This window comes from Carcharhinus amblyrhynchos, unplaced genomic scaffold (assembly GCF_965287045.1).
Source record: "Carcharhinus amblyrhynchos unplaced genomic scaffold, sCarAmb.v2.hapA scaffold_45, whole genome shotgun sequence".
Classification (NCBI taxonomy): domain Eukaryota; kingdom Metazoa; phylum Chordata; class Chondrichthyes; order Carcharhiniformes; family Carcharhinidae; genus Carcharhinus; species Carcharhinus amblyrhynchos.
The window spans coordinates 2,763,184-2,869,596 of NW_027649786.1; the positions used below are offsets into that span (position 1 = coordinate 2,763,184).

A 106,413-nucleotide genomic window follows, 5' to 3' on the forward strand; every position below is an offset into this window, starting at 1 on the left:
GTGTAACAGTTCTGTGAGACCAGCAAAATAAATCGCAGTAGGGTCATAGCTCGATTATTGAAATTGCGGCAATCGCTTTCTCAATTTAAATCAATCATCCAGGGTAATTTATCATGTAGTGTACAAAATGGCACGCAGAAGGCCTGTTAATAACCTGCGCCCTTGATTGCCTCCCTCTGCGTTCTGCCTGTTCAATGATCGACACCCACGTTACTTGCATCGCTTCACAAAGGATGTGTTAAAGTCTAATCCCCTCCCCTCCCCCCTCCTCTGCTGGGGTAATGACTTCACCATTGCCTGCTCAGATTAGCCTGTATCCCATAATACTGCAGCCTGGTTTGTATCCAAGTGCTGATCTCATCGCTGGCACTGTGTTCACAGAAATGCAATTTAACAGGGCCACTCATCTCTACGGTAGACGAGAGGTTATCTTTTAAATATGATTTTAAGTGCTGGCCTGCTAAAATCAGCAGCAGTTTAATACCGTACCTGTATAACCCCCCACTTACGTGCTGCGTTCAATATACTGAAACATCCACGAGCATTTCCCCTGGCTTTCCAGCTGAGTTTGACATAAGGAGCTACCAGAGCAGGTGATCAGAAACAGATGGGTCAGTTTTAAATAGCGTCTTAAAGGAGGAACAGGAGCCAGAGAGATGGATCGTTCCATTTCACAATTCAGACAGGAAACGTTTGGGCGTTTGATTTGATTCGATTTATTGTTGTCACATGTACTGGGATTCAGTGTAAAATATTTCCTCCAGTGCACTGTGCAGACAAAAGGTTGTGGGTTTCCTCCACATGCTTCTTCCCACACTCCAAAGATGTGCAGGTTAGGGTGGATTGGCCATGCTAAATTGTCTCTTAGCGTCCAAAGATGTGCAGGTTAGGGTGGATTGGCCATGTTAAATTGTCCCTTAGTGTCCAAAGATGTGTAGGTTAGGGTGGATTGGCCATGCTAAATTGTCTCTTAGTGTCCAAAAATGTGCAGATTAGGTAGATTGGCCATGCTAAATTGCCCCTTAGTGTCCAAAGATGTGCAGGTTAGGGTGGATTGGCCGTGCTAAATTGCCCCTTAGTGTCCAAAGATGTGTAGGTTAGGGTGGATTGGCCATGCTAAATTGTCCCTTAGTGTCCAAAGATGTGTAGGTTAGGGTGGATTGGCCGTGCTAAATTGCCCCTTAGTGTCCAAAGATGTGCAGGTTAGGGTGGATTGGCCATGCTAAATTGCCTCTTAGTGTCCAAAGATGTGTAGGTTAGGGTGGATTGGCCGTGCTAAATTGTCCCTTAGTGTCCAAAGATGTGCAGGTTAGGGTGGATTGGCCATGCTAAATTGCCTCTTAGTGTCCAAAGATGTGCAGGTTAGGGTGGATTGGCCGTGCTAAATTGTCCCTTAGTGTCCAAAGATGTGTAGGTTAGGGTGGATTGGCCATGCTAAATTGTCCCTTAGTGTCCAAAGATGTGTAGGTTAGGGTGGATTGGCCATGCTAAATTGTCCCTTAGTGTCCAAAGATGTGTAGGTTAGGGTGGATTGGCCATGCTAAATTGTCCCTTAGTGTCCAAAGATGTGTAGGTTAGGGTGGATTGGCCATGCTAAATTGTCCCTTAGTGTCCAAAGATGTGTAGGTTAGGGTGGATTGGCCATAATGGGTTATTTGGGGGGACAGCAAATCTTAAAATCCCTAAAGTATAGAAAGAGGCCATTCAGCCCATCGCGTCTGTACCCATCACAATCCCACTCAGGCCCTATTCCTGTCACCCCACGCATTTGCCCTGCTAAATTTAGCACATATCCAGCGCATCTTTGGAGTGGGGGGTGGGGGAAACCGGAGCACCCGGAGGAAACCCGCTCCGACACGGGGGGAATGTGCACAGGCTTCTATGGAAGCGAAACAATCTCCATTCTGCGCCCACCCCTGGACCCGCAGGATCTCCTCGAGGGCAGTTAGGGGTGGGCAGTCAGGGGTGCCGGCCTTGCCCACGTCCCGTGGTACAGTTCGCCAAGTGATTTAAAGGAATATGTTGCCCTTTTAACGGAGGGGGCCACCCACAGCCAGACCAACATCACTCCTTCGCCCAGGCTCCGTTCCAAAGACAGCAAGTGCCACAGAACACACAGAATTCACAGCGGGTCACATCTCCTTCTCTCTCCTCATCCATCTGTGCCTCTCCCAGCAAATTCCTCCACTTTCTCCTCTCTGTGTTAGCCAGGCATCTATTTCCCACCCCACCCCCATCCCTCTGTTCCCCAGCCCGTCCCCCACCTCTCTGTTCCCCAGCACAATGGGTTTGTACGGGTTGATTCAGAAGCCGGGTGGGGGGGTGTCGGTGTGGGAGGAGGGACCCACGCTGCCTTTTTCCTGCTTAAAAACCAGGAAGGGGGATTCGACGGAGCGAGTGAAAAGAATTTGCACTGAGTGGTGGCAGAGCTGGTAAGCGGAGAGGGGGTGGGGAGGGGGGGGGTATCGCAGGTTTATCGCGCTCGAAAGAACATGGAGAGGGTTTGGGGGTGGGGAGGGGGAAGGAGGAGGATCTTTTGCTTCACAGCCAGTGGCTGCGATCGCGAGCGCGCTTCCTGCACAGCACGATCCCACGCCGCGCGCCTCACGGTCGGCAAAGTGGGCGTCGTCGTCACGTCGGAGCCGCAGCCGCTAATCGGACACAGCAAGATCCCACACTCGGGGCCCCTGCGGCGGTCGCCCGCGATTCTTTTTTTCTCTCGCGCGGGGCAGCACGGCGGTTCGTACTGCTACCTCGCGGCGCCAGGGACCTGGGTTCAATTCCGTGTGACGGCTGCCGACATGGAGTTTCTCCGCCCCCCCCCCCCTCCCCCCCCCGCGTCTGCGCGGGTTTCCTCCCACAGTTCGGAGATGTGCGGGTTAGGCCGTGCTAAATTGCCCCTAGTATCGGGGGTTGGGGGGGGGGGATTAGCAGGGTAAATGTGTCGGGTTACGGGAATAGGGCCTGGGTGGGGTTGCGGTTGGTGCAGACTCGATGGGCCGAATGGCCTCCTTCGGCTCTGCAGGGACTCTATCCCAGGCCCAGTCAGAACGCTCACAGCTGGCAAAGGAATCATTCTCGTAATGTCACAACGGCACTTTCTACTCGGGCACAGCAAGATCCCACAATCAGCACTGCAGTAACCACCCGTGGAAGCGATTGTAGCGAGGCAGCAGGGTGGCGCAGTGGCTAGCGCTGCTGCCTCATCGGCGCCGGGGACCCAGGTTCAATTCCAGCCTCGGGTCACTATCCGTGCGCACGTTCTCCCCATGTCGGCGTGGGTTTTCTCCGGGCGCTCCGGTTCTCTCCCACAGTCAAAAGGTGTGCGGGTTATGTTGATTGGCCGTGCTAAATTAGCTCCAGGAGATTAGCAGGAATGTGGCTCAGGACCTCACAAAATTTCAGCAGGTTTACAATGAAGAGAACATTTAAGAGCAGATACCAGAAAAGAAAAAGGACAATTTTGTCAGCATTTTGTATATATATTAATATATCTTAAAATTATTTTAAAAATTACATTTAAGTATTGTTTCCAGGGTATACTATAATCCCCAAGAGAGCTCAGGCCAGCCAAATGATAAATATGTCATCAGTAAATGCATTCATTTGAAAATAATTTGTATTTTTCACCTTGCTTTTGAATAATTAAAAGGCATAATTATGTTTTCAATGTTTTTGTCCTGTTTTGGACCTTTGTCAGACCTTTTGGTGTAACTTTTTCACAAGAGGCCTCCAAGTTTTATATAGCTTAGGGCCTCAGCAAGTCTAAATCCAGCAGGGTAAATGTGTAGAGTTACAGGAATAGGGCCTGGGCTAGGATTGTGGTCGGTGCAGACTCGATGGGCTGAGTGGCTTCCTTCTGCACCATAAGGATTCTATGAGATTGGTAGAAGGATGAATGTTAGCAAGTGTGAGGTTATCCACTTTGGTAGAACAAATAGTAGGAGGGATTATTATTTAAAGGGCGAAAAGCTGCAGTATGCTACAGTGTAGAGGGACCTGGGTGTCCTTGTGCATGAGTCGCAAAAACCCAGCTTGCAGGTGCAGCAGGTGGTCAGGAAGGCCAATGGGATGCTGGCCTTCATAGCGAGGGGGATTGAATATAAAAGCAGGGAGATCTTGCTGCAACTGTACAGGGCACTGGTGAGGCCGCAGCTGGAGTACTGTGTGCAGTTTTGGGTGCCGCACTTGCGCAAGGATATTTTGGCCTTGGAGGGAGCCCAGAGGAGGTTCACTAGGCTAATACCAGAGATGAGGGGGTTGGACTATGAAGAGAGACTAAATAGACTGGGTCTGTACTCGTTGGAGTTTAGAAGGATGAGGGGGGATCTTCTAGAGACGTATAAGATAATGAAGGGGATGGATAGGGTAGAGGTAGAGAGATTCTTCCCGCTGAGAAAGGACAGCAGGACTAGAGGGCACAGCCTCAAGATAAGGGGGGGCAGTTTAGATCGGATTTGAGGAGGAACTTCTTCACTCAAAGGATGGTGAATCTCTGGAATTCTCTGCCCGTTGAAGTGGTGGAGGCTGCCTCGCTAAATATATTTAAGTCACGGGTAGGTAGATTTCTGATAGACAAGGGGGATTAAGAGTTATGGGGAGAGGGCGGGAATGTGGAACTGAGTTACGACAGATCAGCCATGATCTTATTGAATGGCGGGGCAGGCTCGAAGGGCTAGATGGCCTACTCCTGCTCCTATTTCTGATGTTCTTATGAGTATTTCTCGGACGTTTGAACTTAGGAGCAGTAGACAGCCCAGCCAGCTCCGCCACTTGGGGAGATCACAGCTAATCTAATCGTAGTCTCAACTCCATTTTCCTGTCTGTGCCCCTCCAATCCCCAAAACCCCTTGTTGATCCAAAAAAACCTGTCTAACTCAGCTCTGAGTTCGATATTCAGTGAGCCGCAGCCTCCACTACCCTCTGGGGCGGAGAACTGCACACACTAACCACCCTCTGAGAAAAAATATTCTCCTCGCCATCTAAAAATGGAGACCCCTCATATTTAAACTCTCCTCCCTCCCCCCACAGTTCCACAGTACTTTGCCTTTCCCCTAGTCCCTCACAAAAAGAAACGTTTCCCCCATCAAATCCCCTCAAGATCTCCCGCGTTTCAATAAGAAATCACAGATTTTCCTTCTCAACTCAAATAACTACAGGTCGACCTCTTGAATCTTTCTTCGCAAAATTAATTCCTTTATCCCGGGGGCGGACTGAGCGGAACAAGAACAGAAAATGCTGGAAAATCTCAGCAGGTCTGACGGCATCGGTGGGAGAGAGAATAGAGCCAACGTTCTGAGTCTGGGTGACCCTTCACCAGAGCGCATGGGAGCCCTGATGCAGGGTCATTCACACTCAAAACTATTCCCTCCCCACAGATGCCGTCAGACCTGCTGAGATTTTCCAGCATTTTTCTCTTTTCGTTTCAGGTTCCAGCATCCCCAGTGCTTAATAAATCGATACATTGATATCCAACTGATACATGTCCTTTTTTTCAAATAAGGAGACCAAAACTGTACACAATATTTCCAGGCGCAGTCTCACCAAGGCCCTGTGTGTAAAACTTATGTACATTTGCATTCCATTCCCCTCGCAATAAATGACATTTGCCTTCCTAACCTGTTCCTGAAAATTAATATTTTGTGATTAACCTACCAGGTTAACACCAGAGAGATGTCCCTTTATCTCGTCTGGAGTACCACTGGTTGGCCAGTCCTCTGGGGATCCATGACCGCAATTCCCGACCTCACCCGGGGCAAGGATTCTGTCATCCCATTCCGTGGTAGAAAGTCTGACAACACCAGACTTTTTACTGTGTTTACCCCAGTCCAACGCCGACACCTCCACATCATCCCATTCTGCTGCAGTGAATGGAGATTTGTATTCCTGGAGCAGCTGTTACAACCTCAGGACACCCCTGAGCACTTCACAACCAACGAAGTACATTCGAGGTGCAGTCACCGGCGTAACGTAGGAAACTCAGCAGCCGATTTACGCACAGCAAGATCCCAACAAACGGTGAGAATGACGAACCACCTGTTCGGAGACAAGAGCATTTGGCGGTGTGTGTGTGTGTGTGTGGGGAACTAGTTGTACAGCTCTTTCAAAGAGCAGGTACGGACAGGCATGATGGGATGAATGGCCTCTTCCTGTGCTGAATAATTTTGCGAGCCCAGCCCAGGGAGTCAAACCTGAGGCCCTTCCCAGGAGGAATGGCTATCGTACTGTGTAGTAACGGTTATGAAAAGAAAGAATTAATCACGCTTTGGGGAAAGGATGGACCTAAGAACACAAAATAATGGCACAGATTCCTTCTGTTTCCCCCCAGTATGAACTGCCTTTTATACTCTTACAATGAACCACTAATCTTTCCCCAAGCTGCCAATATAATTACTGGCTTAAAGCCTGCTGCATAATTCCAACAGTGGCGCAGTGGGTAATCCCCCCCCCCCAAACTGCCACCTCTGAGCCAGAAGCTTTGGGTTCTACCCCAGGATTTGCCCAGGCCAGGGGAGATGCACTCAAAAGGTGGCCAGAAATTTGAGTATCAATCTGTAAATTCCTTCCAACTTGCCCATGCCAGGCGGTAAAGGTGAGAGAGGGGTGGCTCCTGGGCAGTCATGCTCGACGTAGCGTGGTGCCCCTCAAGCTATAAGCTTCTGGTAACAGGCTGGCAACCTGTTTCAGGAAAAAAAACCTCACGTCTGCCTTGCCTGAAGAGAAAGTACATGCTTTCAATATTGTATTTGTCACAGCGCCTTTTCCTCCCTTTCCCATTTCATGGAATTTGGAAGAGAACATAAGAAATAGGAGCAGGAGTCGGCCATCTAGCCCTTCAAGCCTGCCCCACCATTCAATAAGATCATGGCTGATCTGAAGTGGATCAGTTCCACTTTCCCGCTTTCTCTCCTTAATTCCCCTGTCTATCAAAAACCTATCTACCCGTGACTTAAAATATATTCAGCGAGGTAGCCTCCACCACTTCAACGGGCAGAGAATTCCAGAGATTCACCACCCTTTGAGTGAAGAAGTTCCTCCTCAACTCCGATCGAAACTGCGCCCCCCTTATCTTGAGGCTGTGCCCTCTAGTCCTGCTATCCTTTCTAAGCGGGAAGAATCTCTCTACCTCTACCCTACCCATCCCCTTCATTATCTTGTACGTCTCTATAAAATCCCCCCTCATCCTTCTAAACTCCAACGAGTACAGACCCAGTCTATTTAATCTCTCTTCATAGTCCAACCCTCTCATCTCCGGTATCAGCCTAGTGAACCTCCTCTGCACTCCCTCCAAGGCCAAAATATCCTTGCGCAAGTGCGGCGACCAAAACTGCACACAGTACTCTAACTTATATTAGATAAGAATAATGAAGTAATGGAGGGTTAAGTGGGGTCAAATGCAAATTGGCAATGATCTAATTAAGTGGGGGAACAGTTTGATTTGATTTGATTTATTATTGTCACATCTATTAGCATATAGTGCAAAGTATTGTTTCTTGTGCACTATGCAGAGAAAACATAGAACGCTACAGCACAAACAGGCCCTTTGGCCCACAAGTTGTGCCGATCACATCCATACCTACCAAGCCATAGAACTATCTGTAACTCCCAATCCCATTAGATCCCATATACTCATCCAGAAGTCTTTTAAAAGACCCCAGCGAGTTCGCCTTTACACGGCAGCCGATTCCACTCACTCACCACCCTCTGAGTGAAAAACTTACCCCTAACATCTCCTCTGTACCTGCTCCCCAGCACCTTAAACCTGCGTCCTCTCGTAGTGACCATTTCAGCCCTGGGAAATAGCCTCCGAGAATCCACCCTGTCTATTACTCTCAAAGCCCATCCTTTGAAAAGAGTATTGTAGTGTTATAGGAGTGATGCAGAGAGTCAGCACTTACTTGAAGGGCACTGCGACCATTCCTGTACTTGCTAAGGCTTGCTGTTATAGAATGAGGTCTTTAGCCAAACCCTGATTCCAGCTGCAACATACTGTACATTCGTTTGAAACTTCACCTCTCTGCCCCCAGCTTCCTCTTTCTACATCTGCTCGTGAATACCGATAACCTCTGCACATCCGACCTGACTTCTGCTTCTCTGAGCTTCATGTGGTCAGGCCCTATAACATATCACCATCTGTGTGCCTCAGTCTGCAGCACCCATCACTCAGATTGTACTGTATAAATGTCTCTGTCCCACTGCTCTGATGAGGATACGCTCTGCAGTTCCAGCAACCTAAAATAGAACAGGGAAATTAATAATTAAACACAAAGCTGCAGAATTAGGTGATTTTCAATCCCCCAAAAGGAAGGAAATGTAGGTCATTTATTTTATTTCTTTTTACAACCACCATTCTTGAAGTAGGAAATGTACAATATCACATTTTTATCTACCAGACTAAGGTTCAAAACTTTCAGTGTATAATTAAAGTCTTATTATTCTATCCTTGCTGGGATTTCCATTGTGCTGGATTTGCACCCAGCCTCCGAAACACATTGTAACATTATCTCCTTTCATAACGACATCAGCTTAACATGGAGAGACACAGAACCAGGAATAGTCCATTCAGCCCCTCAAGACTGTTCAGGGTGGTCAAGAGCCTCAGGCATTTTAGCTTTCCAGATCACCAACAACCTGTCCTGGTTCCCCCCTCAACGCCAACACTATCGTTAAGAAAGCCCCACCAACGCCTTTACTTTCTCAGAAGATTAAGGAAATTTGGCATGTCCGCTACGACTCTCACCAACTTTTACAGATGCCCCATAGAAAGCATTCTTTCTGGTTGTATCACAGCTCGGTCTGGGCTCCTGCTCTGCCCAAGACCACAAGGAACCACAAAAGGGTGGTGAATGTAGCCCAATCCATCACGCAAACCAGCCTCCCATCCATTGACTCTGTCTACACTTCCCACTGCCTCGGGAAAAGCAGCCAGTAAAATTAAGGACCCCACACACCCCAGACATTCTCTCTTCCACCTTCTTTTATCGGAAAAATGATACAAAAATCTGAGGTCACGTACCGACCGACTCAAGAACAGCTTCTTCCCTGCTGCCATCAGACTTTTGAATGGACCTACCCCACATTAAGCTGATCTTTCTCTACACCCTCGCTATGACTGTAACACCACCTTCTGCACCCTCTCCTTTCCTTCTCTATGTATGTATACCTGATAGAGGTTTATAAAATGTCGAGAGGAATAGATAGGGTGGATTCTCGGAGGCTATTTCCCAGGGCTGAAATGGTCGCTACGAGAGGACACAGGTTTAAGGTGCTGGGGAGCAGGTACAGAGGAGGTGTCAGGGGTAAGTTTTTCACTCAGAGGGTGGTGAGCGAGTGGAATCGGCTGCCGTCGGTGGTGGTAGAGGTGAACTCACTGGGGTCTTTTTAAAGACTTCTGGATGAGTATATGGGATCTAATGGAATTGGGAGTTACAGATAGTTCTATGGCTTGGTTGATATGGATGTGATTGGCGCAACTTGTGGGCCGAAGGGCCTGTTTGTGCTGTAGTGTTCTCTGTTCTATGGGCATCGCTGGCTAGACCAACATTTATTGCCCATCTCTAATTGCCCCTTGAGAAGATGGTAGTGAGCTGCGTTCTTGAACTCACAGAACTCACTCCATGTGGTATAGGTACATCCAGTTAGAAGTCTCACAACACCAGGTTAAAGTCCAACAGGTTTATTTGGTAGTAAACGCCACCAGCTTTTGGGGCTCTTGCCCTTTCGTAGGGTGAGTGGGGAGTTCTGATCACAAACAGGGCATATATAGACACACACTGAGTTTACAGAACACTGATTAGAATGCGAATCTTTACAGCTAATCAAGTCTTAAAGGTTCACCCTTATCGGTACACCCAAGGTGCTGTTACAATCAGAATAGTTTGATTGAATGGCAGAGAAGGATCAAGGGGCTGAGTGGCCTAGTCCTGGTCTGAATTTGTATGTTAATATATATGGAACTGTGTTTATACTGGCTGGACCACTATTTGTTACCCATGATGGGGCAATTAAGGGTCAACCATATTGGTGTGGGTCCAGAGTCACAAGTAGGCCAGATAAAGGTGGCAGATTTCCTTCTCTAAAGATCAGTAATGAACCAGACGGGTTTTGACAACATTCATGGTCATTGTTAGACTTTTAATTCCAGAGTTTTATTGAATTCAAATTTCACCATCTGCCATGGTGGGATTCGAACCCACAGCATCACCCTGGGTCTGCTGGATTATTAATCCAGTGACAATACCACGAGGCCACTGGCTCCCCAGTGACGTTGCTGAGGGTCAACACGTAGATGAGAATTAAGAAGGGGCCCAGGATAAGTCCAGAGATAATGGAGCCAGTGCAGCAACCAGTGCAAGTGGCTCTAGATCGATAAGAATGGAGCCCCAGGGAACCCAGGCCAGTGAAGTCCCAGCAGGTACGGTGATGATGGTGGGACGTTGCAAACAGTTTGAGAAAGCTTACATTCATGTGGCACTTTTCAGCACTCACAGAGCTTTACAGCCAATGACACACTTGCAAAGTGGAGTTCCTGCCACATTATAGGGATCACAGAGACAATTTATGCAGCTATCTGCCCAAACTGCAGTGATCAGGTAACCTTTCGTTTGTTTGTGATATTGATTGAGGGAGAAATATTGGCCAAGATGCCAGGGAGAACTCTTGGAAACAGTGCCTTGGAGTCTTTCACATCACTGGCAGATGAGGGCACAATTTGACATGCCATCTCCAACGTGGTATATCCGACAGTGTGGCACTGCCTCAGTATTGCTCTGTAAAGTATGGGTGCTGATTTCTGTGCCTGAGAGGGGATAGTTACAGCAATAATCAAAGAATGGCACCCAATCTTTGCACCCAATGGCAGAGGAGGTTCACCAGGCTGATACCGGAGATGAGGGGGTTGGACTATGAAGAGAGACTAAATAGACTGGGTCTGTACTTATTGGAGTTTAGAAGGATGAGGGGGGATCTTTTAGAGACGTGTAAGATAATGAAAGGGATGGATAGGGTAGAGGTAGAGAGATTCTTCCCGCTTAGAAAGGATAGCAGGACTAGAGGGCACAGCCTCAAGATAAAGGGGGGGCAGTTTAGAACGGAGTTGAGGAGGAACTTCTTCACTCAAAGGGTGGTGAATCTCTGGAATTCTCTGCCCGTTGAAGTGATGGAGGCTACCTCGCTAAATATATTTAAGTCACGGGTGGGTAGGTTTCTGATAGACAGGGGAATTAAGGGTTATGGGGAGAAAGCGGGAAAGTGGAACTGATCCACTTCAGATCAGCCATGATCTTATTGAATGGCAGGGCAGGCTCGAAGGGCTAGATGGCCTACTCCTGCTCCTATTTCTTATGTTCTTAGTGTTTTGCATTGGGCACTTGTTCTGTCCACTGAGTTCCAGTCTCTCCCTCCAACTGGTCAAAGCCCCATCTGAAAGGACTCCAACTCCCAGTCTCTTCCTGGACTCTTGCTGGTTAATTACTGCAACACTCTGCAGCCAATGGATGGCCGGCTGCTGGCACACGTGCTCACAAAGGACCAATAGGAAGGGGCAGCCAGTGGTGGGGGCACCACCCCTCTTTATAAGCTTTGTTGCGAGTGGGTTTTTGCAGTGGGTGCAGTTACACTGTAACCAGGCAGCGAGCTTGTAGCAATAATCCTCCCTTCTTCTACACACATATCCCCTGTACTAAAGTAAAAATGAGGGAGATCGTGCATGTCCAGGCTGGCCAGTGTGGCAATCAGATCGGTGCCAAGGTAAGCATCATCCAGTTAGTTACAATCTCGAACTCCCTGAGCCTTAAACAGGGTGGAAATGTGCCTCGCAGCCGCTTCATGCTCAGACGGAACGTGGGGGGGGGAACTAATTTTAAGCAGTGGATTTGTTAAAGGTTAATTTGATCGTCTCCATGCGGATGAGTGGGGAAATGAGGCAGGAATTGTAAATGATCTCGGTGAGACATGTACAGCCCACATGTAGGTGGGGAGGGATTAGAGATAAATCTGTTCAACAAAGCGATTGAAGATATATTTTCATTCATTTTAATAAAATGCAATTTAGCATTTTCACAATTTAGTACACGTGAGTGGTTATTTTTTCTTAAATTTTGAAAGCCTATTTTATATTTTCAAAGCCTTTTTTTCAGCCTATTTTATTTTCAGAGTCTATTTTGTTTTGTATTTTCAAAGCCTATTTTTTCAGCCTATTTTATTTTCAAAGTCTATTTTATTTATATTTTCAAAGCTTATTTTTCAGCCTATTTTATTTTGAGTCTATTTTATTTATATTTTCAAAGCCTATTTTTTTCAGCCTATTTTATTTTCAAAGCCTATTTTATTTATATTTTGAAAGCCTATATTTATATTTTGAAAGCCTATATTTATATTTTGAAAGCCTATATTTATATTTTGAAAGCCTATTTCATTTATCCTGACGAGGTGTTGGCTGAGTAAGGATGTTTTTGTGTGTGTGTGTGTTTGGTAGCGGCTGTGCAGAAACGATTCCCAAACCAAAATGTTACTAGTTTAAAACAAAACCCTGTGCGATTACAAAATGTCACTTCGAGAACATTTGCGAGTTCCCGCAGGCTCTTTACTGAGATGTAAGGAGGGAGGATGCAACTATATATGTACATTTTTATATATATTAAAAAAAAATCTCAAATAAAAAGTGGTGCATTTGCAGTTTCTATTTGGACTGGTTTTTGACTGGGAGAAAAATTGATCCTTTCTGGGTGAGGGTGGCAGTTTCTCTGTTAATTTCCAGGGGAATTTTAAGTGGTGATTCACACCGATTTTTACATGACCCGTTGAGTATTTTTTTGGGGGGGGAAGGATTGTAATTTCTTTGTGTTAATTTCCAGGGAAATTGATACTTTAATTGGTGATTCACACCGATTTCTACATGACCCCGTTGAGTATTTTTTTGGGGGGGGGGATGTAATTTCTTCGTGTTAATTTCCAGGGAAATTGAGCCCAGGGGATTTATTTGTGAATCAGTTTCCTTTTTGTTAGAAGGAGATGGGATGGTTTGCTCTCCTGGATAATGGCAATCCCTGGATTGATTTTTCCTCTCTTTTTAAGCACCATTCCAGGGTGTTGATTTAAGGATTGTAATTCTGTGGGTAACTACCATACACTCAATGAGAGGGAAGTACCCATCCGTTACAAGAGGCGCCAAAAAGCAAGTCACCAGTAGGGGGGAGGAGGAAATGTGGCGCCAAACGGCTCTTTTTAATTTTGAATTTAAATTTTGAAGAGTTAGATTTTCCCCCCACGCCCTCTGACTCCTACCAGGTATGGAGTGAGACTGATTCCCATTGAGATCCCAGGCACATTGTAACCATCTGTATTCTGTTAATGCTTATTACTGAGAGGTTTTTTAGTGCTTGCAATTGCAACATTTGCAGATGGATTAAAAGCAGCTCTGGAGAAAGTGTGAATGTTGCTAAATTTCCATGCTATCCGAGAGTCAGCTTGCCCCATGGAGAGAATGCGCTGCAGGCATTTCTATTCCAGTCCAGGATTTGGGGGCATTATTTCCCATTGCTGTTCACACTGACCTCATTCCAATTATAGCCATCATCCTCCCACTGCAGCGCTCAGGTTTAATATTCTCAGCTCCCAGGGACGTGATGTGGAGATGCTGGTGTTGGACTGGGGTAAACGCTGTAAGAAGTCTGACAACACCAGGTTTAAGTCCAACTGATTTTTTTTATTTGATAGTGAACCCACAAGCTTTTGAGGTTGCCCTCTTTGTCAGGTGAACGGCACTTACTATCCAGGGACAGGCAGAGCAAGGTTTCTCGCTCACGAGACCATTTGGCCCCTTGCGTTGCTGCTTTGAGATCTGGAGTGCAGAGAGCGTATTCCAGAAATCACCAACACCTAGCACTTTTCTTAAATTAACCCTCCAATGCAGAAAGGTTTTGCTAAATATTCCAACTGAAAAACCAAGGAAATCAACAATTGTTTAAATCTGTTTGCAGCATATATTGGCCCTTTACAAAGTGAGAATCCCCCCCCACATTGAATGAGATTATTTTAATGTAAAATCAAATAATACTGGATAAACTCAGCAGATCTGGCAGCTTTTTTGGGAAAGAAATACAGATAATATTTCAGCTCTGGCGAAGGAACTCGAAACATTAGCTCTATTCCGTCTCCTCCAATGCTGTCAGACCTGCTGCAATTTTTTTTTCCAGCATTTTCTGTTTTTGTTTAAGGTATTGACTCTGAGGGATTAATATACCATTAGTGCGTCAGAATGATTGCCTGTAGGTACGGAATGAAATGTGCGTTTATACGGCTAATGCCATTATTCTAGGAGGTCCATCCACACGGGTCACTGGGTTTGTGTTGACTGGTCAGTTTATTGTGTGTGAATTAACAGTGCTACTTTATTTCCCTAGGGAAGCCCCTTTCTGTACTGTGTGTATTGGTATTCTGGAGAGAGTTGTACCTGGGTGGCAGGGTGGGTGTGTCACTATCTGGAGTGTCCATGCCTTTCAGTAGTACACACTGCTCCTTGGCTCATTTTTTCTCTCTCTCCTCCCAGCCCCCAAGCCGATGCAATCGATTGGGTTTCTTCAAAACAAATTCTTGTTTTATGTGAGTTAAATTAACTTCCTTGTGATCTTGCCACTTACAAGAGAGCTATATCTAATTTTTTTTTTGAAATCTAGTAACATTTTGGCCTCAACTACTTTCTGTGGGAGTGAATTCCACACATTCCCCACCCTCTGGGTGAAGACATTTCTCCACACCTCAGTCCTAATCTTTATCCTGGAGCTACAACTCCCAGTTCTGGACTCCATCACCACTGGGAACATTCTTCCTGAATCTGCCCTGTTGGAATTTTATACGTTTCTGAGATCCCCTCTCACTCTTCTAAACTCCAGTGAATATAATCTTAGTCTCTCCTCATAAGACAGACCTGCCATCCCAGGAATCAGCCTGGTAAACCTTCACTGCGCTCCCTCTGTAGGCTGTACACAGGTTTGTAAAAAGGTGCTGGTGAACCATGTTGGACCAAAGTGTTGGCGTAGTCCATCTGGACACGTGTATTTGGAGCAAGATATGCGAACCGTTCAAGCATGTATCCCTCATGTGCAAGGTACACCCTCTGAAGGGAACTGAGCTATCATACAGAGACATACTTCAAAGGGTGATCTAACAAATGATCAGCTTTAGTGTCAACTGGGGGCAAGTGAATAATGTTCATTGTTAAAATTCACCACAAATTATCTTTAGTCCTGTTGTGGGTGAGGCTTATGTTGGGGGGCACGGATTCATTCACCAGAAGGTGATGTGTAATGGCACTTCTACCCAAGCCAAGCTTTTGGGGAAATGTGTATTAAATATTTCAAGTTCTCTAAATCACAGGAGTCTTTATTTGGACCCAGGCACAAAGTTGATGTGCAGTAGCTTTTGGTGTAGCAGGGGTTTTGGTAAGTAATAAACCAGTACTTAACCAGGCCATAGTTTACAAGCCAACCACAGTTTTTATCACAATTATTATGATCGATTCCCCCCATTCACAGTTAAATCAATAGACCGTGAACACGATAGCTATATCCTGAACTACAATGAGCAAAGTTAAGGCTTGCAAATGATTTGGATTTTAAACTGCTACAATTAAAGGTATGCAAACAGGCTAGTTATCATCTCAATATATATTCAATGTGTGACATTGTTTTACACCTAACCTATCAATGCAAACAGCTAACATACCACCAGTTAATGCTTTGTTTACCAAAAGCCATGCGGATACTTAAAATTCATTGTACAAAGGGAGGTATTACAAAAACCCACATCTTTTACACTAAGATGAGCAGGTTTTGAGGCAGCAATTGTCCTTTGGAATAGAATCACCCTGGCCTTGCTGTTGCCCAGAGTCCATGAGGGTTTGCCACTCTGGCTAATGCTTTCCGTGTTTGATGAACCAGCAACGTTTTGCAAAGCAGTGATTTTTCACTAATTAGCCACAAACATCCCTAAAGCATTCTGAGCAGTTTCAGAACATTTGCAAAGGTTTCTCCTTGCGCTTAATTATCAATTTTTAAACTTTTTTTGTATAGTTTGGAGGGGAGATGGGAGTTCCTTAACCGAAAAACCATTGCTGTATGGTTTGATGTAGAAATAATTACCAAGTTTGCAATACTCAGTGAATTTTGTGTTAGAGCTATCGGTGCAGAGGTGGGCCACTCGGCTCATGAAGTCTGTTCAGTGGGATCATGACCTATCTGATGTCGTGATCCTCACCTTCATAATCCCACTTTTAGCTCCAGAATCCTCGATTTCCTGACTGATTAAAAATCTGCCTATCTCAGCCTTAGAATCCTATGTCTCAATAAGATTACCTCATTCTCAACTCCAATGAGTATAGGCTCCCATAAGAGAGTCCCTCCACACTGGGATGAAGGTGTTGGGTGCCTTCCAGTGGTCTAGCTAATGGTGAAATGAGTCCGGTTGGAGCTTTTCTGCTCTGTAGGATTAGTGACTCAAGGGTTGGCTTTGGAATGTTTTGTGGTCAAAATGTCACAGTTTGGGCACCGTGGCCTCTTCGAACTCTGTGGCCCTGATGGGGGGGTTGGATAAAAACATAACCACTGCTTCATTCCTCTGGCAAGCATTCCAATAAATGAGTCCTAACTGACTGTGTGTTTGTGGTTGATGTGAACTGTGGTGACTGAGCTGGCCATTTGGGCCTCCAGCAGAGAAAATTCATTATGTTGAACTGCATCTCACCCACATGGTGCAACCAGATGATGACAAGAGTGTGCCAGACCGTCCCATACTAAATCTCATCACTATCAGACAATGATGCTTGTAAACAGGATTGGTTGCAAATATTAGTCCCTTTTTGATTGTGGGTGAATAGTTTGGTTTTTTTTCTATCATCCCAATATTCCTACAGCCATTCTGCTCTGATTAATGCTACAGATGCTATCTGCCATTACTTTAGCGATATTTAGCTATGTCCTAGACTTAGCCAGAGTGGTATTCTCTTAGTCAACGGAGACACCAGATGCAGGCATTGGGCTGTCACATTTTTTTTGACTCAAAGGACCATCTGATTTAAGTATTTCTCCCAAGTTTGTATCTTCACTTCTGCCCCTTTTCCTTGTCTGGAGGTGGTGAAGGCTCCAGGTTGCTCTACGGGTCTTGCTTCTAGTCCAAGAACGTCGTCCTGTTGGAACACTGCTCTAGCTGGCTTGTTAAGTCAGAATAATTCTAGATTTAAGCTCATGGTGAACAAACTCCTACCGAACAGCAAGGCCTCGCGCTGATATCCATTCTTGGCTGTGTTGCCTGCTCCCATGATAATACAAGTGACCCTGATGTCCTTGGACTAACAAGTGGAAACATCCAGGGCTTGTGTATAGCTACCAGACCATACATTGGGAAGCTTGAGACTGGATCTGGGCTGGATTTGGAAATTTTAAAGATCTTGCCTCCTACAATGTACTTTTAATAAAATAAAAATGTGGGAATAAGGAACAAAATGTTTTATTCCAATTGTTACCCAGGTTGCCAGTCTTGTAGAAACCCTACAGTGCAGAGAGTCTGTGCCAGCAACAATCCCACCCCAGGCCCTATCCCCAGAGCCCCATACATTTACCCTGCTAATCTCTAACCTGGGGCACTAATTTTGCATTGCCATTTCTCCCACACTCCAAAAGAGTGTGGGAGAAAACTGGAACAACCAGAGGAAAGACACGGAGAATGTGCAAACTCCACACCCCACCACACACACACCCAAGTCAGGAATTGAACCCAGGTCCCTGGAGATGAGGCTGCAGTGCTAACCACTGTACCACCCTGTTTGCCTATTCCTTCTGGATTTTGGCAGGCCAGGTGATCTGGTACCTGATTTGCTTTCTGATGGGGAGGGAGTGACTGCTTTTTTGTGTGTGCGTGTACTCAGTGGAGTTTGGATTTCAGCTCGGCTTTCTAATGCGGGTGAACCTTCGTATGAGGTGCCTGCTTTTGGCAAGATACTGGTTTTTGCATCTGAAAGTGCCTTCTGAAGAGTGATGGGTGGGAGTGACGGTCGAGCAAAACGTAACTTGGGCTCGTGAATAAGGATAGTAGGGTGAGGAGGTGGGAGGGTATCCCTAGAGATACAGCAAACGGAGACCATTTGACCTGTCGAGTCTGCACCCAATCTTGCAAAGAGAATCTTGGCCAGGCCCACCCTCTGCCCCATCCCTGTAACTGTGCATATTTACCCCACTAATTCCCTTAACCTACACATTCCTTTGGACACTAAGGGGCAATTTAACTTGGACGGTGCATCTTATTTGTGGAAATAGGTGTCGACTGGGTTAAGCCTAGACACACTATCCATCTTGTAGCCTGTAAAGATTCAGCGTTGAAGCTTGTTAAAGGTATAAATAGTTGGTTTGCAGCCAGCGAGCGAATACCGGACTAGGGGAGAACAAAGGCAGGTTGCCTCACTTATTTCTCCTTTGTTCAGTCCCGTCCTTTGTGCTTCAAGCCAAGGCCTCTCTTTTTTTTTAAAAGCTATTCCTTATTCTAATGTGCAATTTGAGTCAAGGCGCTGATCTGAGCGGTTTAAATCCCTCCAGGGATAAGATGGTGTAACAGAAAGGAGTCTTTTGTCTTGACGGGAGCTCCTTTCTCTCGGTGGTTTTTTTTTCCCCCTTTCTCTGATTTTTTTTGCTGGTTTTTCTTGTGCGGGACTGGAGCTCCCGAGTAAGCAGCAGACTGGATTTTGCCCCAGTTTCTTTGTTCTCCAGCCTCCTGCAGGGAGGGGGTGGGGAGCTCTCCTCTTGGGCGGGGCCCCTGGGCTAAAGCTTGCTGCAAATGTGCCCCCCCCCTCCTTCTGCTCATGCCCCCCCCACCTGCAAGAACTAGCTGCAGAATATTAAACCAGTGTGTTCTGGAGAATTTGCCAGTGTGTTGGAGGAATGGTTGATTTGATAGCACTCTGTGGTTACTACTCAGCGCTTAGCTAGACAGCGTCCAAAGGGAAAAAACCATGCAAAATTGACCCATTTATTAAGTGTCTTTTTTTTTAGAATACCTGCAATGATTCCAAGGCCAGTGTTTAAAATAAATGATGCAGTTAATACTACTTTTGGCTTTCAAATAGATCTTTCAGACTGGATTTCTCCCTGATATATAAATTTGATCGCTAGCGTTTTAGTGTAATCCAGTGCCAGACCCTTTATATGTTCTCTCGTTCAGTCAGTTCTGTATTGTTCCCCTCCCTCAGTTACTTAATCCTTTAGGTTTAATATAAATCTACCAGGCTCCTGCATTGGAATCTTTTTTATTTCGATTGACCACCCCACAAGAGATTGGCGGAGTGAGCCCTGGTTTCTTACTGGTGTTGTGGGGGGGGGACACAGGGGGAGATGTGCCTTCAGAAAGCAGTTCTGTTAAAGGATTTCTCTCCTCCGCCCAGGCATGGCGGGAGGCTCAGTCTAGACTCGGAGCTGGGAGGAGACAAAATGGGATGGCGATTGCAATCTGAATGAACTATCACACGACGGTTCTCCCTTTTAAATGGAAAATGTTTAGGAGGAATTGGAATTAGAATTTATTTTGTTGATTGAGAAGGGGGGGAGCTGTGGTTCTTGGACTCTTTTTTTTGTCATGTAAAATCCTCTTTGTTGCTGTGAGCTGGACAGAATGGGAGGTGATTTGTGAGGATTTATTTGTTTGTACGCCAAAGAAAAACTCCCAAAGTACCAGCATTGCGATCTTCTAGAATGACTCAAAACAATGGACTATTAATAAATCTCTTGCTGTTCCTGCCTTTGTACAGGCAGGGAATGTGCAGTTGTCACTGAAAAGCAGCCTATATGAATCTGTTCTTGAATATCCCCTTCCTTGTTAGCCGGTCAGCCTTTCTTTCTTGCCTTGCATTTCCCCCCCGCTTTGCCAGTTTAGTTTGCTTCTGAGCTGGATCCCAGTGTTGGATATTCCCAGACCATCACAATGCAGTGTCTCGCCAGCTATGATGGTGCCCGCCTCTGTCTGTCGGAGTTGGACCTGTGCCTGCTGCTTTACTACAAGCAGGGAACTATCTGCTCCCTCGCTGGTTTAAGTCCCAGATTAAGTCAGAATGTGGCAGCTAGTCAGACTGCCGTGCTTTTCATTGTTACTCTGCCATCTTTTTTGTTTGTTTGAGATTCATAATCGATAGTGTAGTGATTCAAACAAGCAGCTCACTATCACCAGTAGCTCTGAAAGGAATAAACGATAGCTTGGCAAGGGATGCCCATACCCTATGTCCCATTTTAACCTTGTTCCTGCCCCACTGGCCTGCAGTGACCTTTTTGTTAACGCTTGCTGGAAAAATGCCACGTTCTCCCAGTGTCTGTGTGGGTTCCTCCGGTTCATCCCATCCTCGCCAACTTGCGGAGAAATGTTTTGAATCATTTTCTATCTTTTTAAAAAAAGACTGAGCTTTCACATCTCCTTTCAACTTTCCCTCTTTTACCTATCTCTGGTACTTGTGTTGCTTGGACTTTTGGGGAGGAGAGTGTAAGGTTTATTTATTAATAAATTTAGCATACCCCCAAACCAGGAGCTGATAATGTGGAACTTGAACCTCTACAGGAGTGTTTTCTTTGTTCTTTTATGGGTTTTCTGGCCATATCTGTTGCCTCTCTGTGTGTGGCTCTTATGGTTATTCCAGAGTGCTGTCAACCACATTGTGGCTCTGGACTCACACTTACCGAATCAAGTAAGGGAAACAGATTCCTAGAACACTACAGCACAAACAGACCCTTCGGCCCACAAGTTGCGCCGATCATATCCATACCTGCCAAGCCATAGAACTATCTGTAACTCCCAATCCCATTAGATCCCATATACTCATCCAGAAGTCTTTTAAAAGACCCCAGCGAGTTCCCCTCTACACGGCAGCCGATTCTACTCACTCACCACCCTCTGAGTGAAAAACTTACCCCTAACATCTCCTCTGTACTTGCTCCCCAGCACCTTAAACCTGTGTCCTCTCGTAGCGACCATTTCAGCCCTGGGAAATAGCCTCCGAGAATCCACCCTATCTATTCCTCTCAACATTTTATAAACCTCTATCAGGTCGCCTCTCAACCTTCGTCTCTCCAGGGAGAAGAGTCCCAGCTCCCTCAACCTATCTTCATAAGGCATGTCTCCCAATCCAGGCAACATCCTTGTAAATCTCCTCTGCACCCTCTCAATAGCTTCCACATCCTTCCTGTAGTGAGGCGACCAGAACTGCGCACAGTACTCCAAATGGGGTCTGACAAGGGTCTTATAAAGTTGCAGCATTACCTCCCGACTCCTAAACTCAATCCCTCGATTCAAGAACATGAGTGAACCCAACTGGGTTTTTCCAACAACCTCTGGCAGTGCCATGCTCACCATTTCTGAGGCTAGCTTTACAGTCCAGATTTTATTAGCTGTGTTTAAATCCCACCAGCTGCCATGGTGGGATTTGAACCTGTCCCCCCAGAGCATCAGCCTGGCCTTCTGGATTACTAGTCCAGCACCGTACCACTGTCTCCCTGTTGAGGCAAACAGCAGGACTAGATTTCAGGGGCAGCTGGATCGGTGCAGGAGCGGGAAAGGAATGACATTATGGGATGTCGATAGGATGGGGTCACATCTCTGTCTTTATGGTAGTAATGTTGCTTGTCAAAGGGTATCTGCATCATAGAACATTCCAGCGCAGTACAGGCCCTTCGGCCCTCTGCGCCAACCAGTGGAACCAATCTAATGACCCTCTAACCTAAACTATTCCAATGTTATCCATATGCCTATCCACTGACCATTTGAACACCCTTAAAGTTGGCGAGTCCACAACTGCTGCAGGCAGGGCATTCCACACCCTTACTACCCTCTGAGTAAAGAGCCTACCTCTGACATCCATCCTATAATTATCACCCTTAATTTAAAGCTATGTCCCCTCGTGTTAGCCATCACCATCCGAGGTAAAAGGCTCTCACTGTCCACCCTGTCCAATCCTTTGATCATCTTGTATGCCTCAATCAGGTCACCTCTTAACCTTCTCTCTAATGAAAACAACCTCAAGTCCCTCAGCCTTTCCTCATAAGACCTTCCCACCATACCAGGCAACATCCTGGTAAACCTCCTCTGCACCCTTTCCAATGCCTCCACATCTTTCTTATAATGAGGCGACCAGCACTGTACGCAATACTCCAAGTGCGGCTGCACCAGAATTTTGTACAGTTGTAACACGACCTCACGGCTCCGAAATTCAATCCCTCTACCGATAAAAGCGTCAGTGTGGGAAATATATTAAAGAAGTGTGTACTCAACAGTTGTACCCAGCATTCTGTTCCTGACCAAAGCAGAGTACTGTGGGTGCTGGAAACCAAAACTAAGCACATTAGATCACAGTTCCCAGTGTTTGTCTTTCCACTGATGCTGCCAGATCTGTTTCTGCGTTCTTCTGTTCTTTATTATAATGTTCCTAGCGCTGTTTACTGCCACTACTTTTTCTGGGTCAAAGTCAAACTCGAAGCTGATCTTGCAGACTGTCTTTTTCCCCTGTATGAAAACCACATGGAAAAATGCAGTGTTTTATATTCCCATTATCGTGGCTCAGGAGGTTACTTAGGCATCCACTGGGATTTGAGATGAAATCTGATTTATGTGTTTGTTTATTTCAAACCAAATCTCAGTTGCCGTCTTGCAGGAAAATTAATTTTTTTCTTAAAGAAATGTCTGCAGTCATAGTCTTGTAATAGTTTTGTGTTTTGAGTCTGGACACTAGCAAATTTTGATTAGTTTTCGTGTTGTAAAACTGAACTTGTCAGTTACATCGTTTCGGTAAGGGAGAGAAGCAGAGGAAACTGGCTGGGTACAATTCAGTCATCCTTTAATTTTGACCTTGATCTGTCTTGCTTTACAAAATATAAAAACTGTGGCTACCAGAGGCTGGGAATCCTGCAGCAAGTAACTGGTCTCTTGGATGGCAAAAGGCTGTCCAGCTCAGGATTGTAATGGAATACTCAAATAGAATGTGGACACAGACACACAGACAGACACACACAACCAAGGCTGCTAAACAGTTGCTTGAGTGAAAACAGGATGTGCTGAAGAGGGTAGGAGGTAGATGGAATAGGAGGAATTTGTGTTGATAACAGCACCCTAAGGTCCCAGTGCTCTGTTTCTGTGCTGCGTGACAAAATCTTCCGTCATTACCCATGCATATTACAGACTTGAGAGAGGGAACTGTATTTGGGTTCCAAACTTGCTGGATCTCCTGCCCTAAATATCTGTATTTCCCTGGGTTATATCCTACCCTGTATATATCTGTATGTATTTCCCTGGGTTATATCCTATCCTGTATATCTGTATGTATTTCCCTGGGTTATATTCTACCTTGTATGTCTATGTATTTCTCTGGGCTATACCCTGCCCTTTGTATTTGTATTATATATTTCTCTGGGTTATATTCTACCCTGTATATACCTGTGTATATTTCCCTGGGTTATATCCTACCCTGTATATACCTGTGTATTTTCCTGGGTTATATCCTGCCCTGTATATATCTGTGTGTATTTCCCTGGGTTATATTCTACCCTGGATATATCTGTGTGTATTTCCCTGGGTTATATCCTGCCCTGGATATATCTGTATGTATTTCCCGGGTTATATCCTGCCCTGTATATATCTGTGTGTATTTCCCTGGGTTATATTCTGCCCTGTATATACCTGTGTGTATTTCCCTGGGTTATATCCTGCCCTGTATATATCTGTATGTATTTCCCTGGGTTATATCCTGCCCTGTACATACCTGTGTGTATTTCCCTGGGTTATATCCTGCCCTGTATATATCTGTATGTATTTCTTTGGGTTATATTCTGCCCTGTATATATCTGTGTGTATTTCCCGGGTTATATCCTGCCCTGTATATATCTGTGTGTATTTCCCTGGGCTATATCCTGCCCTGTATATATCTGTCTGTATTTCCCTGGGCTATATCCTGCCCTGTATATATCTGTGTGTATTTCCCTGGGCTATTCTAACTCGAGCCTCCGGTTTTCTTTGCAGTTCTGGGAAGTAATCAGTGACGAACACGGCATTGACCCCACTGGTACCTACCACGGCGACAGTGACCTCCAGCTCGACCGCATTAATGTTTACTACAATGAGGCATCAGGTACTGGCTTGCCCTGTGCGCTGGGAGTGGGGGGGGGGGGGGCTCTGCCTTGGGAGAGGGTGGGGGTTGAGTTTTTCACCCTGGTGCTGCGTCTTTTCCTCCCCTGGGAGATTCCCTGTGGTGGATACACCCTGATGTAACTCCCTCCTGTGGGTGAATGCGGTTCGGTCTGATTGTTCTGTTTGGTGTAGAACTGGGTGACGGTTGCTGTTCACCCTCCTGTATTGGGGAGTGTACCTTAGCTGAGAATTGTGGAGGTAGAGCTGAATCTGCAATGCTGGGGGGGTTGCCAGCTGTAAATGCCCTGACGATCTTTCTCCAGTGACGTGGAGGTTGATTCCTGGAGGCTCCCAGCCCCTGCTGGGGGGGGGCATTGACAATCCTGAAATGATGGGGTATCAGTTACGAGGTAAATCTCCTTAGTGATGTGCTCACATCACAAGAGCTGCACAAAATGTAACCACTTCAAACAGCGGCGTAACATTAGCCGTTTTCCAATCTTCTAGCACTTCCCCAGAGTCCAGCAAATTTTGATAAATAATTACTAAGGCATCCACTATCACCTCTGCCATTTCTTTCAGAACCCTGGGGTGCATTCCATCCGGTCCTGGGGACTTGTCCACCTTCAGTCCTGCTCGTCTATCAAGCACTACCTCTCTAGTGACTGTAATCGCATTCAGGCCCTCAACTCCTACCATCCTTCTATCTTTAATATCTGGCAAACTATTTGTGTCCTCCTCCCTGAAGACCGAGGCAAAAAACTAATTTAAAGCCTTAGCCATTTCCTTATCGCCCACTGCTAAATCCCCCCTCTCATCCTCCAAGGGTCCAACATTCACTCTAGCCATGGGAATTAAGGGTTATGGGGAGAGGGTGGGAAAGTGGAACTAATCCACTCCAGATCAGCCACGATCTTATTGAATGGCAGGGCAGGCTCGAGGGGCTAGATGGCCTACTCCTGCTCCTATTTCTGACGTTCTTTGAGGGTGGGCTGGGAGCTGGTGTTGGAACTACAAATGGTAATGTTTCCCAATGATTTGGTTGCAGTGGGATCTCTCATTCCCTTGTAAAACGCTTGGCTAAATACTGGCGTGTGATCTCCATAATTAGTAGAAAGAAAGGACTAAATAGTTGTGGAGGGTGGTAGCCCTGTCGGAGTCTCTGTCCTGGTGGGAGTGTCTGGCTGGATGACTGGGAGGGAAGGTGGGGTGATTTATTTTGTGTCTGTGCAGATAGTTCTACTGTACACGGTCGTGACCCGCTCTTCTGGGTTGAAAAGTGACGTGGGGACGCTCTGCTGGGGTATTTACATTCTATCCTCTTTCTCCTCCCCTCCCAGGAGGGAAGTATGTCCCCCGTGCCATCCTGGTGGACTTGGAGCCCGGCACGATGGACTCGGTGCGTTCAGGACCATTTGGACAGATCTTTAGACCAGATAACTTTGTGTTTGGTAAGTAAAGACTCATCGAGGTCTATCCTTTTTTGTTTGGGGTTTTTTTTTAATGCTTGGAGATCATTCTCTAGTCTGGGCGTTCCGGGGACCTGTAAACGGGTCCGCTCTGAGATTGTTGATCTCAAAATATTATTGAGGCCAGGGAGAGGAGTCCGACTATCGCCAGGAAACTCCATTGTGCCTTCTCCTGGTCCAGAGATTTGAGCGTAAAGTTCTAGGTGGGTTCTGCAGAGCCGTACCAAAGGAGTACCGTGCTGGCTTTCAGGTTGGTGAAATAGTGGGTGTAAAAACCTCAGGAAGGACTATTACTTACGTGGCGAAAAACTGCAGCAGGCGACGGTGCAGAGGGATCTGGGGGTCCTTGTGCATGAGTCGCAAAAACCCAGCCTGCAGGTGCAGCAGGTGGTCAGGAAGGCGAATGGGATGCTGGCCTTCATAGCGAGGGGGATTGAATATAAAAGTAGGGAGGTCTTGCTGCAGCTGTATAGGGCATTGGTGAGGCCGCAGCTGGAGTACTGTGTGCAGTTTTGGGCGCCGCACTTACGCAAGGATATTTTGGCCTTGGAGGGAGTGCAGAGGAGGTTTACTAGGCTGATTCCGGAGTTGAGGGGGTTGAGCTATGAGGAGAGGCTGAATAAACTAGGCTTGTACTCGTTAGAGTTTAGAAGATGAGGGGAGATCTCATTGAGACGTATAAGATGATGAATGGGATGGATAGGATAGAGGTGGAGAGACTCTTCCCGCTCAAAGGACAGTAGGACTAGGGGGCACAGTCTCGAGATAAAGCGCGGGCGGTTTAGAACGGAGTTGAGGAGGAACTTCTTCACTCAAAGGGTGGTGAATCTCTGGAATTCTCTGCCCGTTGAAGTGGTGGAGGCTGCCTCGCTAAATATTTTTAAGACGCGGGTTGATAGGTGATTAAGGGTTATGGGGAGAGGGCGGGAATGTGGAACTGAGACACGACAGATCAGCCATGATCTTATTGAATGGCGGGGCAGGCTCGAAGGGCTAGATGGCCTACTCCTGCTCCTATTTCTTATGTCCTTATGTATTTGGAACAATGATCTCTTGGGAAGGGGAAATTGTCTTCATTCTTAAACCAAAGTTTTGCGATCCAACGAGTCTCTCAGATGGGTCAGAGTGTCACCTCTTTCTCGATGAGTTATAGATCCGAACTTTTCCCTGCCTGATGCTGGAACATCTCAGGTTGGTCCGTGTGGATGGTGCGGAGTGCCCCCAGACGTCTCGGCTTGCCTTATCTAACCGCGCCTTTTTTGGCTGTTCTTGTTTTCTAGGCCAGAGCGGGGCGGGCAACAACTGGGCCAAGGGCCACTACACGGAGGGCGCTGAGCTGGTGGACTCGGTGCTGGACGTGGTTCGGAAGGAGGCGGAGAGCTGCGACTGCCTCCAGGGCTTCCAGCTCACCCACTCGCTGGGCGGGGGCACGGGCTCGGGCATGGGCACCCTCCTCATCAGCAAGATCCGCGAGGAGTACCCCGACCGCATCATGAACACCTTCAGCGTGGTGCCCTCGCCCAAGGTGTCCGACACGGTGGTGGAGCCCTACAACGCCACCCTCTCGGTCCACCAGCTGGTGGAGAACACGGACGAGACCTACTGCATCGACAACGAGGCCCTGTACGACATCTGCTTCCGCACCCTCAAGCTCACCACCCCCACCTACGGCGACCTCAACCACCTGGTCTCCGCCACCATGAGCGGGGTGACCACCTGCCTCCGCTTCCCCGGGCAGCTCAATGCCGACCTGCGCAAGTTGGCCGTCAACATGGTCCCCTTCCCCCGCCTCCATTTCTTCATGCCAGGCTTTGCCCCCCTCACCAGCCGTGGCAGCCAGCAGTACCGGGCCCTCACCGTCCCCGAGCTGACCCAGCAGGTGTTTGACGCCAAGAACATGATGGCGGCCTGCGACCCGCGCCACGGGCGCTACCTAACGGTGGCCGCCGTCTTCCGGGGCCGCATGTCCATGAAGGAGGTGGACGAGCAGATGCTCAATGTCCAGAACAAGAACAGCAGCTACTTCGTGGAGTGGATCCCCAACAACGTCAAGACGGCCGTCTGCGACATCCCGCCCCGGGGCCTCAAGATGGCCGTCACCTTCATCGGCAACAGCACCGCCATCCAGGAGCTCTTCAAGCGCATCTCGGAGCAGTTCACCGCCATGTTCCGCCGCAAGGCCTTCCTCCACTGGTACACCGGCGAGGGCATGGACGAGATGGAGTTCACCGAGGCCGAGAGCAACATGAACGACCTGGTCTCCGAGTACCAGCAGTACCAGGACGCCACGGCAGAGGAAGAGGGAGAGTTCGAAGAAGAGATCGAACAAGACGAGGCCTGAGAGAGCAAGTTAACCGGCCCTCCCCGAGTGTACATAAAACATGGTTTCTTAAAAGAAAAAAAAGTCAACAGTCAAGGTTTGCAGCCTTCCACGGGTTAAAATCTTGTGCGGGAATCGTATTTTGTGCCGTCGACTTCATTCGCCACCCAGCGAGGAAAGTCCTGAAGCTTAGAGCCACAATCCTAACTTGGAATGAATCATCCCCCCCCTCCTTCAACGTTGCATGTTTAAATCCAAAATGGTTGTGCGAGTGCTTTGTTTTAAATTTTGGGGTTTTATTTCATATTTTGCGTAGTTAGTCAGCAGACTCGGTTGAGCACAGGGCAAGGGAATTATCTGGGTGGGTGGGTGGTCTCAGAATGGGTGGGTGGTCTCAGAATGGGTGGGTGACACCCAGGGGGGGTTGAAGTGTTGGATATCTAGAATTCTACCAGCCTGGCCATCTGATTTCACGCTCCATTGAATCTTTCCATCAATTTTTCGAACCCCAATCCAACGCTACAAGACCCCTCTGCCAAGCTAAAGTAGCTTTTTTTCCTCTTTTTGTTTAAACTTGTCTCTGAGCCTTGTATTCATCACATTTCCGCCCCCCCATGACTCTCAGCTGCCTCCCCCATCAGTGCCACGAAGCTATTAGAGCCAAGTTCTTTATTCATGTTGGCAACATGCCCTGAATCCACTTGGAAGCCAATTCCGTGCGAGTGAGTAGCGATTGCGAGCACCCCGAATCCCAGGCTACTTGCTGCCAACTCAAAAGGCTCTCCTCCGATTTCAAAATCCCTGTGTTTTTCCCCCACTCCTCCTCCTTCATCTCGCTTGCCCAGAGGAGGTGTGGTTCGCCTTGGCGTGGAAGTGATCCCGTTTCTCCGTTGCCAACTTGCCTGGGAGCTGGTGAGATTCCTGAACCTGTGACGCTGTAAATTTTGTCTTGTAGTTTTTAAGTGTCTGGTTTTTTTTTGAAACTCGTACCTGGAATCTAAGCTGTCTTGAGTTTGAGAGTTGACCCAAGTGTCGCTCAGTCTCTCCCCCCTCCCCATTTTTCCATCTGTAATCCTTCATCATGCCTCCTTTCTGTCTTACCCAGCTGTCAGGAGTGGCGACGTTCCTCGCTAGTTGATGATTCTGGCCGTTTTTAAGAGCTGAGGGGTGAAGTGAGTTAGTGGGGGGACAAACTGTTTTTTTTTATTCTGTTGAGCTGGAATCCCCTGCCATCCTGCGAAGGATTTGTGGTGGAGAATTTTTTTAACTGGAAGCGTTTGCCCGTTTCCGCGTTGCTTGCTCAGTACTTTTCAGTCTTGCATTTTCCTTTTCCTCTCGTACTTCTCTACGTTTTGATGTTGTGTCGTTGTTGTTTAAATCATACCTTTTTTTTTCTCTTTTTTTTTCATATTGAAAAGTATAGAGCCAGCCTGTTTCTTAACTGACCGAATAAAACAATTTTTTTTGCGATGATCTTGTCTTTTGTTTTCTTGTGTGAAGCTGTTTGCGCGCTGAGACTCATTTTCAAACTAAACGCCAGAAAATTGTGACTCAAGAGTTATCAGCTGCTGAGTTTTAAAAGCTCAGTTTATCGTACAAGAAACCTCCTTTTTCCCATCTCATAGAAACCCTGCAGTGCAGAGAGAGGCCCTACCCTTATATTATACCCACTAACCTACACATCCCTGGACACTAAGGGACAATTTCTTAGCATGACCAATCAACCTAACCCGCACATCTTTGGACTGTGGGAGGAAACTGGAGCACCTGGAGGAAACCCACGCAGACACGAGGAGAATGTGCAAACTCCACACACTGACCCAAGCCAGGAATCGAACCCAAGCCCCTGGAGCTGTGAAACAACAGTGCTAACCACTGTGCTACCGTGCCGCCCATCTGCACTGTCCTGTTTTAAGACTCCAGCCTGAACAAGCTTTATGGGCAACAGCTCAGTCATAGGACAACACTTCACACTCAAGCAAGCTGAATTATTGGTGAATTATGTCTTAACTATCATGGAATGGGTGATATGGTGGCAGAGCGGTTAGCAATGCTGCCTCAGCAGCAGGTGTCAGTGTTCGATTCCAGACTCGGATATGTCTGCGTGGAGTTTGCACATTCTCCCCGTGTCTGTGTGGGTTTTCTCCGAGTACTTCCACAGTCCGAAGATGTGTGGGTTAGGTGGATTGGCCGTGCTAAATTGTTCCTTAGTGTTCAAAAAATGTGCAGGTTAGGGAGATTAGTGGGGTAAATATTTTGGGGTTAGGGGAATGGGTAAGTTGCCCTTTGAGAGACTCAAACTAGTGCGGAACTCGAGCCTCCCAATTTGGATAGACTTTCAGTGCTATTGTTATGGTCCTGGCCAAGTTAAGACTGCATTTGGTTTCTATTCCATTTTGTAAGGAAGAGGCATAGAGCAAGATTACGGTTGAAATAGGAATGGTGGCAGCCCCAAGCTTTCCCAATCTATCCATGTTTCAAGTTTCTCATCCCTTCAACCATTCCCACATCCCTCCTAAAACACCAGGATTCTACACGATAAATCCAGCAGAAGCCGACGCTTATTTCCCTGGATTGATCTTGTGTAATCCAGTTTTTGCTGAGATTCACACTGAGAGCAGGCAGTGTCATGGTGACATTGTCACTGGACTACTAATCCCAGGGAATGATTTGGGGACCTGGGTTTGAATCCAAGATGAAATATGCAAGTAAAAAGTCTTAACGATGACCATAACTTGTAAAAATCCATCTGTGTCACTATCCTTCAGGAAAAGGAAATAATTGTTTCTTTTAAATGAAACATTCTCACAATGGCTGTGGGTGAAATGCTTAAGAAATCAAACACCAAGGGACTTGGGAGTCCTTGTTCAAGATTCTCTTAAGGTTCAGTGGGCAGTTAGGAAGGCAAATGCAATGTTAGCATTCCTGTTGATAGGTCTAGAATAGCAGAGATGTACTTCTGAGGCTGTATAAGGTTCTGGTCAGACCCCATTGGGAACATTGTGAGCAGTTTTGGGCCCTGTATGTAAGGAAGGATGTGCTGGCCTTGGAAAGGGTCCAGAGGAGGTTCAAAAGAATGATTCCTGGAATGAAGAGCTTGTCGTAAGAGGGATGGTTGAGGACTCTGGGTCTGTACTCGTTGGAGTTTAGAAGGATGGGGGGGGGGATCTTATTGAAACTTACAGGATACTGCCAGGCCCAGATAGAGTGGACATGGAGAGGATGTTTCCAACAATAGGAAAAACTAGAACTAGAGAGGGCACAATCTTAGGATTGTGGTGATCATTTAAGACGGAGATGAGGAGGAATTTCTTCAGCCAGAGAGTGGGGAATCTGGAACTCTTTGCCGCTGTGGAGGCCAGGTCACTGAGTGTCTTTAAGACAGAGATAGATCGGTTCTTGATTAATAAGGGGATCGAGGGTTACGGGGGAAAAGGCAGGGGAATGGGGCATGAGAATAATATCGGCAATGATGGAGCAGACTTGATGGGCGGAGTGGCCTCATTCTGCTCCTATGTCTTATGGTAAAAATGAGAGTTTACCCATTTTTTGAGAGAATGTGCTGAAAATTTCCTCAGTGGTAAGAAAGTGTAGATGTAGGGGTCCCTGTCCATTAGTTACTGAAGGCCAGCACACAGGTACGGCACCTTCATAGGAAAGGTAATGGAATGTTAGCCTTTATCGCAAGAGGATTTGAGTACAGGAATAGCATATAGGAGCTTGGGTCGGCCACACCTATAGGACTGAGTGCAGTTTTGCTCACCTTATCTCTGAAAGCGTGTTGTTGCCATAGAGAGAATTCAATGACGGTTCCTCAGGTTTGTTCTGGGGGTGGTGGGACTGTCTTATGAAGAGCGATTGGCCAAACTGAACCTGTATTCTCCAGAGTTTCGAAGGTGAACTCATTAAAACTGCTAAATACTCAAAGAAATAGATAGGATAGAAACAGGAATTCTACTGTCCTGCCTGCCATGGAATTGGAGTGGGCGAGGGGTGGACAACGGAAATGTCCATTGACCCTGTGTGGGTTGAGCAAGGCGGTAAATCTCACCCAAGGTGCATAGAACATAGAAAAACTACAGCACAATCAGGCCCTTCGGCCCACAAGTTGCGCCGATCATATCCCTACTACCAGGCCTATCTATAACCCTCAATCCCATTAAATCCCACATACTCATCCAGAAGTCTCTCAAAAGGCTCTATCGAGATCGAGTTCGTCTCCACCACCACCCTCTGAGTGAGGAGAGGAGATGGGGAGAGATTTCTTTACACTGAGGGCTGTGAATCTTTGGAATTCTCTACCCCAGAGGTTCAGACACTGAGTACGCTTAAAGCAGAGATTGATAGATTTTCTAATCGACAATAATGGAAGGAGTTACATGGAGAGTGTAGGACAGAAACCATGATCGTACTGAATGCTGGAGCAGGCTTGATAGTGCGTAGAAACCCTACAGTGCACCAAAGAGGCCATTTGGCCCATCAGGTCTGCACTGACCACAATCCCACCCAGGCCCTTAGGAAAACCTGTCGGAACTGAGCTGAGGAGGAATTTCTTCACCCAGAGGGTGGGCAATGTGTGGAATTCACTCCCTCCGAAAGTAGCTGAGGCCAAAACAGTGTCTGATATCAAGAATTAGATTTCAATCTTGGGCTTAAAGGGATTGAGGGGGGAGATCAGGATATTGAATTTGATGATCACCATGAACGGGGGAGCAGACTCTGGTTTCTTTGACACACAATGCCCGAAACGACGTGGATCTGTATGAAAGCAGAACGAGCTTCAGCCAGGAATGCGGTTCAATGCGGACAGGTTGCTATGGCAACTCTGCTGAGGCCTACTTAGCAGGCAGCCCGATGGAACAGAATGAGATAATGTAGGGAGACCCAATCTCTATCGTCAACCGTAATTCCAAATTCACCCAGACTAATAGGATCCACGTGGGAGGCTTAAACCCACGACAGTGAAGAGAAATAACGCCATTAGTAGCTGCCCTGGGAATCCTGGGAAAAGTGAGTCAATGTTACCCGACCCCCGAGGGTGCTGACGGAGGAGAAAGATCCCAGGCCTCTCCCCATCACAACCCAGGCAGGAAGGCAAGGGCGGCCCCACTGACAGGGGTGGCTCGTGGCCGGGTATTGGAGTCAGACATCGCGGAGAAGGGTGGGATCGGGAACGCCAGGGATAAACCTCAGGCAAATCGGAGTTCCAATATAGCCAGCCGATCGGTTTATCTACACGGTGTTGGCGAGGTGCCTACACGATTACCGTGTTTTCTTAATACACGTAGATTTGCACAGCCAATGAGGCCATTCAGCCCACATGTATGCTCCATACTATCCTCCGCCCAACCCTCCACATCTCCCCAACTAACCCATTCCTTTCTTACTCAGGTGTTTAACTAATATTGCCTTTGACTCAACTAAGACTCCTTTGGGCACAGAGGAGGCCGTTCGGTCCATCGAGCCTATGCTGGCTCAATCGAGTAGCTTGCAGTTATATTACTTATCCGCACCATCGAGCCTGCCCCGCCCTTCGTCCCATCGAGCCTGCCCCGCCATTCGGCCCATCGATCCTGCTCTCCCATTCAATGAGATTGTGACTGATCCGATGTGACAATCCAGAACTCCCACCTTATCCCCAAACCCCTCGATTCCCTTACTGATCAACAATCTGTCTGTCTCAGCCTTGAACACACTCAGTGACCCAGCCTTTCTGCTGGAAAGAATTCCACAGATTCCCTCCCCTCTCAGAGAAGAAACTCCTCCTCGGCTCTGTCTTCAATGGGCCACCCCCTCCCTTACTCTGAGATGCTGCCCTCTGCTCCCAGACTCACGGGGAAACAGCCTCTCAGCATCGACCCTGTCAAACCCCCCTGAGAGTCCGATACGTCTCAATAAGGTCGCCTCTCATTCTTCTAAACTCCAATGAGTACAGACCCATCAACCTCTCCTCATAAAGAAACTCCCTCCCTATCCGGGATCGATCGAGTGAACGTTCTTTGGACTGCCTCCAATGCCAGGGTATCTTTCCTTGGGTAAAGGGATGAAAACTGTTCACATTATTCCTGGTAATTAGTGCCTTGTATATTTATAGTCCATTCCCTTTGTAATAAAGGCCAACGTACCATTTGCCTTCCTTATCCTCTGCTGAATTTGTAGGTTAACCTTTTGAGATTTATTCATTCGGACCCCCAAATCCCTCTGCAGCTTGTCCCCATTTAAATAATATTCAGCTCCTTTATTCTTCCGATCAAAGTGCTGAATTTCACATTTTCCCAGATTATATTTCACCTGCCAACTCCCTCCGCCTGTCTATAACCTCTCTGCAGACTGAGCAACTGTGAATACAGGTGGATCGGAGCCTGCCTGGGGAGAGGGCCAACCCTTGAGAGCGCCGAACCTTCCCTGTGGATTCTTTGTGTCACCCTGACCCACTTGCCTTTGCACCGATCTCTGTGCCATCTGCAACCTTGGCAAGCGGTACATTCAGTTCCCTCGTCCAACTCACGTCCAGCACGTCAGCTGTGACGATTTCTTGCCCCCGTTGGAAAGGTGCTCAAAGAAGGAACACGATGCCAACGTAAGAAGTCCAGAGAGTCAACAGCATCTCCCGATCACAACACCAGGTTAGAATCTAACAGGTTTATTTGGCTTTTGGAGCGCTATCCCTTCATCAGGTGAGAACCTTCACCAGTTAGAGACTAGATCAGAAACAAACCTTATTTAAGAACACACTTAGAATACAACAAAAAGAATTAATATAACTTTTACCAATTTAAATACTTAAACATGACTCACAATTTTTATTAGCTATCCATCTGTATAATTCCAGTTTATATCTCCGTAAACCAACAACCAAAAGTAGATATGCTCATGTGAATGTTCCAGCCTTTGGACAGATATAGAGAGTCACCTGCCTTCTGACTCCCAAACAGCAACTTCCAGAGAAAGGTCGACCTCCAAAGCAGCAGAACTTGAGAGGACGAGACCTTCTTTCTGGCAAATCCCAGTCTCCAAATCCAGGAATGGAAAGAGCCAGACAGAGAGCAATCTTTTCTCTCTGCAGATCCTGAACACCAACTGAGCTGATTTTCTCTCTGTGAGCCAAGCCAGTCACATGGCCAGACCTGTCAATCGGTTTAACCAGGCTCTGCTCTGTAAAAACCTTCAGGGGAAAACGCTAAAATAAGACCTCTGCATTAGTCCAGATTAAAACAAACATTTCGGCAATTGAGGTCAATTATGCTGCTGCAGTAACAACATGGGCTGCTGGGTACAGATAAAGCAGTAAAGTCCCGATATCCGTGACCTCCACATTTACCCTCGCTAAAGCTATTATAAACAGGATCACCCATTGTACCAGCTATTGGTCGCTTACCCACCTTTAAGAACATTTAAGAAATTTAAAGTGTATTTATCAGTGCCACAAGTGGGCTTACATTTAGCATGGCAAATGCACCTATCCAGCACATCTTTCGGACTGTGGGAGGAAACAGGAGCAACCGGAGGAAACCCACGCAGACACGAGGGGAACGGGGACACTCCGCTCAGACAGTGACCCAAGCTGAGGGAAACTGGGTCGCTGTAAGGTGGCAGTGCTAACCATCGTGCCCCCTTTTCCTGAGAAGGCAGCAGCCATGACAGAGCCTTGACGTGTTATGTGATGATACTGTGCCTTTAAGAAATGTATTTGTGTCATGTTTCTTGTGCAGGATTTTAGCAGTCAGTCCTATTATCCCAGCTTGGGTCACTGTCTGAGCGGAGTCTGCCCGTTCCCCACGTGTCTGCGTGGGTTTCCTCCGGTTACTCCAGGTTCCTCCCACAGTCCGAAAGGTGTGCTGGATAGGTGCATTTGCCCACTTGTGGCACTGATAAATAAACTTTAAATTTAAAGGTGGGTAAGTGACCAATAGCTGGTACGATGGGTGATTCTGTTTATAATAGCTTTGGCGAGGGTAAATGTGGAGGTCACGGATATCGGGACTTTACAGCACTGCTATTTGGCCTTTCATACATGGGCTGTCTCAAAGAAAGAGCTAAATACTCACTTAATACCATCCCAGCGATTCAGGAAGCCTTCGGTTTCTCACGATGAACTCAGTGCTGCAAACATCCAGGGAACAACGTTCTTTTTTCAAAGAATAAATTTGAATCTTTTCTGATTTCATTCATTTGCGATCTTTACAAGCGCCCTGGTGTCACAATCCTCGATTTCGCAAGCTTTGCCTCGAAAATTTAAACTCAGCAACATGTGAAAATAATTAGTTAAAATGGGAGTGCGGTGGGAGATAAAATTGTCACTCTGTAGGTTTCACTTACACTCAACACCCACTTGGTTGTGTTACATGGACGGTGCCAATCTTAAAATATGCAGAATTGGGATTTTTGGTATATTTTTGAAGGTGGTTGCAAAACATCTTGATAAAAATACACCACCTTCTCCAAGGACGTTTTAAAAAAATTCGTATTTCGCTGGTATATTTCCAGAATTGAATTCTGCAGCAATTATTCTGCCCACGTATTTCTCAGCTTTGGAAAATCGCAAACTGCAAATATAACTTAAGAAAAAGCCTGTGCTGTTAAAATGCAAGCCACAGTCAGAGCAGCGACGTCATTTGGAGTAGGTTTGGGGTTGTCACAGTGGTTAGCACTGCTGCCTCACGCACCAGGAATCTGGCTTTAATTCCTGGTTTGGGTCACTGCCTGTGCAGAGTTTGCATGTTCTCTCCGTGTCTGTGTGGGTTTCCTCCCCCAGTACGAAGGACTGTTAGATGCATTGGCAGTGCTAAATTCTCCCTCCGTGTACCTGAACAGGCATCAGAGTAGGGGATTTTCACAGTAGCTTCATTGCAGTGTTAATGTGAGCCTACTCGTGACACTAACAAATAAACTCTAAAACTTAAAGATTTCATCTGCCGTGGTGGGATTCGAACCCAGGTCCTCAGATGTTGTTGTGGGTCTCTGGGTCACTAGTCCAAAATGCTCAGACACTGCACATGCCAAAGTAAATGGCAGATGTGACCAAAGCAGGTTCCACGGATTTCTCAACGATTCATGAGCCATGCAGTTTCACTGAAAAGTCTATCTCCCTCATGAGGATTTCCGATTTCTACATTTAAAAAAATTTGTCTTGAAAATCTCTCCAAATGTCACTGCTCCTCAGATGGCTTCAACAGTGATCCGCCTCCAGGGTTTCAAACTTGCCTTTCATGTTTCCTTTCCTATGGATCTCTGCCCGCACATTCTGAGCACACTTTGGCTGTGCCAAGCAGAACACCACTGCTTCAGAACCTTTATCCATACACCCCGCAGTACGAAATCACCGATGTTGCAATGTTGTCTCAGACTATCAGGGCTTCCTCGAGCCTACTTACATCTGCTCCCTGCAGCTCTCTCTCGTTGCTTCAGAGCCTATTGTTCTGCTCCTTTCAAACTGATTTAACAGGTTGTTTCTGATCTCTGTCCTTGTCCCTTGAGTAGGAGGGACTGTCTTCTGAGACCTCTTTCTGTCCCATTTCCTTTTTTTGGGACCTTTTTCTTGGCTTGGAACATTCTCCCTTTTATCCCTCCTTGCACCCATCTTCCTGGGACACTTACTCCGCAAAGGTGCCACTCTGCAGCTTACAGTTTCACTTCTGTTTCACTTTCCTTCTTCCTTTCCTTTGGCGTACATACACAGGGCCAGTTCCTTGCCTGAAGGTGTAAAAATGAATGAACTGTGCATGTGCCACTCCAAAGATGTGCGGGATGTGCTAAATTGACCCTAGCATCAGGAGATTAGTAGAGTGAATATGTGAGGTTACGGGGATAGGATCTGGGTGGATTGTGGTTGGTACAGATGGGCTGAATGGCCTCCTTCTACACTGTAAGGAATCTATCATTTCCCATAAGACAACTTACCATCTGAAAATCGATGAATGTTAAAAGGTTTGAACTGTATGTGCTGAGCCAGCTGAGAGCTGGTGTTCCTGAACATTGACCCTGATTTAAACTCATGGTAGGTTTTCTTATGGGTGCTGAGATTAGGATCCATAGAATCACAGACTCCTACACTGCAGAGGGAGGCCACTTGGCCCATCAAGTCTACACTGACTCTTCAACAAAGCATCTTACCCAGGTCATATCCCTATCTCCATAACACCAGATATTTATCCTGTGAATTGTCTAATCTACACATCTTGGGATGCTAAGGTGCAATTTAGCACGGCCAATCCACCCTAACCTACACATCTTTGGACACTAAGGGGCAATTTAGCATGGCCAATCCACCCTAACCTGCACATCTTTGGACACTAAGGGACAATTTAGCACGGCCAATCCACCCTAACCTGCACATCTTTGGACACTAAGGGACAATTTAGCATGGCCAATCCACCTAACCTGCACATCTTTGGACACTAAGGGACAATTTAGCATGGCCAATCCACCTAACCTACACATCTTTGGACACTAAGAGACAATTTAGCATGGCCAATCCACCCTAACCTACACACCTTTGGACACTAATCTGATCACCCTATTATAGAAAGGATATTATTAAACTGGAATGAGTGCAGAGAAGATTTACTAGGATGCTACCGGAACTTGATTGATTGAGTGATAAGGAAAGGCTGGATAGACTGGGACTTTTTTCTCTGGTGTGTAGGAGGCTGAGGGGTGATCTTATAGAGGTCTATAAAATAATGAGGGACACAGACAAGGTCGATAGACAATATCTTTTCCCAAAGATAGGAGAGTCTAAAACTAGGGGGCATAGGTTTAAGGTGAGAGGGGAGAGATACAAAAGTGTCCAGAGAGGCAATTTTTTCACACAGAGGGTGGTGAGTGTCTGGAACAAGCTGCCAGAGGTAGTAGTAGAGGCGGATACAATTTTCTCTTTTAAAAAGCATTTAGATAGTTACATGTGTAAGATGGGTATAGAGGGATATGGGCCAAATGCGGGCAATTGGGATTAGCTTAGGGGTTTTAAAATAACGGCAGCGTGGACAAGTTGGGCCAAAGGGCCTGTTTCCATGCTGTAAATCTCTCTGACTTTATGACTAAGAGACAATTTAGCATGGCCAATCCAACTAACCTGTACATATCTGGAATGTGGGAGGAAATCAGAGCACCCAGAGGAAACCTACATAGACATGGGGACAACGTGCAAACTCCACACAGACAGTAGTGAACCTGGGTCTCTGACACTGTGAGGCAGCAGTGCTAACCACTGTGCCACTCTTGGCTTGCCAGCTACGGTTAATTGTATTTCCAAAGGCTTCACCTCATGACTTGACTCCCACTCTCCATCACACCCATCCTTGTGATGTATGGCCTTCCTGTGCCAATTGGCTAACAGAAAGGTTTGTTACCCCAACTGGCTGACACTCAACTGTTTGCCAAATGGTCTTTTAGCGTGAACATCCGGCAAAGAGAAATGATCAAAGAAAGTGATGTAAAATAAAATGATTTTTGTTTATAGTCCCTATGATCATTCACCAGAGCTTGAGTGGAGCTGAGAACTGGAGATTGATCAAGGATTTTCATTATGTTTGGGCAGTGATTTCAATATTTGTTTTTATCAGTTATTTAAATGCTGTTTATTTTGAGAGATGATTAAATTTTTGGGGTTTGTTTTAAGGAATGACTTACATGCTGTTCTTTTTGAGTGTGGTATAAATGTCAGTGGGGGAGCATTTCGGTGATAGTGATCATAACCTGGTAAGATTTACGGTGGTTATGGTAAAGGACAAAGATAGATTAGAAATAAAGGTTCTGAATTGAAGCTGTCAACCATTTCTACTTCGTCCCCGTTGATGTAGACAGGTTCTCCGCTACGCTTCTTGAAATCGAAGAGAATTTCCTTCATTTTGTTGACATTGCGGGAGAAATTATTGTCATTGCACTAGCTCACCAGAATCTCTAAATACAGGGGGCTCAAACCAATGGATGTTCTAGAGGAGTATAGAAAGTGCAGGAAGCACTTAAAAAAGAGTGAAAAAAGGGAGCATGAAAAAACACAGACTGGCAAAGTAAGGGAAAATCCCAATATGTTTTGTAAGTATATAAAGGGCAAGAGAGTGAGCACGGAAAGAGTAGGCTCCATTTGGGTCCAAAGTACAGAGCTGGAAGGCATAGGTGAGGCGTATTTTGCTTCTGTTGTTCACTATGGAGAGGGACAAAGGGCTAATTCTGCTCCTATATCTTATGGTATTGAAAGTAGGAGGAGTACTCTGATACAATTGAGCAGATTAGCATTGAGAAGGAGTTGGTGAGAACAGTGTTAGTTGGCTTAAAAGTGGATAAATCCCCAAATCCAGACAAGATGTATCCTAAGCTGCTGTGGGAGGCAAGTGACGAGGCTCTAATGTACATTTGCAAATCCTCTCTGGCCACAGGAGAGATGCCAGAGGATTGGAGGATAGCTCATGTGGTATCCCAATATTCAAGGGAAGTAGGGAGTAACCAGGTGATTAGAGCCAATTAGTCTAAATTTAGCAGTAGGGGAATTACATAAGAACATAAGAAATAGGAGCAGGAGTAGGCCATCTAGCCCTTCGAGCCTGCCCCGCCATTCAATAAGATCATGGCTGATCTGTCGTGGCTCAGTTCCACTTTCCCGCCCTCTCCCCATAACCCTTAATCCCTTCTCTTATCAAAAACCCATCAACCCGCTTCTTAAAAATATTTAGCGAGGCAGCCTCCACCACTTCAACGGGCAGAGAATTCCAGAGATTCACCACCCTTTGAGTGAAGAAGTTCCTCCTCAACTCCGTTCTAAACCGCCTCCCCTTTATCTTGAGGCTGTGCCCCCTAGTCCTACTGTCTTTTTTGAGCGGGAAGAGTCTCTCCACCTCTATCCTATCCATCCCATTCATCATCTTATACGTCTCAATGAGATCTCCCCTCATTCTTCTAAACTCTAACGAGTACAAGCCTAGTTTATTCAGCCTCTCCTCATAGCTCAATCCCCTCAACTCCGGTATCAGCCTAGTAAACCTCCTCTGCACTCCCTCCAGGGCCAAAATATCCTTGCGCAGGTGCGGCGCCCAAAACTGCACACAGTACTCCAGCTGCGGCCTCACCAATGCCCTATACAGCTGCAGCAAGACCTCCCTACTTTTATATTCAATCCCCCTCGCTATGAAGGCCAGCATCCCATTCGCCTTCCTGACCACCTGCTGCACCTGCAAGCTGGGTTTTTGCGACTCATGCACAAGGACCCCGAGGTCCCTCTGCACCGTCGCCTGCTGCAGTTTTTCGCCACGTAAGTAATAGTCCTTCCTACCATTCTTCCTACCAAAGTGGACCACCTCACACTTGCCAACATTAAATTATTGGAAAAAATTCTGAGAAGCAGAATTAATCTCCACTTCGGGATGCAAGGATTGATCAGGAATAATCAGCAGGGTGATCATGGCCAGTGAAGGCAGCAGAACAGATGGGTAAGAAAGTATATGGCCTTACTTAGCCAAGGGAGGTTATGATGGAGCAGTACAAAACACATATTAGGCCACAGTTAGAATGCTGTGTGCAGTTCTGGTCACCTCACTATGGAAATCATAGAATCCCTACAATGCAAGAGACCATCCGGCCTATTGAGTCTGCACTGACAACAATCCCAAACAGGCCCCATGCACATAACCCCATGTATTTACCCTGATAAGTCCCCTTTCACTAAGGGGCAATTTAGCATGGCCAATCCACTTAACCAGCACATCTTTGGATGGTGGAAGGAAACCGGAGCACCCGCAGGAAACCCACACAGATACAGGGAAAATGTGCAAACTGCACACAGACAGTGACTCGAGGCTGGAATCCAACCCGGCTCCCTGGTGCTGTGAGGCAGCAGAATGTGATTGCACTGGAAAGCACACGTTTAATAACCCTCACAACATTTAAGAAGCATTTAGATGAGAACTGGAAACGCTGCAGAATACGGGCTAAGTGCTGTGATATGGGATAGATTAGCTGGCTGTGAGAGGGCTAGCACAGACACGATGGGCTGCATGGTCTCTGTATTGCTGACTGCACTGGGTTCATTGAGTCCATTAGAATCTGACCTTTCACTCTGGTTCCATTGTGACGTTTGCATCAGACCAGGCCCCGCCCACAGAAACCAGTGGCCAATCAGGAATGGCGTGGCAGCGCTGACGTCACCGGGTCCGGGCCTGCAGCTTCAGGCTTCAGCGCCAGAGGTAGAGATCGGGAGGCTCGGCCCGGCTCCCGAGACAGGCCGGTGAGAGCGGGAGGCCCGGCCCGGCTCCCGAGACAGGCCGGTGAGAGCGGGAGGCCCGGCCCGGGAGACAGCCTGGTGAAGAGAACAGGGACAGGGGCGGAGCTCAGCATCGCCTCAATCCCGGTACTGGGAGACCCCCCCCCCCCCACCATCCAACACCAACCCCCTCCCCCCCACCATCCAACACCAACCCCCTCCCCCCCACCATCCAACACCAACCCCCTCCCCCCCCACCATCCAACACCAACCCCCCTCCCCCCCCCACCATCCAACACCAACCCCCTCCCCCCCCCACCATCCAACACCAACCCCCCTCCCCCCCCACCATCCAACACCAGCCCCCCCCACCATCCAACATCAACCCCCTCCCCCCCCACCATCCAACACCAACCCCCTCCCCCCCCCACCATCCAACACCAACCCCCTCCCCCCCCACCATCCAACACCAACCCCCTCCCCCCCACCATCCAACACCAACCCCCTCCCCCCCACCATCCAACACCAACCCCCTCCCCCCCCACCATCCAACACCAACCCCCTCCCCCCCCCACCATCCAACACCAACCCCCTCCCCCCCACCATCCAACACCAACCCCCTCCCCCCCACCATCCAACACCAACCCCCTCCCCCCCACCGTCCAACACCAACCCCCTCCCCCCCACCGTCCAACACCAACCCCCTCCCCCCCCACCGTCCAACACCAACCCCCTCCCCCCACCATCCAACACCAACCCCCTCCCCCCCCACCATCCAACACCAACCCCCTCCCCCCCCACCATCCAACACCAACCCCCTCCCCCCCCACCATCCAACACCAACCCCCTCCCCCCCCACCATCCAACACCACCCCTCCCCCCCACCATCCAACACCAACCCCCTCCCCCCCCACCATCCAACACCAACCCCCTCCCCCCCACCACCCAACACCAACCCCCCCCCCCACCATCCAACACCAACCCCCTCCCCCCACCATCCAACACCAACCCCTCCCCCCCCCCACCATCCAACACCACCCCCTCACCCCCCCACCATCCAACACCAACCCCTCCCCCCCCCCCACCATCCAACACCAACCCCCTCCCCCCCCACCATCCAACACCAACCCCCTCCCCCCCCCACCATCCAACACCAACCCCCTCCCCCCCCCACCATCCAACACCAACCCCCCTCCCCCCCCCACCATCCAACACCAACCCCCTCCCCCCCCACCATCCAACACCAACCCCCTCCCCCCCCCACCATCCAACACCAACCCCCTCCCCCCCCCACCATCCAACACCAACCCCCTCCCCCCCCCCACCATCCAACACCAACCCCCTCCCCCCCCACCATCCAACACCAACCCCCTCCCCCCCCTCCATCCAACACCAACCCCCTCCCCCCCCCCACCATCCAACACCAACCCCCTCCCCCCCCTCCATCCAACACCAACCCCTCCCCCCCCCACCATCCAACACCAACCCCCTCCCCCCCCCCCCCAACCATCCAACCCAACCCCCTCCCCCCCCCCCACCATTCAACACCACCCCCTCAACACCAACCCCTCCCCCCCCCCCACCATCCAACACCAACCCCCTCCCCCCCCCCCACCATCCAACACCAACCCCCTCCCCCCCCCCCACCATCCAACACCAACCCCCTCCCCCCCCACCATCCAACACCAACCCCCTCCCCCCCCCCCACCATTCAACACCAACCCCCTCCCTCCAACACCAACCCCCCTCCCCCCCCAACACCAACCCCCCCCCCACCATCCAACACCAACCCCCTCCCCCACCCCCACCATCCAACACCAACCCCCTCCCCCACCATCCAACACCAACCCCCTCCCCCACCATCCAACACCAACCCCCTCCCCCCACCATTCAACACCAACCCCCCCCCCCCCACCATCCAACACCAACGCCCCCCCCCCACCATCCAACACCACCCCCCCCCCCCCCCATCCAACACCACCTCCATCCAAACTGCATCCACCAATTCCCATTTGGTATTGGAGGAAGAATTCATGATCCTGTGGGGAGGTGTTGATGGGATGTGATGACGCTCCGGTCTCCTTTTCCCAATTGTTCAATGTCTCCTCTCACACCGTTTTCCATTTTCTTTCAGTGCTGTCAGACCAAACCACACGATGAGTTCCTCGAGTGACGAAGGCAGCCGAACACCTACGGTATTTCCCTCATTCTCATGATCATGATGTGCTGAACATGATGCCAAATTAAATTAACCCCTTCTGCCTGCCCTTGGTCCATATCCCTTGCATATTCACGTGCTTATTTAAAAGCCCCTTAAGTGCCCCTATTCTATCTGCCTGCACCAGACTTGGCAGCACGTTCCAGAGACCTACCACTCCGTGTAAAAATGTTGCCCCTCATATTTCCTTCGAACTGTTCTCCTTGTCTTAAGTGCATACCCCCTAGAATTAGACATTTGACCTCTGGGGAAAAAGATTTTGACTGTTAACCCTATCTCACAATTTTATAGATTTCTGTCAAGTCTCCCCTCAGCCTCCAACACTCCAGGAGGAAACAATCCTAGTTTGTCCAGCCTCTCCTTATAGTTCATACCCTCTAACCCAGGCAGTATCCTGGTGAACCTCTTCTGCACCCCTCCCAAGAGCCTTCACATCCTTCCTGCAATGTGGTGACCAGAATTGAAATGCAGATCAGCCATGGGTTTAATTGAAGCATCAGGCTGAATAAACTCCCCTTGTTCCTGTTAAGATAGAGCTGCGGAGGTCAGGAGCATTGACCCTGGGGTTAGCCCAACAGAGTGTTTGATTGGAAGTTGCAGGCATGCTGCAGGATCAGGGAAAGGCTGGGATTAGGATTGGTCTCAAAATCTTGTTGGAAATGTTGGACCAAATGCTTCCCTTTTGCCTTGTGGTATAACTGTTTCATATTTTTAGTGTTTTACCTCCCTGAGGTCGCACTGACAGCCAGTCTTGCTCGGGCTTCCTAATTTATTCCAGGTAGTGCTTTGCCTCATTGCAAAGGGCACATGTCTACGAGGGGCTAGTGGTATTTGGAGCTCCATAAATGTCACTCACTCCTGATGAGGGAATGATTTGTTACTGTATCTGATTTAATTTGTTAATACCAGCACTGTGGCTTATTCTTTTAAAACCCTTGAGTAACAAAGCAGCTTTCTTTTTAAAAAAAAAATCACTGTATCGTCCTCCTCCAGTCACATAGTCATTTACTGCACAGAAGGAGGCCATTCGGCCCATTGGATCCATGCCAGTTCCCTGTGGAGTGATGCAGTCCTAGTGGTAGTAATATCACTGCATTGCCTCGATCAAATCAAAGCTCAAGAAAGGGTTCTTCTCTGGATGCGATGGTATGTTTTCCACCTCCGTCTCAGTGGAAATTCTGATCTGCCAGTGTCAGCTGATGGAGGCCAGTGATGGCCTGAATGGCCTAATTCTGTTTCTATATCTAATGAACTTGCGATAATGTCTATAGCAGCTTAGCACCAACTTGTCCGTCAGTTCCGAGGGAGTATTCTGTGATCCCGCAGTCCTGTGCTTATTGCCCAGGTCCCACGGGACTTGCCAATTAAATGTCTGAAGAGCAATCTGCTGCCATAGCCCTCGCTTATTCCCTTCTGCTCTGCGTTCAGCTCCAGTGTGAGGCATAGCGACTGGGAATTAACAGCCAAACCCTGCCGTTATATGGGGCGGTCCCAAGCTTCTTAATGCATGTGTGTGTTTATTTAAAAATAAAAGTAGCATTGGAAAAGCGAGAATCGCGCCATGCAAAACCACCTCAAAAGCAGCCTGACTTTCAGCTAACGTTAATTATTTCCAGTAATTTATGCAACTGGGGCCATTTTAAAATTTGTTAGGGTTGAGTTAAATTGGGCTGTTTTAATTGGGTGTGCTGTCTGCAGTTGTATTGTAAATTATGTTAGTAGGGCAGCACAGTGGTTAGCACTGTTGCCTCATGGTGCCAGGGACCTGAGTTCGATTCTGGCCTCAGGTCGCTGTCTGTGTGAAGTTTGCATGTTCTCCCCATGTTTGCATGGGTTTCCTGTGGGAGCTCCAAATTCCTGTCACAGCCCAAAGATGTGCGGGTTTTGCTAAATTGACCCTAATGTCGGGGGGATTAGTAAATATGTGGGGTTACGGGAATAGGGCTTGGGTGGGATTGTGGTCAGTGTAGGATAATGGGCCTAATGGCCTCTTTCTGCACTGTAGGGATTCCTTGAAATTTATTTCTGAGTGGAGTGCACCGTTAGCAGTGGTTATGTCTGAGGTGGGCTGCTAGTACTCGCTCTTGACTTGCTCCTCGGGGGAGTTATTGAGGGGCTGCTGGCTCAAAGAGCCATGCTCCTCCGAGGGTCAGGACTTGGCCGAAGAAATAAAATCAGAAATTGATGGGGAAACGCAGCATCTGTGGAGGGAGAAACTGAGTTAATGCTTTGAGTCTGTAGAACTCTTTGGAAGAAAGTCTGGATGCTGGGGAGGATCCCTGGTAACAGGGATAATAAAGGTGCAACCCTAACTCAACTCTTACTGGTTGAATCTGATGTCATCTTCAAACTCTCTTTGTGAATTATACTTCAAATTCCTGGCCAATTCTTAAGTCTTTGCAAACATGATTTATATTTCTTTGGAAGGATCTCACAGACTCACACAGTTTAATGGCCCGAGATCTATAATGTTGCAGCGAAATCTGTAAGCTGAGCCACCGCAACCAGATTCCTGCTGAGTAACGAGTAATCCTTCTCTTCTGCAGCCCCAAGACGCGAGTGGCCCCAGGAAGGATGGGAACGCTCTACAAAGGAATGTAAAGCCAGGTATGAGATGATCCTTGGTGGTGGGAAATCTACGAGTCACTAGCTTGGCAGGGAAAGGGGGAGGGCAGTAAACAGAACTGAGCTGCAAGGGTGAGTTAAACAGTGGTTGACAGCTGGCAGTGACAGTAGTTAGTGTCACCAGTGGTGCGTGGAGAGAGGGGAAATTTCCGTGCTAAGGGAGGGAGTGGGGTGTTTGGTAAACCTCATCTTCTGTGCTTGCTGTTATTAGCCCTCATTTGAAAGCACAATTTATCAATTGAAATACATTTCCTTTTAAAATTCCTTAGTTTATATTGTTTTAACAGTTAAGTTCTTCCCACAGTAAATATAAATGTTGCCACAGCCTCAGAGGACCATAGGGGTCCCCTTTGAGAGAGAGCTGACTGCTTGTGATTTAACCCGATGCCACCACACCTCAGGTGAGGGACAAGCTTGTGAGAGGGGCTTCTAAATATCCACTGCTACGGGAATTGAACCCACGCTGTTGGTGCCACTCCGCATCATGAGGCAGCCAACTGAGTGAATTGACCCTCAGGATATCAATATAGTGATGTATCATTTCCATCTTTGGGAAGATGATTTGTTTTTGCTGTTTAATTTCTTTTTGATTTTTGCTGATCCCACGTTCTTCGAGATGGCTCCTTCAGCCAGGTGCAGGAACTTGGCAGGACAGGTTGTACTCCTTTGGCTCACCTAATAGCCTCCAATCCAGGCAACATCCTGGTAAATCTTTTCTGTAATCTCTCCAAAGCCTCCACATCCTTCTGGTCATGTGGCATTCAGAATTGAACACTATATTCCAAGCTTAATGATTCTGTAAATAGGGGAAGGTGGGGGAAGTTGTACCCACGCACTTGTTATAAGTCATTGGATGAATATACAGCCGGGTGTGGTATTGTTAAGTCATATAAGCAATGGGAAGGTTCTAAAGTTGATTGCTGGGTTTGATCCTCAGATGGTTAAGACTAGCTAAATACTATAGTTGGCATCAACTATAGGGTGGCACAGTAGCACAGTGGTTAGCACTGCTGCTTCACAGCTTCAGGGCCCTGGGTTTGATCCCTGGCTCGGATCACTGTGGAGTTTGCACATTCTCCTCGTGTCTGCGTGGGTTTCCTCCGGTTTCCTCCCACAGTCCAGAGATGTGCAGCTTAGGTTGATTGGCCGCGTTAAGAAATTGCCCCTTAGTGTCCAGGGATGCTTAGGTTAGAGGGATTAGTGGGTCAATATGTAGGGATATGGGGGTAGGGCCTGGGTGGGATTGTGGACGGTGTACACTGGATGGGCCGAAGGGCCTCTTTCTGCACTGTAGGGTTCTATGATTCTATGAAAAACATTCTTGGATTAGTGAGGGGTGTTGGGAGGGTCGGAGGGGGAGGAAATCACCTTCTGCCATTCACCACATTGCGTATTAGACAAGGGCAAGTTTTGAATAGCAATTCTTTCTTGATAGTCAAATCACTTGTACTGAGTTGACTGGACTTGTGCATCCAGACCAGGACTTGCAGTGGGGTATGGATCGGTCAGGCTATCTCTGAGTGAGTTAGCTTTCAGGTGAGGGGCTATGAAAATTAAATCATTGTGGGTCCCCATGGGGCGACCAGGTGGCACAGTAGTTATCACTGCTGCCTCACAGCGCCAGGTTCAATTCCAGCCTCGGGTGACTGTCTACGTGGAGTTTGCACATTCTCCCCATGTCTGTGTGGGTTTCCTCTGGGTGCTCTGGTTTCCTCCCACAATCCAAAGATGTGCAGGTTAGGTTGTTAGCCATGCTAAATTGACTCTTCATATCGGGGATTAGTGGGTTTACGGGACTGGGGCCTGAGTGGGATGTGGTCAGTACAGACTCGATGGGCTGAATGGCTGCTTCCTGTACTGTAGGGATTCTATGACATCCTTGGCTGTACAGCACCCTTTGTATCTGGAAGACATTCTGAAAGCACTCAACAGCCCGTGATCCACATGTCTGCAAAATGGCACCTCTATCCGTGCGGTATTGTATCGGAATACCAGCCTTGGCTTTACACTCCCAGTTCCCAGAGTGGTAAGGGGGCCCACTGCTGTTGACTCAGGAGTTTTCTACCAGTTTAGCTGTGGCCCTAGCAATGTTTCTATGCCTCAACTCTGCTCAAGAGGTCTAACTTTGTATCACAGTCATATTTTCTGCCATTAGAAGTCACTGTTGGTCAGGCACTATGGTTTCAGTGCTTTTGTTTTCTCTTCGTAGAATCCCTACAGTGCAGGAGGAGACCATTTGGCCCATTGAGTCTGCACCTACCACAAACCCACCCAGGCCCTTTTCTCGTTACCCCATACATTTACCCTGCTAATCCCCCTGACACATGGGTCAGTTTAGCATGGCCAATCCATGGTGTCACTGGCAAGCTGTGGAGATGCTGGCGTTGGACTGGGGTAAACACAGTAAGTCGTCTCACAGTACCGGGTTAAAGTCCAACAGGTTTCCAACAAACTTGGTGTTGTGAGACCTCCTACTGTGTCACTGGTTTGGCCAGCATTCCTAATGACCTTGAACCGGGTGCCCAAGCCAGTTGAGAGTCAACCACATTGCTGTGGTGCTGGAGTCACATGTGGGGCCAGACCAGGTAAAGATGGCAGATTTCCTTCCCTAAAAGGGCAGTGATGAACCTGATGGGTTTTTCCTGACAATCAATGGTAATTTCATGGTCGTTACTGAGACAAATTTTGAATTCTAGCTTTTATTAACAGAACCTCAATTTCAACAGACCCTGATGATGGGCACTGGGTCCCTGCTCAGTGACATTCCCACAGGTTACTATGGGAGGGGGAACTGTTCAGGATTGCCACCACTGAGCCATACCCTGTAGGGAGTGGGTGTAAAATCGGAGGCAGGTTTGTCTGGGTTGTTGGTCAGTGCTCACTTTGCGATACTCTGGGATACAGTGGCCATTTTATTTCAGAGGGCAGTGAGCTTGTAGTAATTGAATGCTAACTTTTGCCAAGGTTTTGGAGGGTCAGTGTCTTGGGGAACCAGGGAAATGTTGGAATTCAGGAGTCAGCTGCTTTTTGCAATGAGAAATGTCAGGTAAATGTTTTAGCTTGGACTGTTGTAAGAACTGATGTAAAGCTACAATATTAACCTATTGCCCCACAAGTCAGCTGTGTATTTCTAGTCTTTTCCATCCACCTGTGATTGCCAACATATACAACTTTTCACCACTTTGTATAAAGTAATTCACGTTTCTTTCTGCTTCTTTCTTTCGGAATCAGATTACTTCGTTCGATTTGCCTTGTCTGGGGCTGAGAATCATTATCCGACCTGTCAGGTAGGAAGTTATAAATCCTGCGTTGCGACACTAGCTCTGCTTCTGCTCCAAACTGGCCTGGGCTGCCTGTACTGAATATGATTAAATTGTAAGCGTGAATGAACCAGCGGAGCACAGGACTGGAATGCTGCTGCTGCAGATTTATGCATTGAATTGCGTAAGGTTCAGGACACAGAGAGACCACTCGGCTCACTGTGTCTGTGCCATCCGGGAATCGAGCCACTCAGCCAAACCTTCTCCAGCATTTGTTCCCTCGGCTTGCTGTGGGGTACGCCACCTGAGGTGCATTTCCAGCCACTTTTGAAACGAGTTGCGTGTGAGCAAGAGTAAGCCGTTCGGCCCCTCGAGCCTGCTCTGTCATTTAATAAGTTCCTGGCTGATGTGATTGCAGCCACAAATCTCGCATCCTGCCTGGTAACTATCGCATTTCACTCCCCCCCCCCCCCCCCCCCGTCTATCCACCTCTGTCTTAAAAATATTCAAAGACTTCTCTTCCTCAAACAGGGTTGGAAGCAATTTCGCCGAATTGTGGGATCCCTACAATGCAGAAGGAGGCCATTCGGCCCCTCCAGCCTGCACCGATGACAATTCCACCCAAGCCCTATCCCCGTAACTCCATTTTCCCTGCTAATCCCCCTGACACTAAAAGGTAATTTATTATGGCCAATCAACTTGACCCACACATCTTTGGACTGTGGGAGGAAACCGTGTAGACTCCACATGCTAACCCAAGCTGGGAATTGAACCTGGGTCACTGGCTCTGTGAGGCCAGTGATGCTGCCAAAGATTCCCAACCATCTGAGTGGCAAAAATTCTCCATCTGTTTTCCATTGGTGACCCTTTACTTTTAAAGTGATCTCCCTCCTCAAGAGGAAATGTTGTCTCCACATCCATCCTCTGAGGGTGAGGGTTTCTGCCCTGTGCAGTTGATGTTCTGAAGATCTCTTGCTCTTTGTTGCTTCGACTGGAGCTGAAATTAGGGCACTTTGGCCAGAGGGTTTTGGGGAGAAATTGGAAAGTCACAGCAGGCTGTCTGGCTAGAGGTTCATCATCTGTGTCAGTGTGGCTTACAGCCAGCCAGTCATTGCTGCCAGTTGTGATAGATCAGCAACCGGTGAAGGGAGAGTGTTGGAATGGCAGGATCCTCCGCAATGGTTGTTACTCAGTGTTCTGGACATTGTAAAGCTACAGTCTCCAGGACGTAGCTCTGTGACCAGGCTAGTGAGCTACAGATATACTGACTGGTCTCTGACAAGAGGTTCTTGATGCTGATTATATCAAAAGGAAAGCAAGTGTGCACTGAGTGAACAGAATAGTGGTGGGTTGTGAATTTGACTGTGGCCAGCACCGGCCAGGCCAGTATCTTCCCATCCAGGTCACTCACCATCCTAACTGGGAAATATAATGCCATTCCTTCACTATTGCTGGGTCAAAATCCTGGAGCTTCTTCCTGAACAGCATTGTGGCTGTACCTACAGCAGTTCAAGGAGGCACCTCACCACCATCTTCTCCAGGGGCAGTTAAGGATGGGCAATAAATGCTGGTCTAGCCAGCAACAACACATCCTCTGAAATACCACCATCACTGCACCCACTTCTTTCCAACCGTGGCTAACATCCAGTGTATTTTTGCACAGTGGTTAGCACTGCTGCCTCACAGCGCAGGAACCCGGGTTCCAATCCCGGCTTGGGTCACTTTCTGTGACGAGTTTGCACGTTCTCCCCCTGTCTGTGTGGGTTTTCTCCGGTTCCCTCCCACAGTCCCGCTGGTTAGGGTGCATCGGCCGTGCTAAATTCTTCCTCAGTGTACCCGAACAGGTGCCGGAGTGTGGCGACTAGGGGATTTTCACAGTAACCTCATTGCAGCGTTAATGGAAATCTCCTTGTGACACTAATAAATAAACTAAAACTACTGGTCTAGCCAGCAACGGCCACATCAGAAAAAATATATTCTTAAACATGGTAACCTGACACTGCCTCACACTAAGGCCTGTAACGACTCACCACCCCAAGAAAATTAAAGGTTACTTGGACACTAATTCATAGAATCCGTACAGTGCAGAAAGAAGCCATATAGCCCATCGAGCCTACATTGACAACAATCCCACCCCAGTCCTGTCTCCATAACCCATCACACATTTACCCTGCTGCTGCTACTCCGACGCTAAGGGACAATTTAGCACGGCCAACCCACCTAACCTGCACACCTTTGCACTGTGGGAGGAAACCGGAGCACCCAGAGGAAACCCACGCAGACATGGAGAGAACATGCAAACTCCACACTGACTGCAACCCAAGGTCGGAATTGAAGCCGGGTCCCTGGCGCTGAGGGAGCAGTGCTAACCACGGTGCCACCGGGCCAAGTAATTGCTTAAGGAATCGTAGCCTTGCGTGTTGGTGAAAGGAAAGATGGTGTCAAATGCGTGAAATATAAATTTCTGTCTCCACAGATGAAAAATGCCAGGGGAAAGAAGACGACTGACTGTAACCCATGGGGAGAAAGCAAACTCCAGCTGGGTGGCTGTATGGATGAGTACAGCCCAAAGAATGGGAAAGTTCTCAGGAATAAATACAACAACAAGAAGGGTGGAGTGCAGAGTTTTCAGAGAAGAGAGTTCACCTTCAGTGTGTGTGGGGACCCGGATAATATACAGTACGTGTTCACTGCGGATCCCAGTGACACCTTGCTGCAGGCCCTCAGTACGTCCTGCGACTTTGAGGAGAAGGTGAAGAGTGACAACACCATCCTTGCCTACGGTGAGGGCCCTCTGAAGGGTTTGGTGAACCTGGATATCCTCTGCTGCTACCTACCGCAGCACTCCCACTTCCGGCTGCTGTTCCAGCGCAGCCAGACCCGTGGTGAAGGGGGTGGCGGTGAGCGACTGCTCCCTCCCGAGTACCCACGCAACAAGAGCCACGTTCTCTTTTATGTGGAGCCCAGTGGCCGGCTGGCGGGCAACGCGGCCCAGCGCATCGTGCTCGCTGACCGGATAGCCCAGGGGCAGACCAAGCTCTGCATCCTGGGCTTCGAGGGCGAAACCATCCGGGAGGCGCTGGCCAACGACGGGCGCTTTGATGCCAAGATTGAGGATGACTCCCACAAGTTGCTGGAGAAGGTGGACCCGCCCAGGAAGATCCAGTTCAACAACGGGGTGGATGGGTTGCATGGCCGCAGCTTCCAGATCGAGATGAGTGTTCCCAGGAAGAAGGCAGGCGAAGATGGCAGGAGCCCCAAGCCCCGAGCCAGTAAATCTGCAGAGTCGGCCGTACCCATGTCCAGGAAGGACCCGGACGGGAAGGTGTACGAGGCTGGCCGCAGCCTGCTGCCCAAGTGGCACCAGGAGGGTCGCCGGGCCTCTGTGTCTAAATTCAAGCAGTCAGTTTCCCGGAATGCAGAGCTGGCCAAAGTATCGGAGAGGCAGTACCTGAACCGGCTCCACCAGGAGGCCCTATCTGTGCCAGCCAGGGCTTTCCGCTGCATCTCTGACCGCCTGTCCAGTGTGGGCTGCATCACCTGGAAGTCTTTGAGTGGCCAGGGCAGTGGCACCTGCTTTGTGCTGCGGGACCGCTATGTGCTCACCTGCTACCACGTGGTGGAGATGATCGTCGAGAGCACGGCCGCCTTCAGCAGCTGGCCTGCCCTCATCCGCGACTGCGCCGAGGTCTTCTTTGACTTTGAGGAGGAGGGTCAGAGGGGTCAGCCGCTGAGGCTAACGGCCTGGCTGGAGATCTACGACCAGGCACTCGACTACGCCGTCCTGGAGCTGGAGAGCTCGCCCGGAGTGCTGGGGCTGATGGAGTGCTGTGCCAACCCGCCAAGAATGGGAAGCCTATACATTGTCGGACACCCTGAAGCAGACAAGAAGAAAATTTGCCCTTGCTCGGTTGTGACTGGTGATGAGAATGCAACTGGCAACGAGAATGCAACTGGCAACGCAGCGCAACTTCTGGAAGGCTTGAGATCCACAACTGCCAGGGAAGACACTGAGGATTACACACATGATACGGTCTTGATCGCGAGTCAAGCTTTCAATAGACTGAAATATTCCAACGCAATCACGTACAAAACGGAATTCTACTACGGTGCGGCGGGGTCGCCCATATTTGACTCGGAGGGGTCCCTGGTTGCGTTGCACTGCGGCGGTGAGACCTACAAGAAGAATAAAGACCCCGAGAAGTTCTACATTGAACTGGGAAGACCCATCACGCTTATCGTCCATGATATGATTAGCAAGAGTGATGGTGCCACAACGGAAAAGACAAAACAAATAATCATGGCGCTGCAAAACACTCTGAAGTGAGATGCACCCGGCCAGAGGACAGGATCGAAGAAATGACGCTGTGAAGATGATAAAGAAAGGAAGTGGGAAGGGGCTGCATACTGGCCAGGAAAGGTACACCAACCGAATGGAAAAGGTACAGATGAATCTTTGTTTTATTTTTGAAAGGGGCCTGGCTGAAGAACTAACCCATTGATCCCGTAGTTTGCTCAGAATGCAGAGATGTGGCCAGCGGCCATGAGCTTGCATATATTTTCTGGGGGGCACTGTTTGGGTTATTGAGAAATATGCAGTAACTTCAGTGAGGTCAAACTGGACATCTACCCAAGGCTGAAAACTGAAAACATTTCAGCGTTCTGTTTGTGTGGGGGGGAAGGGGGAGATTGTGGAGTTATGGGGTGGAATGTGTAATGGATGACTTTTTAAAAATTATTATTTACAAGGCTTTGCACAAACTGTGGGGGCCTCACTATTCCAAGTATTAGGCTGGAGTTAGGCTGATAGAAGAGGACATCTTTGACTTAGTTCAACAGCGTCTTACTTATTTACCCAAAATCAGTGCAGAGCAGCCTCTGCAAGTCTGTAATCCTCGTTTCTGTAACAACATCCACTCCCGTCCTCAGCCAAGCAGCCGACCGTTTGAAAGCCCAGGTGGGTGGGTGTGTTCGTGGGGACCAGCTATTGCAGCTTTCCTTTCCTGACCAGTTTTCTGACATTGGCAATTGGGAACGAGGGTCCTGGCTTCACTTATTTCCTCCCTAGCTTGGGCGCTCCGGCTGGTTTTAGCCCGATGTTCCTAATCGGCTCAGAGACTCGGGGTCCCAGCTGTAGCCTTTGACCCATGTGACATGCTGAGCTATCAGCTGGAGAGCTCAGATTTTCTTCTTTGCACACCAGTAAACAAAAATTTAAATTTAAATAGCATTTGGCAGGTTCTGGACTAAATGTGAGATTGTGTCAGCAAGTGATTTCCAGATTTCCGAGATTGCTCAGTACACACCATCACGGCCAATTTCGAAAGCCCAGGCTTAACAAGTTTGTACTGTCCTTTCAAATGCCTTCTCGCTGATTGTCAAGATTTAAACCAGCGGTGCCCTTTCTAAAAGTTTTTTTTGGCTGCATTGGAGGGGTGATCAAACCAAATCAGACAACTCGAACACTGTAATTGTAAAGCTTTCAGTTTCGGCAGCTGGTTGGAAACATTGGCTTTCTTATTTGGGGTTCCCCTACTCTAACCTCAAAGGACTAGTGTTTTCACTGTGCCAGGGAAGATTAGCACTGCTGGAGCAGACTGGCATTTCCAGAAGCAACTTGGCCAGTGACTGAGCAAAATACAGAAGACAATAGGACGGATTTGCTTGTGTGTCTGCTGAGGTCCTTATACACGATCTTTTGAAAGGAGAATTGGCAGGTTGCAGAGCTGAGTTCTGACACAGCTCTGAAAATGGTTAGGGAGTCTTGCCCACTCACCCACCTCCATCTCCCTTTTGCAAGCTGTCCCCATTTTGATACAGTCTTATTTGTGCTGTATCTGCTGCAGTGAAACATTTTCCAGCTGGGTTTGTGCAGAACAAGAAAGATTTAAAGACAAAATGGTACCACATTTCAATGCCATTGTATCTCTGTATTTTTCTCTCTTGTGCGTTTGCTAAACTCTCTAAACGGGACTGCTGTCCTGCTTGTCACTATAATTTACCTGTAGATGTGCAAGGAAGATTTTCCATTGTGCAGAAGTGTAAACATTTATTCTACGATTTATTAACAGGTTATGGAAAAAACAACCTGCACCATTTTTGTTTGTTTGTTTGTTCGTTCATTCACACTCTGTATTGCTGCTGTTTCACTGCCTGCTTGTGCTCCACGATTTTATCAAACCCGGTTTAAAACTATTCCGATTGAAGCAACTGACCTGGTTTTGTTTCGATTAAAAGGATCCTGCTAGTTCTCGGCTTGCCCCTTGCTTGTGCGGCAGCTGGAGTTCGGTGAGCTGTGTGACCAGTATTCTCCCACACCCGCATGTATGGACCTGTTAACCGCAATCAATGGAACACAATTAAGAGTAGGGAGACTACGCGCCCTTTCTCTCTCTCTCTCTCTATCTCTCTCACCCCAAACCACCACCATCAACTATAGGTGATGTAGCAACTCCACTACAGGTTTTTTACTTGAATCAACCAAGTATAAGAGGTCAAATTCTTAGCCTGCTCTGACCTGTGCCACATTGGTTGGTATGTTTATCAAGAACCCATTGACTTTTTTCTTTTTGTTTCTGGGGTGCTCCAGTATCTAACCAGCAAGATCACAAAAAAAGGTAGCTTCTTCCTGCAAATTGGAACATACAGAATTAGCGCAGACTGACTCATTATTAATGCGGGGGTTGGAATATTTCCTCAAACAGTAAATAGAATACTCACTAAAGCCCTTGGCCGCTTTCCAGAGTGGATATTATTCATGTGTTGTTTTATGATGGCAGACAGATGAGCTGTCTGTGCACATCCCATCCCCCTTGTGTGGCTTTGACACAAGTAAGTTTCAGTATGGAAGGAGTTGGGGCAGTTGTATAGTGGTCACTGCATGAAAATTTGGTTAGTTTCAAATTAATTTTCCTCCTCCTATCCTAGGGACCCATTGCAGCACTGCTCCTGTTACTGTGGTAAGTCAGAGGCTGGTGGAACCCAGTCTCAGGTTCAGAGAATGAAGTCTTTTTGTTTCTGGACCAGGTGACTGACATAGGGAGTGACAAATATTGAAAAATATATGAAATGGCTAAAATTCCATATTTTCTTTACGTAAAAGGAATGGAATAAAACCTCCCATACTTTATAAACATTACAGCTCAAACGGTGCTTGCTGAGATTTCTTTAGTACTAGTATTTCGATTTGTTACAAGTATTCATGGATATTCCATAATTCTGCTCCTAAAAGTATACACGTTGGTCACAATAAAAGTATTTCCTGGTTAAAGTTACTCTTGTCTTTTTTTTTTCCTTGAAGCAACTAGTTAAACGTGGATTATATGTTGTGGTAGAGGAACTTGCACATTAGTCATGAACGTCAAACAATGCTGTAATACAAGGAGAAGCAGTAGCTCATTTTTTTTATTCATTTGTAGGACATGGCTGTCATAGAGGTTTACAGCATGGAAACAGGCCCTTTGGCCCAACTTGTCCATGCCACCCTTTTTAAACCCCTAATCTAATCCCAGTTGCCTGCATTTGACTCATATTCCTCTATACCTATCTTATCCATGTAACTATCTAAGATAAAATTGAACCCACCTCCACTACTACCTCTGGCAGCTTGTTCCAGATGCTCACCACCTTCTATGTGAAAAATCTGCCCCCCTGGACAATTTTGTATCTCTCCCCTCTCATCTTAAACCTATGCCCTCTAGCTTTAGACTCCCCTACCTTTGGGAAAAGATATTGACCATCTAGCTGAGCTGTGCCCCTCATTATTTTATAGACCTCTATAACATCTCCCTCAGCCTTCTACGCTCCAGAGGAAAAAGTCTCAGTCTATCCAGCCTCTCCTTATAACTCAAGTTCCGGTGGCAACCTAATAAGTTTCTTCTGCAATCTTTCTAGTTTAATAATATCATTTCTATAATAGGGTGACCGGAACTGTACACAGTATTCTGAGTGTGGCCTTACCAATGTCTTGTACAACTTCAACAAGACGTCCCAACTCCTGTATTCAATATTCTGACCAATGAAACCAAGCATGCCGAATGCCACCTCCTTAAGGAGTGATTAACAGGTACCTCTCGATCTGTTTGTTCTGTAACTCTCCCCAGTGCCCTAGCATTAACTGAGTAAGTCTTGCCCTGGTTCAGTCTACCAAAATGCATCACCTCGCATTTGTCTAAATTAAACTCCATCTGCCATTCGTCAGCCCGCTGGCCCAATTGATCAAGATCCCGTTGCAATTGGAGATAACTATCTTCACTGTCCACTATGCCACTAATCTTGGTTGTCATCTACAAGCTTACTAACCATTGCCTTCTATATTTGCATCCGAATCATTAATATAAATGATAAATGACAATGGACTCAGCACTGATCCCTGAGGCAAAGGTTAAAAAAACAACCCCCTACAACCACTCGCTGGCTGGCCAGCATTTAGTGCCCATCCCTAGGTGCTCTTGTTTGGAGGGCAATTGAGAGTCAACCACAATGCTGTGCCTCTGGAGTCACATGTAGGTCAGACAAGGACGGTAGATTTCCATTCCTAAAGGACATTTGTGAACCAGATGTGTTTTTCTGCCAACTGACTATAGGTTAATGGTTATCAGACTAGATATTTTTATTGAATTCAACTTCTGTCATTTGCAGTGGTGGGATTCAAACCTGGGTGCCCTGAGCCACAGCGATGACCACGGGCATAGGAAGTAGGAGTGGATTAGGCCATTCAGCCCCTCCAGCCTGCTCTGCCCCTTCAGTAAGATCATGGCAGATTATTTCAACGCTATTTTCCTGCATCATCCCCTTGGAAATATATTGAATTTTTGTCTCAGATGTGCTTGTTTAATGAGTCTCTGTAGCCCTCTGGTGGAGTGAATTCCAAAGATTTGCTTACCACCCTAATAGAAGAAATTCCTCACCTCAGTCCTAATTTGCCTATCTTCCTGATTCTAGACCCCCTGTAGCCTTTCTGCCAAAAAAGATTGGGGAACTATCCTTTCTGCAACTACCCTTTCTGAATTGTGTATCCTTCAATCAACAGTCTAAACTCTAAAGAGTAGAGACTCAATTTTCCCAATCTATGCGGAGAGGACAATCTTGCCAGGCATTAGTCTGGTCAACCTTGGTTGCACTAACTAAATGGCAAGCATATTCTTCCTTAGTTAAGATATAGCAATTAAATATATATTTCAAGAGTAGATATTGACAAGAATGCTGGGAGAACTTCACTGCTTTTGGGTTTGGAAGGTGCTGCCAAAGGAGTCTTGGTGAGTTCCTGCACTGCATCTTGTACATGATAAACACGGCTGTCACTGTGTCAGTGTCGGAGGGAGTTAATGTTTGTGGATGTGGTGCCAATTAAGTGGGGCTGCTTTGTCCTGGATGGTATCAAGCTTCTCCAGTGTTGTTGGAGCTGTAACTGTCCAGGCAAGTGGAGAGCGTTCCATCACACTTCTGACTTGTACCTTGCAAATTATGAAGTCAGGATTTCTAGTCTTGGACCAGCCTGTGCAGTCACAGTATTAAAATCGCTGGTTTGATTCAGTTTCTGGTCAGCATATTTGTGCCTGATGAGCGCGTACCCAAGCAGCTCCTTTTTGGGGAACTCTCTGCTGGAAGATGCTTGTAAGGAGAGTAGAAGAAATGTTACAAAGACACACTCAAGGCCTCCCTTAAGGCGCTTGACATAGACACGACCACCTGGGAAACGCTGGCACAAAACTGCCCTACCTGGCGGTGCCTCATGCACAAGGGCTGTCAAGCTTAAGAAGCAAGGTGCGTTACTGAAGTGCTGCGCAAGCCCAGAGCTATCAGTGCAACAACTACAGTGCCTACACAAGTCTGTCCAATATGTGCTAGGACGTTCCATGCCTGAATTGGCCTGAACAGTCATCTTCAGACACATTGCATCCAGCCTCAAAATGACTAATGGTTGTTGTCCGCATTGACAATGGGACGAACAATAACAGCCTCAATACACATGCTTGATACAAAAAATGTACATCTTTTAGAAAACAATGGCGATTGCAGCAAATGCACCAATTGTTGAGGTGTCTATGGTGGGAAAGGTGTTTGCTGGGCTTGCACTTGGGAAAGTTACCTCCGCCTGTCTGCAGAGTCCAGAGTAACATTATCACGTGATGGTGCTGCCCGGCCCCGCCCCCAGGCTGGGGCCCCGCGCATGCGGAGGCGGCGGAACTGTGTGACAGTTGGAAGCAGCGGGAAAAGAATGTGAGGGAAAGGATACGGTGAAATAAATAAACACTGAGCTCCCGTTATAAAGAGTATCAGGAAAGGGGCAGGGAAGCAAAATATAAAAAATATAAAGCAGCCTGGCCGGTTTGGCGGGAGAGGATCAAATAACTGCGCCATTTCGAATGAACCAATGGGGAGAGGCGATCTCCTGAACTAGGCTGTCGCCCCGCCCTTCCCCGGCTGCGATTGGTCATTCCCTTTGACGGATGGCAGTCTCTACCAATCGCGCTCTGTACTTGGGGGCGGGGCTGATTGATGCGTTCGGGGAACGGGCGGACTGAAGAAGATTGGCGCATGCGCCTAAGGGGAACAGGCCGGGACGTTAGCGCCCGCGGGTAAATTAACGGGCAGGAATAGAGAGCATCAGCGCATGCGCATAAGTGGAACGGGACATTAACGCATGCGCGTAAATTAACGGGCCGAATAGAAACCTCGGCGCATGCGCATAAGGGGGAAATGGGCCTGGACATTGGCGCATGCGCATAACGGGGAACTGGGCCAGGACATCAGCACATGCGCATAATGGGGAACGGGCAGGAATGGGGTCATCAGCGCGTGCGCAGAGGATGAAGGCAGGCGGACAATGACGTCAACGCATGCGTAGTAATGAAACAAATGGGAGGCTTGACCGCGCATGCGGGAGAGGACAGCAAAATGAGGGGGAGGGGCAGAGGAGAAGAAGTGAAGTTTGGGAGAAGTGTGTGTCCGGCCCGGGCTGATAGAGAGTGAGCAGCAGCGTGTTCCTCATGGAGATAGATCCTTCTGAGCTGGGGAGAGTGTGTGTGAATGTCTGAGCTGGGGACAGGCCATGGACCAGACACAGCTGCTGAGCTGGGAGGCTGAGGAGCAGCGAGGAGAGGAAGAGCTGAGAGACTCTGATCGCCAGGCCAGGGGCCGCCTCAGGGTGTTCGCAGGCGGCCAGGGAGCTGAGACTGGTGAGGGAGACAAACCAGCCATTCTCCCACTGGGCAGTGCATTGGGCTGGCCAGGGAAACCCCCTCACCCCCCAATACAACAGTAACAACACCGTGGGTACTGGAAATTCACAATCAAAGCTGGAAAACTGCCCCTAACTGCTTGAAATGCTGTTTATGTTGTCCTATGTTGGATGTTGTTTTTCAGCGTGTCTTCAGTTTTTTAATTTTTGGCGGTATGATGGTTAGCATATCTCACAGTACCAGGGACCTGATTTAAATTCCAGCCTCAGGTGACTGTGTATGGAGTTTGCACGTTCTCCCTATGTCAGTATGGGTTTCCTCCAGGTGCTCCGGTTTCCTCCTGAAGATGTGCAAGTTTGGTGGATTGGCCACAATAAATTGCTCTTTAGTGTCAGGGGAATTAGCTTAAATATGTAGGGTTACGGGGATAGGGCTTGATGGGTTTGTTATTGATCTATAGTTGTGCTCAATGGCCTCCTTCTGCACTGTAGGGATTGTATCATTCTATAAACATTGTGGTGGAAGGATTCACAAGCTGATGGTCAGCCCATTCGAAAAGCTTACAAAAGAAGTACTCTTGAGGTGTTGTCGCTGCTTTCCTGTAGGAGCACGGCAGTCGGTTTGTACACAGCAAGCTCCCACAAGCAGCACTATGGTAATGACCAGATAACCTGTTTCTGTGACTTGAATTGAGGGAATAATATTGTGAAGAACACTGGGGTGAACAGTCCTGCTGTTCAGAATAGCAGCATGGGATCTTCCCTGCCTCATGGAGGAAAGAGATGGGGCCTTGGCTCGTTGTCTCATCTGGGATTTGGCACCTCGAGCAGCGCAGCCCTTGTGTATTGGGACCATTTGGGATTTGGAAGTCCTGATCTTCAGCCCCAAGAGGCAAGAGAATACCCACTGTGCCATAGTCTGTGTGTGGATTGACTGGGTGGGTATTTAACTGGAGGGCTACTGTGACTTGTGGACCATTAACCTAGGATAGCAATAGTAGCCAATTCAGTTGGATGCTTGTGCGTGTAAATGAATCCCTGGTTTTAAAAATAATGCATTTGTTTCCTTTGCCCTTGTAGGTTTTTTGGTGTACGCGGGTGAAAATATCATTGGCAGGCACGAGAGTTGCCACATTCGCATTCCGGCGCAGTCTGTGTCCAAGAAGCACGCGGTGATTGAAATCGATGGGGACGTCCACCTGATCCACGACTGCAACAGCCTCAACAAGACGCGGCGGAGGAACACCATCCTCAAACCCCACGTCCGCTACGCCATCAATGACGGCGACCTATTTCTTTTCGCCGATGTGGCTTGCCAGTATGTGCTGCTGCCACCGGTGCCAGCCGAAGATGGCGACTCCGGTTCGGATACCGGCTCGGAGTCCATGTTTCCCCAGTCGAGGCTGGGCGTTGGCGCTGTGCAGCCGGCCAGCGCCGGGGTCGCTGGCGATGACCTGGACTCGAAAGCAGCCGGCAGCGGATTGGAATCGCCAGAGGATTCACTGGTGCTGTCGCCCACCCAGCCCTTCCGAACCAAATCGGTGATGACCTTTCAGTCTGACACCTACGTGAAGGAGTCTGAGGATGATGACACTCCGTGGAAGGGCACCGGTAAGCAGGCATTCCCTTTCCTTTATGCTTTTCCTTTAGGTGGCAAGCTGGTTAGCACTGCTGCCTCACAGGGCTAGGGACCTGGGTTCAATTACGGCCTTAGATGTGTGGAGTTTGCACGTTCTCCTCGTGTCTGCATGGGTTTCCTCTGGATTCTGGTCAGTGCAGATCCAATGGGCCAAATGACCCAACTTCTGTGTTCTAGGGATTCAAATTGGGTGTGGGAATTGTTGGCCAAGCCCATGTTTGTAGTTCATCCTTAATTGCCCCGACCTGAATGTCTCAGTCAAGCCCGTTGCTGTGGCTCTGGAGTAGGCCAGACCGGGTGGGGATGGCAGATTTCCTTCCCCAAAGGACATTAGTGGACCAGATGGGTTTTTACAACAATGCCCATCGCTGAGAATAATTTTCTAGATTTACTAATTGAATATAGATTTCACGAGCAGTGGGATTTGAACCCAGGCCTCGGCATTATTAGTTTCAGTGACGTTGCCACTCTGCCAAGGTGGGACGTCCCAGCACTTAATTGTCAGCAGAGGGCTCTTTGACATGTAGTCGCTGCTGTGACGTAGGAAGGGCCATGTTTAGTTTGGTCAGAGGCAGCTAAGATATGAGTGAGTAAAATGTACTTTTTTGAGTGATGTTTGTTGAGGATAACTCGAGAAAGACTAGGGCACCGGGAAGTATGCCCCACTCCTCCTTCGTATTTCTTTCATGGAATCTGGGCATCACTGGCAAAGGCAGTGGAATCATAGAATCCTACAGTGCAGAAGGGTGGCACGGTAGCACAGTGGTTAGCACTGCTGCTTCACAGCTCCAGGGGCAGCTTGGGTCACTGTCTGTGTGCAGACTGCACATTCTCCTCATGTCTGCGTGGGTTTCCTCTGGGTGCCCTGGTTTCCTCCCACGGTCCAAAGATGTGCGGGTTAGGTTGATTGGCCGTGCTAAAATTGCCTCTTAGTGTCTTGAGATGCGTAGGTTAGCGAGATTAGTGGGTAAAATATGTAGGGAATTGGGGTAGGGCTTGGGTGGGATTTTGGTCGGTGCAGACTTCAAGGGCCGAATGGCCCCTCTTTCTGCACTGTAGGGAGTCTATGGATCCTAAAGAAGGAGGCCATTTGACCCATTGAGTCTGTACCAAAACAATCCCATTCAGGCCCTATCCCCATAGCCCCCTGCACTTACCTTAGCTAGTCTCTCTGACACTGGGCAATTTAGCATGGCCAATCAACCTAACCAGGACATCATTGGACTGTGGAGAAAACCAGAGCACCCGGAGAAAACCCACGCAGACACGAGGAGAACGTGCAAATTCTTCATAGACAGTGACCCAAGCCGGGAATTGAACCCGATCCCTGGCGCTGTGAGGCAGCAGTGCTAACCACCGTGCCACCAGTGTTTGTTGAGTTAATTGCCCTTTGAACTGGGTGGCTCGCTGTTCCATTTCAGAGGTCATTAGGAATCCACAATGTTGAAATAAGAATCTATGAAACAGGCGAAGGGCCCTACCATATGGCCTGCTGAGTCTGCTCTGCTATTCGGTGTGAGCAAGGCTGATCTTTTGCCGCCTTGCCCTTTCCTGACACCCTGGAAGACCAAAGGCCTGCCTAGCCCAGCCTCGGATATACACAATGATGAGTGTGACAGTCTTCTGATTGCCTGATAAGCCACCAAAGGTTCAGAGAATCCCTGCAGAGCATAAGGGAAGCCATTTGACATCCTGATTCTGCATCAACCACATTCTGTTGCTGTAACCTGTAACCCCACGTATCTCCCCTGTTGGTCTGCCTGACCCTAAGGGAGAATTTAGCATGGCCAATCAACCTAACCCACACATCTTTGGAATGTGGAAGGGAACCAGAGCACACAGAGAATGTGTGTATGAAGTTTGCACAGTAATCAAAGGCCAAAATTGAATCCACGTCTCTGGCACCGTGAGGCAGCTGTGCTAACCACTCTGCCGCCCCTGTTCATCCTCCAATTATGGAGGATAGGATCTGCCAAGCTCTTACTGAATGACAGAGCAGGCCCGATGGGCTGAATGGCCCCCTCCTCCTCTTGTTCTGTTTTACTGATCTCACCCTCCCTGGATTAGTGTTCCAAAGATTCAGAACCCTCTGAGGAGAGAAGATTCTCCTCGTTTCAGTTCTCATTGATGACCTTTACTTGATGTGGAGTTGCCGGCGTTGGACTCGGGTGGGCACAGTAAGAAGTCTCTCAAAACCAGGTTAAAGTGCAACAGGTTTATTTGGTAGCATGAGCTTTCGGAGTGTCGCCCCTTCGTCAGGTGAGTGCTGGATTTGGTTCACCGACATGGCAGATGTCTACACAAACTCAGTTACAAGATAATGGTTGGAAAGCAAGTCTTAACAGGTAATCAAGTCTTTACAGGTATAGACAATGTGAGTGGAGAGAGGGTTAAGCTCAGGTTAAAGAGATGTGTATTGTCTCCAGCCAGGACAGCTAATGAGATGTTGCAAGCCCAGGCAAGTCATGGGGGTTACAGATAGTGTGACATGAACCTAAGATCCCGGTTGAGGCTCTCCTCGTGTGCGGAACTTGGCTATCAGTCTCTGCTCAGCAATTCCGCGTTGTCGTGAAGGCAGCCTTGGAGAACGCTTACCTGAAGATCAGAGTCTGAATGCCCCTGACTGCTGGTGTTCCCTGAAAGGAAGAGAACACTCCTGCCTGGTGATTGTCGAGCAGTGTTCATTCATCCGTTGTCGTAGCGTCTGCATGGTCTCCCCAATGTACCGTGCCTTTCCTGCAGCATATCAGGTAGACAGTAATGGCCGAGTCCCAAGACTATGTACCGTGTACCTGGTGGATGGTGTTCTTACGTGAGGTAATGGCATCTATGTTGATGATCTGGCACGTCTTGCAGAGGTTGCTGTGACAGGGTTGTGTGGTGTTGTGGTTACTGTTCTCCTAAAGGCTGGGTAGTTTGCTGCGTACGATGGCCTGAAGTTGTGCTGTTGTTTGAAGGCAAGTAGTGGGGGTGTGGGGATGGCCCCGATGAGATGTAAGTCTTCATCAATGACATGTTGAGATTCGCATCTTATAATTGAGTTTGTGTCTATACTTGTCCTGTTTGTGAACCAAATCCTGCACTCACCTGAAGAAGGACCTTCTACTTGGAGACAGAGAGCCTCCAAGTCTGGTGTCTCCAGCCAGTGAAAACAGCTTCTCCGTATTGCTCCTGTCAAATCTTCTCAGAATCCTGAGGTCACCTCTTATTCTTCTAAACTCACGAGAGCGTAAGCCTGATTTACGCAGCATCTCGGCACTCGCTGCCTGTTGGCAGGTTTGTAGATGACACACGCACTGTCAGAACTGCTGTCTATCAGATCCTAAACAGACAGGTGGATGTGAAAGATTCCACAGCCACTATTTTTTCTTTCATGATGAGTGTGGCACAGTGGTTAGCACTCCTGCCTTGCGGCGCCAGGGACCTGAGTTCAGTCCCAGCCTTGGGTGTCTGTCTGCGTGGAGTTTGCATTTTCTCCTGTGTCTGCGTAGATTTGCTCCCAAAGATGTGTAGGTTAGGTGGATTGGGCATGCTAAATTGCCCCTTGGTGTCCAAAGATGTGCAGGTTAGTGGGATTTGCTGTGGGAAATGTGTGGGGTTGGGGTGGATGTGGGGTGCTGGACCTGGATAAGATAGTGTGTCAGAGAGTTGGTGCAGACTTGATGGGCTGAATGGCCTGTTCTGCTCTGTAGGGGTTCAGTTAACAGGCGACTTCTCCCCTCTGCCCTGGCCAATGTTTCTCCCCTGTTCAACACAACTTCAAAGTGAGATTATCCGATCACTCGCCTCATTGTGAGTGACCCTCGTTTTTCTGAGCAGGCTGAGTGAGGAATCTTTGCCTGGTTTCCTATCTCTAGGACATGGACATGGCCATGAGAAAATGTTCAAGGTCTCCCGCCTGGTTTTGGGCAGAATAAATCCCCATTGCTCGGTGCTCAGTGTGAGGAGACTGAAACGTGGTGATGAGCCATTGCTTCCATTTTGTATTTTTCAGGATCTTTTGCTTCCCGTGATGGCCGCCAGCAGACCACTTCAGTGCATCAAACTCCCTCAGCCCATGTAGTGCCCGAAAGGTACGATTCCCAATTTCTGTACGGATATATAACATTCTGTGGTTGTTTTGTGTGGGAATGGTACTGTGGAGGGGAGGGGGGGGCGTTGTGGAGTTGAGTGCAGTAGTAGGGATTGGAATGAGGAGTCATAGGGTTATTTAACCAGAAGCTTTGTAAGTATCGAGAAGAGAAACTGCATTTACATAGCACCTTTGGCAGCGCCAGGATATCCCAGGGTGATTAACAGCCAATTAGGTCCCCTTTAAAATGTTGTCCCTTTTGTAGTGCAGGAAACTCAGCCGCCAACCTATGCATAGCTACCTCCCACAAACATAGGGACAAGGGTTGGGAGTAGGCCATTCAGCCCCTCGAGCCTGCTCCGCCATTTTATAATGTTATAAGGTGGAGGTTGAAATCCCACCACCTAATCCCCCCGCACCCCCCTCACTCTGAGAACCGAAACACCCAAAGAGGAGTACCTGGCCTTATAATCTGTAAAACGTGTGTGAGAAGTGGTGTGACCTCCTCTTTAGCAACTCCTAATACTTAAATACATAGAGTCATGAGAGCTGTTAGCTCTGGCAGGTGGCAGTTGCTCTACCCGCTTTGTCCCACTGCCCCCTTCTTTTATACCCGTGATGACGTATCAGTCTTTCCCACGGTAGGATTGGTCCGAGTTTGTCAAAACCATCAGCTTTAAGTTTAATAGGTTCTTGGTATCGAAGTGCCTGATTCATAAGAACATAAGAAATAGGAGCAGGAGTAGGCCATCCAGCCCCTCGAGCCTGCCCTGCCATTCAATAAGATCATGGCTGATCTGTCGCTGCTCAGTTCCACTTTCCCGCTTTCTCCCCATAACCCTTAATCCCCTCTCTTATCAAAAACCCATCAACCCGCATCTTAAAAATATTTAGCGAGGCAGCCTCCACCACTTCAACAGGCAGAGAATTCCAGAGATTCACCACCCTTTGAGTGAAGAAGTTCCTCCTCAACTCCGTTCTAAACCGCCCCCCTTTTATCTTGAGGCTGTGCCCCCTAGTCCTACTGTCTTTTTTGAGCGGGAAGAGTCTCTCCACCTCTATCCTGTCCATCCCATTCATCATCTTATACGTCTCAATGAGATCTCCCCTCATTCTTCTAAATTCTAACGAGTACAAGCCCAGTTTATTCAGCCTCTCCTCATAGCTCAACCCCCTCAACTCTGGTATCAGCCTAGTAAACCTCCTCTGCACTCCCTCCAAGGCCAAAATATCCTTGCGCAGGTGCGGCGCCCAAAACTGCACACAGTACTCCAGCTGCGGCCTCACCAATGCCCTATACAGCTGCAGCAAGACCTCCCTACTTTTATATTCAATCCCCCTCGCTATGAAGGCCAGCATCCCATTCGCCTTCCTGACCACCTGCTGCACCTGCAGGCTGGGTTTTTGCGACTCATGCACAAGGACCCCGAGGTCCCTCTGCACCGTCGCCTGCTGCAGTTTTTCGCCCCGTAAGTAATAGTCCTTCCTACCATTCTTCCTACCAAAGTGGACCACCTCACACTTGCCAACATTAAATTCCATTTGCCATTTCCTGGCCCATTCGCCCAGCCTATCTAGATCCTTCTGCAGACTCTCCACACCCTCCGCACAATTTGCCGTTCCCCCAATCTTGGTGTCATCAGCAAATTTCGACACCCTACACTCGGTTCCCTCCTCCAGATCATCTATATAAATGGTAAAAAGCTGAGGCCCCAGCACCGACCCCTGGGGCACTCCACTAGTCACCATCCGCCAATCCGAATAGCACCCGTTGACCCCAACTCTCTGCCTCCTATTTGACAACCAATCCTCTATCCACGCTAACACCCTACCCCCAACTCCATGTCCCCCGACCTTCTGCAATAACCTCTTGTGAGGTACTTTGTCAAACGCCTTCTGAAAATCTAGAAAGACCACATCCACCGGCTCTCCTCTATCCACCGCCCTAGACACATCCTCATAGAACTCCAGTAAATTTGTCAGACACGACTTCCCTTTAATGAAACCGTGCTGCGTCTGCTCTATCAAGCAATTCCCTTCAAGATGCCTCGCAATTTCCTCCTTCATGACAGATTCTAACATTTTACCTACCACAGACGTTAAACTAACCGGCCTATAATTCCCCGCCTTTTGCCTGGCACCCTTCTTAAACAACGGCATAACATTAGCCGTTTTCCAATCATCCGGCACTTCCCCGGAATCCAGCGACGTCTGGAAAATAACCACCAAGGCATCCACTATCACCTCCGCCATTTCTTTCAGAACCCTCGGATGCATTCCATCCGGTCCTGGGGACTTGTCCACAATCAGCCCCTCCAGTCTGTCGAGCACCGCCTCTCTAGTAACAGTAATGTCATTAAGACCCTCCAGTCCTACCACCTTTCCATCGCTAACACCCGGCAAATTATTCACGTCCTCCTCCGTGAAGACAGAAACAAAAAAGTTATTCAATACCTTAGCCATATCCTCATCCCCTACCACTAGGTCCCCTTTCTCATCCTCTAAAGGACCAACATTCACCCTAGCCAGCCTCTTCAAATTGGGGGTTGGCTCAATTCAAAAGCCTCTTGTTAAAAACTGCTGCTTGGCCTTTCAACACAAATGTTTGGGGCTGTCTATGTACTTGCATTTTAAACGCCTAAGCACAGAAAAAGCACCCCCTTTTAATGGGACCAAGTAATGCTTTCCCCCCTAGTATTTTACAAACACCAACTTCTAACTTCCTACTTCCCCACTCTACAATTGCTTTCCCCAACTTCGCAACAATAAGATCATGACTGATCTGTTATCGTCACCTCCCCATTTCCCCAGCCCCCTTCCTTGCTTACGAAGGATCTATCCGTCCTGCCCTAAAAAATATTTAACTTCTGCTTTTATTGCCTTTTCAGGAAGAGTTCCAAAGACTCGTGACCCTCAGAGAAAGTTTTGCCTCATTTCCATTTTAAATTGGTGACCCCTCATAAAACAGTAATGGGATGAATGACTAGAGATTTCTTTTTAAGAGGCATACCGTATTGGTCAGGGATAAATGTTGGCCAGGCCACTTAGAGATCTCCCCTGTCCTTCAAATCGTGCTGTGGACTGGGGAGGCTGACTTATGGTGAAAGGTTGGGCAGACCAGGCTTGTATCCACTGGAGTTGCGGGAGATAAGGGACAACTTAATGAGAAAAATATCCTGAGGACTCATTGACGGTGAATGTGGGGAGGACATTTCCTCTCGTCAGAATATCTAAAATGAGCTGTCACTGTTTAAAAATAAGGGATTGCCTGTTTAATACAGAGATGAGAAATTCTTTCTCTGAGGGGGGTGAATGTCTGGACTTCTTTCTCAAAAGGCACTGGGAGCTTAATGGGGGTCAGCAGGAATGTCTTAATGCCTAAAGTCTATTTATTAGTGTCACAAGTCGATTTACATTAACACTGCAATGAAGTTACTGTGAAAATCCCCTAATTGCCATACTCCAGCGTCTGCTCTTTCCTAGATGTTAACTTGATGGTGAAAAAAGATAGTTGGATATGGGGAAAGGTGAGGGGGAAGTGTAGAATTAATTAATGCTCTTACAAAGAGCTAGCATGGGCAAGATGGGCTGAATGGTGTTCAGTGCTGTAGAGAGGAGGTTGGACATGTTTTCTAATGACTTCCTTTTTCCAGTGATGATGAAGAGGCTGAATCATCGCGTCCCGATGCCCTGCATTACGACAGTGACACTGACTTGGAAGATAATCTACAGCAGTGTGAGAAACGGGCAGAGCCCAGACCCGAGCACCCAGCCAGTGGCAACTGTGCCACTTCCGAAACAGGGCCTGGTGAGGAGCGGCTCGGTGACAACTCCGGCGATGCCAACACAAACCATTCGAAAGCCGCACAGGGAACGGTCAGTCCGGGGGAGGCACTTGACCGTGACACAGGAAGCGCCCCCTCCCGGGTGTCTGATGGTTTGCCACCAGCTGTCGCTGCTGCTGCTGGCCACCTGCCTCATTTCAGTTGGGACAGCGATAGTGAGGTGGGGCCGGAGGAGAAGGAGCCGGGTATAAAGAGCAGTGGCCCCGCCAAAACGGATTCCAGTCTCACCCAAGGCGCTGACGCCCGAGGCACGGACATCGTGTCTCCAACTCGAAGCTTGATCCATCCAGAGGAGAAGGATAAAAGCAGTAAGACTGATGTCTGTGCAGACAGCCACGCAGCCTCAGAAAGGGGAGCTAAGGAGATGGAAGACAACGTCGATGAGAGAGAGCTTCAGGAGGGCAACAGTGACACAGATATTGATGATGGTGAGTGTATGAACGGTTATGCTGTGGCTTTTAGAAATACCCAGTGAATCCCTACAGGCCATTCAGCCTATCAAGTCTGCACCGACAACAATCCCACCCAGGCCCTATTCCTGTAACCCTATGTATTTACCCTGCTAGTCCCTCTGACACTAAGGGGCAATTTAGCATGGCTAATTCACCTAACCTCCACATTTTTGGGCTGAGAGAGAAAACCGGAGCACCCAGAGGAAACCCATAGATATGTGTGGAGAACGTGTAAACTCCACACAGTCAGTGACTCAAGGCTGGAATTATAGAACATAGAACACTACAGCACAAACAGGCCCTTCGGCCCACGAGTTGCACCGATCACATCAACACCTACCAATCTATAGACCTATCTATAACCCCCAATCCCATTAAATCCCATATACTCATCCAGAAGTCTTTTAAAAGACCCCAGTGAGTTCGCCTCCACCACCACTGACGGCAACCGATTCCATTCACTCACCACCCTCTGAGTGAAAAACTTACCCCTAACATCACTTCTGTACTTGCCTCCCCGCACCTTCAATCTGTGCTCTCTCGTAGCGACCATTTCAACCTGGGGAAATAGCCTCTGAGAATCCACCCTATCTATTCCTCTCAACATTTTATAAACCTCTATCAGGTCGCCTCTCAACCTTCGTCTCTCCAGGGAAAAGAGTCCCAGCTCCCTCAACCTAACTTCATAAGGCATGCCTCCCAGTCCAGGCAACATCCTTGTAAATCTCCTCTGTACCCTTTCAATAGCTTCTATGTCTTTCCTATAGTGAGGCGACCAGAACTGCGCACAGTACTCCAAATGAGGCCTGACAAGGGTCTTATAAAGTTGCAGCATTACCTCCCGATTCCTAAACTCAATCCCTCGGTTAATGAAGGCCAGTACACCATACGCCTTCTTGACCACATCCTCCACCTGCGAGGCCGATTTAAGAGTCCTGTGGACCCGGACCCCAAGATCCTTCTGCTCTTCAACACTATTAAGACTCCTGCCCTTGATAGTGTACTCGTTCATCCCGTTGGTTCTGCCAAAATGGACGACTACACATTTATCCGCGTTGAAGTCCATCTGCCACTTCTCCGCCCAGTCCTGCATCCTATTTATGTCCTGCTGCAACTTTTGACATCCTCCCAGACCATCCACAGCACCACCGACCCAGGTTTCTGACACTGTGAGGCAGCAATGCTAACCACTGTGTCACCAAGCTATCCTTTATTAAATAAACATTCTGTTAATGAGTTACAGAGGTCCCTGGGATGTGGCTGTCAGTGACCAGGTCAGCATTTATTGCCCTTTCCTAATTGCCTTTGAACTGAGTGGCTTGCTATGCTGTTTCAGAGGAATTTGCTATCAATCTGGAGACAGATTTCCTTCCCTAAAGGACCAGATGTGTTTCTCCGACAATCGACAATGGTTTCATGGTTATTATTAAACTTTTAATTCCAGTTTTTTTTATTGAATTCAAATTCCACCATCCGCCATGGTGGGATTCTAACCCGGATCCTCAGAGGATCATTCTGGATCTCTGGGTTCCTAGCCCAGTGACTGTACCGCAATGCGTCCCCATGGTTAAATCTGTTGCGCTGACTATGTTGGTCCAATCTGGATTAGGTTCAGCAAACTTTCTGAATGGGGTCATTTGGTAGGCTGGAGCTTGAGTATTTCTGGAAGAGAGCATTTTGTCAAAGCTTTCCATCTTGCACTCATTAGGACAGTTCGTAAGAATACTAATGCACGGGCAAACAATAAATGTCCACTGTCTGAGAATGTTTACGCTGTAAGAAGTCTGACAACACCAGGTTAAAGTCCAACTGATGTATTTGATAGTAAACTCACAAGCTTTCGAGGTTCCCCTCTTCGTCAGGTGAATAGAGAGTTCTGGCCTCAGACAGAGCATATAAAGCACAGACAGTTTACAGATTACTGATTAGAATGCAAATCTTTACACTTGACCTGCTGTTCAAGTCCTAAAGTGGCCGACAATGTGTGTGGAAGGAGCACTGATCACAGGTTAAAGAGATGTGTATTGTCTCCAGACAGCACAGTGAGTGAGGTTTTGCAAACCCAGGCAAGTCACGGGGGTTACAGATAGTGCAACATGAACCCAAGATCCCTGATGAGGCCGTCCTCATGTGTGCGGAACTTGGCTATCAGTTGGCCGTATAGGCCTTCCTTCCCTCCTCTCTCCACCTCTCACACCAATCATCGGTAAGTGGCACTCACTAAACTGGTACCAGCTGATGATTTTCTTTTACTGTTGGGCAGAGAGTTGCACGCGACGTTGAAAACGGGAGCAAAGCAGAAACTAAAATAATCCTAGTGGCCCCCTCTCCCCTCACACCACCTCAGAAGGAGGGGAGGTTTCTTAGTAATTTGAATCCTGGTTCATGCCTGCAGCGTGGGTAAATAATCTGCTTGCACAATTGGGACACAGAAACTTGTCCATTTACCTCCATCCTGCCCAAGGTTCAGAACGAGCTCTGCGGGCAACGGCTCAGTCGTGGGCTAACGTCTTGCCACTCTGCTAAAGTGTGCCCGCATATTGGTGAATTATGTCTTAAGTGCCATGGAATAGGCAGCAGAGAGGTTAGCGCTGCTGCCTCACAGCGCCTAGGACCTGGGTCCAATTCCGGTCTCGGGTCACTGTCTGTGTGGAGTCTGCACATTCTCACCGTGTCTGCATGGGTTTCCTCCAGGTGCTCTGATTTCCCTTCACTGTCCAAAGATGTGCAGGTTAGGTGGATTGGCCATGCTAAGTTGTCCCTTAGTGTCTCAAGATGTGTAGGTTAGATGGGTTAGCTATGGTACACGTGCAAGGATAGGGCAGGGGGTGAGGGCCTGAGTAAGACACTCTATTGGAGAGAGTTGGTGCAGGCTTGATGGGCTGAATGGCCTCCTGCACTGTAGGGATTCTATGAAACATTCGATTTGAATTTTTTTTTCACACGTCGAACTGCGAAGTATTTTTGTAAACTATGTGTTGGTAAACTAAGAGAATTTCAACAAGGTGTTCTTTGCAATTGATAGTCAGTGATGACAATGGTGGAATTTGAATTCAATAAAAAATATCTGGAATTAAGAATCTACTAATGGCCAAGAAACCATTGTCTTAAAACCCCATCTGGTTCACTAATGTACTGTAGAGAAGGAAATCTGCTGTCCTTACCTGGTCTGGCCTATATGTGAATCCAGAGCCACAGCAATGTGGTTGACTCTCAGCTGCCCTCCAAGGGCAACTAGGGATGGGCAATAAGTACTGGCCCACCAGTGAGGTCCGTGTCCCATGAATGAATTTAAAAAAAAGGGAGGTGGAGGTGACACTGAGGGCCATTGAAAATAAATAGTGTGGATGTATTTAAGGGGAAGCTGCATTCTCACACATGGCAGAGAAAACAGTGGAGAATACGCTGACAGGGTGAGATTGGGAGGGGGCTAGTGTGGGATGTGAACCGATGGGCCGAATGGTCTGGTGAAGTAGATGCAAATTGTTTATCGGGATCTCGGTGATTGACTCTAACAGGAGTGATGCTTTATATCTGAATACAGGTAATGAATTGTACGCTCTGCAGCCAACTCAGTGCTTCGTTTCTGACACCCAGGATGAGAGAGCGGCGGAAGCTGATTACATCCCAGATGGTCAGTGCTTTCCTGGATTTTCCTTTTCTGATTGTTGTGTAGTGTCTGGTTCCACATTGTCACATGTGTTAACATACAGTGAAAAGTATTGTTTCTTGCGCACTGTACAGACAAAACATACCGTTCATAGAGGAGGAAAGGAGAGAGTGCAGAATGTAGTGTTACAGTCATAGCTAGAGTGTAAAGAAAGATCAACTTAATGCGAGGTAGGTCCATTCAAAAGTCTGACAGCAGCAGGGAAGAAGCTGTTCTTGAGTCAGTTGGTACGTGTCCTCAGACTTTTGTACCTTTTTCCCCAACGGAAGATGGTGGAAGAGAGAATGTCTGGGGTGCATGGGGTCTGTAGTTATGCCAGCTGCTTTGCCAAGGCAGCAGGGATTGTAGACAGAGTCAGTGGATGGGAGCCTGGGTTGTGTGTCAGATTGGGCTACATTCATGACCATTTGTAGTTCCTTGTGGTCTTGGACAGAGCAGGAGCCCATACCAAGCTGTGATACAACCAGAAAGAATACTTTCTATGGTGCATCTGTAAAGGTTGGTGAGAGTCGTAGCTAACATGCCAAATTTCCTTAGTCTTCTGACAAAGTAGGGGTGTTGATGGGCTTTGTTAACTATCGTGTTGGCTTGGGGGGACTAGGAGAGGTTGTTGGTGATCAGGACACCTATAAACCTAAAACTCTTGACCCTTTCTACTTCGTCCCCATTGATGTAGACAGGGGCATGTCCTCCTTTATGCTTCCTGAAGTCAATGACAGTCTCCTTCGTTTTATTAACATTGAGGGAGAGATGATTGTTGCTACACCAGTTCACCAGATACTCTATCTCATTCCTGTACCATGTCTCATCATTGTTTGAATCTAACCCACAATGGTGGTGTTGTCAGCAAACTTGAAAATCAAATTGGATGTGACATGTTAACTGCTCTCAGTTGGGTAGTGATGGGAGCTGCTAAAATGGCTCTCAGCACGTGCCGGGGAGGCCTGGTGGAGAACCATCAGCAAGGTCGTTGCAGCTGATTTGCTCCCTTGATTGTGATGCACCCCTTGGCCAAATACCCTATTTGTTATTCCCCATTTGGGTTTAATGGGAGTGAAATGTGAAGGATGCCAAAGCAGGTGGGTCCTCAGCCAGGGCCGAGTCAGAGGGAGGAGGTAATATTGGGAACCAATGGACAAAACTCCCCATTTGGAATCCTGCCCAGTTTCTTGAAAATCAATAATCAGAATTTCCTGTCCTATTCCTGACTGTGTGCAGCTTTGCTAGAATGTGTGAGCGGAGTAATGTTGTGTGTGTTCAGCAGTGATGCCTTACCTGGTCGGCCAGCTTCCACTGTTTCACTCTTAGAGCTGATCCAGGAAGAATCGGTTACTTTATACCTTCGCTCTCCTCTCGCTCCAAAGATGTGCGGGTTAGGTTGATTGGCCATGCTAAATTGCCCCTTAATGTGCAGGGGATTAGCTAGGGTAAATACATGGAGTTATGGGGATAGGGCCTGGATGGGATTATTGTTGGTGTAGGCTCGATGGGCCGAACAGCCTCCCTGTGCACTGTAGGGATTCTGTGATTCTCCCCCCCGCACCTCCCCTCTCTCTCTCTACTACTCTCTACTTTCTCAGAAGACTAAGGAAATTTGGCAAGTCCACTTCAACTCTCACCAACTTTTACAGATGCACCATAGAAAGCATTCTTTCTGGTTGTATCACAGCTTGGTATGGGCTCCTGCTCTGCCCAAGACTGCAAGAAATTACAAAGGGTCGTGAATGTAGCCCAATCCACCACACAAACCAGCCTTCCATTCATTGACTCTGTCTACGCTTTCCGCTGCCTCGACAAAGCAGCCAGCATAATCAAGGACCCCACGCACCCCGGACTTTCTCTCTTTCACCTTCTGTTGGGAACATAAGAACATAAGAACATAAGAAATAGGAGCAGGAGTAGGCCATCTAGCCCTTCGAGCCTGCCCCGCCATTCAATAAGATCATGGCTGATCTGTCGTGGCTCAGTTCCACATTCCCGCCCTCTCCCCATAACCCTTAATCCCCTCTCTTATCAAGAACCCATCAACCCGCTTCTTAAAAATATTTAGCGAGGCAGCCTCCACCACTTCAACGGGCAGAGAATTCCAGAGATTCACCACCCTTTGAGTGAAGAAGTTCCTCCTCAACTCCGTTCTAAACCGCCTCCCCTTTATCTTGAGGCTGTGCCCCCTAGTCCTACTGTCTTTTTTGAGCGGGAAGAGTCTCTCCACCTCTATCCTATCCATCCCATTCATCATCTTATACGTCTCAATGAGATCTCCCCTCATTCTTCTAAACTCTAACGAGTACAAGCCTAGTTTATTCAGCCTCTCCTCATAGCTCAACCCCCTCAACTCCGGTATCAGCCTAGTAAACCTCCTCTGCACTCCCTCCAAGGCCAAAATATCCTTGCGCAGGTGCGGCGCCCAAAACTGCACACAGTACTCCAGCTGCGGCCTCACCAATGCCCTATACAGCTGCAGCAAGACCTCCCTACTTTTATATTCAATCCCCCTCGCTATGAAGGCCAGCATCCCATTCGCCTTCCTGACCACCTGCTGCACCTGCAAGCTGGGTTTTTGCGACTCATGCACAAGGACCCCGAGGTCCCTCTGCACTGTCGCCTGCTGCAGTTTTTCGCCACGTAAGTAATAGTCCTTCCTACCATTCTTCCTACCAAAGTGGACCACCTCACACTTGCCAACATTAAATTCCATTTGCCATTTCCTGGCCCATTCGCCCAGCCTATCTAGATCCTTCTGCAGACTCTCCACACCCTCCGCACAATTTGCCTTTCCCCCAATCTTGGTGTCATCAGCAAATTTCGACACCCTGCACTCGGTTCCCTCCTCCAGATCATCTATATAAATGATGCAAAAGTCTGAGAACATGTAGCAACCGACTCAAGAACAGTTTCTTCCCTGCTGCTATCAGACTTTTGAATGGACCTACCTCCCATTAAGTTGATCTTTCTCTACACCCTCGCTATGACTGTAACACTACATTCTGCACCCTCTCCTTTCCTTCTCCCCATGTAGTCTATGTACGGTACTTTTCATTGTACACCAATACATGTGACAAATCAAATTTTAAAAAAGTCTCCCTCGCGCTCGCTCTCTGTGGCCGTCTCTCTCCCTCGTGCTCGCCCGCTGTCTCTGGCTGTGTCTCGCTCGCTGTCTCTGGCCGTGTCTCGCCCGCATCTTTGCGGAGAAAGCCATGCAGCTGTTCCCATGTCAGTCTCCCAGCTTCAACAAAGACTTTACCTTTTTGCAGGTAAAGGAGACAGTTTCATTGTTTGCTTGCTTTCAGTAACACGCGTGAGCAAAAATGTATCTCAGCTACATTGGTCACTGAAGTTAATAGCTTCAGAAAGAAATATCAAGAGAGGAGGGGCTCAGTTCAAAGTCTTCTGCTGATCAAAACAAGGACCTGAATTTATATAGCACCTGTCAGAACCTCCAAACATCCCATAGCGTTTCGCAGCACTCCCTGCATTGTCTGGAGTGGGACTTGAGGGCAGTGGAGAGTGCTAGCAAGCAGTTTGTACGGAATCACATCCCCTCTCCCCATCACCCTGTTAGGCTCACTAACAGCCGCTGCATCACCTTTACTGAGTTTCCTCCTCTGTGTAACTGAGCTGTTCACACATCAGCAGAAGCAACAAGTGAGGGTGTAAAGACAGTTAAACTGAGAACGACCCAGGTCAGTGAGTGGAAGAAGGCAGAAGTGGAAAACTGAGAATGGAAAGGAGGAAAGTGGTTCAGCTAGTTCTCAGGTTCAGTAATTTCCTTGGCTCTGTGTGTGTGTGGCGTCTCCATCAAGTCTTAGGATCTTTCACTTACACTGCCTCGGATCCGAGGATCAGCAACACCATCATACCTGGGTTGATGGACAGTCACCAGATCCAGCTTGTCCTAATTGTCTTTCTCTGCCAGGCCAACTCCTCTTACTGTCCAGCCTCTCCCTGGATAATCCCAAATTCCTCGATGACCAATAGGCTGGCCCACATACTACTTTTTACCGGACATTTCCCTGCTTACACCCTGTGCCCTGTGAAAGGAGATTTACTCAGTTTGATTTATTATTGTCACATGTATCGGTATACAATGAAAAGTATTGTTTCTTCCACACTATACAGACAAAGCATACCATTCATAGAGTACATAGGGGAGAAGGAAAGGATTGATCTTTTAACAGTGATTGTCACCTTCCCTCCAGCCACCTCCGGTTCCCTGTCCCTCTCCCAGTCCCTTACTCATTCTTGACCTGGTCCCTTATCATTAGTGAAGTTCTTGCCCTGGTTCTCGTTGTCTCCAGTGGATTCCACCTCTCCTTCTACAGCCTGTCCATCCATTCCCTGATCGCTCCATTTCATTCTCCCACTGCTGATTGATATTCCTCTGCAGTCTCTTCCAAAACCCTGAGCTCCTCTCCACCTGTTCTCTTAGCTTCTTTCCTCACCAGTGGCTAGCGCTGCTGCCTCACGGTATCAGAGATGCGGGTTCGATTCTGGCCTCGGGTGACTGTCTGTGTGGAGGCTGCATAGAAACTAGAAGCAGGAGGAGGCCATTCAGCCCCTCGAGCCTGCTCTGCCATTCATTCTGATCGTGGCTGATCATCAAATTCAATATCCTGATTTCCTCTCCTTCTCCCCCATATCCCTTGATCACTTTATCCCCAAGAACTATATCTAATTTCTTCTTGAAATCACACAATGTTTTGGTCTCAACTACTTCCTATGAATTCCACACGTTCACCATCCTCTGGGTGAAGAAATTTCTCCGCACCTCAGTCCTAAAAGGTTTACCCCTTATCCTCAAACTATGACCCGTAGTTCCGGACTCCCCCGCCCCTGGGGGGACATTCTTTTTGAATTTACCCTGTCTAACCCTGTTAGAATTTTAGGAGATCACCTCTCACTGTAGACAATGGGAGAGAAACCTCCAGCACAGACAAGTCAAGAGCAGACAAGTGCTCTGCCTGGTGTTGAGGAGGTTTCACCAGCCAGGCGTGAAACAGCAGACTAAGGGTTTCCCAGTTCCTGAGAGATTTTCAAATGGCTATTGCTGTATCTGTGTAACGACCTTTTGTGATTCATGCACTAGGACTCCCAGATCCCTCTGCATCTCAGAGCTGTGCAATCTTTCACCATTTAGATAATATGCTTCTTTTCACCTGGTAGAATTTAAATCCAATTAATAAAATCCAAAATTGAAAGCTTGTCTCAGTAATGATGACCATGAAACTGTCATCGATTGTTGTAAAAACCCATCTGGTTCACTAATGTCCTTTAGGGAAGGAAATCTTACCCAGTGTGGCCTTTGTGTGACTCCAGACCCACAGCAATGTGGTTGGCTCTTAACTACCCTCTAAAATGGCTGAATAAGAACATAAGAAATAGGAGCAGGAGTAGGCCAACTAGCCCTTCGAGCCTGCCCTGCCATTCAATAAGATCATGGCTGATCTGTCGTGGCTCAGTTCCACATTCCAGCCCTCTCCCCATAACCCTTAATCCCCTCTCTTATCACACTCAGTTCAAGATCAATTAAAGAATTTTATCTTTGCACACATTATATACTCTGCTGGATTTTTGCCCACTCATTTAACCCACCATGTCCTTTTGTAGCCTCCTTATGTCCTCTTCACTGAACTGGATTAGCTGTGATTACTCCTCTGGAATGGTACCTGAACCCACAGCTTTCTGGTTCAGGAATAAGCATGATATCCACTCGTCCATAGCTGGTACCTCCTGAACTTGGAGAGAAAGTTTACGGTGGGCAATGGAATCGCTAACCTCCACTGTACTGGAAGAGTTTCACTTGTGTCGTTCGTAACTGAGGTGACTTGGCCTGTGGACCAAATCTGATCGCACCTAAGGGTAGCACGGTGGCACAGTGGTTAGCACTGCTGTTCTACAGCGCCAGGGACCCGGGTTCAATTCCCGACCTGGGTCACTGTCTGTGTGGAGTCTGCATGTTCTCCCTGTGTCTCCGTGGGTTTCCTCTGGGTGCTCTGATTTCCTCCCATAGTCCAAAAGACGTGCTGGTTAGGGTGCATTGGCCATGCTAATTTCTGCCTTGGTGTACCCGAACAGGCACTGGAGTGTGGCGACTAGGGGATTTTCACAGTGCAGTGTTAATGTAAGCCTACTTGTGGCACTAATAAATAAACTTTAAACCTCTGCTCTGTTCTCCTGTAGGTAAGAATGCGACAGTGGACAACACAGAGGAGGAGGCGACACAGCTCTACATCTCTCAGTCTCCGACATTTGACAAGGACTCTTGTAAAAGTAAGATTCGGTCAAATGGACCCATAGTGAAGCTTATGACTTGGAGCTGGAGCGTGCTATCACTGGGCAGGAATGTGGGTTTGAGGTCACAACCAGATCAACCTGTTTTTATTCTTTTGTGGGACATGGGCGTCACTGGCTGGCCAGCATTTATTGCCCATCCCTTATTGCTGGAGGGCAGTTGAGAGATAACCACATTGCTGTGGCTCTGGAGTTGCATGTGGGCCAGACCGGGTAAGGACAGCAGATTTCCTTCCCTAAAGAGCATTAGAGAACCAGGTTGGTTTTTACAACAATCGACCAATGGCTTCATGGTCATCGGTAGATTAGATGAATTCCTGATTTTTATGGAATTCAAATTCCAGTAGCTGCCGTGGTGGGATTCGAACCCGGGCCCCCAGAACGTTGGCTGAATTTCTGGATGAATGGCTTTTATACCATTAGACCATCGCCTCCTTCCTGTGTTCTTTATTGAATGGTGGAGCAGGATTGAGGGGCTGAATGGCCAACAACATGTACATATGTTTGGAGTGTCAGAACTGGGCCCCGATGCTGATATCTCAGATTACTCACGGAGGGTTTGTGTAGGATCCCAGTCGCGCGGGAATGCAATGAAATGAAGGGACAAAATCTAGTTTCCTTCAGAAACTATAAATGTTTAATTCAGCATCAAATTGGAGACTTAGGAACATAATAGACAAGTGTAATGTAAATGGAAACATCCCTGCACACTGTTTACAACACAGTAACAGGTTTTACATTGAGTACTGTTCAAATCTGGCACCCTCCCTGTTACCCCAGTGCCTTACCCCTCTCTATCTGGGAAATGGTGGTGCAGCGGTATCGCAACTCGCCATTAACCCAGGCTGATGGGGACACGGGTTCAGATCCCACCACAGCAGCTGGTGGAATTTAAATTTGATGAATAAAATCTGGAATTGATAGCTAAGCTCCGTAACGGTGACTGTGAAATTGTCATTAAAAACCCATCTTGTTCACTAATGTCCCCTTTAGGGAGGGAAGTCTGCCATCCTCACCCCGTCTGGTTCTCAAACCCTCCGTCAGTAATCTGAGGTATCTGCATCGGGGCCCAGTTCTGACACTCCAAACACATGAACATGTTGTTGGCCATTCTGCCCCTCAATCCTGCTCCACCATTCAATAAAGAACATGGGAAGGAGGCAATGGTCTAATGGTATAAAAGCCATTCATCCAGAAACTCAGCTAATGTTCTGGGGACCTGGGTTCGAATCCCACCACGGCAGCTAGTGGAATTTGGATTGGAAAAAAATCAGGAAATCTGTCGTCTGATGATATTGAAAGTTGTCTATAACTGCTGAGTGAAGCCTGTAGACTCTGCAAATTTTGGAAGATTCACGCGCCTATTCTGTTTTCCCACAGCTAACGCCACGATAGCGAACAACACGGAGGAAGAGGCCACACAACTCTTCACCTTCCAGTCTCCAACGTTCGGCAAGGACCCTTCTATCAGTAAGATTCAGACATGTGCCCCTGAGCTGTGAGACATTCCCCTGTTGGGACATGTCTTTTGCTCAGGGAGAGTTGTTTGGGTGTGTTTGCAGTGAGGGTTCTGCCCTGCACAGGAATGAAATGAACTGATTGTAGTGCACAATCCACTTGTTCCCTGGGTGTAGGCTTCAGATCGTGGATTCTGTAATTCACACCAAACCAGTGGTTTGAGACAAGTGTCCTGAAGATTGATGCCCGTACTCCTACTGTTCTTCATCTCATCTTGTCAAAATGTCCCTGTATCATTTCACCCTTGAATACATACCAAGCAGGGGTCAAACTTTTTTTTTTACCCGAAGGCCGCATTATGATTTACATGGCCCTGTCTCACTCTCTTGCCGCGTCTACGCTGGCCCGTGCTCGCACCTCCCCTCCCCCCTCCTCCCCGCCCACCTTCCTGTCCAGATCTGAGCTTCGTCTCACGCTGATCCTGTGCTAAGTGTTGCTCGTTAATCATCACTGTTCTTTCTGAGCTCCACTACGCATTTAAGTTAAAATCCAGTTCTCTTTTAGAAAACCACCCCTCCAGGGACGCTCCCTGCTTTGCTTTTGTGTATCTTCCCTAGCCCTCGCTAGCTGGCTGTTACTTCTGGCTATTTGTGCGTTACCTCCCCTGTATCTTTGCCTCATTATCTCCCGTTGGCCATCAGTGGCAGAGCTCTCTGTCTATCCCAGTTTCTTTGGAACCCCCCCAGCCTGAACCCTCTGCAATCTTTCTGCCTCTTGAATTCTCCTTAAGGCTTGCCATTTCTCTCCATGCCCACAGTGTGTTCTACTTTATCACAGTGACAACTCTTCAAAAGTAGCCGTGAAGCCCTTTGGGAATGTTGTGAGGAAGTGAAAAGTGCTGTGTTCATGTAGATTCTTTCTGTTTCTCCATGGTGAGGCACCTTTGACCAGTCCTTGTGTTAAAAAGGTCATAGAGGTTTACAGCATGGAAACAGGTCCTTCAGCCCAACTTGTCCATGCTGCCTTTTTTTTTAAACCCCTAAGCTAAACCCAATTGCCCATATTTGGCCCATATCCCTCTATACCCATCGTACCTATATAACTATCTAAATGCTTTTTAAAAGACAGAATTGTACCTGCCTCGACTGTTACCTCTGGCAGCTTGTTCCAGACACTCACCACCCTCCGTATGAAAAAACTGCCCCTCTGGACACTTTTGTATCTCTCCCCTCTCACCTTAAACCTATGTCCTCTAGCTTTGGACTCCTCTAACTTTGGGAAAAGATATTGACTATCTAGCTGATCTGTGCCCCTCATTATTTTACAGACCTCTATAAGGTCACCCCTCAGCCTCCTACGCTCCAGAGAAAGAAGTCCCAGTCTATCCAGCCTCTCTCATAACTCAATCCATCAAGTCCCGGTAGCATCCTGGTAAATCTTTTCTACACTCTTTCTAGTTTAATAATATCCTTTATATAATAGGGTGACCAGAACTGTACACAGTATTCCAAGTGTGGCCTTACCAATGTCTTGTACAACTTCAACAAGACGTCCCAACTCCTGTATTCAATGTTCTGACCGATGAAACCAAGCATGCCGAATGCCTTCTTCACCACTCTGTCCACCTGTGACTCCACTTTCAAGGAGCTATGAACACGTACCCCTAGATCTCTTTGTTCTGTAACTCTTCCCAACGCCTTACCATTAATTAAGTCCTGCTCTGGTTCATACTACCAAAATGCAACACCTTGCATTTGTCTGCCATTCGTCAGCCCACTGTTGCAATTGGAGATAACTTTCTTCACTGTCCACTATGCCACCAATCTTAGTGTCATCTGCAAACTTACTAACCGTGCCTCCTATATTCTCATCCAAATCATTAACATAAATGACAAATAACAGTGGACCCAACACCGATCCCGGAGGCATAATAAGGTGCCATCATTTTTTTTTTTATTCATTCGTGGGACATGGGTGTCACTGGCGGGCCAGCATTTATTGCGCATCCCTAGTTGCCCGAAGGGCAGTTGAGAGTCAACCACATTGCTGTGGCTCTGGACTCACATGTAGGCCAGACCGGGTAAGGACAGCAGATTTTCCTTCCGTAAAGGATATTAGTGAACCAGATGGGTTTTTCTGACAATGGTTTCATGGTCATCAGTAGATTCTTAATTCCTAATTTTTTTATATTGAATTCACGTTTCACCATCTGCTGTGGTGGGATTCGAACCCTGGTCTCCAGAACATTCGCTGAGTTTCTAGATTAGTAATTTAGCGATAAAGCCATTCGGCCATCACCTCCCCATAGCACATTTTTGGACAGCTGAGCTCCCAAGTTTAACACTGAGCTACAGAGACAGTTTGAAAAGCGAGTGTGCATTTTAGCAGGAAATGATTTGACCCAAAGATTGAGTCTGACATCACACTCCCGCTCTGTTCTTCCGTCAGGTCAAGGTGCGGCCGCGAGCAACACCGAGGAAGAGGCTACACAACCAATCACCTTCCAGTCTCCAATATTCGGCAGAAAAACATTCAAAAGTAAGGTTTTGGTGGATCTGTACTGGTGCTGGAGTTTGTGAGTTTGGGCTAGGGGATGCTTTTCTGTATCTGTGCTCAGATACACGTCTCTCATGTTACTCAGGCAAAAGGCGGGGAATTATAGGCCGGCTAGTTTAACGTCTGTGGTAGGTAAAATGTTAGAATCTGTCATTAAGGAGGAAATTGCGAGGCATCTTGAAGGGAATTGCTTGATAGAGCAGACGCAGCACGGTTTCATTAAAGGGAAGTCGTGTCTGACAAATTTACTGGAGTTCTATGAGGATGTGTCTAGGGCGGTGGATAGAGGAGAGCCAGTGGATGTGGTCTTTCTAGATTTTCAGAAGGCGTTTGACAAGGTACCTCACAAGAGGTTATTGCAGAAGGTCAGGGGACATGGAGTTGGGGGTAGGGTGTTAGCGTGGATAGAGGATTGGTTGTCAAATAGGAGGCAGAGAGTGGGGGTCAACGGGTGCTATTCGGATTGGCGGATGGTGACTAGTGGAGTGCCCCAGGGGTCGGTGCTGGGGCCTCAGCTTTTTACCATTTATATAGATGATCTGGAGGAGGGAACCGAGTGTAGAGTGTCGAAATTTGCTGATGACACCAAGATTGGGGGAATGGCAAATTGTGCGGAGGGTGTGGAGAGTCTGCAGAAGGATCTAGATAGGCTGGGCGAATGGGCCAGGAAATGGCAAATGGAATTTAATGTTGGCAAGTGTGAGGTGGTCCACTTTGGTAGGAAAAATGGTAGGAAGGACTATTACTTACGAGGCGAAAAACTGCAGCAGGCAACGGTGCAGAGGGACCTTGGGGTCCTTGTGCATGAGTCGCAAAAACCCAGCTTGCAGGTGCAGCAGGTGGTCAGGAAGGCGAATGGGATGCTGGCCTTCATAGCGAGGGGGATTGAATATAAAAGTAGGGAGGTCTTGCTGCAGCTGTATAGGGCATTGGTGAGGCCGCAACTGGAGTACTGTGTGCATTTTTGGGCGCCGCACCTGCGCAAAGATATTTTGGCCTTGGAGGGAGTGCAGAGGAGGTTTACTAGGCTGATACCGGAGTTGAGGGGGTTGAGCTATGAGGAGAGGCTGAATAAACTGGGCTTGTACTCGTTAGAGTTTAGAAGAATGAGAGGATATCTCATTGAGACGTATAAGATGATGAATGGGATGGATAGGATAGAGGTGGAAAGACTCTTCCCGCTCAAAAAAGACAATAGGACTAGGGGGCACAGCCTCAAGATAAAAGGGGGGTGGTTTAAAACGGAGTTGAGGAGGAACTTCTTCACTCAAAGGGTGGTGAATCTCTGGAATTCTCTGCCCGTTGAAGTGGTGGAGGCTGCCTCGCTAAATATTTTTAAGACGCGGGTTGATGGGTTTTTGATGAGAGAGGGGATTAAGGGTTATGGGGAGAGGGCGGGAAAGTGGAACTGAGCCACGACAGATCAGCCATGATCTTATTGAATGGCGGGGCAGGCTCGAAGGGCTGGATGGCCTACTCCTGCTCCTATTTCTTATGTTCTTATGTTCTCAGACCTCTGCATATTTCTGTGAGATAGGAATGATTATGGGTCAAAATTCCCCTTTCCCACTCGTGGGCTGGAGAGACCAAGGATTAAGATCTTGCCCAGAAAGCATCTCTGGCAGTTCTGTGATTCTCTGTCTTTGCAACACGATAGATGAATGTGGCGTAAATGGAAATAATCTTGTGGATCCTTAGGCGTTTAGGGTTTATTAGCTCCTGTTGGGTATTTGTGTTGTATCTGCAGAATATCCAACACACTCTCCATGAACCGTGTTGCAGTTCTGTGTCTGGTTCAATCTGAAATCACAGTCCACAAGAGCACGAACAGTAGGAACAGCAGTAAGACATTCAGCCCCTCGAGTCTCCTCTGCCATTTCAATACGTCGTGGCTGATCTGATGTGGCCTTAACCGCGTTCCCCCCCACCCCCGGCCTCTCCACCACAACTCTGCCAATCAAACATTTGTGTGACTCATTATATCCACTGCCCTCAGGGGAAGGGAATTCCACAGACAACCAGCTCCCTGTGAGAAGGAATTCCTCCTCATGGGGTGGCATAGCGGTTAGCATTGCTGCCTCACAGCGTTAAGGACCAGGGTTCGATTCCTGGTTTGGGTCATTGTGTGGAGTTTGCACATTCTCCCCATGTCTGCATGGGTTTATTCTGGGAGCTTCGGTTTCCTCTCAGTCTGGTTAGGGTGCATTGGCTGTGCTAAATTCTCCCTCAGTGTATGTGAACAGGTGATGGAGTGTGGCGACTAGGAGATTTTCACAATAACAGCGGTAATTTAAGCCTACTTGTGACACTAATAAATAAACTTTATCTCCATCTTAAATGGGAGACCCATAATTTTTCAATGGGATCCTACAGTCTGAGACTCCACATTCTTTCCACCTCCATGTTGGTGTCCGCTTTGGATTATAAATTCACATAATTCAACTCTCAGTTGGCAGATACTGCTTGGGCACCATACTGCTGTGGTTTGGCATTGCCTTCTCATAGACTGTTAAGAGTTTTGCAGCACACAGAGAGGCCATTTGGCCTATCGTATCTGTTCTGGCCATCAAGAGTCTATCTATTCCAATCCCATTTTCCAGCACTTAGTCCGTAACCTTGTATGCTATGCCATTCCCATACTCCTGAATGTTGTAAGGATTCCCGCCTCTCCCACCCTATCAGGCAGGGACAAAGCACGTTGGGTGGTGGCCCGTTAAAGAGGGGGAACTGCCCAGAACAAGAACACAGCATAAATGAAACTTCAAACATCAAACTGAAAGGTGATGAAAGAGGCCTCTTTAGTGCTGGTGGAGACCGCATCCTCCCTTTCCAGGGAGCCCTGGCCGTGATTGTTGCCACGGTAGAAGGGTCAACAGGTCAGGTCACCCTCTTGATGGCCAGGACCTGGAGCAGGTTCATAAGGGGGTCCTTCCCCCTGCCTGCACTGGGTGCCCATAGATCAGAAGCATTGGGCTGAAATGCAAACAAAACGGTAACTCTGTACCCCCTCGTCAGGCCTTGGTAGTGCACGGAGGAGTTTGAATGTATATTTGTAAATATATCAGCTTTCGTGGCCACCTCCAAAGGGTGCCCTGATTAAAGCAAAAATAACCTTCCTCCCACTCCATCTTGGAGGTCTTGGGGTCCCTCCCCCACCCTACCAGACACTCATTACTGGCATCTCCCTCTTTCCCCATCATCACCGCCATCTACCTCCCACCCCCACCCCCCTCCAATCATCCATGGCCTCTCCCTATTTCCTCCCTCCCCCTCAGTCATCGCCAGTGTGTGTTCTCCACACCCCCACCCCACCCCTCCCCTGGATCATTGCTAACATTTCCTCCCCATTTCAGTGCACACTTTTTTTTTTAACCCAACCCCCCCACCTCAATCCACACCTTTCACCCACACATACATGAGCCTCCCCTAATGAGGCTTCCAAAAGGATCTGCCCTGGCAGTGCCTGGGCAATGTCTCTCTCTCTCTCTCTCTCTGATGGCGAACGCGGGCTGAAAATCATCCTCAGTGTTTTTTCATTGAACAAACTCCTGTTTGTCTGGTGGCCGGTGACACCTTTTGTTCCAGCTCGAAGCTTGATGGGATTCTTATGCAGCGGTGCCACCAGGAGGCCGTTCAAAGCAACCGTCTTTTTCTCCTCTTCTTGTATTAGTTTGGAAAGAATAAAAGCAAAACAAAGATTTTCATTGGAAAAGCTTTTCCCTCAGCCACCGAATGTCTCAAAACTCCATGTGGGAAAGAGAGGCACATTGCTGAAGGTTTTTCATCCTGCTGTCACCAGGACAAAGACTAGAATACCAAATTTCAAAGGATCGGTTGATACTGCAGGAGAAAAGGGAGCTGATTGGGTGGTCGGCAGGTTGACTCTGCTTGGTCATGGAGAAAGCAGCGGTGGATGTTGTTCTGATCCTGGGAAGTTTGATATTCTTGCATTTGTCCCTGACTGGATGAAGAGCTTTGGAAATGTGTTCCACTTTTCAACCACATGGCTCTTTTTCTGCTGGCACAAACACAATGGGCAGAGTGGTACACACACACAGCTGAGAGAGAAGATTGGGATAGTGCGTCGTCTCTTTACTGCATCGTGCAGTATGTTCCAAACACGGAATATTCTTCGTCAGTATTGATCTCTGCTGAGGAAGCGATCGGAAGATGTGGGGTTGTCCATGGGCTGAGAAGGAGGAGGGGGTTGGTCTGCGGGCTGGGAAGCGGGGGGTGGGGGTTGGTCTGCGGGCTGGGAAGCGGGGGGTGGGGGTTGGTCTGCGGGCTGGGAAGCGGGGGGTGGGGGTTGGTCCGCGGGTTGGGAAGGGGGAGGGGGTGGGGGAGGGGTTTGGCCCATGGGCTGGGAAGGGGGAGGGGGTGGGGGAGGGGGTTGGTCCGCGGGTTGGGAAGGGGGGGGGTGGGGGTTGGTCTGCGGGCTGGGAAGCGGGGGGTGGGGGTTGGTCCGCGGGTTGGGAAGGGGGAGGGGGTGGGGGTTGGTCCGCGGGCTGGGAAGGGAGAAGGAAGGAATTTGTATTTCTCTTGCGCCTCTCTTGCAACTGGAAGCTCTTGCTTTCTGCTGTTTTCAAAGCTACCTTTATTTAATCCAGTGTCTTGGATGTGAAACTCTGACAGGGTTTGTGTTGATTCAGACAGAAGACCCACGTTGTTCTGTTTCACAAGGATTCGAGACATTGGCTGGTTATTGTCTGAGGAAAGCTCAGTCTGTTTCTCGGTGTTAAGTTTCCTGTTTTTGTGCTGAAGGTTTTGGTTTACTGGGTCCCAGGTCTGGGGAGAATAATGATAAAAGCTGATATTCTTCCACACAACACCTTGTGAACTCTCTTCCTTTTCCAGAACCATTTACTTCTGGTTTTGATCACAGGGGTTGACTTGGAAATGCTGTGGGTAAGCAAGAGAACTGGCGCTAACCTGTGTGGAACAGTAATGAGGCACAGGGCAGGCTGGGCTCAATGTCATACTGAGTGAGTTCAAGTCTACACTTTTCATGTAGTGAGCTTCAACTCCTGGTTATGTTTCATTTGGGACACGGGTGTTGCTGGCTGGACAAGCATTTGTTGCCTATTCCTAATGGAACTGAGTGTCTCGCTCAGCTGTTACAGAGGGCAGTAAGGGTCGACCACATTGCTGTGGGTCTGGAGTCACATGTAGGCCAGACTGGGTAAAGACAGCAGATTTCCTTCCCTAAAGGATATTAGTGAACCAGATGGGTTTTTACAACAATTAAAATAGAATCCCTACAGTACAGAAGGAGGCCATTCAGCCCATCGAGTCTGCACCGACCACAATCCCACCCAGACCTTATTCCCATAACCCCACGCATTTACCTAGCTAATCCCCCTGACATTAAGGCTCAATTTTAGCATGGCCTAACCTGCACGTCTTTGGACTGTGGGAGGAAACCGGAGCACCTGGAGGAAACCCACGCAGACATGGGGAGAATGTGCAATCTCCACACAGACTGTCACCCAAGGCCGGAATCGAACCTGGGCCCCTGACACTGTGAGGCAGCAATGCTAACCGCTATGCCACCGTACCGCCCACAGTTCTGGCAGCTCTGTGGCTGTTGGAAGATCAGTACTCTCTCCTCTCTGCGTAGGTTGTCTGGCAGACTCCTGCCGGCCTTTGGTGGTCTGGTCTTGCAGTGTTGGCACCAAGCGATCGGCAGTGGGTGAGGTGGGTGCGGTAGTTTCACGGTCACCATTACTGAGGTCAGCTTTTCCAGATTTAATCAACTGAATTTAAGTTTCTCCTCAGCTGTTGTGGTGAATCCATTTCCCCTGAGTGTTAGCCTGGGCCTCTGGAGGACAGGTCCAGACACATTGTTGCTAGGCCAGTTACTTCTGTGTTCATTCATTGGATGTGTCGCTGGCAAAGCCAACGTTTGATGCCCATCTCTAATTATAGAATCCCCACAATGCAGAAAAAGGCCCATCGAGTATGCACTGTCTCTGACAGAGTATGTTGCCCAAACCCCCTCTCCTGCCCTATCCCTGTAATTTCAAACCCTGCTAATCCCTCTAACCTTTAGAGTGTGGGAGGAAACCAGAGCACCTGGAGGAAACCCATGCAGACACGGGGAGAACGTACAAACTCCAGACACAGTCATCCGGGAATTGAAGTGGGGTCACTGTGAGGCAGCAGTGCTAACCCGTGCCACTGGGGAAGGAAATTGGCTGCCCTTTACCTGGTCTGGCCAACGTGACCCGCAGCAGTGTGGTTGACTCTTAACTACCCTTTAAAATGGCCCAGCCGGCCAGGTTTGGACACCTAAGGGGTAATTTAACATGGCCAATCGCCTAACCTTGACCTTGCCAACCATACCCACATCCTCTTGAGTTTGTAGAAATACTGGTTCTGAATCTATGGAGTAGGAGCCCAGGTGATTGAACTGTGAGACAAGCACCCATTTTCGAAGGGATGACATAGTTACTCTGTTCCTGTGCAGGTAACGGTGCAGCAGTGAATGAGGTGTACACGGCTGGAACCTCCACCCCGAGACCCGTGCCTCAGCAACAGGATTGCCAGGAGGCCAGCGAGGATCAGCCTTCGGAGGTGAATCAGGAAGAGCAGTGGACGGACCAGGAAACCCAGCCCTTCTGCCTCGGGAGGTGGGCCAATGAGTCGGAGTGCGTTGGGGAATCGGGAGCTGAAGATACTGTGGTGATCTCGCCCACTGCTGATCGTCCGGTGCCCACATTGCAAGACCAGCCTGACAGCTCGCCAAAGGCCAGCGGGAGTCTGCCAGGCAACCTTCCCAAAGAAGAGAGGGATACGGATCCTCTGGCAGCGACAGAGCAGCCGGAGACTCCGCAGGTTGGAGAGGGAGGCTGCAGCTGGCAAGTGCGTGAGGGAATCAGCCCCTCGGACGCATCTGAACAGCAGACAGCGGAGGACGGTGAGAAGGTGGTGAACGGAGAGACTTCCGGAGGCACTGTGGGGTCACAGGAAACTGGAGATTCAGCACCTGTGGGTGTAGGGAATGTGTCCGCTCTCGACACACAGGAATGCAGCCACAGTGTAGGGGGAATAGCCAGCCAGCCCGATACAGAGGACCGTAACCAGGATGTAGGGGGCACAGTTAGTCCAGACACACAGGAATGCAGTCAGGGCGTAGGAGGCACAGCTACTCCCGATACGGAGGTCTCTGATCCAGCTCCGGCTCTGATCAGCGATAGGAGACCCAGCGTCACAGAGACAGAGGATGCAGCTATCCCCAGAGACCGAAGCCAGCAGCAGAAGGCGAGATCTGTGGGAGCCAGCGGCGCCCGAGGGCATCAGCACCGAAAAGCCTCGGAGCCGAGCACCGAGGTCACAGACACGCCAGCAGCCAATCCTCGGAGAGGCCGGGGGAAGCCGAAATCCATCTCTGTGTCCACCACGGACGAGGAGCCAGGCCGGGGGCCAGAGGAGGGGGAAAGCCCCCCGGCTCTCCGTATCGGAGGCCGCAGAGCCAAACAGAGATCCGTGGCTGCCCCCAAAAGTCAGGCTAAGGTTGCAGAGGATACTCCCAAAACCAATGGTTCATCAGAGCAGCAGCCAGCGGGCAGAGGTCGGGGCAGGAGGAGATCTGTGGCTGCCCCAGCAGGGCAGGCTGAGAGCGAGGAGGATCTTACCAAGACGGATGGTTCGGCAGAGCAGCGTCCAGTGGGCAGAGGCAGAGCTCGGGGCAGGAGGAGATCTGTGGCTGCCCCAGCAGGACAGGCTGAGAGCGAGGAGGATCTTTCCAAGACGGATGGTTCGGCAGAGCAGCGTCCAGTGGGCAGAGGCAGAGGTCGGGGCAGGAGGAGGTCAGTGGCTGTCCCAGCAGGGCAGGCTGAGAGTGCGGGAGCGGCTCCTGAAATCGATGGTCCATCAGAGCAGAGTCCTGTGGGCAGAAGCCAGGGCAGGAGGAGGACAGTAGCTGCCCCAACAGAACAGACTGAGAGCGCGGGCAAGGCGCCCCAAACCGATGGTTCATCACCACAATGTCCAGCGGGCAGAGGCAAAGGTCGGGGCAGGAGGAGGTCAGTGGCTGCCCCAGCAGGGCAGGACCCGAGTGTGGAAGCGGCTCATAGCGATGGTGCATCACCTCAAGGCCCAGCCGGCAGAGGCAGGAGGAGATCAGTAGCTGCCCCAGCAGGGCAGGACCCGAGTGTGGAAGCGGCCCATAGCGATGGTGCATCACCTCAAGGCCCAGCCGGCAGAGGCAGGAGGAGGTCAGTGGCTGCTCCAGCAGGGCAGGACCCGAGTGTGGAAGAGGCCCATAGCGATGGTGCATCACCTCGAGGCCCAGCCGGCAGAGGCAGGAGGAAGCAGGTCAGTGAGTATTTGCAGCACACACAAGGCCGATTGGTGATGCTGAGACTTATGGGGGGATGCTGGGCAGAGTAAATGGGAAGAAACTGTTCTTGCTCGTAAAAGGATCGAGAATAAGAGGGACAAAGATCTAAAGTTATTCGCATAAGAAGCAAATGTGATGTGAGAGAAACCTATTTCACACAGCGAGTGGTTAGGATCTGGAATGTACTGTCTGAGAGTGTGGTGGAGACAGATTCGCACAGCGAGTGGTTAGGATCTGGAATGTACTGTCTGAGAGTGTGGTGGAGACAGATTCACTCGAGGTTTTGAGGGGGGCATCAGATGATTATTTGAATAGAAACAATGTGCAGGTATATGGGGGGGAGGCAGGGGGATGGCACTAAATCATGATGCTAATTTGGAGAGCTGGTGCAGACATAAAAACATAGAAGACAGGAGCAGCAGGAGGCCATTTGGCCCTTCGAGCCTATTCCACCATTCATTACGATTATGGCTGATTGTCCACCTCAATATCCTCATCCTGCTTCCTCCCATAACCTTTGAACCCATTCGTCCCCAAGTGCTATATCCAGTCACCTCTTCAATACATTCAGTGTTTTGGCATCAACTACTTCCTGTGGGAATGAATTCCACAGGCTCACCACTCTTTGGTGAAGAAATATTTCCTCACCTCTGTCTGAAATGGTCTACCCCGACTGTGACCCCTGGTTCTGGACTCCCCCACCATTGGGAACATCCTCCCTGCATCTACCCTGTCTAGTTCTGTTAGAATTTTATAATTTTCTGAGATTCCCCCTCATTTGTCTGAATTCCAGCGAAAACAATCCTAACCTAAATCAATCTCTCCTCATCCATCAGTCCCACCATCCCCGGAATCAGCCTGGTAAACCTTCACTGCACTCCCTCGAGAGCAAGAACATCCTTCCTCAGAAAAGGAGACCAAAACTGCACACAGTACTCTGTGTAGCCTCACCAAGGCCCTGTATAATTGCAACACATCCCTGCTCCTGTACTCGAAACCTCTCGCAATGAAGACCAACATACCATTCGCCACCTTGAGGAGATTAAGGGTTATGGGGAGAGGGCGGGAATGTGGAACTGAGCAGCGACAGATCATCCATGATCTTATTGAATGGCGGGGCAGGCTCGAAGGGCCAGATGGCCTACTCCTGCTCCTATTTCTTATGTTCTTATGTTCTTTACTGCCTGCTGTACCTCCATGTTCACCTTCAGTGACTGGTGCACAAGGACACCCAGGTCCCTCTGCACACTCCCCTCTCCCAATTTACAGCCATTCAGGTTTTGTGTTTCTGCTTCCAAAGTGAATAACCTCACGTTTATCCAAATTATACTGCATCTGCCATTGATTTGCCCATGATGGCCTCCTTCTGCACCAAACAATTCTGTGGTTCAGCAATGTTCCTGCTCCACTTGACAGCCCAGCGCTTCTTCCTTACTTGATCTATCCGTGTATCCTTCTATTCCTTCCCCCTTGAATACATCCAAACTTCTCGTCTCAACCATTCCTCGTTGGAGCAAGATCTACATTCTTACCAGTGTCTGCCTATAGAAGTTTTTGTTGTATTTATTTGATTTATTAGTGCCTGTCTTACCTTTTCATTATAGCTACAGATCTTCATTTAAACCACAGTGGAAACATCTCCTTTATATCTACCCTCTTAACGATTTCCTTCCCTAAAGGGCATTAGTGAACCAGATGGGTTTTTCTGACAATCAAACAATCTTTGTCCACTCACTACCCTACGTCCCTCTGCTGCCTCCTGCCTCTTGATAAGGCACCCTCCAACCCATCTCTTAGCTCCCATGATTCCATCTAAGTCATTGCTGTAGATCGTAAAGAGTGGAAGCCCCAGCACTGATCCCTCGACACTCCATGAGTTCCAGCCCACCCACAAATGATCCATTTCTCCCTCATCACTGCTTCCTGTTAAGTTGCCTCAAGTTATTTTCTTTAACCTCTTGACCTCACTTTCTCCCCGTTAAGTAAGGCACTCCTGTGAAGCTCTCCCTCTGGTCACTGATTCTCAGTGTTTGATCATTTCTGGCCTGAGGCTCCGAGAGTCATCCAGTGCAGAGAAGGCCCTTCGCCCCATCAAGTCTGCACCGACACAGCGCACCACTTAGTTAATCGTGTGGTCTGCCCCTTGTGGGTGATGATGTGGAGATGCCGGCGTTGGCCTGGGGTAAACACAGTAAGAAGTCTTACTACACCAGGTTAAAGTCCAACAGATTTATTTGAAAGTTAATGCACAAGCTTTTGGAAACGCTGTTCCTTCGCCACACACCTGATAAAGGAACAGCGTTTCCAAAAGCTTGTGGGTTTTCTATCAAATAAACTTATTAGACTTTGACCTGGTGTTGTGAGACTTGACCTTGTGGGTGATGCCATCTCACTGGAAAAGCACAAGAAGGGCAGAGAAAACCGTGATGACCATCTGACATCTTTACCTTTCAAAGTAAACTTGTTAACACGCTCGCTTCCCTCCCTCTCCCTGCTTCTTAGGAACGTTCACAGGAGACAGGATTGGCATCCGGACGTAAGCGACGTGTTCAGGCAGCGAGCCCGTCAGAGGGTGAGAAGGAAAGCAGCTCACCACACGTGAAAACTCGCCGCACAGCCTGCCAACTGTCCATGCGCTCTCCCTCTGCATCTCCACCCAAGGTGAGCTGTGGATCTCTGATTATATTCGCCAGGGTGTTCCTGCTAAGCAGATAGCTGCCAGCGGGAAAGCCTCCTGCTTCGTCACACCAGCAGATCTCACCCGGAGTTTGCTCGTATTGGTGTTGAGGCGATCTCCTTGCCACAGAGAGTCAGTGTTGTACCACGTCTTGTGGAGGGGAGTACAGAGCCTGGCCACGGAATGAATATCAGAGAATGACACTGCTCCGTGAGGCAGCAAGCATCACATTACTGCTATCTACCATTACATGGAGGACTTTTAACATGTTAGTGATAGAGCATAGCCTGAGAGATCACGGGCTGTCCTGTTAATGTACAATCTGATTTATTATTGTCACATGTATTAATATACAGTGAAAAGTATTATTTCTTGTGCGCTATACAAAGCATAGCATACATAGAGAAGGAAAGGAGAGAGTGCAGAGTGTAGTGTTACAATCAAATCGAGGGTGTAGAGAAAGATCAACTTAGTGCGAGGTCGGTCCATTCAGAAGTCTGACAGCAGCAGGGAAGAAGCTGTTCTTGAGTCACTTGGCACGTGACTGCTTAGAAAGGACAGCAGGATTAGAGGGCACAGCCTCAAGATAAGTGGGGGGAGCAGTTTAGATCGGAGTTGAGGAGGAACTTCTTCACTCAAAGGGTGGTGAATCTCTGGAATTCTCTGCCCGTTGAAGTGGTGGAGGCTACCTCGCTGAATATATTTAAGTCACGGGTAGATAGGTTTCTGATAGACAAGGGGATTAAGGGTTATGGGGAGAAAGCGGGAAAGTGGAACTGATCCACTTCAGATCAGCCATAATCTTATTGAATGGCGGGGTAGGCTCGAAAGGCTAGATGGCCTACTCCTGCTCCTATTTCTTATGTTCTTATGTACATGACCTCAGACTTTTGTATCTTTTTCCCCGACGGAAGAAGGTGGAAGAGAGAATGTCCGGGGTGTGTGGGATCCTTGATTATGTTGGCTGCTTTTCTGAGGCAGCGGGAAGAGAGGCTGGTTTGTCTGTTAGACTGGGCTTCATTCATGACCCCTTGTAGTTCGTTGCGGTCTTGGGCAGAGCAGGAGCCCAGACCAAGCTGTGATACAACCAGAAAGAATGCTTTCTATGGGGCATCTGTAAAAGTTGGTGAGAGTCGTAGCTGACATGCCAAATTTCCTTAGTCTTCTGAGAAAGTAGGGGCGTTGGTGGGGCTTTCTTAACGATAGCATCGGAATGGGGGGGACCAGGACAGGTTGTTGGTGACCTGGACACCTAAAAACTTGAAGCTCTCGACCCTTTCTACTTCATCCCCGTTGATGCAGGCAATGGTGCAGTATTTAATGTGTTACTGAGTGTAGCTGGAAGGTATTTGAACCCCTTACTGCCCTGACTAATAGCATCTAATCCCCTCTTCTCTCCCCCCACCTCTCTTTCCATCACTCCGCCTGCCATCTCAACCTCTCTGCTCTCTCTGTCCCTTCCCCCTGCGCCACCCCAACCCCTCTCCCTTTCTCCTCCCTCTCGCTGTCTCGTTCTCTCAGGTCATGTTCACCGGTCTGGTTGATGAGGACGGGGTGAAGGTGATTGAACAGCTCGGTGGGGAGGTGGTGGAGTCGGTACACGACAGTACGCACTTGGTCACTGACCGGATTCGCCGTACTGTGAAGTTCCTGTGTGCCGTTGCCAGAGGGATTCCCGTGGTAACCCCGGAGTGGCTGAAGAAGGTGAGTCTGGCTTTCGTTTGGATCCTTGTGTTGGTAAAGGTGAGTCAGGTGCTGTCCGACCTGAAATCATAAAGCCAGTGCCCGTCAGCGTGGATTGGCAAACGAATGTCGCTCCCTCGTTCAGCACCAACCCGTTCCCAGGAGATCCCAGAATGATGCTGTGGGTCACTGGGTATCTCTGCAAGAAAAGCTGCCAGGATCCCCAAGGCTGGAGAACACAATCCAAGCAACTACTGCTGTGCAGTGCCGAGGGAGCGCTGCGCTGTCAGAGGGTCATTGCTGAGGGAGTGCCACGCTGTCAGAGGGTCAGTGCTGAGGGAGTGCCGCACTGTCAGAGGGTCAGTGCTGAGGGAGTGCCACACTGTCAGAGGGTCAGTGCTGAGGGAGTGCCGCACTGTCAGAGGGTCAGTACTGAGGGAGCGCCGCACTGTCAGAGGGTCAGTGCTGAGGGAGCGCCGCGCTGTCAGAGGGTCAGTGCTGAGGGAGCGCCGCGCTGTCAGAGGGTCGGTGCTGAGGGAGTGCCGCACTGTCAGAGGGTCAGTGCTGAGGGAGTGCCGCACTGTCAGAGGGTCAGTGCTGAGGGAGCGCCGCGCTGTCAGAGGGTCAGTGCTGAGGGAGTGCCGCACTGTCAGAGGGTCAGTGCTGAGGGAGCGCCGCGCTGTCAGAGGGTCGGTGCTGAGGGAGTGCCGCACTGTCAGAGGGTCAGTGCTGAGGGAGTGCCGCACTGTCAGAGGGTCAGTGCTGAGGGAGCGCCGCGCTGTCAGAGGGTCGGTGCTGAGGGAGTGCCGCACTGTCAGAGGGTCAGTGCTGAGGGAGTGCCGCACTGTCAGAGGGTCAGTGCTGAGGGAGCGCCGCGCTGTCAGAGGGTCAGTGCTGAGGGAGTGCCGCACTGTCAGAGGGTCAGTGCTGAGGGAGTGCCGCACTGTCAGAGGGTCAGTGCTGAGGGAGCGCCGCGCTGTCAGAGGGTCAGTACTGAGGGAGCGCCGCACTGTCAGAGGGTCAGTGCTGAGGGAGCGCCGCGCTGTCAGAGGGTCAGTGCTGAGGGAGCGCCGCGCTGTCAGAGGGTCGGTGCTGAGGGAGTGCCGCACTGTCAGAGGGTCGGTGCTGAGGGAGTGCCGCACTGTCAGAGGGTCGGTGCTGCCAGATGGTCTGTCCTACCTCCTCCACCATTCAATATGAACATGGCCACTCGATGGCTAATTTCCTTCCCATCCCAGGTGCCTGAATGCCTTGAAGCCAAGATCACCTCTCTCTAAAGTGAGAGAGATTATAACTGAGCCTTGAATGTGAAGCAAGTGTTGCTTTAATGGTGTACGTATCCTTACTGTCTCTGCACTGCCTGTGGTATTTAGATCTTGCCTCATGTCTTTATTTCTCATTTTTTGGCTCTCTGCTCTCCCACTCTCTCTCTGTCTCTCTCTGATTCCTTCTCTCTCCTCCCTGCCCTGGATAAGTGTGGGAAGAGCTCCTGTTTTTTATCCACCGGTGGATTCTTAGTTGATGACAGCGACCAGGAGCAGAAATTCAACTTCAAGCTGGCTGAGTCTCTGCGGAAAGCCAAGGAGCAGCCCCTGTTACAGGTACGTGTCTGAACACTCTGCTACCCTCCCCACTTTCCCCAGAGAGGCTAACTGTCACCGAGGCTGTGGGGGGAGAGAGAGAAGTGAAGGATAGGCCGAGTGAGGATAGAGAGAGAGAGGAGGTCAAGTGGAAGGAGGCTGGCGTAGACAGAATGGCCTGTTTCCAACTGTAAATTCTACCCAGCTATAGTTTCCCAGGTGAATCTATACTGGCTGATGCATTTTTGGTGGATCCAATTCAGGTGAGAGCTACAAATGGTGTGCTGGAAACAAGTGTTGCAGTTAGTTAAGCAATAGCAAAACTTTGAATTTTTAAAAGAAAATTATAAAAAGTATGATAGTATGGAACTTCAGTATTGCTGAAAGAAAAACAGGAGCATAGACACAGATCTGGGAGTTCGGGTCCACATTGGCAGCACAGGTGGTGAAGGAAGCAGATGGCACGCTTGCCTTCATCAGATGGGGCATCGACTACAGGAGTGGGTAAATTATGTTCCAGTTATATTACACGCTGACTAGGCCACATTTGGAATACTGTGTCCAATTCTGGTTGCCACGTTACCAAAAGAAGGTGGAGGCCCTGGACAGAGTGCAGGAAAGGTTTACCAGGATGTTTCCTGGTATGGAGGATATTATCTATGAGGAGAGGTTGGAGAAACTCGCATTGTTCTCCCTGGAAAGATGGAGGCTGAGGGGGCAACCTGATAGAAGTTTATAAAACTATGAGGGGCATAGATAAGGTGAACAGTTGGAAGCTTTTTCCCAGGATAGGAATGACAATTACAAGGGGCACAGGTTTAGGGTAAGGGGGGAAAGGATCAGTGGAGATGTGGGGGGGAAGTGTTTTACACAGAGGATGGTGGGGGCCTGGAATGAACTGCCAAGTGTGATGATTGAGGCAGATACAATAGCAACATTTAAGACCTGGATAGAGACATGGACAGGGAATAGAGAGATACAGGCAGTTGGTCTAGATGGGATATGATTGGTACAGGCTTGATGGGCCGAAGGGCCTATTCCTGTGCTGTACTGTTCTCTCTGCCTGCTCTGTGAAGATGCTCAGAGGGAGCACAGTGCTCCAACTGTGGCCTCTAACGAACCGTTAAACTGGGTTGAGACGGGGATCCCAGTGAGTCAAAGTTGACCAAGTCAGGTTTGTCTCACCTGATGGAAAGGGCTGAGAGGGTGGGGGAAGGGGGAAAGTATAGTTTGCCATTGCCCCCCAGGGTAGATAGTGGTAATATTACTGGACTGGTGATCCAGGGTTAATGTTCTGGGGAATACAGATTCAAATCCCACCACAGCAGCTAGTGGAATTTAAATAGTTCATAAAATCTCAGGTTGAAAGCTATTCTAACCAACAAGACCATGAAACCATTGTGGAAAAATCCTTCTGGTTCATTATTGTCCATTTGGGAAGGAGATCTCCCATCCTTACCCGGGCTGGCCTGTGTGTTTACATTTTATTTATTATTGTCACAAGTAAGTTAACATTAACACTGCAATGAAGTTACTGTGAAAATCCTCTAGTTGCCACACTCCAGCAGGTACACTGAGGGAGAATTTAGCACGGCCTAACCAGCATGTCTTTCGGACTGTGGGAGGAAACCCACATAGACACAGGGAGAATGTGCAGACGGTGACCCAAGTCGGGAATGGAACCCGGGTCCCTGGCGCTGTGAGGCAGCAGTGCTAACCCACTGTGTCACCGGGAATGGAACCCGGGTCCCTGGCGCTGTGAGACAGCAGTGCTAACCCACTGTGTCACCGGGAATGGAACCCGGGTCCCTGGCGCTGTGAGGCAGCAGTGCTAACCCACTGTGTCACCGGGAATGGAACCCGGGTCCCTGGCGCTGTGAGGCAGCAGTGCTAACCCACTGTGTCACTGGGAATGGAACCCGGGTCCCTGGCGCTGAGAGGCAGCAGCGCTAAGCCACTGTGTCCCCGTGTCTCAGTTGACTCTTATCTGCTCCTCTGAAATGACTGAGTGAGGGATGGGCAACAGTATTACCTCATTATATTGAAGAACAATATTGCAGCTTGATTATCTAATAAAAGCTGGGAAGTGTTGTGCGGTTCAATCTGTAACTGGTTTGTTTTTCTGTATGCCCTCAGGGTTTCCAGATCCACGTGACATCGGGGGTGCTGCCTGAACCCAGCCAGATGGAGAGCATCATTCAGTGCAGTGGGGCAAACGTACTGCCCAAGATGCCGAGGGTATACAAGGTGAGTCTCCACACTGTCTTCAATGGGGCGCACTGTCAGTGACAGTTGGAACACTGGAGCTGTAATATCCTCACTCGATAAGGAGGGAGGAGGCGGTTTGTGTTTGCAGTAAAGTTTCAGTTAGCCAGCCTTCTGCCCATCGCAATTCTCTATTCCTCAGAATTCTGGGGTGGCATACCGGTTAGCACTGCTGTCTCACAGTGCCAAGGACCCAGGTTCAATTCTGGGTGACTTTCTGTTTATGTGGAGTTTGCACGTTCTCCCTGTGTCTGCGTGCGTTTCCTCCAGGTGCTCCGGTTTCCTCCCACAGTCCCAAGATGTGTAGGTTAGATGGATTGGTCATGCTAAATTGACCCTTAGTGTCCAAAGATGTGCAGGTTAGGTGGATTAACCACAGGAGATGTGTGGAGTTACAGGAATTGGGCAGGGGACAGGACCTGGATAAGATACTCCGTCAGAGAGTCAGTGCAGGCTCGATGGGCTGAGTGTCCTCTTGTGCACTGTAGAAATTCTGTGTTGTGCTGGAAAGTGCCATATCTATGCTGAAGAGTGGACCAGCCTGTGCTGTAATGGCTTCCCCTGATGTGTTAGGGTCTTGGGGTGACAAATCAGTACGATCGCAAATTTTAAAAAAAAATTATTCATGGGACATGGGTGTCACTGGCTGGCCAGCATTCATTGCCTATCCCTCATTGTCCCCGTTCAGAGGACAGTTGAGAGTCAACCACATTACTGTGGCTCTGGAGTAGACCAGACTGGGTAAAGACAGCAGATTTCTTTCCTAAAGGACATTAGTGAACCAGATGGGTTTTTCTGACAATCGACAATGTTTTCGGGCCATCAGTAGATTTTTAATTCCATGTTTTTTTAATTGAATTCAATTTCACCATCTGCCGTGGTGGGATTCGAACCCGGGTCTCCAGAATGTTAGCTGAATTTCTAGATTTATAGTCTAGTGATACACCACTAGGCCATCTCCAATGAAGAACATGCGTCTGCATGAGGGGATGTCAGCAATACATCTCAATGAGATTCATCACTTTCAAGGGAGGAGAGGGGGATAAATGTCCAGTAGTGAATTCCAACATCGCAACAGGGATTGTGTGTAACTGTCAGGGCTCTCACCTCGGAGTCGGAAAGTTGTGGGTTTGAGTCCCAACACACTCTGATGGGACTGCTGTACTGGCAGACAGACCTTCCTTTGTGTTACTAAACCGAGCCACCCCCAACCTGTCTGATTTTTAAAAAGATACCATGGAATAATTCTGTCAAAGTGATACTCCTGGTTTCTGGTCAAAATCCATTCTTCCCATTTATCACAGGAGGTGATGGATGACCTTTTATCTCCTGGGTGTTTGTTTTTTTTTGGGAAAAGATCATAGTTTATAACAGAATGCAGAGTAAAAACCAGTCCCGTGGTGTGCTCACACTCGTCCCTGCCAATCTTTTTGGCAAATTAAATAAATTTAAATCAAGCTGAGGAACAAAGTAAAAAGGGGCAGCTCCTTAAAAAGGGGGTGGGAGACTGCCAAAACATAAAACAAAATATAAAGGAAACTTAAAACATCAAACTAAATGAAATGTGATTAAAGGGATCAGTAATGTGCCCCAGTCCCTGCGGGACCTAATGAGCACAGAAAGCCTCAATGATGCCTGTGGACTCTGCACGCTCCTTCTCCAGGGACACCCGGCCACAAATGTAGCCTTGGTCGAGGGGCAGATATCGGGTTGGACGACCCTCTCAGTCACCTGATGCCTGGGATCTGTTAATGGTAAATTTGACCAGGCTCAGGATGGGTGTTTGTGGTTAGATCACTCACTGATTGTAAGGAATTGGCTGTAAAGTGCTGTGGGACTGCCTGAGATTGTTCAACGTGTCATATAAATGCAAATCCTTTCTTACCTTTTTAATTGTGGTGGTTTTCTGCACTGGCCCTTCTCCTGTGGTAATGGGGAAGTGGGTGGTTAATCTCCCGACCGATACGAGATTCCGATCCTCCTCCTCTTTTGTTTTTGCTCCGGATTTCGACCTGACAGGAGAAAATCCTGGTGATTTCGTGTCTGGACGACCTCCCCAAGTGCAAAGCCGCCCGGGATGCTGGAATCCCCATCGTCAATGCCGAATTCATCCTGACCGGCATTCTCCAGCAGACGGTGGACTTGGTGAGTTACCGGCTAGACGGGGTGACCGACGGCAAGCCGGAGGGGAAAGGCAAAAGACGGAGTTCCGCCACAGCAGCAGCAGCACAGCTGGCCACTGGCAGGAAGAAAAAACGTTAACTGTTTTTTAAAAAAAATATACCTAGGGTAGGAATTTTATCAAACTTGTAAATCCGTAATGTAATTAAAAAAAAAAGTGAAAATTAACGCATCCTTTTCATTCCCTATGGCCTGGTGTGGGGTTCAGAAGGATTATCAGAATATATTTGCAAATGATGGACATCTTACTCTGAACTTGCAGTAAAAGTTGACCAGATTGTTGTGTGGGGAGAGATTGGGTCGACAGGGCCTGTATTCACTGGAATTTTGGAGAATGAAAGGGGATTGCATGGAGACGTATGCGATTCTTACTGGGTCAGTACACAAATTAGGAGGAGTAGGCCATTCAGCCCCTCGAGCTTACGCTGCCATTCAATAAGATCATGGCTGCTCTGACTGCGTTGCAGATTCCACCTTCCCATGCTGGGCTGAAGGGCCTTCACTATGTGGGTATGCCGGCGTTGGACTGGCGTAAACACAGTGTTGTCAGACTTTTTACTGGGCCTTCACTAGGCAGAATGACTCTATCTATCCCTGGTAACCTTCGATTAACAAGAATCTATCTGCACTCTCCCCCCCGCCCTTAAAAATATTCTGAGACAATGCTCCAAAGTTGCACAAATCTCAGAGAAAATGTCCGTGTCCTCAAAAGAAACGGTGATCCTTGATTCTGTAGCAGTGCCCTCGAGTTCTGGACTCATCCACAAGAGGGAGCATGTGCTCCACATTCACCTTGTCAAGATCATTCAGGATCCTCTATAACCTTCAGTTAGGAGTGGCTCAGGAAGGATTGTGCCCGGGGTGCTCAAAAACGAGGGCTCATAGTCTCAGAATAAGGGACAGGGTTAGGACGGGGGCAGCACAGTTGTTAGCACTGCTGCCTCACAGCACCAGAAACCCAGATTTGATTCCTAGCTTGGGTCACTGTCTCTGTGGAGTTTGCACATTCTCCCCATGTCTGCGTGGGTTTCTTCCTGGGTGCTCCGGTTTCCTCCCATATTCTGAAAGATGCGCTAGTTGGTTAGGTACATTGACCCAAACAGGTGCCGGAGTGTGGTGTCGAGGGGAATTTCACAGTGACTTCATTGCAGTGTTAATGTAAGCCTTCCTTGTGACTAATAAATAAAAAAGAGGAATCTCTTCACCGAGGATAGTGAATCTTTAGAATTTTCTGTCCCAAGAACTGTGAAGGCTTGTGTTTTAGATATTAAAGACATCGAGGGAAGTGGGGAGATAAGTGTGGGAAAAATGGCATCAAGATAGACCAGCCATTGAATTACAGAGCACTCTTGAGGGGTTGGCTTCAGCTGTGGTAATGGAAGTGTATGTCCTGATTTTGAGCAATGCTTGTATGTACTAGTAGCACAGTGTTAGCACTGCTGCCTCACAGCATCAAAGACCTAGGTTCAAATCTGCCCTCGGTTCACTTGTGTGTGTGGAGTTTGCACGTTCTCTCTGTGTCTACATGGGTTTCCTCCCTGCCCAAAGATGTGCAGGTTAGGTGGATTGGCCGTGGGAAATGTGTGGGGTTACAGGGATAGAACCTGGATAGGATACTGTGTCAGAGTATCAGTGCAGACTCGATGGGCTGAACGGTCTCTTGCACTGTAGGGATTCTGTGAAGCATTGTTTGATTTCTGCCATGTTCTCCTTGTTCTGTATCTGAGTTTGTGTGTGCGCTGCCCTTGCCGATAAGTTTATCAGAAACAGTAAACTCATTTAGCTTAAAGCTGTCCCCTATCCGATAGGTGAAAGAGCATTTAAAAATAAGTCGTTTATTCCTTTTATTAATACAAAACATTTATTTTGGCTGAATAAATAAATATAAACTCTGTAAAGTTTACAAAAATTCAATAAGGTACAGTGGGATAATTTGACAATTTCTGCTGGGAGGCACTGTTGAGGCACTATTATCAAACAGTTCAGTTAAACCACACTGCAGGAAGATTAGAACACACTTCGGTTATAAATGGTGGAGTTTGTTCCCTGATACTTTTTGTACTTCCTAAAACAGGAGGCCTTGGGTGACTGATGGAGTTTACAGTTCTCTCCATATGTGCGTTGGGTTTCCTCTGGGTGTTCTGGTTCCTTCCACACTCCAATTGCCTCTTAGTGTCGAGATGTGCAGGATTACAGGATGTGAGGGGGTGGGGGGAGGGCCTGGGTGGGATTTTTTTTTTGGAGAGTTGGTGCTGACTCTTTCTGCACTGCAGGGATTCTTTGGAATGTGTTAG

At 48.4% G+C, this 106,413-nt stretch overlaps 3 protein-coding genes across 4 annotated transcripts; all 3 read left to right on the top strand.

Annotated features, from left to right (window-relative positions):
* Positions 1-11,595: 11,595 nt before the first annotated feature.
* Positions 11,596-29,400, top strand: LOC145337305 (tubulin beta chain-like). The gene is made up of 4 exons (XM_080182103.1): positions 11,596-11,748; positions 24,034-24,142; positions 25,482-25,592; positions 26,891-29,400. The coding sequence occupies exons 1-4, from the start codon at positions 11,692-11,694 to the stop codon at positions 27,949-27,951; spliced, it is 1,338 nt and encodes a 445-aa protein (XP_080038229.1). The 5' UTR covers positions 11,596-11,691; the 3' UTR covers positions 27,952-29,400.
* Positions 29,401-42,068: 12,668 nt separating this feature from the next.
* On the top strand, positions 42,069-57,501 carry LOC145337278 (serine protease FAM111A-like). 2 transcript variants are annotated; one of them, XM_080182068.1, is made up of 5 exons: positions 42,069-42,271; positions 44,259-44,319; positions 46,889-46,949; positions 50,199-50,254; positions 52,704-57,501. In XM_080182068.1, exons 2-5 carry the CDS (start codon positions 44,281-44,283, stop codon positions 54,552-54,554), a joined length of 2,007 nt encoding a protein of 668 aa, XP_080038194.1. In that variant the 5' UTR covers positions 42,069-42,271; positions 44,259-44,280; the 3' UTR covers positions 54,555-57,501. The 2 variants fall into 2 exon arrangements, with proteins under 2 accessions (XP_080038194.1, XP_080038195.1); XM_080182069.1 differs by having other exon boundaries at positions 42,077-42,188.
* Positions 57,502-61,128: 3,627 nt separating this feature from the next.
* mdc1 (mediator of DNA damage checkpoint 1) lies at positions 61,129-104,265 on the top strand. Its single transcript, XM_080182083.1, has 14 exons — positions 61,129-61,407; positions 62,490-63,020; positions 67,043-67,121; positions 70,774-71,393; positions 74,962-75,051; positions 81,268-81,357; positions 82,759-82,848; positions 85,285-85,374; positions 91,859-93,708; positions 96,236-96,394; positions 97,932-98,114; positions 99,569-99,694; positions 101,810-101,920; positions 103,958-104,265. The coding sequence occupies exons 1-14, from the start codon at positions 61,281-61,283 to the stop codon at positions 104,198-104,200; spliced, it is 4,389 nt and encodes a 1,462-aa protein (XP_080038209.1). The 5' UTR covers positions 61,129-61,280; the 3' UTR covers positions 104,201-104,265.
* The last annotated feature ends 2,148 nt before the right edge of the window (positions 104,266-106,413 follow it).

Coding starts and splice junctions, on each gene's coding strand:
- LOC145337278 (XM_080182068.1), top strand. CDS start 44,281: ATGAGTTCCTCGAGTGACGAAGGCAGCCGAACACCTACG. Junction 44,320..46,888: donor AAGGCAGCCGAACACCTACG/GTATTTCCCTCA, acceptor TCTCTTCTGCAG/CCCCAAGACGCGAGTGGCCC. Junction 50,255..52,703: donor ATCATTATCCGACCTGTCAG/GTAGGAAGTTAT, acceptor CTGTCTCCACAG/ATGAAAAATGCCAGGGGAAA.
- LOC145337305 (XM_080182103.1), top strand. CDS start 11,692: ATGAGGGAGATCGTGCATGTCCAGGCTGGCCAGTGTGGCAATCAGATC. Junction 24,143..25,481: donor TTACTACAATGAGGCATCAG/GTACTGGCTTGC, acceptor CTCCCCTCCCAG/GAGGGAAGTATGTCCCCCGT. Junction 25,593..26,890: donor ACCAGATAACTTTGTGTTTG/GTAAGTAAAGAC, acceptor CTTGTTTTCTAG/GCCAGAGCGGGGCGGGCAAC.
- mdc1 (XM_080182083.1), top strand. CDS start 61,281: ATGGACCAGACACAGCTGCTGAGCTGGGAGGCTGAGGAGCAGCGAGGA. Junction 93,709..96,235: donor GCAGAGGCAGGAGGAAGCAG/GTCAGTGAGTAT, acceptor CCTGCTTCTTAG/GAACGTTCACAGGAGACAGG. Junction 99,695..101,809: donor AGGAGCAGCCCCTGTTACAG/GTACGTGTCTGA, acceptor GTATGCCCTCAG/GGTTTCCAGATCCACGTGAC.